A 100,947-nucleotide genomic window follows, 5' to 3' on the forward strand; every position below is an offset into this window, starting at 1 on the left:
ACCAAAACTGAGAAATACAAGATGTAACCTAACAAAATCTACATTTTTTTTTCTATTATGTTTTTGACACTGCCTGGTAATAAAACACCCTTTTCTGGAGCAATAGTCTCTGCAACAGCGCAGGGCAGGGAGTTTGCCTGGTGCTGTCCCTCACTGGCAGCCCTGAGGATGTCCAGGAGCAGGCAGGCTGCTGCACCCACCAGCCAGGAGCCACTGTCATCTCAGCAGCCTGGGTTGCTCCTATTTTAAAAGCAGGCTTCTCCCTGGAAACTGGGCAAAACTCACCTTGCTGCACCATGACTGGGCCCAGAGAGCAGCTGCAGCTTCAAGAGACCTGGAATACACAGAGATTTTTCACTTGGCATTTTGAAAGCAAGAATAGTATGGTATTGATTTTACTAAGGCTAAAACCTGTCACTTTTGCTCTACTTCAGCACCGACTGTCTGGCAGTTTTACACAGTATGATATATCTAAGATCACACAGAAAGCTTGCCTGGGCAACACTAAAATAGCAGTCAGATGTCAGACAGGCAGGAACCTGCTGGCTTTTTTTTTTTAACCCCAGTTATCCCAGGGCAGCAGTAGGTGGGTCAGTACAGGCTCCAACATCCCCGCTGAGCAAGGCAGCATTCCCAAGGGGACAGCCAGCCCTCACCCCAATCCCTAATACAACATTTCCACTATTCTCCCTGCAGCTGTGCGGCTACTTACCTTTCCACACAAAAGCCTAACCACAACAGAGGAAACCAGAAAACAATGCTAGGTAGTTCTAAACACATTTAAAAATAATGAATACACGTTTTAAAATAATGAATGGAAATTGTTAAACATCTTAATATAATGCCTAGCCAGTTTCCCTCCTCCACAAAACAGTGACAAAGAACTAAACTTGAATCAGCACTACACTGCAGCTTTTGCACTACTTTTCTGATGTTTTTCTAGCTTGTTTGTGTTGGCTAGAAAAGGGAGTTGCTGTTCTCAGACATTTTTCCTACAGCAGTGCCCTGCAGTGGATGTTGGACAGAACAGTGATGCCCGATGAACCACCCAACCTTTGGGGCCAGGCGCCTGTGTGTTTCCAAAGGCCAAGGCAGCCTGACTGACCTGGCCCAGTAGAAAAAAATCCTAACTATATTCTTCCCTTCTACAGTATATTCCTACAGGTGCAGTTACCCCTCATCTCTCACCTGCATTAACTGGCAAGAAGGGAACTTGGTCTCACCAGCAGAAGAGACCAACTTGTCTCTTGCAGTAGATGCAGCTGCACTTGTTTTTATGATTCCCATGCTGTACAAATTGCTGCTCTTATCCAGTTGAGTTTGAAATGCTGCTGTCTATTTTTAAAAAGTTTGATGGACTTAGAACTAAAATGCAAGACTTAGGCTGTGTTATGGAATTAAGCATTATAGGTAGGTAATTAACTTTAATGTATTGCCAAGAGCAGCTGCGGCTACAGTGTCAGAGAGACCCTCTTCCAGGGAGCTCCCAGACGAAGCAAGTCCAAGCAAGTCAACACAGCTGGGAAGCAGGTACAGGTGCACATTTGGTCTCCATACTCACCCAGAGCACAACCAGTCTCCTGCTGTGGACTGGACCATTTAAATCCATCAAATCTCCGTACTTACCCTGCACAGCCAAAGGCATGATTTCACTGGAGAAATCAAGGCTACTGTCATCCCCCCTTTTGCTGCTGACACAGTGGCCTTGGGGCAGCGAAACCTCGACCTCAGCAGAAACTATCCCACAGAGAGAAAGCAAAACAGCCCTGACTGGGCTTTTTCACACCCTGTAAAAGCCTGCATGATTCAGCTGCTGATCTGGTAGGAACTGCGTCAGTTCACAGGTCTTTTACAAGGGAATCTGGTTTTAATTCACTTTTAATGTCACAAACAGCCTGTCCCTGTGTAAATAACAAACACAGCACAGGGAACATCAAAATCCTGCATCCAGGCATGCCCTGCCCATGGCAAGGGGACCACAAGGGGCAGGTCCCAGGGAGAATTTTCCACAATACAGCTCAGCTGGGACCCATCACCACTTCAACTAGCATCAAAAACTAGTTATCTAGTACATCACATAAGCTCTCAGAAGGCTGCCAACCAGGCCATGATCAGAGTGACCTGAGGGATTGCTATGCACTAGTCACAACTAGAGAGAGTCCACCAAATCCTTTCACAAAATATTTTTCACATCCTGTAACCTTTGTTTTTAATGTGCACAGCGATGGGGGCTTTTTAACCCCAGTTCCTAGCAGGTAGTTTAGCAGGAGGTAAGAGCCAGCCGCCCCACTAACCTGTAGACACACGTTATCCCTCACTGCTTTTTTTTTTTTTTTTTTAAAAAAAAAAAACCACAACACTTTTTCGCATGGTTCTTTGATTCTTCTGCCATCGTGTGGCCAGTTAGGGGATGAGACCTGTCTTTGGAAAAATGCAATTGGCTTGCGATGTCTTAAACACGTTTTATGGATTTTTATGATATCTGGTGGAGTGGAAGTCAATGGAGATGTATCACTTCTCTTTAAGGTCCATCCCACCTCTTGACGAGTACTAGATATTTATCTTTAGTGTTGTGATGGCTTGCAGTACATCTTGTTAATCCAACTGTATAGATTGACAGCTAATTTATTTTAAGGGCATGACCAGCCTGTTGATTTACTGCTTGTGAAGCTCCTGCTCACATTGGGCAAGACGACTGGGGAAAGGGCACTTGCTGCTGACCACCACAGCTACTCACTTTCAAAGCATTTTTTTTTCCCCTGAGAACCATCCCAGAGCCATCACCATCTGAGAAAGTCTGAGTTCATGCTCAGGGCTGCTGCAGTCACAGCACTCTGCAGAGACTAGCAGGACTCTGTCCTTGCCCACAGATACATCGGTATGTGCTGGGAACCATTCCCTGCCTTCCTTGGGGGAATGACAAGGACAAGCTGACAATAGCATTTTTTTCCTTTCTCCTTCTTCCTAACGGGGCAGATCCTTCACTGATTCAGTGACAAATGTTGTTTCATAAGAACATTTTTACCAATAGATCCCAAGGCAGAATCCCTGTCTGTTCACATCTAAGACTTTCAAACCCACCCTGCAGTGGTCTTCACTTACCTTGACCAACAGGCATGGGATCAGGATTTTGCTTTCTGAAAACAGCCAAAGCCACACAAACATTGCATCTGGGAGTCCTACATATGGCCTTTAGCTGCCAACACCTCTAGGTATTCCTCATTGCCCCTCACCAGGGCAGGGTGTAGGCTTCGTCCTCCTCTAGCACCCATCTGCCTGGAGAAAGTAGGTCTTGGCCAGGAAGGGCCAGCGAGCCCTCGGCATGATGTCAAGGGTGTGACAAGGAAGGATTGCATCATACTTTGCAAAACACCCATGACAGAAGGAAGCCAATAACTGTTTGCAGAGGGGGTTGCATGGAGGCATGCCTCAGTACTTCCTTGGAGCCTGCAAGTCCCATTCCCCACGGGATCAGCATGGCGCAACAAGTACAGTGGAGAGCATCACGCAGTGCCAGTTTCCAAAGTCCTGCTTCGCAGCCTGTGCCAAAAACTTCTGCTTCGTACTTGTGAATTCCTCTGGAAAGTCGCAACCTGCAGCAGGGACCTCCCAGGGAGTGCTCTGAGCTTTCCCCCAGCCTTCCTGGGAAAAGGAAAGAAGAGGCAAGTTCAAAGCCTGCACTGAGCACAGAGTTGACTCAGCAGCAGCATCCACACTGCAGAGCCTGAAGCAAGGCGATCTGCACATGCTTTTCTCCACCCCAAGTCCATTTTAAATCAATTTATCACTCCACCAGCAGCTTTCTTTGCTAGAGCAGGGCACAGGGTTCAGATGCTGGTAGCTGCAAGCCTGTGCAGTGGTTGTACCTTGCAACCTATAAATATAAGCCCAGTAAAAAAGCCTACAGAATACCTACAAAACCATCCCCAAAACCTCTTCCTACAGCTGCACTTGGGTAGCAAGAAAAAGATTTAAATCACAGGCCAGGGATTTGGGCTAGAGTCTTGCTAAACCCAGCTGCACTGAGATATAAGTGCAGTTTAATAAGGTGAAAGTTCTCTCACAGGCAAGGCCTGAGTTCTGATTGCTGCAAAAGACTTTAAAATGAAAACTTTTGGCTAATAAATTGCCTCTTGATTCCACATCCAGTGATATACTGTAGCAAAAGCCTTTCTAATTAATACACTGATAGTCTTTCTCGAGAGGCACTTTCCCCTTTTAGTTGGAAATAACTTCTTTGAATATGCAGTGACTTAGAGAGTGATAATTTATGAAAGAGAAAGACTACCAATTTTAGTTAACAGAATTTCCCTTTTTAAAAACAAGCTTTTTATAAGAGGGGAAAAAAAAGCACAAATATATTTGGTACATGATGTGACAAATATATATACACCTCAGATTCTAGCACATTCCCTTGTGCCCTGAGACAAATATATCCATTAAATAAATTTGATTATAGCCTTCCTCCTCCTGACAGCAATAATGTCTCCAACAAGGCTCATTTAACCTAGAAAAGGGAATTTTCGTATTTTCTTAATTTCCAGTCCTTGTTATCTTCTCTTTCCCTGCAAAGTCTTAATAGCCTCTTTTGTAACAATCCAGAGAGTCTTGGGAAGTTACTCTCACCTAATTAAGCCTTATTTTTTCTAAGAATTCTGCAGAGTACATGACAGAAAACACTCCAGCTCTCCTTTTTAATGCAATACAACAGAGGATCTACAACTGATAACAAAAATCCGAAAGCAACCCTATGCAGTTATTCATTACTCAATATGTGCAGCCTCCAAGAGCTGGAGGGGGGCAAAATCTGCCCAATACCACATGCCAGCATTTTTCATCTCAATATTTTGAATGATCTCAAGGAAATCAGCTGTGCCCTAGTGTGCTTACCCAGAAAAAAAAAAATTGAAGTCTTTCCTAATGCTTCTTTTTCTGACTCAGCTAGGAAACTGCCACAAGAGCATGCTGGCACACAGCCCACCTGAGTCAGAGGGTAGGAGCTTCAAGCATGAGAAAGTGTACATAACAACCAACTTCTCAAGCTCAAAAGCACATCCACTCCAGGCTTTTATCAACTCAAATATCCATTCCAAGGTTTAAAATACACTAGCCTTACTCATATATATTTATTTAAGTATATACATACTGTAAGCAGCTTTTAGCAACAGTGTAATCTGAGAAAGAGGCCCACACCTTAGCACTGCCTGATCAGCACATTTGTGACACCTGCAGCCTTATCCCAAGGAATGGCAAAGTCAGGGAGCAGAGGCTGCTGCAGGGGAGGCAAGACAGTTTTTGCTTTTACCTTTGGTCCAGAACAGAGAGGGAAGAGCTGTATACAAAAGATTTTCACCATTCCAGGTTCCATCCCCAGGAAAGCCCCAGGCTTGCCCTAGCTGTATATATGCCCTACAACACGTGATGGGATTTAGAGAGAGACTGGAGGGGAATGAGGAACACCTGCAGGCACCCCACAAGATGTGACCCATTGCATTTGCCTTGCAAAACACCCATTAGCAAGGATCACTCTCATTTGCACTTAATTGCCTTTCGAGTCCTAAATCAATGTCCAATCTCCAGTGTATGGAAAGCTCTCTCAAAAACAACTTCCTGTAGTTTTTGGAGTTCTCTCAAAAACTACTTCTGTAATTTGGGGTTAGTGAAGGAGCGGACAAAGAACCATCACATTTTTCACAGTCACAAATCTCTGTCTCTGTTGTTTTCCCTCGTCAGGCCTGGCTGCTGCTGGGTCATGCCATCCTACAGCTCCCCAATATGTGGAGCACCCCAGGACTGGGGTCACCTTCCCTGTCCTGCCCCTCGGAGTGTGGGGCATCCTCACTGCTGGCGCGAGGAAGGCTGAGTCCCAAAGGATCTCTGCATCCAAAAGCTGGAAATGACCCACGGTGGCTCATACACCCCTAGAAAGGCTTGTCTAGGGGGAAAAATACACAATTGAGTTTTTATAAATAAAATATGACAGTGAGTGTCAATACTCACTCACACTTCTGCATCACCACTTTGCAACAAATGCAGCCGCAGCCTGGGCTGAGGCATCATGAAAATGCTTGTGGAAGCAGTAACCAGGTTTTGCCTAACCCAGTCCTCCGGAGACAGCTCCTCTGGAAACCTGAAAAGAAGGATGTGCTAGATAATATAAAAATACAGGAGAGATACCTATGCATCTTAACACTAGCTTGCCATGGGGGGAACCTCCTGCTCTGTCCACATTTGTGGCACAAGTTAAGGGCTCTAAGAGGGGCTCTCAGAGTCAATGTCTCCTTCCCCATCCTCTCCTGGGGGTAGAGAGGAGCAAGAAGGGGTTAAAAAATTAAAAAGTAGTTGCTGGCTAAGCCCAGACAGTGGGCAGAAAGCAAAGCATAAAGAAGTGGGCAAAAGCACAGCAGGGCCATGGGTGCGGGTGGAGGGGCCGCAGTCTCGCTGCATGGTCCCGTCTGCCAGGCTGTCCTCCAGGTCTTCCTGCTGTCTGGAAAACTTGATGTGTGTACACAGGAGCACTTGGCAGCTTTTTTACCACTGACCAAGCACTGCTCTTCCCACCCCACTTCTCAAAGGAGCAATAATCTCTCTCCCATCCTTCAAATTTCAGCCCATGCAATTAAATTTTGATAGTGATAACAGGCATCAGGAAAAAATCCTATTGTGCAAAGCAATGTATGAGGAGGTGGGACCAGCCATGCCCTAGTGTAGGTGTATGCCCACAGGCACTCGTTGAAACATCTCTTCATCTCCTCCTGGCACCAAACAAACCTTCACCAACTTTTGCAAAGCTCAGACAAGTGCAGCCTCCCTCCCTCCCTCCCTCTCTTCTTCAGGCTTAGAATGACACATGCCATGGACAGAGTCATGACAGGAGCTGCAGTTTGCCTGAAGAAACACCACTGAGGGGAAGTGGGCTGCAGACACGCAAAACTCACACACACTTCTGCATCACCACTTTACAACAAATGCAGCTGCAGCCCAGGCTGAGGCATCACAAAAATGCTCGTGGATAAGCAGGAACCAGGTTTTGCCTAACCCAGTCCTCCGGAGACAGCTCTTCTGGAAACCTGAAAAGAAGGATGTGCTAGATAATACAAAAATACTTAAATGCAAAGCACAGTTGCATCACCCAGCTGGCTCCAGTCCTCCCTGAAGAAAATGCTGTTGATAGCATTTACTTTCTGTATCAGTAGACAGAGGATGGGCCTCCCCGGGGCAGTTGCTGTTGCATTGCTTCGTGTTTCTTGGCATATTTGGAGTTCCAGTGCTTTCCAACAAACCCAAGATTCTTGGGAGGGTGCCACTCACCATCACCTCATTTTTGGGGATGTCTCCTCAAGGTAAGCACCGCTGCTGGGCACCACGCCTGGCCTCGGTGCACCCGCCAGCAGATTGGACACGCTGGGACCGGCCTGGGCAGAGCTGCACCTCACCGGGCTGGCAGCAGGCAGGGCCACCGAGGACCATACCTCCCAGAGACCTCCCCTTGCTGGTTATTCAGCTTTTGGGCTGTAAGATGAAGCAGGAGGAAAACGGTGGAAAAGGAGCTTTCCCCACCCTGCCTGCCCCAGGCGTGCACCCCCTGCTACAGCCCCTGCTTTTCATGCATGGCAGGAGCAACCTAGCCCATTACCTTATGGCATGAGTAACCATTAATTAATATGTTTTGGTTTGTGTCTGATCACATAGATCTCAAGATCTCATTTCTGAGATGTTTCTGTCTTGGAGATAGACCATTTTTAACATGCAGTTGTTGCTGCTCACTTCTTAAAGAAGATAAAAGTTGGATTCCTGATTGTAGTAGGGATCAGCTGCTCTACAGCCATGGAAACACCAGGATAAGGGAGTTTGATTTTCAAATATTTGAACTGCCTGTCTGCACCACTCACTTGAGATCGTTAGGGGAAAGTGCGTTAGATCAACCTAACCGGTTTCTTACAGCTGGCTCCCAGGGGAAGTTTCATTCAGCTGCCCAGCAGCACCAGCTGGACCAGTTCTGCCTCTGGACTTGTCTCACTGGGTCTCTTCTCCAGTTTTGTCACGCTGTGTCCCCACATGGCTGCTGACATCCGTGCTGAGGAGCCACACTGCCGGGAGCCGCAGGGAACACCAGAGGCAGTTGGCTGCCGGACGCTCCCAAACCCGCTCAGCTCCCGCTCCCCACACAATTTTGGAGCTGCAGCGAGCGAGGCTCAGTCCCAGCATGGCCATGGGCTGGCCTGGGGTGCCAGCAACAACTGCCTCTTCCCAGACCCAGTGGGTGTGTGAGAAGGAGATGTTTAGAGAGGATAAAGTTTTAATGTTTCTCTCCCCATGGCCCCGCTGACATCCGTGACCCCTGTGGAAGGAGCCTGGCTGGCAGCCTGGGCTGGCCCCCGCGGGGATGCACATGGACCCAACCCACCCCGGGAGAAGGGGCTCCGCCAAAGGCACAGGTCCCCACTTTGCCCTCCCACATCGCCCACAGCACCAGCACCCACAGGGATCTCCACCAGACAGAGACAAGTTTACTAAAAGTGCTGTATTTACAGGCCAGTATTAATTTGTGCTCTTGTTATTTACAATTTATTTACAGTTAATCCCAATAGTCACTGACAGTTGAATCTGGCAGACAGAACTTTACAGCGGACTGGCAAGGCAGAGGAGCGAGAGTTTCCTTTCTTTTCAGCCCTACTGAGGGAAGGGCTTTAGTGATTTTTCTTCCCTGGACCACAAAGGCATCGCCTGTTAATCAGAGATGACTCATGCTGTTGGAGCTGTGGAGAAAAAAACTGCTGCACTCCTGACTTCACGTAAAGTTTTTCCAGGGCCGACGGTTGGTTTCCCTGCTTGAGCACCCAGACAGAGCCAGGCAGCACGAGCTCTCCGGCACGGCCCAGTCCCCGCGACACCACAGCTTTGCCAGACACGATGTATGTCACAGACGGGTTGTGTTGGGATGCAGATGCCGCTCGTTATCCTGTCTCAGAACTGAGCTGAACACAGATCAGGGACTGCCTGGGGCTTCAGGGTGCCAGTCTGTCAGTGACATGGGAGGATTCGGTGTCACCTGCAGGTCACCACTGTCCTTCCTGGGAGGATGGCAGGATCAGGAGGAATGATCCTGGGGAAAGAGCCTCCGGCAGCCTCCACCACCAGCTGCCACTGAACTAAACCTTCACTGACAGGCTGCAAAGATGCTCAGACAGCACGGGCATCACCCTCCTCCACTGTGTGAGGGAGCTCCTGACAGCCCTGCCAGAGGTGGCTGGGGGCCGGGTGAAGCTCTTCTGCAGACCATCCTGTGACTGTCTTCCCATCTTCACTAGCAAGAAATGAGACTGGTCCAGGCAGCAGCCAGGGACTGAATGAGGGGCCAAGTCAGGCCCTGACCTGTGAAGACAGCTTGCCTGGTCATAGGGCAATTCAAGAGACAGGCTTTTCCTCTGGGTATTTGCTCTGATCTTCCTCTCTTCCACAGACTCTGTTGGATTCAGAACGAGTCTTTCACAGAATACTAACACGGGGTCAGCAAATGGCTGGCAATTCCCTTTTCAAGTGGGTTTGCAGCCCCGCTGCCAGAGAGACATCTTACAAAGGGACTTTTGGCTCGCTCCTGCAGATCACTGGTTTTCAAGCCATGCAGAGGACAACGATGCTGTTCATGCCCCAGGACTTGTTGCCCAGGACTGCCAGCCCTGGCCAAGCACCCCAGAAACCCTGCATGAGTGTGTGTTCCACTGTCACTGCAGTCTGTGGTCCCCTGGGACCACACATCCCCTGGGACGTGCCTTCCCTGCTCAGGGGGCGATGGCAGACGGCTGCTTCCTCTGCTCCTGCCTCATCTTCAGAGCCAGTATTGCCTGGCGGTACAAGTCTGGGGAGGAAGGGAAGTGGTCAGGCACTAACACAGGGGCCAGCCAGTGCTGAGTGGGGGCTGCAAAGACACCCCAGGCTCCAGCACAGTGCACTCGTGTGGCCTCCCTGCACCCCACCAGAAGGCAGCAGCATCTGCCTTCCCCACAGCCCCCACCTTGCCCTGCAGCAGCACTTTCTTGTGCCTGTCCCCACATCGAGCACCCCATGGCCAAGGGCTCCTGCACAGCTCACACCCCGCTGCCAGCAGGCCAGACCCCCTGGTGCTTTTCAGCAAAATTTGACCTGGGAAATACTAACCAAAGGTGCTTGAGACCTCCTCACGCTGCTGCTCCAGAGCAGGCTCCTGGTTCTTGATTTTATTCTTGATTTTCCTCTTCTTTTTCTTTTTCATGCCCTGCGCTGGATGAAGAAATACAAAATTTCAGGCACCGCATCTGAGCAAGGACATGTTTGTCACCAAACCAGTGGAGAGGACTGCTGCTGGTGGGTCTGCAGTCCTCCATCACCTCCATGCATCAGCCCCTGCGGAGATGCTCAGAGATGCTCCTCATTCCTGGACAGACCCCCAGGACCCTGCTCTGCTCTCAGCCAACCTGCAAGCAAAACTAACGGAGATAACGGGACCGGTGGTCTGGCACATCGCTACGTTGCTGGGTCTCAAAACCACACCATAGAGTGGCTCCAGACCTCCCAATGTGCCGGTGGTGGCAGCAGCTCCCCGCAGCCCCCTCTCACCTGGCTGGGGGGTGGCTGTCCCGGTGGGCACCGTCTCCTCCTGCCCGACCCTGTTGAGGGGCAGCAGCCCCCCAGCAGCCCCAGCTCGGTTGTCACCCCCTCCTCCTGATCCCTCTGGCTCCTCGGCTGGACTTGGCTGCCCCGAGCTCTTCTTCCTCACCTTCACCTTCCTCTTCCTCCTCCCGGGGCCCTTTGTGCCCTCCTCCTGGGAAGGGTAAGAGGGATGAGGTGACAGGACCCTCCTCCATCCTGCCCCATCCCGGGAGGGGTGTCACTCACCAGGGGCAGGAGGCGGCGGATGGGCCGCAGCGGCCGGTACTCCTCGGTCTTCCCCGCGGCGTCCTGGGCATCCTCCTCGGGGGGCGGCGGGTCCCTGGCGGGGCGAGAGCAGGGCGGGGGATCGGGGGGAGCCCCGGGGGACGTGGGGGAAGGGGGACGGGGACACGCACCCACCTGCGGGCGGGCGGGCGGCCGCGGGCTGCCCTGGGCCCGGCGGCGGGCGGCGGGGCGGCGGCGGGCGGCGGCACCGGGGCGGTGCGGAGCAGCCAGCGCAGCCCCTGAAGGGTGGCTCGGGCCGGGCCGGCGGAGGGGCCCCGCTTGGCAGCACAGGGCTCCTGCAGAGCGAGGGGCAGGGTCAGCCCGGCGGGGAGCGGGGCGCGGGGCTCGGCGGGCAGCGGGGTCCGGCGGGGGACCCCCGCACTCACGATGCGGCACGGCGAGCGGTTCTCGTTGACCAGCCGCTCCAGGGACAGGCGCTCGATCAGCTCGCAGGGCAGCAGGGCGGCCGCCGCGTCTTGCTTGTTGGCCAGCCTGGGGCCCGGGGAGGAGAGCGGAGGGCGGCCGTCACCCTGGCCTCTGGGCGCCCCGCTGCACGCCAGCGGGGGAGGCTGGATGCTTTCTCCCAGCCTGGCTGCGATTAGGTAAAGCATTACCCCCCCCCGCCTCCCCCCCCAGCCCCTCTCCCAGCTCTCGATCACCACTGGGGTCCCCATGTCCCAGCATATCCCCGCAGCAGCCCGGCCACGTGCCCCACAACCCCAGCAACAAGTTCCCACTCCCCCCCACCCGCCACCCCAAACCTGACAAGTCACATCCCAGGGACTCGGCCTTACAGTAAGATCGGCTTCCCAGAGATGTCGGGATGGCTCAGGACGCGGCTCAGGACCTTGCGGGCCTCCTCCATCCGCGCCAGGTCACTGGAGTCCAGGACGAAGAGGAGCCCGTGGGCTGCGCTGTAGTGGCTGCGCCAGGCGCTGCGGGAGCGCTGGCCCCCGGGCAGGTCCACCAGCGTCACCTCGAACCTGTCCACCCGCAGGCGGGTCTGGCCGGGCTGCCCCACAGGCAGCGCCTCGCCGCCCAGCGCTGCGTGGGGGAGAGGGCAGAGAGCTGGCGCAGGGAGCCCGGGAGCATCCCTGCCGTGTGTCCCCCCTCCTCCCCCAGTCACGTCCCGCTCCCAGCGCTGCCCAGGCCACAGCCGGTGCCCTGCACACTTCCCCCAGCACAGCTGCTGTTATTTCAAGGGTCTCGGTCCTTCAAGGCTCGAGCACTTGGTTGCAAAGGTCGATAAAGCTGCTGCCTCCAGCCGAGGCCGGCTCTGGGGCTGTGCTGCTCCTCACCTCTCTCTATGTCCATGATGACGGAGGTTTTCCCCGCATTGTCCAGCCCCAGGACGAGGAGGGTCACCTTCCTGGGGAGTGACAACAGGGGGTGAGCATCCCCAGGAAAGGCTGTGCTGCCTGGGGAGCGGTGACCACTGCTGGCCCCAGTGCTCCCACACAAGACACCCTGTGCGTGGTGATTGTGCCTGGGCCAGGAGAGGGGCAGGATGGTGTCACAGGCTCTGGCAGAGCTGGGGGTGAGAGCAAACAGTCCCAGGTGCCCAGGAGAGGGAGATGAGGGCATGCACAGGCACCCGGAGCCAGCCCTGCACCGCGGGACAGCCGCAATGTGGGGCCTTCAATGTGCTTCCCACGGCAAGGATTTCTTTTCATGTCATATAGGATTAAGCAATGATATGCACAGTCCAAAAAGGTTGTTCCTTATATGCAACCAGTTAATGATTGCTCTTGGTGTCCTTCCTTGTCAGTCAGTTATGGGGATACACAGCTAGGGAGAGGTAGCAAGGATATTTTACGAGCTTCTGCTTGGACTCAGGAGGTTTTTCCTGTTGCTAAACAGTCCTATTTGGTCTCCAGTGACGTGCTCCACCAAAGCCACGCACAGAACTTTTGCCCTGTGCTTGACAAGCCATGGTAGTAATTAGCAGCATTGTTTTCTTCCTAAACCATACAGACCAGGCTGTGTGGGCAGGGCGGCTGCACCTCCCACACGACGGGACACATCCTGGCTGGTAGGAGAGGGCCATAAACACCCCTGCCGCCCGCAGAGTCTGCCCAGGCGGGTGCAGTGCCATTCCCAGGGAATGAACCCGGAATGCCTCCCAACACAGGCAAACACGGCAGGTGTTTCAGTTCATCCTCCTCAGCTTTCTTGGAGAGCTGCTGACTTTGCACAGGGGGAATCCCGCCGGGAGTGTTCCTGCAGGCCACCCCTGCCTGCCACGCTCCCCTGCCTGCCCAGCTCCTGCCTGCTGGAGGGGTGGCGAGGCCCTGCCCTGCGGTTTGGGGACGGTTCCTGCAATGGGCGCCTCTCTCCTAGTGTTACCACACCAGTGCCCTCACTGATAAACCCGTAGGTAAATGTTGTGCCCTGCAGAGATCCCCAAGGGACGGGCACGGGGACCTACCTGATGGGCTCCTGTATGGCCTGCAGCCACGACCAGCAGTGGGAGAAGAGGTGGAACATGCTCGGCAGCCCCGCGCGGAGGGATGGCCTCTCTTCGGCACCTACAAAGTGAGCAGCCCGGCCTGTCTCTGTGCTTCGTCCTCCTGCCTGGGCTTTCTCCCCATGGCAGGAAGCATCTCCCCTCATGGTGGGGAGCTGCTGCCTCCAGCCTGGTGCACACAAGCCAAGCCTGGGGACAAACCCCAGCCCCGTGGGCAATACCCCTCGGGCACGGACCCCCCAGCCGGACCCTGCCCCAGCAGCCCCTCCTTGCATGGCAGGAGTGCCAGTCAGGCTCTCACCCGCTCGTCCCCACTGCGTGGCCCCTGCTCACATCCCCTTTTCCTAGCAGCTGCTTAAATCTAATCTGGATTTAAATTACTTACTCCTCACAACCTCCTTAATCCTGGTGGGTCGGCCCAGGCGGGTGGCCTCTGGGACATGGAGTGCTGCAGGGCAGCTCGCCATGCTGGGCAGCAGGACATGGCACTGCATTACCCGCACAGCTCTGGGCAGCCTCGTGCTTCCATCGCTGGCTTAAATGACTTGTGGTGGGAACATCACCTGACAGCCCACGTGGGGTTTCCAGCTGAATTAGTGTCTCCTCTAAGGAACTGCGTCTCTGGCTCCTCGCTGCCTAGTCTCTGTGTAGATGTTTCTCTGCAGCCCCTGCAGAGTGCTCATGGCTCTGCTGCCCGCCCTGGGGTCCCCTCTGCACGGGGCTGGGGGACATCACCACTCACTGATTGTATTTCACGGCCTGATGAGGCATCCCCTGAGCAGCAGCAGGTCCTGTGCTGCTTGAAACCAAAATATCAACCAGCCTGAGCAGGCACCTGTCTGGGAGCAGGGAGGTGGTGGGGACCTGTGGACAATGGTGCAGGGAGTGAAGCCAAAAAAAACCCCAACTCCTTGATCTGCAACCCTGAAGCTCTTATCTTGCTCCTCAGGTTTCCTGCTGCTTTCCCCAGCCGGGGCTGCCCTCCCTGGCACGCTGCCACTGTTATGTGCAAAGGAGAAGAGGCCACACGGGGATGTCTGAGCTGCAGGAGCTGTGCGTGGGTGGGTCTGGAGGAACAAGGACATGAGACCCTCCAAAAGCTCACGGGGGACCAAACAGAGATCCCGCTGGCTCACACAGGTCCGTGCCGAACTACCAGTGCCAGCAGCACTACCTTGGTCAGCTGAGACCCAGCCATGAGCCGAGGATGCTGAGATGCTGCCAGGTGTCCCACAGCTCCGGGATGGCCCCAGAGGTGCAAGCCCAGGCTGGGTATGGCCTCTCTCTCCAACCCTGCATACTGCTGGAATGTTGGCCCCCCTCCCCTGGGCAAGGGAGTTGCCCTGGAGCCATGCCACGGGCCTGGAGCCATGTGTGGTTAATGATTGATGGAGGGAGTTTCCATACTGATATCACAGCCACTTGAAACAATATTTGGGGTGACTGTTTACCCCCATGTCGCTGGTGGTGGGGCAGTGCCTGCACCTCAGCTGCCTTAGCCTGGCCCAGGGAGAGAGCCCTGTCCCCAGCCCGATGGCTTTTCCCGGTTCCTCCTGTGTCTGTGCCGGCAGCCTGCTGGGACCAGCGGCAGCACCAGGTTTGCAGGCAGCAAGGGGCTGGCGAAATGACCATGAGTGCTATAAATAAGGAAGCACCACGTGGCAGGCAGCCCTGGATGCAGTGGCATGGCCTCCTTGAGGGGCAGCAAGACCTGGTCTCCCTCCGACACCTATGGATTTCCAGAGATCTCTGAGCACTTGGGCCCTGCTGCTTTTGACACAAATGTCTAAAATCCTCAGCCAAACCATCGCCGTTGACAGGGAAACTCCCTGGGTGCCTGAGGCAGCTCCAGGTTGCCCCTCCTGATGCACATGTATGGCTGGGAAAACCTCAAAAACCACCTCAAAACTGGTGAAACCCACACGCGACTCCAGAGAGGCGGTGTGAGGGCCAAGCCCAGATCGATGGGCATTTTGCCGGGCCTGGGCTCAGGTTACAGAGCAGGCAGCTGGCCTTTCGCCTGTGTAGCCGACCGGCCAGGGTGCAGGCAGAGCCCCCCTGCCAGCGCTGCGAGGACCCCCCCGGGCAGTGCCAGTGGAGACCCGCAGCAGCCGTCCAGGTTTCCTTGGTGACTGTTGCCAGGTGAGAAACTCTAAGGCAGAATTTATTATCTTGGTGGATAACTGGAGATGTTCCTCGCCGGAGCTGCTACTGGACTGTGTCCTAGCACTGTGCTGGGCTGGACCCTCTAGTGCCACTGGTGCCAGTGGGAGCCCCCGAGGGAGGGCTGTGCCCAGGGCACTGGTGCTGCTTGGCCCCTGGCATCACTTCCCGGAAGGCGGCACGTGTTTTGGGTTTATTTTTGCCCACTGGAGTGTCACAGGCGAGGGAAGGAGGCGAAATCACAGGGACCGCGGAGAAGCGCAGATGGACGCGGGCTGGCGGGCTGCCCTGCCTCGCCTTCCCTAGACCCCGTGAGTACGCGCCCAAGCCAGCATCGGGCACACTGGGACCCCCGCCTGAGACCCCTGGGGTGAGGAGCAGAGTTGGGGGGACGGCAGTGGCAGGGCTGGGGAGCTTGCACATGGGGAATGACAGCTTGCAAGGGAAAGCAGTGGGCAGTGCAGAGCTATAGGGGCTGCCTATAGCATGTACTGAGAGCACTGAGCTGGGTTGTCACCAAAACTGAGGTGACAACAAGGACCAGACCTGGTGGAACTATTTGCAGGCTCTCCTGCTTTGCTTGGAACCGCATCGTCTCTGCCCAAAAAGGCATCCATGACAGGGCGAAGACATGCACAGGCTTTGGGGAGGGACTCATCTTTCTATTTAACGCATCAGACGACGGCAGCAGCACACCGAGGTGGTAGATATGCAAATAGCCGCATCGTCCCTTTAAATCCCAGCACGGCTCTGGTGGCTTATGATGACCCCAGATCATACGAGCTCCTAAATCCCCAGAGCTAATTACAGGCGAACGCCCCGTGGTCAGGCTGGAAACACAAGATAATTACAGCCTGTGCCACGGAGACCTGGTGGTGGTGAACTGGGGCACCGGGGATGTTTGCTGGTGGGCTGGCGTGGCGGCAGGGAGGGGGTCGGTTTGCACCGTGGCCTCCATGCCGGCACAAAGGGCAGAGGCCGTGGTGCAAACCGGCTGTGCTCACCACCACCAGGCCAGCAACCATTTTGTGAGCTATTTTGGGCAAGGGAGGTTGTTTTTCTGGAGCATTCTTTGCTCCCCTGCCACCGGCACCACCACCCTGCAGTAGACGCAGCAGCAGGGGAGAAGCGTGCAGGGAGATGGTTGCTTTTCACCCCACTTCTGACTGGGTGCTTCCCAGCCAGAGCAAACACAAATTCCCAGCAGAGGCTTGGACTGGAGCGCAAGCTCCTCTGCTGGGATTTGCTCTGCTCCCTGCTGTGTGGGGAAGCTGCCAGCTCGCTCCCGCACAGTGCACGTGGCTCTGCAATGCCCCTGCCGTGGGTATAAGCCCTACCCGGGCTCCTGCAGTGGTTTTGCTGAGAGGGTTACAGTGCTCCTGCTGCTTCCCTGCAGCAAAGCATGGGGAAAGGAGAGTGTAAACCATCCCTCCTGCCTGCCAGGATGCCTGGGCACGCGCAGTCGCAGCCTGGCTGGGTTAGCACACTGCCAGGGTGCCAGGACTGTATACTCTTACAGCAGGTGGGACCAAGGAAATCAGTCAATTAAAAAGAATTTTAACCCTTCCTGCTTCACCTGCTGCCTGAGCTGGGGCTATAGCCAAAGAGGCATGACTTCAAAATGTGCAATTGTCACAAAGACCTATAAATGCACCCGAAGAAGGTAACTGTTTTCTTGTTAAAGGATTTTGGCTGTGAGGCAGCAGTGGTGTGGCCCATGCCAGAGGAGCACCCTGGCTCTGGCCTCACCTAGCCTGGCAGTGGGCTCAGCACAGCCTCTAGCCTGCAGCGAGGGATGACGTCCTCAGGGCAGACACGGGTTTTTCTCCCAGCAGTATAAGGGAGCGAAGCTGGATGGGGAAGTGGAGCGGCAAAAGCAATCTCATGATGAAGCAAATGGAAAAAATATTTCCCCAACCAGAAAGTATTCCACAGACTGCTGGGACAGGAAAAAATACAGCTGAGTTATTGAGACAGCAATGCAAAATCCAAACAGTTTAGCTTGTGAGAACCAGTCATTTGCAAAGCTATTTCCAAACTAAGTAAAAAGTTCCCAGCTCACAGATTCCTGGGAGCCTCCCAGCTGCCAGCCCTGCCGGTCAGGGCAGCGTGGCTCTGTGTCCCCGGCTTGCTGCCTGCCAAGCTGGGGAATGCAGCATGATTTCCCCTTCACCCAGCACACGGGGTCTTTTGGGGGATCAACGCATCCCCACCATCGCTCCATGCAGTATCAGCTGAGTATTTAGTCCTCAGCACGAAGCGGGGAGGTTTCAGATCCCAAAGGGCAGCATGGGGGGAGCAGAGCACGGCCGTCCCCACAGCCCGAGCAGCTGCCTCCACCTCTGTGTGCAGGGCTATATTTGGGAAGACACAGCATGCACTTGGCATGTCCCAGCGAGCGCCCTGGGAGCGGCGTCCACTCCGGGTCCTAGTGCGGTGGCAGTGCCCTGGGCAGAGGAGAGGAGAGCTTGCGGGGGCATGCCAGCAGCTCTCCCCGCCTGGGTTCTTTAAGGGCTTTGACACGGAGCAGCCTGCCACTTCCAAGCGCCTTTTTTTTTTCTCCTTTTACAGGAGCTGAGCTGCCAGGCAGGCATGTGTAAAGCAGACATGGCTATTTTCAGAGTGACAGCCGGTGAGGGAGCCTGCTCCCACCCCATACAGCCCAGGCTCTCACACACAAATGCCCTCGCTCATCCACAGGTGTGCAAGGGGCTGGAAAAACTGCACAGCAAACCCCACGTTTCACACGGCAGGCAGCCACCACAGCCATGGCCCTGTGTTCAAAGTGCATTGTGCGAACACTGGGATTAAAAAAATAATGAAGGCTGGGATTAAGAAAATAATGAAGCTGGGATGGCCTCCAGGACAGGGCAGGCATTTGTGGGAACGGGAGGACTGACATCCATCCGCACATGGATGCCCTGGGCATCCCCGGGTTGGGGGAGACTCCTGAATGCTGGTGCCTGCAGCAAGGCACAGGGCCACCCTTGTGCAAAGAAAACAGCATTCTCTCCTTCCTTCTTCCTTTCTCTCCTATTCCAGCTCCTGACAGTGAGGTCTGCAAAACACATGAGCTTCTAGGTGCTGCTGTAACAGAAGTCACCTGCAACCCATCTAGACCCCCTTGCTTTCCTAAGCAGTCCTAGAGATGCCAGCACAGCCCCCCTCTGTTTGGCACCATAGGTTTAACCCAGCGGGCACTTCCATGACAGCTTCATACATGTTGGATGTCACTTCACCCATCCAGACCACAGCTCCACAGCCCAGGGGCTGCTCTGGCAGGGCTCAGAGCGAGGGTCGGCCAGCAGCTGCCTGCTCTGCTGGCCCAGAATCCAGCCACTGCACATGAGAACACCAGGGTGGGATGTCCCCAGTGCCTGGGCAGGCCCTCCCGGCTTGCTGCAGCTCTAGGTCAGCCGGCGGCTCTGTGACAGCCGTGTCACGGGGTGTCTGTGCAGCCCGAGCCATGCTGGGTTTGCAGGCAGAGGCGCAGGCGTTGAGCCGGCAGGCACAGGGAGTGGCGAAGGCCGCGGGGGCAGGATTGCTCGCTGATGCTATCTGTGACACAGATCGCTTTTACGGTCTGCTGTTTACAGGGCTGAGCTGTGGACAGGTAGGGTTAGGCTTGAGGGGTGACTCACAGCATGAACCAGAAAACAACCCACTGCCTCTCCGTGCTTGGGTCAGAAAATGGGATAATAACCGGTGTGGGAAGCACTGTGAAGCTTCATCCCTCCATTCCCCTGATGTCTGCCAGGGCTTCTGACATGGGATTGGAATTCTTGACTGCTTAAACAATTACTCTTAAGTATTTCATCATGAAGCAGGGGAAGATGAAATTAAAAATACGATGAGTCGGAGCCCAGGCATTGCTCAGCCGAGAGCTTGGTGACCTGCCAGACTCCTGGGGGATGCTTTTAATTTGGATAAATGGAAGTTGCATAAATGGTATAAATTGCAAGTTGCTCTTGCTGCTAATACAGAGGTGTGGACGCAGTTGGCAGCGCCACACGATGTGCCGTCTCCGGCTGTGCGCCCAGCCGGGGGCAGCCATGGCCCGTGCACAGCTCCCACCCAGGGCGTCCTCCGGAGCCACTCAGCTGGCGAGCAGGCTCCTTATCTTGGACGCTGCTTCCTTTGCACTTTGCCCTGCTAGGCTTTTTTTGGAGAGGCTGTTTTCCAAAAACAGCTTGAAAATATGTAACTATCATACCAGAGCTGAGCGGTCACACGTAGGTCTCCCATCACAGCCGGTTGGGCCAGTCCGTGTGAGCTCATGGTGTTTGTGGCTTCCCGAAGCAGCTGTTCAGCTTTGGAAGGAAAAGCGCTGAGCAGCTGCAGAGGCTGGGATTGCTTCTGTGCAGGAGCTGCTGTTGGGGGAGACACAGCCTCCAAGGTCTCAGGCGGTTTTATTCCCAGCTCTGCCGCTGATAAGCTCGATAGCCCTGGTAATGCTTCCAGCCTGGTAAAATGGGGAAAAGTGGATTTGGTGCTGGGGTTTCATGCTTTTGGCTTGCATGTGGCCAGGCAAGCGATGGATACAGCATCCTTGCCATTAGTGTGGGCACCTCCTTGTGAGTTGGCCTGGCTGCCAAGGGATGAACACCGAGTGTCTTTTCAAAGTTACCTAAGACTTCCTGGTCTGCCTAAACCAGGGAAAACTGGCCGACCTCAAACACTCCTTGCCTTGTCCCATCCCTCCCAGCCAGCCGGCGTGTGCCCAGGCTGAACTGAGTAATCTGGCAGGCAGCGCGTGCTCAGGAGAGACAGCGCGTGTGCAGCACCGCGCCGGCAGCTGCCTGCGCTCGCCCTGCTGCTCGTGGGGGACAGGCAGAGCTGGTGCTGGGGGCCACCGCACGGGCAGAGCAGGGAGCCCCATGGCCACTGATGTGCGAAGCAACCCAGCCAGCCTCACGTTCCCACCGCTGTGCTGGTGATGGAGGCGTGGAGCTCAGCTGGCCTCCCTGGGCCTGGACCGCAGGTGGGGCAGACAGGAGGGGATGTGGGGTGGCACAGCGGGCTCAGCGATGGGATGTCTGGCTCTGTTGGCAACTTCGTACATCCTATCGCCTTCAAGGTGATGGGAAAAGCATCACGTTGCTCAGCTGTGGGCCGAGGTGGTCTTCACTGTCTCCTACCTGGAAGTAAGAGCATCAACGGTGAAGGAGCCACATCTCTGTAACATCCAAACTAAATCTTGAGGCCAGCCCTGCACCACACACCAGCTACCTGCCCGACACAAAGGGGTGTCCCTGATACAGCTGTACTTGCAAGATAACAAAAATCTCCCTGCCTTCGCAACACCCTTCCTCCCCTGTGCTGCCCCACAAAGTGCTGGCCCACAGGCTGGTGGGTGTCCTGGCCCAGCCCCAAGCACCCTTCCCTGGGGCTGGAGCTCAGGGTCGGCCCCTGGAGCTGGGGCGGGAGCGGGTGCAGGCAGCACTCTGGCAGATGGCTGGCAAAAGGCACAGGCCTGGCTGCGGGCAGGGCTGGCACCCACACTGGCATCCCCTCCCCATCCCTGGGGATGCCTGACACCTCTCCCCTGGAGGGGACTCCCCCCATATTGCCGGACCTTGGGGTGCTTGTAGCTGCCAGAGCTCAGTTGGGCCAGGACATGGTGGAGAGGTCCCAGGGAGGACCCCAGAGGTGCGGGGGCACACAGGGTGTAGTATGGGGGCTGGCAGAGCTATGGCTGGTGGAGTGAGGGGGTCCCAGGGTGGGGGCTACCGGGGGATCCTGGGCTGCCAGGGGGGGTCCTGGCCACATTGGGGGCATCCTGGGGTGGGGGTTCCCAGCAGAGATGGGGAGTCTTGGGTGGAAGATCCAGGGCAAAGAAGGGGGTTCTGTTGGGGCAGGGGTGCAGGTGGGGCTGTACTGGAGCGGGGGACTCTACCCAGGTGGGAACCTGGGGGTGGTGTCCAGTGTCCAGGCGCGGGGGGATGGTGGGCACGGCCGGGATGCCTGGCCGGGAGACCCCGGGACGGAGGGTCGGGGTCCGGAGGGGTGTCCCGCCCCCTGTACCCGTCGGCGCGGGCCCGCAGCGCTACCGGTGCGTCCCGCCCCGTCCCCGCCGGGACACGGCGCGGCTCGGCGGGACCGGGCCAGGGCCGCCCGTCGGGGCGCCGTTTGGCGGGGGAGCCCCGCTCCGCCCCGCCCCGCCCCGCTCCGCCCCGCAGCGCGGCTCTTCTCTCCGCTGCAGCCCGGGATGGCGCCGCGGCGGGGCTGAGCGGCCGGGCCGGGCCGGGCCGGGCCGGGGCCGGGATGGACGGCCCGAGCGGGGGCTGCCCGCCCGCCGCCACGGCCGCCCCGTCGAGGGCGAAGCTGCCGCTCGGCATCGTCTTCTCGACGGCGCTTTTCTGCGGGGAGGGGGCGGCGGCCGCCGTCCTCTGCCTCTCCTACGGCCACTCCGACGACCGCTTCTGGCTGGCGCTCACCGTCTTCTTCGTGCTCTGCCCCTCCGTCCTGGTGCAGCTCACCCTCATCTTCATCCACCGCGACCTCAGCCGCGACCGCCCCCTCGTCCTGCTCATGCACCTGCTCCAGCTCGGGCCCATCATCAGGTGAGCGCGGTGGGGACGTGGGGACCCCCGGGCAAAGACGTGGGGACCCCCCGGCAGGTCCCGCGGGCACCGGGCACGGCGGGGCGCTCCGGGCACTGGCTGTCAGCACAAACCTGTCTGTGCAGCCAAGCCCGGTGTGTCCAGAGCTGCTCCTGCCTGCTCCCCGACACCCCCTCCCCGCTCCTCCCCCGGGGGACACGGCTGCTCCCGGCCCGCGGGGGTCTCCTGCTTGGCCACCCCTCCCCAGCGATGCCGCGATCCTGCCGGGGGGGTGCTGCCCGCTGGGCCCCCGCTGCTGGCAGGACTCTGCTCTCCCAGCCTGTTGCCTCTCAGGTGCTGAGAAGGTTCTTCACAGGGTCGCTTTCTGCTGCCAGCGTCTCACTCTGCCTTTGGGTTTGCCATCGCTTGGCTTAGGGAGCACAGATGCAAATCCCAGCTGGGGTGCTTGAGGGTGGATAGGAACAGGGGTCCTGCCCCCCAGAAAAGGCCCCCAGGCCCCATGGGGCATGGAGGTGAGGAGCTGGGTGCAGGAGCAGGGCTGGGGGGAGCTGGGGGGCCACCAGACCGTGCTGGGGGAGAGGAGGGTGAGGGTGTGGATATTGCACAAGCCAGAGAGCTGCTGATCTCTCACTCCTTGGGAATGTTGCGGGGCCTCCCCGGGCTGCCATCACCCTGGCCACCAGTGAGAATGCAAAGGGGGTGCAGCGGGGGGCTCCTTCCCCAAGGGCATGCCGGCAGCCATGCCTTGGGGTGCGCTGTACCCACAGCGCTGCAAAACCACCACGGCCTGCACCGCTTCCTCCATCACCGGAAGCAAGCAGAGAGCTGGGGGTGTTCTCATCACCACATTTCATCTTCGGAGGTGACCGGGGAGCCCCACCTCGGCGCCACCAGCCATTGGAAGGGCTGCGGGTCCCTGACAGTGCCGCAGGTCTCATCGCACCAACTGTGGCTCTCTGAGATGGAGATAACGGTGCTTGGCCGCTTGGCCAGCCAGAGCTGCTTGGGGCGGGGGGGCTGTGTCAGTCAGCTCCTCAGGCTGGGGATGGAGCCCAGCCTGCTGAGGAGGGCACCAGGAGCCAGCTGGGACTGCCCTTGAAGCTAGGCCTTTTGGATGAAACCATTTTCCCGTTAAGAGTTTGCAGTGAGCCATGAGTGCTGGCCTGATCTGGCAAGAATTTATCCAAAAACCTCATCCCATTTGGGTCTGAAACAGAGAAACTTCTGCTGTCCTAATGAGCGCTCATAAATAATTACGTCCTGTTAGTCCCAGAGCCAGCTTGTCCCTGAGCGGGAGCCAAGCCTGTTGGATGGGTCCTCGTCTGCTGATGGCCTCTGGCCCACACACACCCACCTCACGGCTGCGTGCGGAGGGGCTGGGGGTCCCGCTGGCCTTGCAGTGGGAAGCAGCGTGGGAGAAACCCACCTCCCTTGCCTGCTCGTGAGGGTTTTATCGGAAGCTCTGTTTTATCTGCCTGTCACACCCGGCTTCACCCTGCGCTCCCCTTCCTGCTGTCCTCACCAAGAAGGAAGCGCAGAAGCCTTCTGCTCACAAGGAGAGATCAAAGACGATATCAGAAAGTTTCTCTTGCCTCTGCTTAGAGGAAGAGATGTTTTTTGTGCCAGTGGGGAAAACAGAACCAGAGGGCGATTAACCCCTTCCCTTATCTCTCGCTCCCAGCAGAACTACAGTTTCCACATGCGGCAGCTGTTGCCCCCCCTTGCTGGGGCAGTTGTTGTCCCTCTGCCCCACACGCTTCACCCTGAGTGCTGGAGCAGAGGAGCAGCCACCGGGCATCCTCGCGGTCCTGGTGTCACCTTGCCCTCATCCTGACCTCCCGGGGCCAGGGACTGCCCGCAGCACTTCGAACAGTTGCCCAAATCAGCTGAGGTGCACACGGCAGGAGCAGAATCTGGCCGGCACCGGGTGAGGATGGGCTGGAGGTGTCGAGGGGCAGCGGGGAGGCTGGCAGGGTGATGGTTGCCATGTCCCCCCAGGTGTATGGAGGCACTGGTGGTGTACTGCTGGTCGGGGAAGGAGGAGGAGCCCTACGTCACCATCACCCGTAAGCGGCGGCTGCGGAAAGGCTACGAGGTGGAGATGGAGCAGGAGGTGGGACACTCGGTGCGCCGGCTGGCCACGCACCGCAACGCTTTCAAGCGCATGGCGGTCATCCAGGCCTTCCTGGGCTCCACCCCGCAGCTCACCCTCCAGCTCTACATCAGTGTCCTGGAGAAGTACGTCCCCACTGCCCGAGGTAAGGATGTCTGCCCCGTGGGCTCCCCTGAGGCCACACGTGCCAGTGTGGCATCTGAATGAAGCTTTGGGGGGGTTGCTGGGGGTGCCGGCTGCCACTGGACTCCCCTGAACTTGGAGCATAACCTGCAGAGATTGGGCACTCACCTGTCTCCTGGTTTGCTTTTCCCACTCCCAGCGCTCTGCTTTCCAGCTTGCAGTTGAGGCTGGTTAGAGTGGGAAGAGCTGGCTGTGACCGAGGTGCCAGGCTCTGCTCCCAGCCCCAGTGCCCTATGGAGCCCTGCCACCCACCTGGTGCCCTGTCCCATAAAGATGCCATGCCCCTGCCCCAGGCTGCTCCAGTCTGCGTTAGTTACTGTTTTTTTTCCAGCTACAGGCCCTGGCTTCCTCACAGTCCCTCCGTCAGATCTATTTCTGTGCCTTTCCCAACAGCTGGAGCTCCCAGCCCAGCGCTCCCACTCCCAGGCTCCCTCGCCTGCTCGTGGGGTGTTTATGTGTTCGGGGGCTGGATGTGACAGAACGAGCTTTTAGAACCCGCTTCGGCATGCTGCCGAGCCGGGTGTGCAGGAGTGCTCTCGCACCTTCCTGACTGTAATGCCCAGAGAAGGAGCTTCCTCTGCTGACCCACTCTCCTGGCCGCGCTGGGAGCTCACACCTTGCCCTCTGTGCCCATGGCAGGCCCATGGAAAGGGGAACACAGGAGATGCCCCATAGAAACCCCCTCCTTGGCCACAGTCCCCCATGAGAGCGTTTTGGGGAGTGGGAGCAGCAGGGGGAGGGTGAGCCCCAGCTCTCCTCCAGCAGTAGATGTGGGAAGTGAATCCCAGTTTATACATTTTGGGTGATTCCCTCGCAGCTCAGGTGTCAGCTCAGCCCTGTAGCTCGCAGCTGCCGGCACGACCAGCCACACACTTCCCTTTATCTGTGTCACAGTTTTCCGGTTGCGCTGAATGTGAGCAGCTGCTGATGTTCCCTATGAATGACCTTGGCCTTGCAGCCCCCTGCAGCAGACAGAGGTGGCTCTTGAGATGCTTCTGGGGTGAATGGTGGGCTACAGTGGTGTGGCTCTTGGCCCAGGTGAGGGCAGAGGGATGCTCACAGCACACACCATGTCCCACTCCCCCTTGAGCAGCATTTTGTGCAGAGGTCAGGGGGGTTGGTGCCTGGTTCAAGCACAGGAGTGACCCTAGTTTGACAAAGGTTTCAGGTTTATTAGCGTAGAGAGAAAATCTGGGAGCAGAGCCTCCTGCTGCCTTCAGCTCCCCGCACAGCCGCCCCATCGTGGGGTCTGTCACCACCAACCACAAGCTGTCCCAGCAGTGCTCACACTGAGCCTCCTGCTGTAAGCCCTGTTGCTTGGCACCCCACGTTTCACACTCAGGGTTGTCACCCCACGCTTCACACACGGGGTTGGGACCCCACATTTTGCACCTGGGGCAGTAGAGGCCGAGCACACAGCCCAGGTCCTGACACTGGAACTGGGTTCCCTGGCCTGACTTCCCTGACCTCTCCCTCTGCAGCCGTCCTCATGGGCATCTGTCTGGTGTCGGTCACCTATGGGGCACTCGTCTGCAATATCCTGGCCATCCAGGTCAAGTACGATGACTACAAGGTCCAGCTGCGGCCGCTGGCCTTCCTTTGTATCGTGCTGTGGCGCAGCCTGGAGATCTCCACCCGTGTGGCCGTCCTCGTGCTCTTCAGCACCGTCTTCAAGCACTGGATCATCCCCATCGCCCTGGCCAACCTGCTGGTGGTCTTCTTCTTGCCCTGGGTGCAGTTCTGGCGGAGTGGCACCCGCCTGCCCGACAACATCGAGAAGAATTTCAGCCGGGTGGGCACAGTGGTGGTGCTCTGCGCCTTCACCCTCCTCTACGCCAGCATCAACATGTTCTGCTGGTCGGCCGTGCAGCTCAAGCTGGCTGACCGGGACCTCATTGACAAGTCACAGAACTGGGGCCGCCTGGCTGTGTACTACGTGGCCCGGCTGGCGGAGAACACGGCCCTTGTCATCCTCTGGTACTTTTTTAAGACAGATGTCTATGAGAACATCTGCACCCCACTGCTGGTGGTGCAGCTGCTCCTTGGCTACTGCCTGGGCATCTACTTCATGCTTCTCTTCTTCCAGTACCTGCACCCCTGCCGCCAACTTTTCCGGCACAACGTTGCCGACTACCTGCACTGCGTCTGCTGCCGCCAGCACCGGCCAGGGACCCCTCTGCGCCTCCAGGCGCCCCACGAGCCTGGCGTGAGGCACAGCATCGTCTGAGGAATGGCCAGCACGGGGCTCCTCCAGCTGGCTACAGACATGGGGATGGGCAGCGCTGGGCTGCATCAGCAGCCAGAGGGGGCTCACGGCTCCAGGCAGGAGCTGCCTGGCCTGGCCGCGGGTCCCGGTGGGTCCCTGCAGTGACAGGGGGACAGGAGTGTGCCAGCCTTGCCTGGGACTCCACACACGGACACGAAGGACTTATGGGGTGCCCAAACCGCCTGCCGCTGCGAGCCGGCTGCTGTGTGGTGCACAGCCCCTGGGGTGCCCCGGACACCCCCCCCATCTGCCCTCTACGGTATATACAGTGACCTTGGGACCACAGGTGCCGGTGGGACTGTTTTAAGCAGTAAAAGAAACTTTGCTGTGGCTGCGTGTCCGGGTGCTGGCGGGTGGCCGGTGACTCACACGGAGGGTGGGGATCGTCCCGGCAGGGCTGGCATGGGTGCGCACACCCACTGCCCACGTAGCCCTCGCGCTTATGGGCACCGAGCTGGGGCTGCACCAGCGGGAAATGGGGATTGGTGGGAGCCCCACAATGGAGCCGGTAAAATGCAGGAGCATGGCGGGAGGGGGGCCAGCCTCGTCCTGCACCTCTGTCAGCCATGGCTGTGGGCCAGGACCAACCCAGCTTGCCATCAAGGAGCAATCCTGCCCAACCTGTTCCTCCAGGCTCGAGGCCCTGGCACTGGTTCCTGTTCCCAGCAGGAGCGCTGGGCACCGCTGAGGGCAGGCAGAAGAGGAAGGGTGGCTGGCAGAGCAGCAGGGATGCTGAAGGGACCCAGGCATTCTGACCCAAATCAGGAGTGTGACCATCACCGATTTGTGGGGTCAGCTCAGTTTGGAGGGTGCTGGGTGCCAGGCTGAGGGTGTGCAGCACCCCTGGGATGCCCACGGAGGTGCAGCACTGCTGGTACTCACTCTTAAGTCACCTGCCCTGGAGTGGATCCATGGGACAGGTCCTGGAACCGGGATGCTTCTCCTCCTGTGGTGGTTTTCTTGTAAAACAGGGACAGTGAGGGAGGCTGGAGAATGGCAAATCAGCTGAGCCAGGCACAGGACGGACCCTCCACGACTTTCTCCCACCAGGAAATTCCTACCTTAAAAAGAGCCCATTTCTGTCCCCAAGTACTGCAAACAACCAAGAGGAGCAGCCTGATGTCCTGCAGCGCCCAGCCGTGGGGCTGTGGGGGACCCTCAGTGTGGGGCCATGCCCAGCCAGTCCGGGGGGCCAGTTTTGGGGCTGGTCAATGGGGTCAGCCCTGCCTTCCTGGAAGGTGTCCTTTGAAACTGCCCAGCATTTCCTCAAAGGTTTTTCCGGGGAAAGTCCCTGCGGTGCCGTTCCCGTGGCTGGGGCTGCCGCACCGCCTGCTGCCTCCATAAAACGTCGGGCGGGCAGCGGCAGGCAGCGGCAGGCAGGCACGGGGACGTTGCACCATGGGCAACTGGCTGGTCAACCACTGGTTCTCTGCTGCTGTCCTCGTGAGTGTGTGGGGCTGGGGGGCTCAATCTGCTGGGAGGGGCCAGGGCAATGAGGGGAGGTTATGGGGGGGCACGGTCTGGGCATGATCCTGGGGGGTTGTGGGGGAAAGGGGGGCTGATGTGCTGTCCTGGTGCTGGGCTGCAGGGAGAGACAAGCACCCCCCCTGCCCAGCCAACTTGCAAAGCCCAGGTGGGCAGCAGAGGGATGAGGTTTGGAAAACCGAAGTTTTAAGGGAAACACGACTCAAAGAAAAGGGGTGATTCTGCTGCAAAACCTAAAATTGCCTCTGCTTTGGCTGGGAACCTCCTCTGTCCCTCTTGTCCCCACGTGAGAGCAGGAGGCTCCCGTGAGAGCCCACGCCGGGGTGAGGACGATCTGCTGGTGCGGTGCTGTGGCATCTCTGGGGTAACGGGGCGTGCTCGGCCGGCACAGTGCCGGCTGCTCTGCTGCGAGAGGAGCTGCTAATGTATGGGAAAATAGGGATTTGCAGAAAGTCGGATTATTTTGATTTTTTAAAATTACTTTTTAAAGCAAAAACCACAAAAGCGAGGGAGAGTAGTTTTGGGAGCTCTGCGAAAAGTGGATGGCTGTGAGAGGGGCCAGTGTGGGGTGCAGCAGGGTTAGGCAGAGGATGAGTGAGCCCGATCCCTGTGAAATTTCCTCCTCCCAGAGTCTGCCCCGCCAGCCTTGACCACCCTGTGTCTCTGCACTCCCGCTGTGCAGGCGTTGCCTGCACCTGCCTTTCCTCCTTCCTCGTGTGTGGGTGATGCACAGGGCCGTGGGTGACAAGACAGTTATTTTGCAAGACTCCCACACCTCTCCCCACCTTTGGACCCGTGTCCCAGCCTTGTGCGTGCTGCTGCAGATCATAAGGAAGCAGGGGGGATGTGCTGCCCTGATGGCCTCTGGCTGCACCCGCACCCGAGTGCTGTGGGGTGAGGGGGCTGGGGTCTCTCATGAGGCTGCGGCTTTCCCCCACAGGCAGCCTGGCTGGGCATCAACATCTTCCTCTTCACATACTACTTTCTGTTCTTTGACCGGGACGAACGGTATTTCTACACCAGGGCCATCCTTGGGGTAAGATGCTCCCCCACAGCACCCTGCCTGTCCCTCGGAGCCCTCCTGCAGTGGAGTGGGGGTTGCAGCACCCCATGTCTCCTCCTTGTCCTGCCCTCTTTCAGCCTGCTGTCACCCCATCCCAGTCCCCAGCTCAGCATTGCTCCGTGCCTGTCCATCTTAGTCCCTGTCTTGTCCCAGCCCGATATCACCCCCTCCAAGTCCCCAGCCCAGTCCAGCATCACTCCCTCCCAGTCCCCAGCATTGCCTGGCCTGTCCCAGTCCTGGCACAGCACCATGCTTGGCAGAGCCATGGGGCTCAGTGCGGCTGTAGGCAGACATACCCCATCTGTGACACGTGGCAGCGGTGCTCACCCCCCTTCCTCTCCCCAGTCTGCCTTGGCATGGGCACGAGCATCCGCCAAGTGCCTCAACTTCAACAGCATGCTGATCCTGCTGCCTGTCTGCCGCAACCTCCTCTCCTTCCTCCGTGGGACCTGCTTGGTGAGTGCCCCATGGCAGCACAGCCAGTGTGGCTGTCCCTGTCCGCATGCCTGCCCTCGGCCTGACACCACCACCTCTCCCCGCAGTGCTGCAGGCGGACTCTGCGAAAGCAGCTGGACCACAACCTCACCTTCCACAAGCTGGTGGCCTACACGCTGGCCCTGCTCACAGGTACAGCCCCGCGCTGGGCTGGGGCACAGGGGGGACCAGGAGGTGGCCAGGTGGGTGACTTGCCTGTCCCTTGCCCAGCTGTGCACACCATCGCCCACCTTTTCAACCTGGAGCGCTACAACCACAGCCAGCAAGCCACTGACCGCAGCCTCCCCGCCGTCCTCTCCAAGATGCACCTGCAGGGCAGCGACAAGTGGCTGAACCCCATCCACTCCAACCAGACGGTGAGCGTGGGCCCCAGCATCCATCCCCCTGCCACCGCCTGTCCCCTGCCTCCCTAACCCCTCCTGCCGCCCCTGCAGACTGTGGAGTACGTGGCCTTCACCACCATCCCGGGGCTGACAGGGGTCATCATCACGCTGGCGCTCATCCTCATGGTCACATCCTCCACCGAGTTCATCCGCAGGAACTACTTCGAGGTTTTCTGGTACACGCACCACCTCTTCCTCATCTACTTTGCTGGTCTCGTCATCCACGGCATCGCGTAAGGATCCCCACCGCTCCCCAAAGGCAGGACAGCAAGGGGCAGCGGCCGCAGGCCCCCAGTGTGGCAGCTCTGCTTGCCCCGGGGAGCAATACGGCCCTGGAGAAGGTTCAGTGGGGGTGTGGGCTCCCTGTTCCCAGGGCTGGCTAGCCCAGCTGGCCTCAGGGGCAGGGGGCAGGAGCTGGCCCCTGGGCTCATCCCTGGCCTCCCCACAGCGGGCTGGTGCGCGGGCAGACGGAGGAGAGCATGGAGAAAGTGCACCCCCATCGCTGTGCCCAGTATCTCACGCAGAAGGAAGAGGACTGCAGCCATGACTGCTGCAAATACCCCGAGTTCGGGAGCATCCCCGCCGAGGTAGGGCAGCAGCGGGATGGCTGTGGGGGGAGAAGCTCTTCTCTTGCCATTGGGATGCTCCAGCCCTGGCCCTCCCCAACCCTTTGCTCTCCTCCATCCCTGCAGTCCTGGAAGTGGGTTCTGGCCCCTGTCCTCCTCTACATCTTTGAGCGGATCCTTCGGGTCTGGCGTGCGCAGCAGAAGGTGGTTGTCACCAAGGTGGGCGGTGGAGGAGCCTGTGACAGCTGCCAGTTCCTTCCCTCGCAGCCACCGGTGCCGCAGCTCCCTGCCGGGGTGGTCGTGGGGAGGCGGGCAGGGGCCACTGCCCAAGCCCCTTGCCCGGGGACAGGAGCCAGGCGGGGTGCTGAGCCCCGTCCCTGCCCCACAGGTGGTCATGCACCCTGCCCGCGTGCTGGAGCTGCAGATGCAGAAGAAGGGCTTCCGCATGGAGGTGGGACAGTACATCTTTGTCAACTGCCCCGCCATCTCCCTGCTGGAGTGGCACCCTTTTACCCTCACCTCGGCGCCCGAGGAGGACTTCTTCTCCATCCATATCCGGGCGGCCGGTGACTGGACAGAGCGTCTCATTGACACTTTCCAGCAGCAGAATCCAGAGATGCCCAGGTAGGCTGAGGAGCACCTGAACAGACCATCTCGGGGGTCTGGGGAGTCCGTACCTCTCACCCAGGCTCTCCCTCGGCCAGGATCGAGGTGGACGGCCCCTTCGGCACAGCCAGCGAAGATGTGTTCCAGTACGAGGTGGCCATGCTGGTGGGAGCGGGCATTGGCGTCACCCCCTTCGCCTCCATCCTGAAGTCCATCTGGTACAAGTTCCAGCAGGCTGACCAGACCCTCAAGACCAAGAAGGTATGGGGTGCCCCACGGGCCCAGCCATGGGTTTCTCCATGCTGGGGTCCCCAGTCCTCAACTTTGAATCCTTCCACCCCTCCCGCTCTGCTCCACCTTGAGCAACCCCTCTCCCTCTGCATCCCAGATCTACTTCTACTGGCTCTGCCGGGACACGGGAGCCTTCGCTTGGTTCAATGACCTGCTTGCCTCACTGGAGCAGAAGATGGCCGAGTCGGGCAAGGCGGATTTCCTCACCTACAGGCTCTTCCTCACTGGCTGGGACACCAGCATCGTGAGTCTACCACGGGCAGGCATGGCAGCAAGGGGGCACACGGGGTGGCCGAGGCAGGCGGGAGAGGTGGGGCAAGCACGTCAACGGCTTTGCAGCAGCAAGTCTGGGAGCGGCGTGTGGTGGGCATCAGAGGTGGATGCTCCTCTGCGGTGAGAGACTGGAGGTGGGCTCACGGGTGGCGGCCGGAGCCCTCACAGTCCCTGCTCTGCCCAGGCCAACAACGTGGCGCTCCGCTTCGACACCCCTACAGACACGGTGACGGGCCTCAGGCACAAAACCATCTTCGGGCGGCCCATGTGGAACAGCGAGTTTGCGGCGGTGGCTGCAGCCCACCCCAGGTGAGAGCTGGGCACGGGGTCTGAGGTGCCGGAGCTCAGAGGCACCCCCTCCTCCCTGGCACCCAGCGCTGGCTTTGAGGGGCATGCTGGTGCCCCACAGGTTGTAAGGACCCCATAAAGCTCTTAGATCACTTTTCCCTGCGTTGCTGTGTGCAGATCAGTGGTTGGCGTGTTCCTCTGTGGGCCAGGGGCCTTGGCAAAGAGCCTGCAGAAGTTTTGCCACCAGCACTCCAGCCTGGACCCCAGGAAGGTCAAGTTCTACTTCAACAAGGAGAACTTCTAAGCAGAAGCCAGGCTGGGACCCCAGCGGACAGGGGACCCTGCTGGTCTCGCCTCACCCCCCACAACAGAGGTCTTGGGGGCCAGGGATAAACGTCTGCTGGAGGGTGCACAAACTGAAGCCCGGTGAGACTCGGCAAGCTCATCCTTCTCCGGGAGAAACTCCAGGTTCAAAGACTGCTGCCTTCTTGGCCTGGTCTACAATAGGTCCTCGTGGTGGGAGCGGGCCCCCATCGAGAAACCAGAGGCAGGTGCTGCGGTGACGCTGCTGGAGCAGCGGGAGCGCCCAGCAGGCTGGGCAGAACCACAGGATGGGGATGGGGCCGGCCCGCGGGCACGCCGAGCGGGAACGGGGGGCCAGACAGGCCCCTCTGAGTTTAAACAGTCCTCAGCCTAAAAGGGTAAATTAAACATGCTTTCCTTTGCTATAAAAGCCATCGTGGTGACTTGGTCTGTACAGGTACGAAGGGAGCCTGCTCTGCCCCCTGTAGGGCTGTAATAAAAAAGGTGGTTCATAGCAAACCCACTGGGGTGCAGGGTAAGGCACCTCCTGGCCATGGGGGCTCGCTGCCACTGCCCAGAGCCAGCCTGCACTGCCCGCCAGGCACACACCAGCACACAGGCCGACTTCAAATGCAGCTCAGGCAAAGGCACAAATTCTGCTCAAGTATATGCAGAGAAGAAAGAAAAAACCCACCCTCCCGGAGCAGGTCGGCGTGGTAAGCGATACAGCAATCAGATACGGAGCCCCTCCTGCCTGGTCAGCAGGGACAGAAAACCGAGCTCCCTGGCCTGCCCTTTCCTTACGCCCCTGAGAACAGCTGCGAACAGCACCGCACGTAAGAAAACCCATGTGCAGACCTTGCCCTGGTGCTGGGGAGAAGGGAGGAAGGCGAGTGGGTTAGACTAGCCTGGAGCCAGGCCAGACTGCTCCCAGAACCCAACAGTCCCACTCCGGACTCCACGAGCGACCAAACAAGGCAGCTGGAGACATGGCTTTACTCAAACCCTCCTCCCACTTTATTTCAAACACCATAAAATATACACACAGAAAAAAGTATGAATGGGAGGGCAAAATGTCGTGTGTGGAGGGGAGAAAACTCTCCCAACACGCAGCATCAGCTCAGATGGCAACGGGAAGCAGCTCCCACTGTCCAGTGGCCGGCATCTCCACCACGCGCCTGCCAGGGCTGTGAGGAGAGGGAGGAGTGAGCCCCGGCCTGGAGAGGAAAAGCAGCGTAGAGCCCCACCCAGAGCAGCTCCCTGATATACTAGTGGGGAGCAGGCACAGGCCGAGGCCGGGTTAAGGACGTCACCTGTCAGGGTGCCCCCGTGGATTTCTGGATTTGCTCCTTTAGAATAAGGATGCTCTGCCGTTGCTCCGGGGGCAGCATGGCGATCTGGTCCGCTGTCAGCTGCAGAACCTGCATGATCAGGGCGGCCTGTGGGGAGAGGGGGGAATCAGAGACGTGCTCTGCCAGAGCAGCCACAGGTTACCGGAGCCAGGAAGGGGCTGTCCCCATGGCAGTAAGGCACGTTGGAAGTGCTGCTCCTGCTGTCTCACCCTTTCCCTTTTGTCCTCTCACCTTCTCGTGATCCTGAGGGGTGACCTGGCTCTGTCCAGGGCTAAAGCCTCCGGGCTGGCCAGCTCCTTGGACCCCTGCCCCAGGAATGCCTCCTCCCTGCATGCCTGCCCCTGCCATGTTAGGAACCTGCGGGCATGAGACAAGGGGTAAGGACCAAGGGGTCTCTGGACTCAACCACACAAATACAGGAACACAAAGCAGATCGTCAGATGGATGCCCTCACAGCCAGCCTCAAGATACCTGAGCACAAAGAGAGACAGGCTACCATGCATTTTATGTGCTCTCCTCTCCCTCCAATTCCTGCTCTCCTTCCTCATCAGGAAGAGGTGGAGAGAGGCCTGAGCCTTGTCCTGTCCCCAGCAGATGGGCAGTGCTGCTCTGTGGGACATGCTCCCCTCTCTAGCTGCAGCCACACCCCCCTGCCCAGCCCCGATCTACAAGACACCCTTTGTGCCCAACTGGCTGAGCAGAGGCATCATGTGTACCTGGCGAGGCCCCTGTGGGCCACTTGCTCCCATGTTAAGTGGCCCAGGGCCCTGTATCCCACCAGGCATGGGGCCACGCGGGTTGGGACCAGGCCCTCGAGGCTCCAGGCCCCGGGGCTCCATGACTCTGGCCTCCATGGCCCTGGCTTCCAGCACTCGTGGCTCCAGGACCCGTGGCTCCAGGCCTCGTGCCTCCAGGGCTCGCGCCTCCATCACCCGGGGCTCCAGCCCTCGCGGCTCCAAACCTCGTGGCTCCAGCCCTCGGGGATCTCTTCCGACTGCAGAGGAAAGACAAGGCAAGCTGTTGAAGGGAGCAGCGCAGCAAGGAGCGTGGGAGCGAGCCCGCTGCCTCCTTTGTCTGGGAGGCAAACGCCTGGATGGTGCAGGGCTGGGGGCAGAGGGGACATGCCTGGAGGAAGTCCCTTGCCCCATGGGATTGTCCCTCCTTGCCCTGGAGTTGGTGGTTTCACTGCCCAAACCCCCTTCCTACATCTCACGTTGGGGCAGCGGGCTCCACTCTGCCTTCCTGTCTGTACGCTTTAAGCCACCCGTTATTTCATGCCCCCTCTCTCACCTCGAGCATCCATCAAGGGCCCCCGCGGCTCTCCCATCAGTGGTCGGGGTTCTCCCATGGGTCCCCCCCTCATCTCATGGGGGGGGCCACGGCTGTCATGACCAGGCATATGGTGCATAGGGGCTCCCTGGTGGGGCGGCCCAAGGTAACCTCTGACGCAGAGAGACGAAGAGAGCAAAGCAGGAGGAGGAGAAAAAGCGAGAGAGTGTGAATCAGACGCTGGCTTGGCACGGTCTGGGCAGAGCGCTGGGATTGCCCCCGAAGCCGGCCGCAGGGGAGGAGGGCGAGGCTGGCACAGGGACGGGTGCTGTCGGCCCCGTGCCACAGGGCTGCTGCCATCACCCCGGGGATGCCCCGTCCCCGGGGAAACAGGCCAGCCCCCGCGGTCGGCAGCACCCAGGCCTCCGACCAGGCAGCGGTGACTCCCGGAAGGCTGGTGCCATCCCTGTCCTCAGCGAGAGGTCACCCTTGGGCAGGGGACAGTGCCAAGGGCTCCTCTCCTTCCCTCTCCCCTCACCTGGGCTCCACTTCTCCAGTGACTGAGAGCAGGGTCCCTCCGCGAGGGTCATTCGGGGCATCTCCCAAAAGGCCTCGGGGCGGCGGGCCACTAGCAGGTAGAGGTCCACGCTGCATAGGGGCCCTCGGATCTGGCATGGGCACTGCCAGGGAGACACACAAGAGCTCGTGAGGATCTGCATCACCAGTGTCGCGCCGAGGCTGTCCCCCAGCGCTCTCGGGGCTGGGGTTCAGGGCGGCCTCACTGCTCCCCGGTGCGCAGGCGGTTGGGCCGTGCTGACCGCCGGGGAGGCAGCCCCTTGCTCAAGGCCAGAACGCACCAAAGCCCCTTCCCTGGCTGCTGATTTTATCCCTCTTTCTCTGTCTGGCTCTGCCTCAGGCTCCTTACGGCACCAGGTGGCCAAACCAAGTGTGGGGTGTCCCCGGGGCGATCCCTACAAGCCCCGTGCTGATGTGGGGCCAGGAGCAAAGCAAGACCTGGCAAGTTCCTGGTACTGAGGTGTCAAAGGGGGCTGGATCCGAGGAAAAGGCCCTCTCCAAGCGGGCTCTCCTTTTCCACTGGTGGCTCTCTGTGCACAGTACTAGCCTTTTCGCTCCTCTGGCCCCAGGGGAAATCCTGCCTCCTCCTCCTCTTAACTCTGCCAGTCCCTGGCCCTGAGCATAGCGGGGTGAAAGCTGCTCTCTGCACACTCCACAACGAGCTCCATGGGAGGAGGGAGCTGGCAGGTGCCGGGATACCTTGAACGCGTTCGATAGACGCAGGCCTGGCAGGTCCCACGGGCGAGAGCTGCAGGTTCCCTGGGCAAGCAGCAGGAAAAGAGGGAGAAGAGCAGACACGTAAATAGTGTATGCACACATGCACTCAGCCTTGGGGACAGTGCTGCCTGCAGGATCACCTCCACTCCCTGAAGTCCCGCGTAAAACCTACGGAGAAGATGCTGCATGCTGCAGGTCTATCAACCTCTCTCTCATAAACGCTACCTCTGTCACCACAGGCGTGACAGCCAGCTTTGGCACGGCCCTTCCCTCACTCACCACGTGAACGTGCAGGGCAGGAGGACATCCTGCCAAGAGAATCGGCCTTCTGTGGGGCCACGCTGCGCCCCACAGCGCACAGCCAGCCAGCTCCTGCCCACGGCTTCCCATGGCACTCCCCAGTGCCGGCTTTCTGTCCGCTCTCCAAAAACTTCCGGGTGCCAAGAACTACGGGGTTGCGCTCAGGAAGGCAGTGCCCACCCCAAAGAAAATGAAAGTCAGCTGCTCCTAAGTACCTAAGACCAGAGGATCTCAGAACAGGTTTGCCATGTTCCTGAAACAAGGCCTATGATTCAAGTCCAGGCAATAGGGGTGTCAACTGCCTGTGTGCCTTATTACTGGGAGAACAGGAACGCCTTGGTTGTGCTAACCCCGGCACACGGCTCGAAGGGGTGGCCATGCAACGTGTGAACCGTAAGGAATCCGGCTCCGGGGCTGGGCCATACAGACCGTGCCTGCAGAGGGAAAGCCATGCCATCACTCACCGGGAAATTCCCTGCCAAGCCTCGCACTCACTGTCGCAAGCAAAAGCGAAGGGCCAGCTCCCTCTGCCGGGCATGGCACAGGGAGCACCGGGTGACAGACGCGGCGGCAGGACAAGCTGCTTCCCAGCACCCAGGCAGCAAAGGAGCAGGACAGAGACCAGAAAAGAGCAAGCTCTGCCTGCCCGCACAAGCACAGGGACAGACACGGGCTCACAGAGAGATGGAAAACACAGGCACGTCCCGCTTGGCAGGGCTCTGCAGGGACCGGCAGCTCTCCTGGCTTCCAGAGCACGTCTGCACAACACGGCGCAGAACAAACTGGGAGCAAAGCGGTGTGTGGGCCGGGGCCCTGCAAGCAGGAGAGCTGCTACCACAGCCTTGCGCCTAAGCGAACCAACCCGAGCGCAGCCCGGTGCTGCGGGAGCTGCCCCCGATGCAGGGACGGTGAGGCTGCGGGTAGCTGGAAGGGGCTCTTGGCGCAGCCCTGCTCAGCACCCGTGGCCTGGGCCCCCGCCGGAGCGAGGCCGACGTGACACACAGCACTAACTCATGTCTGTTTTACCTTGTCCACGCTCCAAGGGGACAGGCCCTCCACCCGGCATCCCAACCTGCGGCTGCATCCCACCTGAGAGGGAACAAGCAGAGTTCAGATCCCTTCTCAGACATCCCTGCACCACTAACTGATTCCTTTGGCCCCAAATACCTCCCCACCCCCCAGCTCCTGGGGGAGCACTGGAGGTTTATTTTCTTGCTGTGGGGCCCCCACAGAGATAAGCCAACTTTCCAGACCGCTGCTGCCAGCAGCCACAACCACAAGATACAGTACAGGACTATGTGCTCTCACAGGGCCAAGCCCTTTGGTTAGGGGACAAGTAGAGAGGGGCTGTCTGCAGGACCCACGTGCCCAGGACACCGTTCAGCCAAAACCCACACACTCACCTCCTGGAGCCATGGGGCCGGGGCCCGGGCCCTGCACAGGGGCTGCCATCTGTCCCGGGGCTGGCACTCCTCCCTGCATGGGTGGCTGCATCAGAGGAGGAGCGCCGTTTACGTGCATCCCACCCTACCCAGGAGAGAATCCGGACCTCAGGGAAGCCCCAGCACCCAGGCACGCGTGCCCCAGCTGGGAGAGCTGGAGCTGGCAATGCCCGTCTCTGCCCCGCACAGCACGTGCATCGTGCAGGCTCTTACTATGGGCTGTGGCTGGGACGAGGGGGTATTCTGCGGGTTCAGCTGGGCATTTGGCCCTGGCCCAGGCCCTGGTCCCGGTCCAGGCCCTGGCCCTGGCACCGGCTGCTGGTTGCCTGGGATCAGAGGAGGTACACTGGTCTGGCGATGCAGGATTTTCTAGGGGCAGAAAAAAGAGAAGGGAGTTCTCTTCCACCCTCCCTCCACAACAGGCTGCCACCGATATCCCACCGACCCCGGACGAGGCAGCAAGGGACAAACCAGCGCGATCTCCGGGTCGACGATCCTCATGACCACCTGGGCCTGCAGCAGGGCGTAAGCCAGCTGGGGGTTCTGGAGCAGCATGTTCCTGGCTTCCTGGGGGCTGTTCTGGACACACAGCTGAGAAGACACAGGCAGATCAGAGCTCTGGCAAGCCGTAACAGAGGCTGCGAGGGCACAGGCAGCAGTGGTAGAAGCTGTGCTCACACAGAGAGTGCAGCTCTCTGCTTCACCCACCTTCATCTGCTTCATCAGTTCAAACATCTGCTCGGGCGGCAGGCTGGCTACTGCCCGGCTGATGGACTCGGGGGCATCTTCAGGATTGACAGGGTCCCCATAAGGTGACTCTATGATGGGTGCACCTGTGCCCAAGCCTGCAACAGAGTTTGTGACCTCGTACAGCAACAACAACTATCTGTTTTTAACTGGCTCCTCAGAAGGGAAGCACCACTCCGTTATGGGGAAGGGGAGGCAGTGCAAACAGGGAGACTGTCCGGGAGAGAAAACAAAGAGCTGAGCCCACACACCCCTCTGTAAAACTACTTGCTACATCGCTTGGAGCAGGTCAGCTCCGTGAGGTCTCCACCTCGGCAGCCTCGCAGAAGAGGTGCGCTTTGTAACGCTGAAAAGGGCAGGCCAGCACAACATCTGTGCGCTCTCCACCACAAAACTCAGACTCACTCTTCAGCTCCTCCTTGTTCTTCTCGCTGGCCGCGTTGTCGACACGCAGGGCCCTCCCACTGAACTCTCGCCCGTTCAGGTTCCGCATGGCACTGAGGGCCGTCTCCTGGTCTTGGTACTCACAGAAGCCATAGCCCTTTGGCTTTCCTGTCTCCCTGTCATACACCAGCCTGCACAAGGAGGGGGAGAGAACCACCGCTGCTGAGGGCAGAGCAGGCATCGAGCAGCACGCAGCACCCATGGCTGCCCATCACTCAGGAGGGGGCTACTGGGGTACACCACACAGGAGCACCAGGGAGCAGAGTGAAGGCACGCAACAGTCGGCCCTTAGCCAGAGCCAAAAGGCCTCCTGGATCCTGGTGGATAGGTATTCCCAAAGCTCTGGTGTCCCGGAAGGCCGTCAGTGTGCTTTCTGTGCCCCCGCGAAGGCAGCTCCTGGGGGCACAGGACTGGACCGGCTGCTCCTAGAGCTCCCAAGCTCTTCATTGAGAGCTCTCTGACGCCTGCTGCCAAGGCAGGAAAGCGTTCCCGCAGAGGCCCTGGGATCGATTGGGGCACTCTGCACAAAGCCTGATCAGGACCTGAGGAGTTACCAGCCCGCGCCACAGCAGGGCAGCTGCCCCCAGCCCGGAGCAGCGGGCCCACGTCCGCGCTGCTGTGCTCGGGCCATCACGCTCCACATCTCCCGGTGACCTCGGCACTGGATCTAAGCGCCCCGCAGCCCAAGCACAGCTGCCACGGCCTCACCACCCCCCCAGAAGCCGCTCTGCTCCCACCCGTGGGAAGGCCGGTTCTGCACGGCCCGGCCACGCACAGCCCCACGCCACCGCGGGGCCCGGGGCCACACCTGCCCGGGAGACCGGGGAGGGGGAAACCGGCAGCCATTCTCACCTAAAGCTGACCACAGGCCCAACCTCTGAGAAGATGTCCTTCAGCTGCTCCTCTGTGGCTTCGTACGGGATGTTCCCCACTGTGGAAGAGAGGCGGCGGCCGCGGTCAGCGCGGAGGCCGAGGGCTGAGCGGATACCGGCCCCGAGCGGCGGGGAGAGCTCGGCCGGCCCGTCCGCCCCACTCGGCTCTACCCTCGGTCCCGCCCGTCCCCGCGGCGCTCACCGAAGACGGAGCGCAAGGAGCGGTCCACGGCGGGGTCCCGCACCGACAGCCCCGCCATCCCGCCTCACGGGCCGCGCCGCCGCTTCCGGTCCCTCGCCCGACACCGTCCGCCCGCTTCCGCTTCCGCCCGCAACAAACATGGCGGCGGCGCGATGGGGAAACCGCCCCGGCGGGAAACACGGGGCCGCGCCGCTGTAGCCTGCGCCCGGTAGGAGCGGGGAACGGGGAACGGGGAACGGGGAACGGGGTGGGGGCAGCCGGGACCCCGGTCGGGGGGTGCCGGCTCCTTGGGGAGCCCTTCTCGGGCTATGAGGTGCCGGCTGCCGGGGCAGGCCCGCGGCCTCGGGTGTGCGGTCCCGGGCGCTGGCCCTGAGGCGCTGTCCCCCGGGTTTCCCACCCCCTCACTCGGGCACTCCACTCTTAGGGTACTCCATTCCCTAAGGGACCCCATCCTCGGGCACCCCCTCCCCCTAATCCCCCGGGTCACCCCATACCCCGGGACACCTCACCCCCAGCGTCCCCCACTCCCCATCCACCCCATCCCTTGGGCGCCCCTTCCACCCACCCCCGGGCACCCCATCCCCAGACACACCCCGTCACTCGGGCTCCTCCTCCCCCCAGTCCCTGGGCACCCCATCCCTGAGGTATCCCGTAGTCTGGCACCCCACTGAGTGGAGCACCCCATCCCTCACCCCAAAATACCCCATCCCCTGGGACACCACCCCCAGGGCACCCCGCTCCCCCAGGCACCCTACCTGGTCATCCCAGGGTGGGCATCCAGCCCCCTGCTCCGGGGGTTTGCTGGGACTCTGATGCCCCCATCATGGTGGTGCCAGGGACCCCCACAGGCCCTGGGTCCCTCCTGTCCCTTGTGAGCCGGAGCCCCCGTGCCCGCCTGCCAGGTGGACACGTCCCTGCCAGCTGGTGATGTTCCTCCGTCCTGGGGCTTGGCAGGATGGAGGCCAGGGATGTCCCCATCCCTGTCCCTGCGCTGGCCACGGAGCTGCGGTTCGCCCAGCGCCTCAGGTGAGCTGGCCGGGGGAATGGGGGCCCTGCGGCTGTTCTGGCAGGGTGCAGGTAGGGAGAAGAGCTCACAGGGCTGGCCCTGCACATGGTGGGGGTCTCTTCCCTGTGGTGGGTGGGCTGTGGATCTGGGGAGGGCCTGACTGTGTCTTGGCCTCGCAGGAAGCATTTGGAAGAAGAGCAGCTCCTGGATGGGCGCTACCGGCTGCAGGAGGTGCCAGGGGGACGCGTGGCCCTGCCAGTGCTGGAGGAGAAGCTCTCCCAGCTGCGGCTGCCCCGGGAGATGCCCTGTGGGCTGGTCCGGATCCAGGTTGGGAGAACCCCCCTTCCCTGAGTCCCAGCATGGGGCGGTGGTGTCTCAGCCCCGTATGCCACATCCCTCCCGCAGGACCCCGTCCCCTCCAGGGCAGCCCGCCGGCAGACACCCGCCCAGAAGCTGCGGGACCAGCTGCGGCGGCTGCTGGGCCAGAGCTGGTCGGAGGAGCTGGAGCGTGACGTGCCCCGCTCCTGGCAGCGGCACGGGGACCTGGTCCTGCTGAGCGAGGACAGCTTCAGGGCTGCGCCGTGGGAGAAGCTGGGTAAGAGGAAGTGGGGGTCTGCCTGCCCAGATCCTGCCTGCAGAGCTGCCCCGGCCTGTCCCAAAGCTCCTGGGATGGGTGTGTTGCAGGTCCAGCTCTCTGGGAGACGGTGGCCTTGGCTCTGGGTGCCCAGCGGGTGGCCAGGCGAGGACGGGTGTTGCCAGATGGGATACGGTCCCCCAGCGTCACCCTGCTGCTGGGCCAGGATGGCTGGGTAGAGCACGTGGACAATGGGATCAGGTAGGCAGGAGCTGCCGTGCAGGATGCGGACGGTGCGGGGAAGGGGCTTCCCTTACCACGTTGGCGGTGTCTCCCAGGTACACGTTTGACGTGACCAAGTGCATGTTCTCACCGGGCAACATCACGGAGAAGCTGCGAGTGGCCTCACTGCCCTGCTCCGGGGAGGTTTTGGTGGATCTCTATGCAGGTAACAGGGACGATGGAGGGTTTGGCAGGGCAGGCAGAGAGCAGTGATGCAGATACCGATGCCATCCAGGTGGATGTGAAACATCATTTCTAACCTGGACTGGAAAAATATCCAGGCTTAGAGCTCCTGCCCCATCTGTGAGCCCTCAGCTGACCTGGCACTGCTGTCCCTCCTGTGCTCCTGTTGCCTTTGGACACTTAGGATGACCTTGTGCTTAGGCTCTGCAGAACACTGCTCTGTACCTAGTGCTGATCACAGGAAATCATTTGGATCCAGGGATTGATTTTTCCTCAGTATTGTTTCTGAAAAGCTCCCATAGATGTGTTGATCCTGTTCTGATGTGTTTTCATGGCAGGCTGGCACTAACTGAAGTGTCCTGTGCTGTGAGATGACTGGGGAGATCACATCAGGGGTTTGCATGTCAAGAGAGCCGCTGTTTTGTGCTTAGGGAAGTTAGTGCTTCCAATTTGTGTCACACACCAAGGATGTAGCACTCACTAAACTGCTCTGAACTAATTAAAATAAATGGTACTCTGGGCACTTCTGTACAGAGTGGAAGCAGGGCAGGGCAGGTCTCAAGCTAATGGCCAAAGACTGAAGGTAAAATAAGTTCCTCTGTAAACATTTTTCAAGACAGATTCTGCTTTTGCAGAGTAGGGAGGGATGAATTTCCATTTTCCCAGCATCTGGGCTTGTTCCCACCCAGAGCAAAGCAGATTCAGAGAGCTGTGGTGGCAGTCTGCCCACAGCCCGCCCTGCCTCTGGGGCGGACCGTGGACCCCCGGACCCTGCCCTCAGCCGCTGCCTCCTCCTGCCCCCAGGCATCGGCTATTTCACGCTGCCGTACCTGGTTCACGCGGCGGCCGCCTTTGCCCACGCCTGCGAGTGGAACGGCCACGCCGTGGAGGCCCTGCGGAGGAACCTGGTGCTGAATGGCGTGCAGGACCGCTGCCGCGTCCACCATGGGGACAGCCGACAGGTGAGCGGTGCTGCCTGGCCGCGGGCCCCCCGGCCCCCCGCGCCGCCCCCCTCACGTCCCCTCTCCTTCCAGCTGGAGCTGCGGGACGTAGCGGACCGGGTGAACCTGGGGCTGATTCCCAGCTCGGAGGAAGGCTGGCCGGTGGCCTGCCGCGTCCTGAAGAAGGACACGGGGGGGGTTCTCCACATCCACCACAACGTGGAGACTCTCCCCGTGCCAGCCCCGCCGCAGCTGCGGGCTGAGCCAGGGTCTCCAGAGGCGCAGCACCCAGCGGAGGACCGCGGGAAGGGGACGCCGGGGGTCAGGATCAGGCCCGAGTGGCAGAGGTGGGCTGAAGCCACGGCGGCACAGATCCAGGGGCTGCTGGCAGAGCTGCATGAGCAGCCGTGGCGCACCAGCATCCTGCACATCCAGGCAGTGAAGTCCTACGCGCCCCACGTGCATCACCTTGTGCTGGACCTCGAGTGCCGGCCGACGCCGCCCGCCTAACAAGCCACAGGCCCCAGCGTGGCTCCAGCTCGCATGAAATGCTGGCCTTCAGCATCGGTGGCCAGGAGGTGCTACCACTGCCTGCTGCCAGCCTGGATGTGCTTCGTGGCCCCTCGTTCCCAGGCGGCAGCAGGGCCCAGCAGTGCCTCTCCCTGGGCACCGAGGGATTCGCTCCCACGGGAGCAGGAGGTTCCCTCCAAGAGCTGAGGATGGGGTGAGCTGGGCCTGAGGGTGCCCTGAGTCCTGCCCCACCTCTGCCTGTCGCTGCCCAGATCTTGGACACTCAGTGGAACTTGCAGCCCCATTTTGACACAGGAGAGAGCCACGGGCTTAGCAAACCTCAGATTCCCACGAGCCTCATTTCAGCGAGTCGAAGCCAGGCTTTGTACTTATGTTTACCAACGTGGTTTTTTTATTGTACTGGAAATGGGTCTGTTCATCTCAGTTTCTTCTCACCTTTTGCAAAAATAAGGATGTTTCCCACCTTTCTGGTTGGTGTCCAGTTAAAATGTAAACGTCACTGCAAGCATTGGGATCTGGCCTGGGGAGGCTGGGGCCCAGGGCGACGTGTGGAGGGACTTGGGGACCGAAGCCTCTGCCTGTGTCCTCTGCCCTCCGTTCTGCCTGCAGCCGCTCTTGCCTGAGCGTTGTGTGTGTACCCGTGTTGCAGAGAACCCTGCCTGGGGAGGGAGCTCCCACTGACCCTTTGGTGTTTCCGTGGGTTTCCTCCTCCGTGTCGGTGTCCTGTCCCCTCCCGCTGGGCTGGGTGCCTCTGGCTGTCCCCATCCTGCGGTGGGGAGCCCCGGGGTGCAGCCGAAAGCAGGGGCAGAGCCGCGTCCTTGTGTTCGCTTTGGGGCTGCTCCCAGCTGGCCTCCCACGTGGCCCTGCCATCCTGCGTGGCGAGAAGCTGCCTCCCCACGGGTGCGAGCCCCATGGCTCGTCCTGCTACATGTGCTCACAGTTGTGCTGCTGTGGGCTGTATCTCAGCCCGCGAAGGACAAGGACTTGCGGCAAGGCCGCTCTCCGCTGTGGGCAGAGCTGGGAGGACACCCCGGCTGTGCTGCTGGGGCCTCGCGCATCACCCGCCGCCGTGCTGGGCACCCCGGGAGGGCACCCCAGCAGTTCGGGTGGCTGTGGGGGGGCATCCCAGCAGTTCGGGTGGCTGTGGACTTTGTGCCGGCGTGTGTGTGCTCTTTGGGAGGAACTGCTTTCCCGGGTAGGGCGGCGGGGGAGCAGCCCCGGGGGCCGGGGACACCGCTGTAGGGGGTGGGGGCGCTGCTGACCCCGGGAGGACCGGGGGAAGGGGCTGCTGTCCCGTGCGGCGCGGGGGTTGGACGGGGCGGGCACCGCCTCCCGCACGTCGGTGCCGCAGGTGCGGCGGGCGCGGCCCCTTTAAGGAGGAGGCACCGACTGCCCCCCCCCTCCCCTCCCCATCCCCCGCTGCTGCCGGGAGGCGCCGGCCGGAGCCGCTGCAGGTACCGGGGGGGTCGGGGGGGGTGTCTGTGTGTCTGTCTGTCTCTCTCTCTCTCTCTCTCTGCTGGCGAGGGGACGGCGTCGCGGTATCCCGGGAGCCACCGGAGCCGGTCAGGTGCGGGGCTGCCGGCATGTCCCTGCCCCGGTGGCCCTGGACCACCCCCCCGCCCCGGAGCCCGGGGCCCGGCCCGCCGCCCCCCTCCTCGACGCCGGGGCGCGGCGCGGCTGCGGGGACAGGAAGGTCCCTCCCGCCGCGCTGGGCAGCGGCCGCTTCCAGCCGCCATCCGTCTCCCGGCTCGCCGGTACCGCCGCCCCGGGTGGGGAGCGGGGGGGCTGCAGACCCCCGAGAGGGTGCTCCGGGAGCGCGGCTCTGCCCGGCTCCGTCGGGGACCGGCCGCCGGGCCGGATCCTGCTCCCGGCTGCTCTGCGGGGAGGGAGCGGGGGGACACAGACACGCTCCAGCCGCTCGGGCAGCCCGGGGTGCGTCTGTGGGTGCAGCAGCCGGAGGCAGCTCCTTCCTCCCCGGGGGTGCCCCGGGGGCGCTGGGCGTCGGCCGCGGTCCCACGGAGCCCCGGCTGAGGTCAGCGGGGCTGGCAGGCGGCCGAGAGCCCGGCCCGCGGCAGCGCCGTGCCCCTGGGCAGGGCCGCGGCGGTGGCTGCGCGGTGGGTGCGGCCGCGGGGGCCGGCGGGGACGCCGCGGGGTGCGGGGCGCGGGGCGCCCGCAGAGCCGGGGTGCTGGCCGGCGGGGCGGCCGCGCTGAGCGCCCGGCGTGCTCCTGCAGCACTCCTGGCTGCTGCTGGCGAGGGCGAGCCATGTCGGAGGCCGTGGATCTGTCGTTCCTGTCGGACGCGGAGAGGGATTTGATCCTGCAAGTGCTGCAGCGCGACGAGGAGCTCCGCAAAGCAGAGGAGAGGAGGATCAGGTGAGGACGTGCCTGCGCCAGGCGGGGTGCTGGTTTCTCTGCTTTGCTCTAGAAGGGGCTGGAGGGGTGAGGACGGACGCCGGCGATGGGGCTGGGGTGGCAGCTCTGCCCCGGCCCCGGGGCCCCGGCGCGGTTTGACGGCTCTCGGTGTTGGGGTCTGAGCAGGCGCCTGAAGAACGAGCTGCTGGAGATCCGGCGCAAGGGAGCCAAGCGGAGCAGCCAGCGCTACAGCGAGCGGACATGTGCCCGCTGCCAGCAGAGCCTGGGCCGCATCAGCCCCAAGGCCAACACCTGCCGGGGCTGCAACCACTTGGTGTGTCGGGACTGCCGCTCCTACGGCCCCAACGGCTCCTGGCGCTGCAAAGTCTGCTCCAAGGAGGCGTGAGTACATGGGGACAAGTGACAGGGACTTTTTGCATGCTCTTCCTATCCCCTCTTCTGCCCAGTCACTCCAGCTCGATGCCCTGTGGCTGACCTTTCCTACCCCAGCTGGTCTCCAGTGCGGGGCAGCTGTCCCTGCTGTCACTTCCCGGGGTGGGCACCCACGGTTGGGTGATGGAGAATTGGATCGTGCCCCACTCCTAGGTCTCTTCCATGCCCACACAACTCTTTTTTTCCCCCTGTGTCTTGACTCTGGCATCCCCCTGTGTCCCCCTCGTGCAGCCTGTGTTTCAGGTTTCCTCTGCCCTACAAACATCATCTTGCTCCTGTGTTTGCTGGGGATGTCGCCGGGCCCATTGACTGCCCAGTGCATCGTCTCTGCTCAGCCACCTGCCAAACGTGCCCACTGGGCCTGTGTTCTCCTCGGCTGAGGCAGCACCAAGGGTGGTGTTGGGGTGCAGGGAGCCGTCCCCTGCTGCCCCTGACTGACCTCCGCTGCCCCTCTGCCCTGCAGCGAGCTGAAGAAGACGACGGGCGACTGGTTTTATGACCAGAGAGTCAACCGCTTTGCCAACCGGCTGGGCAGTGACATGGTGAGGCTGTCCCTGAGGCACAGGTCGGCAGGTAGGGTTGTCACAGCGACGTCTTCTCCCGCAGCCCGGCCCTCCGGGATGCTCTGACTTTCTCTGGCATGCCTCTGCCCAGCGTAGAGCTGGCTGGGAGCAGCTCCTGCTCCAGGCAATGGGCTTGAAGCAGTGGTTGTCTTGATGCCTCTCTCCTTCCAGCCAGCAAAAGAGAGACTGTGGGACAAACCCTCCTCCAGAAAGCCCAGTTTGGCGAGCCCAAAAGCTCCTCTGCAGCCCGGCAGCAGAGCCCCCCGGCACGCCGTGAAGGGCCCAGGTGAGGATCCTGCCATCTCCCCTGCTCTGGGTGCCAGCCCTCACCTGCTGCAGGGACGGGAGGGACACTGCCACCTTGCTTGGATCATTGGTGGTGCAGAAGCTCTCTCTCAGACAGGCTTCCTTGCCAAACAGGACATACCTGTGGTTTTGTTTGTCTGCAGTTTGTTTCTGGATGCCTCAGATCCTCGGGATGGCAAAAGCGACACAGAGTCCATGGAAAACATGAGCCTGGATGGCTACAAACCTAGTCCCAGTGGTGTGGGGGGCAGGTGAGGGGCTGCCTGGGTGGCTTGTCCTTGGCAAGAGGACCTGCATCTCAAGTGTATTTTTTCAGTCTAATGCAGGGGAGCTCACTCCTCTGGCTGGGCTGAAACCTGTCCCTGGGCAGGCAGGTCCTCTGCTCCCAGGCTGGGGTGCTCCAGGGAGCTTGTGGGGAGACAGCGCTTCCCAGCCAGTGCTTGCTCTCCCAGCTGTGCTCTTGGCCTGGGACAGACCTTTCTGTGTCCTCTTGCAGGAGTAACTCCCTGGAGAGAGCTGCCCCTCTTAGAGATGGAAAGCAGGTTGCTGCGCCAGCAGGATCTGCTGCCTCCAGCCTGACCCTCCCTCTCCGCTCCAAAAACGCGTTCTCTGACGGACGGGTGCGTGCCACTGCTTCGGCAGGCTCAGCCCTGTCCTGGGGCACAGGGTTGGCAGCCCTGTGGGGTGCTCAGCCCTGCTCTGAAGGGACCTTCCCATCCCAGGATGCCGCCGTGGGGAGCCGCACCGGCGCCTTGGTGGATGAGCACGAAACAATATTTAAGAAGAATCCCCGGCGGGTGCTGAGGCCTGCAGGTGAGAGCTGCGTGGGTGCAATGGGGTTTGGGTGCCGACATGGCAAGGAGGGGGTGGCTGCTTCTCCCTGTGCTGTTGTGGGCTTCTGGTGCAGATGGGAGAGGCTGGGGCAGCCCCTTGCTTGAGGGAGCAGCAGGGCTTTGCTAGTCCTGCACCGTGCCGCTGCCTCCTGCCTCACCATCTCTTGTGCAGACTACACCAAGTCGGTGATCGACCTGCGCCCGGAGGACTTTGTGGGGGAAGGCAGCTCTTTGGGGGACAGGAGCAAGTCGGTCCCTGGCCTCAACATGGAGCTGGTGAGACTCTGAGTGTGCTGCGGGGCCGACTGCCTGGCCGGCCGTGCCCTGCCGCTCCCCATGCAGGCGGCTTGTCTCTCTCCTTGCAGGAGGAGGAGGAGGAGGACATCGATAACCTGGTGGAGATCCATCGCCAGAGGGTGGCCCGGGGCAGCATGCGCAGCGGCACCTCCTCGGTGAGTCCCTGCAGCATGGCCATGCTCTGCTCCACTGCACGGAGAAATGATGGAGAAAGGCAGTGCCGACAGGTTGGGTGGGAGAGAGGCAGGGCGGGCAGCTCCTGGGGTGCAAGGACAAGAGCTTGGGGTGTGGTGGCTTCCTCCCTTTGAAGGGAATCAAAATGCAGAGACCCAGCTCTCTTCCAGGGAGCCTGTTTGTGGGTAGGAGGCACTCAGCAGTCATCTCCAGTCATGGAGGGGTGAGAGGGGCTTGCTGAGGGTGAAGAGGGACCATCAAAAGATCGCTGCCCTGGCTCAGTCCTGTTGTTTTCTAGAGCACACTGGGGAGCATGGTCAGCATTTACAGCGAGGCTGGTGACTTTGGCAACGTCGCGGTCACCGGCGGAATCTCCTTCTCCCTGAGCTACGAGCAGAAGACGCAGACCTTGTTCATTCACGTGAAGGAGTGTCGCCAGCTGGCCTATGGGGACGAGGGCAAGAAACGCTCCAACCCGTGAGAGCTGGCGGGGGGATGGCTGCTGGCACTACTAGTGGGGCTCAGCTGGGTTGCGGGGTGCCCATCAGAGACAGGAGCTGTAAGTGGGGGGTCCTCATGAGGCAGAAGGTCTGGGGTTGCCCTGGGGAGCTTTGGGGGGCCAGTTGTGGGGAGACCTTGGTGAAGGTGCTTTTTGTTCCTCCCTTCAGGTATGTGAAGACCTACCTCCTGCCAGACAGATCCCGGCAAGGGAAACGCAAGACAACCATCAAACGCAACACAATCAACCCCCTGTACAACGAGCTGCTGAAGGTGAGCGGGGATGGGCTGGGGTGCAGCCTGCTTCCCACTGCGGGGCTGGGCAGCCCCTTGAAAATGCTGCTGGAGCAAACCAGGGGAGGGATGGGCTCCAAACCCTGAAATGGGGGCTCTGGGCTGTCCAGACACTGCACTGTGAAAGCTGGAAAAACCCACTCCCAGGCTGGGTCACTGCTCTGATGTGGCTCTGGTGTCAAGCCCCGGGTGCCATGGTGGGGTGGAGGCACAGCTGCAGCTGTATGTGTGTCACAGGCTGTGTTCCTGGCTGCTGTGCATCCCCCAGAGCTGGGGCCTTCTGCTTACCCTGAACGTTGCTTTACACGGAGAAGTCTCCTGGGGCATTGTAGGCAGGTTACAGTGGTGGGAGGGAGGGCAGCACGGCTGCAGAGGCAGTTCTGGGGCCCAGGACAGGACTTAGTGCTGCCCTTCACCATCCCTGCTGCAGCCGTCATGGGGTGGTGGGACTGGTTGGCTCTGTCCCTGAGCCCAGCGGCACATCACCGAGGTCACACGCTCTCCGGACAGGAGGGAAACGGGAACTGTGGTTTGGCTTCCAGGCTCCCACAGCCCTGGGTTTGCTGAGGTCTTGCACTCTGACCGCCTGAGGCTTGGTGGGCTGGCAGCTTCGCTTGTGGTGGGTCAGGGTGGGGTGGCTGGATGCCATGAGTCCTGGTCCTGGCTCTGCATGGGCTCTGAGGACCACTTGCCTGGAGAGCACGGGCTCCTGCACCACTGCCCCAGCACTTTGAGGTTTCAGCAGCCTTGGAAAGGAAGACAGTCTCCTGCGTGCATCCATTGTTCCTCAAACCTGTCCCCTCTCCCTCTCGGGAGCTGTGGCTGATGGTGTATGCCAAGCCTGGCACTGCCTGCTCACCAGTGGTTTCCCTGTCTCTCTTCCTAGTACGAGATTAACAAGTCCCTGCTGCTTGCAAGGACGCTACAGTTCTCTGTCTGGCACCATGATCGCTTTGGCCGCAACACATTCCTGGGGGAGGTGGACGTCCCACTGGACACCTGGAACTTCGAGAGTCACCTGGAGGAGTTTCTGCCCCTGCATGGCAAGGTGCTGGCCCTGCCACCCCAGCCCCGCTGCCTACAGCCTCCCTTGCTTGGCCCTGTCCAGGGGGGTAGCCCTCAGTGGGCTGGGGGCTGCAGAGACCTCAGCTGAGAGCTGCTGAAAGGCTTGTATCAAATCAGATCTTTGGAGAAATGACCCCAGATGCAGACAGCAGTGCTGTCGTAGTAAAAAAGGACAGATCTGCCTTGAGCCTAGCTTCCCTTCTCCTCCTCAGTAAGTCCCCTATGTGATGCTGCAGGACTTGTCTCTGCCCCATCAGGTATTTTCATTCTGCTTGCTCCAAGGGAGCAGCTCTTCCCAGCTCCTTGTCCCAGCCAGGAGGAATTGGAGCCCACTTCAGGGAACCAAATAGAAATTGGCCAGGACATCCTGCTGTGGGTTGCAGAGCTAGGCAGTGAGGGCCTTCATGCAGCTCGATGACAGCAGCAGATTCTGCCGCTGGACTTAAGTGTGATTCTCTAGACTAACTTGTACTGTGGGCTCAGCCTCAGCACTGCTGGGGATCAAGCAGCTCGCGCAAACCCCTAAAGAGTTTCCTAAGGGAGGTGACTGAGCTAAAGCGGGATCCCAAAGGAGCTAGTCTGAGTCTGAGTCTGACCTGGTGATGTTGGGGAGGGTCTGCTGGCATTTGTGCCTGGCTAAACCACTGCTGGGAGAAGCCCAGCCCTTTGGCCCAGCACAGGGAGGTGCTGCCTTCAGACCAGGCCATCACCATGTCAGCTCTGGCCTCCCCAGCAGTGTTTGATAAGTCTTCCCTCTGCAGATTGTGTCAGATGCTGCTGGTCTCCACCAGTACAAGGGGGAGCTGGTTGTCTCCATGAAGTACATCCCATCTTCCAAGCACCATGGGGCTGGGAATGGCAGGAAGGGTGAGTGCTGGAGCTCCAGGATCAGTCCGTGGCCTGGGGGACCTGCTCGGGGCCAGGCGAGCTGGGTCTGGGTGGGTTTCTTGGGTGGTGCCACTGCAGCCCTGTCCTCTGCAAGGCTGCTCTGAGTCAGGGCAGACCTGGCTGTCCTCAGGCTGGCTGAGTGGTCCCAGTGCTTTCCTGGGACTGGACCAGGCTGGACCATCAGGTCACGCACGAAGCAATTGTCTGCCTTCACCTCAGCAGACAGGGAGGAGGCAAGAGAAGATACTAGCTGGGGATCTGTACCTGTCTGTGTGATGAAGGCTCTTCAGCAGGACCTTTCCAGAAGTTTGCAGTTGTGTAAGTTGAAGGTTGATTAATTCTTGCTGTGTTGTTTTTTTTCCAGGCAAAACAGGGGAAGGGGGTGAGCTCCAGGTCTGGATCAAAGAAGCCAAGAACCTGACAGCTGCCAAATCTGGGGGGACCTCAGACAGCTTTGTCAAGGGGTGAGTGTGGGTACTGGGTAGGGGGTCACTGAAGGCACTGTCCTCCCTGGCTGCATCCCGGGTGGAAGGGTCTCTCTGCTAGCTGCACTGCACTGCCTGCGTTGGGACCCTGGAAGTCACCATCTGCCCAGAGACAAGATGCTCCCAGTAGCAAATGCTCTCCCCGGTTTTAGCTGGTTGAGAGGTCGTGGTGGGAGACTGTGTGCAGGGCAGGGCTCCAGCTGCCATCAAATCATCTTTACCAGGCGGCATGGCTGGGAGTGAGCAGGTTCCACTCCGTCCCCTCTCCCCTCCTTAGACTGCTTGCAGTCTGCTGGGCAGCTTTTTAGGAGGTAGAGACCCAGCCCCTTACAGACTGTCGTGGTCGTTCTTTCTGAGCTATATCAGGGAAGGTGGGCTCCAGGCCAGGTCCTGGGGTGCTGCTGAGGTGTCTCAGCCCCTGGGGTGGAAGGCAGCGGCACACATGTTGCTAACCCAAGGGGCTGCTTCCCCCAGCTACCTCCTGCCACACAAAAACAAAGCCTCCAAGAGGAAGACGCCTGTGGTGAAGAAGACCCTGAACCCTCATTACAATCACACCTTTGTCTACAATGGTGTCAACCCCGAGGACCTGCAGCACATCTGCCTGGAGCTGACAGTCTGGGACCGGGAGCCACTGTCCAGCAACGACTTCCTTGGGGGTGTTCGTCTCGGGGTGGGCAACGGTGAGGAGCCTTGGGGTCCCATCAAACCCTGGGGACAAGCAGCCTTGCTTGGGGCTGCCCCTCTGCAGGCAGGAGGGTGCTCCGGCAGTGACTCCTGGCCACATCCATCCTTTCTCCCAGGCATGAGCAATGGGCAGGCTGTGGACTGGATGGACTCCACGGGTGAGGAGCTGAACCTGTGGCAGAAGATGTGTCAGTACCCGGGCTCGTGGGCAGAGGGGACGCTCCAGCTCCGCTCCACCATGGCCAAGCTGAGGTTGTAGGCTGCAGCACCAGGACTCGGGAACCGCATTCACTGCACGGCCTGGTGAGGCTGCCAAATGTGCGTTGATTTTATTTTTTTTTGTGCTTATACTTTAATAAACATGACCTTCTCTAAACAGGCTTGGGCAGAAAGTCTTCTTGGCCTAGCTGCTTTTAAAGAGTTTTCCTTTTGTCTTAGGCTTTGCACCAAATTTCAGGCTGAACTGGAGTCCTTGTGGACCCTCCCTTCTTTCCCCCCAGGCAAAATGCTTTGAAATGTGGTTGGGTTTTTTCTTTTCATTCTTCTTCCCACCCACTCTGTTCCACAGTCTGCTCCCTTCTTGTCTTCTTCACCCTCCTCCCCCAAGATGTTGCCTGCTCCAGGACTGGGGCAGCCATGCACACAGCCCAGCCCCAGGATGGAGCCATGAGGGGTCAGTGGTCCCCAGGAAGGATTCATTTCCCCAGCCTCTGTGTGACACATCTTCTGCCCAGCACTGACTTTTTATATAAATTTATTTATTTCGAGTTAATATTCTACTGCCAAAACAGTTCCCAGGAAGGGTGCCCTGTGCCTGGCAGAAGGAGAAGCAAGGGGTAGGGTGGGGAGGGCGAGCCCTCGGGGAGAGCTGTGCACTGGCTAGCTGCTACTGGCTTTGCTGAGCGTGGGGCCGTCTGTTTTTAATAAAGGCTTTCTGGCAGGACCCTGGCAGCAGTGCTTGCCTGGCAGAGCTGACCCCAGGGTGGGAGGGAGTGGGTTCAGGTTGTGCATGAGGTGAGGATGGCTGCAGGGAGGGTGAAGCTACTGTATTTAGAGGCTGTCGTGCTGTTGTCCTGCCTGCCTTGCCTACTCTCTTCTGCTTTGGCAGCCTAGTGTCTGGCCCCCTGCCTCCCCCCTGCCCTGGAGTTTGGGCAGAGGCACTCCAGTGTCTCCCACTGTAGTCTTGGCTGGGCTGAGCCATCCCACCCTGCAGCCGGAGGCTGCTCCTGGCTTCAGGGCAGTGGGGACACTGCCGGCACATGGCCCCCATCCTTGCCCCTGCTCGCCTCTCTGTGCCAGAGCAGCTGAAGAGGGGCTCCCCTTCCCCTGGAGGTCCTCGGCACCCCGGTCCTCCTCTACGGTGGGCAACTAGAAAAGCAGAAAGGAAGGTGTCCGTTCCCTGAGGCCACTGGAGGCAGAGGGGGGGTCTCCCCGGCGCTGCCTCACTCGCAGGGGTCCCCGCTCTGCGCCCGCCGCGCCGCCTCCCGCTCGCTCAGCAGGTAGGTGTCGATGAAGACAAAGAGCTCGTCAGGGTTGATGGGGGAGATGTAGCGCTCGCGGTCGGCGCCTGCCTTGTCCAGCAGCACGGCGTTGAAGTGTGAGCGGGTGAGGTGCAGGAACTGCCTGGGGGTGCAGAGGGGAGCCACTGGTCAGAACTGGGAGGGGGTTGAGGGCTGAGCCTGCCCACCCCACACAACCGTGCTCTGGTCCTCCTGGGGTGGTGGCTCCCATCTGTTCCTCGGGGCTGTGAGCTCTGGGAGGGTCTGGTGACGCCGTATTCGGACTTTCTGGGGGTGTCTCTGCATTACACAAGCCCCTCCAGTGCAGCGGAAAGGGGCTGCCTACGAACCCAGCTACAACCTCATGCTTTGCCATCCCCAGAGGTGTCCTCATCCCCGGTCCCTTCACACAGGCACCTGGCTCTGCAGGACAGACGCCCCTGTCCCCCCTACCTGAGCTCCTCGATGATGCCGAGGGACAGCTGGTGCTCCCGTATGCGTCCCACCTCGTGTGGGGGCTGCCCCACTAGCTCGACGGTGGTGACATGACGCAGGTCCAGCCCGCAGGCAGCTTGCTGTGGAAGGGGGGGATGGTGAGAGGGTGCTGGGCTTGGAGGTGGGAAGGAGGGCAGCGGGAGGGTCTCCTCACCTGCAGCATGGAGATCTGCATCTTGTAGTAGCGGTTAGAGGGGTCGGGGGCCGAGATGACAAGGAGGCGGCGTTTCTCATGGAACTGATCCAGCAGGCTGGCAGCTGAATTCACAGCCGTGTTGATCTGCATGGCTGGGGCGAAAGGCTGGCATGTGGGAAGATGCCATTTTGTCCCCCATCGCCCCTTTCCCACTGCTTTGCCCTGCCAGGCAGCATCTCCCCTCAGAGCCAGGCATCGCCGTGGGCAGGTCCTCCCTTGCCCCCCTGCCACTTACGTGCACAAAGGGGCTGGGAGCCCGTCCACTGCTGGGTGGACTGGCAGACCCGCAGGGAGCTGCCCTGGCGCTCGTAGCCCCCGTCGCACAGGTACTCGCAAGTGGCACCGTAGTTGTTGCCGTCAGAGGTGCAGGAGAGGTAGCCATTCTGTGGAGGCTTCAGGACAGGGCAGCGCCTCACTGCGAAGAGGGAGGCTGGGTGAGGGCTGGGGGTGATGGGGCATGGCCCCAGCCATGGGGTGCAGAGCCTGGAGGTGGGGGGAGGCAGCCAGCAGCCCCAGGGGAGCCCGCTAGCAGCCCCAGGGGAGCCCGCTTCACCTTGGACACGGATGCTGAACTTGCAGCTGGCTCGGTTGTATGCCTGGTCATGGGCGGTGTAGCGGATCACATGCTCTCCTTCGGGGAATTCAGAGCCGGGCTCTGGGCCTCGCAGCATCACCCTGTGCCCAGCAAACGTGTTTCTCCATCAGGATTCCCGGAGGGGGTACCCAGCATAGCCCGCAGCCCTCACTGGTGGTGCCGACAGCACCTCCACCCTCACCTCTTGATGATGCCATCAGCAGAGTCCTTCACTCGGGGGGGGTCCCAGTAGACAGTGGCAGTCAGCTTGCCAGGCTCGGCTATCCGCTCCCGGGAGTCGGGGCAGCGGATCTTGGGAGGGTCCACATCTGCCCACAGGGAGAAGAGGGAGTTGGGGAACCCGCCTCAGCTACAAAAGCCAGGCACTGGCCCCAGGGCTCGTCCACCCCAGGGATGCTGTGCACAGCCCAGGCACCCTGGAGCCAGAAAAACCTGCTGTAAAGCCAGCACTGAGCACCCCAATCTTGGATCAATGTCCCCTGCACCAGCCCCTGCTTCAGGGCTAATGGCACCTCAGGCGTCCCAGGGCTAGGAGGTGCAGGAGCTGGCAGTGCCCAGGTCAGAGGTGAGGGTAAGGCCTGCAGGCACCCCAGGGATGGAGGGTGGCCCGCCCTTGCGTGCCCCAGCAGCGTGGGGCTGGGAGGATGGTAGGGTGAGGATTTACCTACACAGATTGGCTCGCTCCCGCTCCAGCGCCCGTCCTCCATGCAGATGCGGCTCCGGTCGCCCTCCAGCTGGTAGCCGGGCAGGCAGGTGTAGTCACAGCGGGAATCCATCTGCACGCCAGCCGAGCACACGTAGGAGCCCCGCAGCACCGCCGGCAGCACATGGCACCGGATTTCTGGGACAGAGAGAGTAAAGATCAGAAGGAAGTGGCTGCCTGGTCATGCTAGTGGTGCCCACGGGCATGCTGGAAAGCCGATGGCCACACTCACGTCGGCAATATGCCATCCCGGACCAGTGGCGGCTGGGCAGGCACTGGACGGTGCTGGGCCCCATCAGCCGGTACCCGCGGGCGCAGGTCAGCTCACAGCGTGTCCCCAGGCTGCTGCGGTAGGAGCCCCCCCGGGGCGAGTAGCAGGTGGCCTCTCCGCGGTGGATGTTGAGCGTGGCACACCACTGGGGCACTGGGGAAGAGGAGGGATGTGACGGGGCACCCAGCCCTGCCAGGCCTCAGTTTACCTGTGAGGACCCGAGGGGTGGGTTTGGGTGCTGTTACCTCGGTGGTAGTCCAGGGCAGGCTCAGGGGGGGTTTCTTCCACGTACACTTCATTGGTGTGGCTCTCAGTCGTGTAGTAGCCAGACCCTGGGAAGGAGGAAAGAGACGAGGGGCTGTGTGATTGTTTGTGGCTGCAGCAGCACCCTGGCAGCAATGCCTCCCCGGACAGCTGCACCCTCTGGTCCCAAAGCATCCCACAACTCCCAGCAAGTGATCCCACCCTTGGGCAGACCCTGTCCTGCCGTCCTTGGGGCTGCTGTCAAGGGTTAAGCCAGGCAGACAGCGATCCCAGCCCTCAGCGACATGGTGTGTGCTGGCACCAGCCTGCAGACTAAACAGTGGCAGAAGCAGCCGTGGTTATGGCAGGAAACGAGTGCTGGCGTAGAGTGGGCTGGCACCGACCCCTGGCTTCGTGCTGCCGGGAAGTTCTCCTTCCATCGCTCCCCTGGCACCGTCCCTGCCATTGGGCGTCCCCAGGGAAGGAACAAAGCTGCCCTCTCCTGCTGTCCCAGCTGAGCCCCTGGCCAAGGCAAGGGAGGAGAGGCGTGCTGCTCGGCCGGGGGGCTGGCGGGGATGCAGCCCCTCGCTCGCGCGCCAAGGAAGGATGAAGCTGCTGGAGGGGCTCGGCTGGAGCTGCTGGCCCCACGCCATCTGTGCCGTGCAGAGGGGCCTCTGGCCCCATGGACGGGGGAAGGACAGACTTGCGCCATCCTTGCGGGCCACCGTCTGGCCTGCACTGTGTCCCCATGGGCAAGGGACCAGCAGGCGGGGAGGGAGCTGTGCAGGGGAAGAAGGCCGGCGTCCTTCCCCGCGGCCCCTCGGCGCCTCGGTAGGCCACGACATTCCCCAGCACTGAGCTCACGTTTCCGCAGCGTTTCCGTCAGCCCCCGCCAGCGCTGCCCCCTCCTCACCGCCAGCCCACCCCACCGCACTCCCTGCGCCAGCATGGCGGGGATGCTCAGCCTGGGCAGGGACCCTGGGCGAAGCAGCAGCCCCGCTGCGGCTGCCGCCACCTTCCTTCCCCCCGCTCCGCGTTTGGGAAGGGGATATCCGCCGAGGCCAATTCAAGCAGCAGCCCCACCGTCACGGGGGAGGAAACACCATTACAAATCTTTCCAACATGAACTTTACTACAGAGCGACTCCCCACAAGCTTCATTAAGTCGCCCACTCGTTTCCAAAAGCCTTTTATCCCGACGCTCTTCCCACGCTGCCTTGGGGAGCGGAGGGGCCTGGGGCGAGCGCAGGGCTGGATCCGTGGGGCCGGCCGTGGGGATGTGTCTGTGACCCAGCGAGCAAGGCTGCTTTTTTGGGGGGCTGCTCACCCCCCCGCCGGGGCCCTGGGGATGGGGTGCACTGTGTCTCCCACAAGCAGATGTGCCATTTCATTGCAGTGGTCCCTTTTTGTGTAGGCGCTGCCTTTTCCTTCTCACCTGAGGCCAGCTCACAGCTCTGGTGGCATCAGGCAGGAGCGTCCCCAGCCAGCCGTGCCGGCAGCGTGGCAAGGGGATGGGGATGGAAACAGGGAGGGGGGAAATTCCCCCAACTAGGGCAAGGTCTTCTGATCCTTGACTCAGCTGCCCAGCTGCAGGGGGGGAAGGTTTGGATCTGAACACTCCGTCCAGGCAAACATCTGCCGGGCGATGGCCCCCGCGGGAGCAGGGAGTCAGCGGGAAAGCTGCACCCCCGCAGGCAGGAGCGTGACGGAGAGGCTGGTTTCCTGCTCCTCTCTGGATGCCTCCCAGCACCCCCTCTGCTCCTCCCCGTACCCCACAGCGCACCCCTGCAGGCACCCCATACCCCGCAGCCACTGATGCTCTCCCCAGCATCGCTGTACCAGGGCACCGCTCGCTCCCTCCCTCTCTCCCCACCGCAACCCCCCCTACGGGAGCGGGAGCCTGCAGGCTGCCGTTCCCGGGGAGCCCCCCTGCTCCCGCACACCCCAGCACTCACCTTCGTGCCACGTGGATGACACCAGCCTGGCGAGGACAACCAGCAGGACGGGGGCCGCCTCCTGTGCCATGCTGGGGGGGCCAGCCCACCAGCCACGCCGGGTCCGGGGGTAGCCGCAAGCCCCAGCAAGGATGGAGAGGGGCTGGAAACAGGACGAGGGCCCCCTCCGACGCCTTGTCACAGCACAAACGTCTGACTCCCCTGCCTGGCCGTGCTGCCTGGGCTGAGCAAACCTACTTTTCCCCTCTGCTGTCCGTCCCAAACATTCAAAAGCCGTGAGTCAGGCCCAAAATGATGAGATTGTCAAAAATAATAAATCCCAGGATCGCCCGTTTTCCAATGCACCTCCTGCTTCTCTGAGGCTTTAAAAGGCTGTCAGATTTTCTTCTTTGCAAGCAAAAGAGCCGGGAGTCTGTTCTGACACAGGAGAGAGCCGAGCTGAGCCTGTGCCAGTCCTGCCGGGCTCTGGGAACGGAGGTCCTGGGGGGCCAAGGCCAAAACCGCGGGAGCTGGGACCTTTTTTCCACCTCTCGCCAGGAGGGAGGGAGAGACCTCACTGCAGCCGGCAGGCTCCGAAACCCGTCCAGAGGCAAACACTTCCAGCTGGGGTCTGTTTTCCAGCTGAAGTTCAGCCCCCACGAGGCAGAGGTAATGAAAGCGCGTTCGTTAGGACCCGCCGCCCCACGTCCCACGGCGTCGGGTGGGAGGTGAGGCGGGAGCCGGAGCCACCAGAGACTTGGGCTCTGGAGCAGAGGTGAAGGATGAACCTGGCATGGACAGGTAGGAGAGTTGGCACGGGGCGGACATGCTGTCTGAATGCAGTAATTATGTGGCGGCCAGGCCGGTAAACACACGGATTAGTAACAGCTGTCCTGAGCAGGGGGGGGCTGCCGGGACGCCGCTGTGCGGGTCTGCTTGCTGCGGGATGTGGGGAGCCCCCCGCAGCCCGGGGACATCCCCGAGGATGGGACGGTGGGGGGCTCACCCCGTGGCGGGCAGGAAGCCCGTCGCTTGCCGGCATGGTGGCCGTGCCATGTGCTGAGGCGCGGGGTGGCTGCTCCGGCTGGTCCCTGCTCTGCTGGGGGGCACCTGGGCAGGGGGCCACGATGGGGCCGGGGCTGCACCGCCAGCTACTAGGGCAGGAGAGCGGGGCCGGTGTCGCACGGGGCGCGGGCAGGGGACGCGCCCGCCGGGGAGGAGCGGCGCGCCTTCGGGCGCGCTCGGCCATTTCCGTGAGCGCTCGGCAACCTCCGCCGCCGCTCGGGCGCCTCCGGGGCGGGGGGCGTGGCCGGGCGGGGGGCGTGGCCCGGCCCGTCCCGGCAGCGGAGGGCCCGTGTCGGCCATGGCGTCCCCGTCGCGGCGGCTGCAGACGAAGCCGGTGATCACCTGCCTCAAGAGCGTCCTGCTCACCTACACCTTCGTCTTCTGGGTGAGCGCCGGGCCGAGACGGCCCCGACCCGCCTTACACCCGCGACATGTCGCGGCTGTGCCGCCCTGTCGCGACAGTCGCGAGCCACGGCGCCTGTCCCTCCCTCTCCCCAGGTGTCGGGCATCGTGCTGCTGGCCGTGGGCGTCTGGGGCAGGGTGAGCCTGGCCGTCTACTTCTCCTTGCTGGATGAGAAGGCCACCAACGTCCCCTTCGTCCTGGTGGGCGCTGGCGCCGTCGTCGTCCTCCTGGGCACCTTCGGCTGCTTCGCCACTTGCCGCGGCAGCACCTGGATGCTCAAGCTGGTGGGTGGCCCCGGACGGGGCGGGATGGCGTCCCATCCCCTCCTGACCCATCCCAGCACGTCCCGTCTTTCCCAGTGCCAACCTACCCCATCCCGTCCCATCCTTCCCCATCCCATCCCAACCCCATCCCTTCCATCCCGTCCCATCCCGCCCTTTCTGCCCGCAGTACGCCATGCTCCTGTCCCTCATCTTCCTCATCGTCCTGGTGGCTGCCGTTGTTGGGTTCGTCTTCAGGCATGAGGTGAGTCTGGGTGGCAGCTGCTGGCTCCCGATACTGTGGAGCGAGTTTGGTGCTGGTTTTAACCCAAGTGCAGTTGCAGATGTCACTGGAAGGACAGAGGTGCTGCTGGGAGCGGTGCTTAGTTTAGTTAAAATGGGGTTAAAACAGCCCAAAGAGCAGCTTAGTCCCCATAAGGTCCCCATAAGGACAAGGCTGGGTGCAGGGTCTGCTGGGCACAGCACGCTGCCCCTGAACTAGCCATGGACTTTAATTTCTGGCTTTGGTCTATCTTCTACAATAAGTTTTGTAATTAAAGCTCCTCTGAGGGTTCCTGCGCCACAGAGCAGCCTGCTTGGAGGGGGGAGTTGGCACCGCGCAGGTCCTTGTTATTACACACAGCGCCCCTGCTGCCCCAGCGCATCCCAGCCTGCCCTTTAATACAGCATTTAATTGCCTGGGTAGCCGGGAAATGTCTGCTGGCCACGGCCAGAGTCATTCCTGCCATCGCCGGGAGGTGACTAATGCGGGGCCGCGGGTCCCGGCACTCAGGAAGGGACGGTGCCGCTGCAGAGATCTCTCTCTTGCAGATTAAGACAAACTTTGAGAGTAACCTTAACCTGGCCTTGAGGGACTACAACGTGACCGCGGATCGGCACAGCGAGGCCGTTGACACCATCCAGAGGACTGTGAGTGCCCCAGGCCGGTGGTTTTGGGGTGGTGGGTGGGTACACTCGCCTCACCCCGGGGCATTCCTGGGGACCCCCTGTGGTATCGGCATCCCCAGTGTGGTGCTGGGGGTCCTTTTGCACCAAGGGCTTTTGAGTCTGGGAGGAGGTGCTGGGTGAGATGGGGCAGTTCCTGGAGATGTGAAGGCAGGGGAGCCGTGGGAGTGATGGTGGGACTCGGAGGTCAGTACCTCGGTGTGACCGGGCTTCCCAAATGTGCTTTCCCCTCCAGCTGCACTGCTGTGGGGTGCAGAACTACTCGGACTGGGAGAGGACTGAGTACTTCACCCAGAGGGGCATCCCCCGGAGCTGCTGCAAGAGCCAGGACGATTGCTCGGAGGAGGATCTGAAAGACCCAAGCAAAGCCAAGCTGAAAGTGTTTGTGGATGTAAGTTAAGCTCAGAAAAATCCCCCTGCCACTCTTGGAGGTGGGGAGGGCAGAGTTGGGCGTGTGGAAAAGGGCTTGCCCTTCCCTGGGAGGCTTGAAAGAACTTCTCTCTCTTTGCAGATACCCAGGGACTCCTGTGGGGTGGAGGGAGGGGAAGGGTATGGAGGAACAAGCCCTCTCGTGTCTGAGGGCCCCCCCACTCCTTCCTTGGAGGTCATGGACCAGCTGGACCCAAGTGTTTGTGCTGGGGGCTGTGTGTTCTGGAGAACATGGGAATAAGGAGGTGATTTCCCAGTAAAGTTTGTTTCGGCAGTGCTGACATCTCCGCACAGCCGTGCAAAGTCCTGACCCCAGCGGTGAGCACGGGTGACCTCATCGGGCAGGGAGGCCGGGTGATGCAAGGGGCGTTCCTCTGCTGAGTCACTTGGCTCAACCCAGTGCTCCCCTTGATATCGCAGCTGGGCTGGGAGGCTGGTTGGGTGCAGTGCTGATAGGGAAATGACTTTGCTGAGGTCAAGTGGGAGGGTGGCAGCCAGAAGCCCTTGGCTGCCCATGTGGGAGCATCTTCTCCTAGAGCTGCCAGTGCTCTGGAGAGGTGCTGGTTTGTACTCCTGGAGGGTGAAAAGCACTGGACTCACATGCTCACTTTCCTCTGCAGGGTTGTTTTTTCCTGGTGACGTCGACGATGGAGTCAAAAATGAGTGTTGTGGCTGGAATCTCCTTTGGCATTGCATGCTTCCAGGTAAATCTCCCTTTGCCTGGCGCAGGGGGAGTGCAGAGTGAAGCTAGCATGTCTCCAGAGGTATTTAATTTCTGTGCAAAGTCTGGTGTGTGTACAAAAGGCACGGCCTGTTTCAAGCAGGGAGGAGCAGCTATTCTGCAGATTCTCCTTGGGTTTAATCTCACCACTGTGCTGTCTCCAGTCTCTTAAACCCAGGCCTGAAGGACCAGCTCTGTTTCTGTGAGTCCAGGTTATCTGAGAAGAGTTCCTGTCTGTAACAACTGACTTCAAGAAAAACTAAACGGAGCCTGTGCTGTGCCGGGCAAAGTTCCTGCATTTGCTGTTGGCAGGGATCATATCTGCACCCACCAACCTCCCTTTTTATCAGGGAGGCATTTTGGCATCACTTCTGTGTGGCTTGCTCCCTGTGAGTGCCCTGCTTGTGCTGGCAGCTCACACCCCACACATTGCCTTACCGTGCGATTGCATCCTCTTGCTCCCACTCCCCTACCTCTCCGTTACTCCATCCTGTAGGACACTTCCTGCGGGAGCCGCAGCAGCAGCGCGCCCGCCAGCCCCTGCTCCGGCAGGCTTTATCCCAGCAGGAAGCGAGAGGCCCCTGCCCCCAGCTCCGCCACGCTGGGCGCGCTGACGCCGCACCGGGGTTTCCCGAGGTGCCGAGGGTTTTCCGACGCACCGTAGCGGGAGCTGCAGGATGTGTGGCCATCCCCTCTTTAGCTGGTTTGTGGAAGCTTGCTGCGTGCTCGGCACTAAGCAGCTGCACAGCGAGCTTGACTAGTCTTGATTTTGGAGGGGCTTGAATTTACCCTGTTGATCCAGCACGCAGAGGCTGTGGCCTGAGCTTCAAGGCGCTGCCACCCAGGACCACCAGCTGACTGCGCCAGCATGGGGAGAAGGAACCCTGCCAAGATACTTCTCCCGTAATGAGCGTGTTGCTGTGTGTTTCCTTAACGGGTGGACTGAACTGGGGGAGAGGTGGGATCCAACAGCCCCTGACTGCAGCTTGTGCTACCAAGTGCTTTTAATTGTGGCTGGGAGAGCCCCAGACCTGGAGCCGCGCTGCTGTGCTCACCCCGCTCTCCTCCTCAGTTGGGCTGTGCTCGCCGTGGGGTCACCGAGACGTGACGGACACACACACAGTGAGCTGCACACTCCCAGCTGCGAAATTATCTCGGCTGATGCCAGGTTTGGGAACTGTAACCAGTTCCTGGCTTTTATCGCTCTTTCAGCAAGTCTTGCTGTGTTGTTCGGCCAGCAGGGACCTGTCATGCAAATGTGCCTCTGAGTTTGCTTGTGTAGGTCAAACTCCTGCAGGATCTGGCCCTAAATATCTGTGCGGGGGCTGGGAGACCATGTTGTGATAACAGTAGCGTGTCCTTCAGATGCTGATGCAAAACCAGCAACCTTGCTACCCCGCTGTCCTTGCAAACAGGGAGAGGTGGCTGCTGTTCTCTAGTGGCTGGGTAATTGGCTGTGACGCTCTTGATATCTGTGTAATCTCTGAAATTACCATAAAATAGCACATGCTTCATGAAGCAAAATGTAACAGGACAGGATGTGGAGCATCTCTTGTGAGGAGCTTGTTTGCCTGATGCCTGCCAGGATCCTCCTCTTCAGCCTCTCTCAGTTAGTCTGAAGCAGGGCGCAGCAGCCCATGTGGTTTGTAAATCCCACTGTCCATCCTTGGATTTTATAAAACTAATTCTCTGGAGCAATTGGTCAGGCTTATTCCCTAAAACACCGCATCCTGGTTTTGGCTACCTCTGATGTGTGTGGGGTTTTTTTTCTCTTTTTCAGTTAGTTGGCATCATTCTCGCCTGCTGCCTGTCCCAGTACATCACAAACAATCAGTACGAGATGGTGTAGCTGGCTCCCAGCACGCTGTGGCTGTGGGCAGGTATGTCTGTCCAGCGGTGTGAGCTCGGTGGGCTGCCTCCGCTGCCTGGTTTCCCCTGGGGACCTTCAGCACAGTGGCGGGTACCACGTGTGGGGATAGAGGGCACCTGGAAGACTGTCTGCTGTGTCATTTTAAGCTGTCTATAAATCCAGCCTTGTCTGTTAACGCTTTGTCTTGTGCACTGCAGGGTATGCTCTCCGTGGCCGGGGAGGATGCCACCACCGCCAGTTTTCCTCTGAATGCCACTTCGTGAAATCTTGCTTTGAACTGACTGATCTTCTTCTCAACTAGCTCATAGAAATGAGTGCAGCAGCTGTCCTGGTGCGCTCAGGGACTTGTCCTAACACTACTCTGCTGTGCCACCGCGTGCGATAATTAGTGTAGCTGCAGTGGTTACAGCAAGCACGCTCCTCTGGGCGCCGCAGCCCCCAGCTCTTTCCTTCGCGGCACGTTCGAGTGCTGTGCCGAGCCGACCGTGCTGGCAGCCTTGCCGGATGCCCAGTGCTCATCTTTGGTGCCTCCATCGGGAAAGTGATGCTTCCCCTCATCTCTGGCAGCCCCTCGACGTGGTTGCTTTCGAGATGGGACTGCTGCCCTGTTAAAACACAGCCCTGTCTGCCGGAAGCCCTTGGCTCAGCAAGGTCTCGGCTTGTTGCCAAGCTCTCTCTCATCCCTGCCCTGGGTTTTATATACTTTTTTATAGTTGTACTTTTTAAAGTACAAGCTGTAGTGATTCTTTGTAAGCTGTAGTGAGGTTTGGTGATGTAGCTCCTGGTGCCTTTACCTTGGTAGGTGTCCTTGCACCGAGTCAGCTGTGACTTGATTGTCAGTATTATATGCTGCTTTAACTCGTTTTGTGTATTGAGTAGAACTCTTTTGTCCTGAGACACAATAAATATTAAGATATTTTACTCTATGAAACTGCCTTAGCTTTTCTTTTCATCTCCTGGAAATTCCTCTGCTCAAATTGCTGCAAAGAGCAGCAACCCACCCCCCCGGGAGATAATCCGCTCGCCCCGGGCCAGCCGGTAACCTCTGGACCATTGCAGCTCGTGTTTCTCCGATGCTCACTGGTGCACTTGCGCTTACAAATAACTTCTGTAATTGAATTTTCTTCATAACAGCGGTTGTGTAAGAGTGCTGAAGCAGAAGGCCTGGAGCATCCCACCCCAGGAGCCGGGTGAGTTCAGCCCCGTGCAAACGCGTGCGTGCTGTGATGGCTGGCTGCTTGCTTGGGGCAAAGGGCAGGGCAGCGTGCTGGAGCTGCCTGAGTCTCCAGCCTCTCCCCAGGGCAAGAAATGTGGATTTAAGCTGCTGTGTTCATTTGATACTGCTCACCTTTGGGCTGCTTCACCAGCAAGTCTTTGCCTTATTAGCACAGTGCAGCAGCAATGTGGTGCAGCTCCCCTCCTGCTGATCTTGGGGGATTTTTGGGTCTCAGTCACCAAACTTGGAGCAGCTGGTTGGCTACCGGGGCTGCCTCTCCTGCTCCCGGTGAGGAGGCAGGTGTAAAAGGAGGGGTTAAGCCACAGGTAGGAGTGGTGGCCCTGCGTCAGTGTCAGCATCAGCCCTCCAGCAAACACTGCTGCGGTTCTGGGTGAGCTGCCCCAGCCAAACTGCCCCGTGGTGTGGCAAATGGCCAGGTATGGGGCAGCCTCGCTGCTGACAGAGGAACCCAAAAGGAAACACTCAGAATCCTTCTGTTGTGTTTAACCCGGGTGAGTAAATCAGACTGTTGTCAGCGCCTGGCTGGCTGACAGCCTCCTGGGTCGGGATGGCGAGGCAGCGTGCGTCAGAGCATGGAAACCGGGTTGGAGAGATCGGCTGACGACAATTAATGGATGGATGGAGACAGGGCAGGAACACGTGAGAAGCAGGGCCAGGTCTGGATAAACCCATCCTCATCAGAAAGCCTGCACAGAGGGAGGTGACCCTGCTCTGGTGCCTTTTTGGCTGGCCTCAGTGCTGGGCTGGGCAGTGCTGCCTGCAAGGGGCTCTGCAGGCAGCAACTTCCCGGGGCGGAGGTGATGCCAGGCGGGCAGGGATGGGTCTGGCAGAGGAAGGCATGGGGAGACCGATGGTGTCTGAACTGATGCAGGAAACCCAGCATGACTCTGTGCTGACCTGGGGAGTGCGGAGACCTGTCCAGCCTGCTCATCCCCGTGGCCAGCACCAGGCACTGTGGCCATCAGAGGGTGCAGATTTTATCGAGTTAAATAGTGCTTATGTAGACACCTCACTTTAATTTGGAGACACATCAGTGATGTCCTGGAGGTACGGGCACATGCTGGGGGAGATGCCAGGCAGACCTGGGACCCTGCTGTCCTGGTAAAGGCATTGGATGTACCTTGGTGACCCACCTGGACCCAGTGAGCTGGGACACCAGCACTGCTGGCTGGCCCCAGGGCTCCAGTTTCCTGAAGCAGCTGCGGCTGGGTGGGTTTCAAACATCTCCACAGCATTCAGACCTCCCCTCTCAGGGGGACAAATGTCTCTGGGGACTTGTCAGAAATGCTTGGTGTCCCCAAGGCTGGTTGGTGTCCCCTGGGATGCCATGTGGGGAGCTCTGCTGCACCGTGTTCCAATGTTTTAACCACATTGTCAGTGCAGCACAGGGATGGAGGGAATTGCCCTTAGAATGTGCTCACATCCCCGTGGGAGCCACAGGGATGCAGGGAGGGCCTGGCAGCCCCAGGGACATCACAGCCAGCACCTGGCACAGTGGCAGCAAGCAGAGCCTGACCTCTGCTCCCTCCTCCGTGCGCATGGCTGAGCAGGCTTGTCCATCCAGGCATTTCCCTGGAAAGCACTGGCCATGGCAGCGTGTACTCCCTTGGGGATGCTGAGAGGGTTTTACCTGGTGACACCCCTGGGATGTCAAAGGTCCTCAGCAATAGCCAGGTCCCTGGGATGAGAGCTGGAACCTGGGGGCTGGCCTGAGCACCAAGGCTGTGCAGGAGGATTTTGGCCGTTAGCTCTCAGCACTGCTGCAGACAGTGTCCTGCTCAGAGTGGCTGCAGTGTCAAGGACTGTTGTACCTCTGTTCCCTCTGCCCAGTTCCCCAGGGGGTCCTTGTGCCTACTCCTGCCTCTGCCTTGCCCGCACATGGCCATGTTGCACATCGCTCCTCAGGGGATTGGTGCCATCCCTGGGCTGTCACTTGTAACTACCTAGCACATCAGAGCACGTCGGAGCAGAGGGTCGGGATGTGCTGAACAACTACCAGCTCCATCAGGGAGCAAATTAGGGACCTCCGCACGTTCCCAGCGAGGCGAGCGCCGGCAGTCCCGGTACCTGAGTTATGGATGCTTGTGACAAGGCAGCCGAGCAATTAGATCACTTCTCAGACCCATTAAGCATCACAGACTGAGACTAAACGACTTTCCATTTTCTTTGCAATCGCTCATACAAGACGTTTATTGTTTGCCTCTTGCTGCTCAGCGTGGTGATGATACACTCGAGCATGGCCTCCCCCAGCCCCGGGGGAGCAGTGCAGGATGCCAGGGGGACAGGCATAGCACCTCACCAGCAATCAAGCAGGTAACGACCTGCATGCCAGCTCTGTCAGGACACAACCAGATGGGTGGTGACACGGCAGGCAGGCATGAGGCAGCACCCAAGTGCTGAGTGCTGCACGGTGGGTGCTACACCCTGCCCAGCATCCGCGCGATCCACCAGTTGCAGGGCATGATGATCCGGCAGATGACCCTCCCGCCCTGGTAGCAGTAGGGGTAGGGGTAGTAGCCCAGGAGGGGCTCGCAGACCCGCCGGCAGTAGCGGTTGGCACGGCGGCACTGGGCACAGCAGTAGCCTCGCTCATCCCACAAGGGGTGGAACTCCAGCCCGTTCTCTGACTGCCAGGAAGAGCCAGTGTCAGCGCAGCGAGGGGAATGTGTGGCCGAGGCACCCCGGCAACATGGCCAGGACACCCCAGGAGCGTGGACAGGACATGCTGGGAGGGCAGTTTGGGCAACCCATGACCATGGGCAGAACACCCTAGGAATGTGGACAGGGCACCCCAGGAGCACGGCCAGGACACCCTGGGACCGTGGCCAGGACACCCCAGGGAGCATCACCAAGACCACCTAGGGGCATGGCCAGGACACCCCAGGAACGTGACCAGGACACCCTGGGACCATGGCCAGGGCACCCCAGAGTGCGATTCCCCACACTCACATAGTCATTGACGGGCAGGTCCTCCTCGGTGAGTTGCCGTGCCCGACGCTTAGGCCCTAGCTGCACATCCTTCTCCACCTCGTGTTCGCTCCCCCCATCCAACCAGCTCTGGTTGTCTATGAGCAGCTCAGGGTCTTCTTCTTCTGCCCCTTCAAGGTTGGCCAACTCAGGAGCTACAGGAAGAGCCCAAACATTACTGTCAACAACCACGGAGCAGGGGGACAAATGCAGCAGCAGGCATTAAAGTCTTTACCAAAATTTGGTGACAAGGTACAAGAAAAGCCCACCAGCAAATCAGCTGCACTCCGTTGCCTCCTGTTCTTACCAAGCCTGGGAGAAGGGCTGTGGGAGATAATATGGCAGGAGGAGAGGGTAAAGAAGACATGGCCTGTCCTCTCCCCATGCTCATGGGTGGTGGGTCCCTGTGGGTGGTGTTGGCATCCCCTGCATGAGGCTGTGGGCATGGGGAAGCATGTTCTCATGGTGGGCTCCGCTGCTGTGGGCAGGGTTTGTAGAGCCTCAGCAACGTGACACGACTTGGGGCAGATTAGGCCCAGCTACAGCACCTATGGCTTAGGTAAGACCCGCAGTGACATTAATTTCCTTTGCTGAAACTCAGCTGCAGAGGAGGTCTAACAGCAGGGCCTGAGGAAGCAGAAAGGGGACAGCAGCCTCCCTCTGCATCAGGGATCTCTGGTGCCCACTTGCCCCCAGGACCATTGATGGCCGTGAGCTGACTGGTGCTCAGGGATGAGACATGTCTCTGTCGCTGCATTGCAGAGAGAGTTTTCTCGGTAGGGGTTTTTAAACTAGCTCATTCGGATAGAAGTGGGTTAGAGAGAGTGGGTAATTACGCTGGCAGATCTCAGAGGCCACAACCTCTGTGAGGGCTGTGTAGTGAGCAGCTGGAGGTGGCAACCCCGTTGTGTGATTTAGATGCAGATGTCTGCTCATGCTCTGATGTTCATGCGGTGACGAAAATTTAAGCGTCCCAGTTTCCAGCAGTGCTGGCTTCTTTGCATGTACAAGGGGTTGGGGTTTTTTGCTTTGTTATGAGGAGGGTGGCCACTCTGCAAAGTGCAGGGCAGTGGGGAGCCGGCAGAGAGAAGCGCTTTGCAGAAAGAAACTTCAACCCCTGCTATTACACTGGCCATGCTCTCTCGTGGTCATGACCAACATTGTGTTCATGCCTGAGATGTACAACAGGGTTGTGGAAATGGGTTCCCACCACATCCCAGCAAGGGACAGGGCAGGGGGGACATGGGTGTGTGGCAGGGCTGCTCCTGGTGAGGGGGCTAATGAGTATTTAGGGGAGGAGATGGCTCCTTGTACCTGCTATTGGCGTGGGGTGGATCCAGTAGATGGTTACATTTCTGCAGATGTCAAAAATTTTGGAGCTCTTCAGGAACTCCTTGTTCTGAATGGGCTTTTCCCCAGGCACCCAGACCACGGACTGCTCAAAGTAGGTGGTTGTGATTTCTTCTCCCTGGAAGAAGAGCAAGATTTCACCCCCGTGTGGTGAGACACCCTCTCCCCATGGCTGGCTGCTTCTCCTCCCCTTGGCTTACCCAGAGGCACCTCTCCCCTCCCAGAGAGCAGCTGGACTTCATCCTCTGTGGCTTGTGGTGCTCACTGGGTGCACATGCAATACCCCGCTGGCCCTCACGTAGGCAAACCCATCGTGAGCCTTGTCTTTCCTGTCTGCTTTCAGCCAACACCACCCTGCTCTCTCCTCTCTCCGTTCATCATGCTTCAAGAGCCTTCTCCTGTGCAGTCCCCACCATCTGGAAGAGCCTTCTGGAGCACCCCAGCTCATTTAAAACCCAAGATTAAACCATCTCCTCTCTGCTTTGCTCTTACTACTTAATTTCTCTCTCCTTCTGCTACTGATTTTGTGATCGAACACTTTAATTTATTCCTCACAGAAATTCTTTGCACGGCCATATTCTGTAATTGATACCACATGTCTCTGCTGTTGCATTAGTCCATGGTGTGTTTTGGCAGGCACTTAGGGAGGGAGATATATAAAGATTATTGGATGGGTCTATGTTGAGCTATCTGCCAAGGCAACGTTGTGTATGTTGGTGGTGGTAGCCCATAGAGCAAGCTGGCAAATGGCATTTTTCTCTCCAGAAGGTGTCTGGAGCTGTATTTCTCTTTTATAGAGTTTTTCCTTATGGCTTTGGGAAGTTTTAGGAAAGAGCCAACAGAACCTGATCCAGTCTGAGTCGTTTTGGGAGTCGCTGATGAAAGCCACGGGGTTGGGGAGGGGCTGCCTGAAGGACCTAACAGCGCGTGGGCTCTGGGAAGAGATGGCTAGAGCTTAAATCTACATTTATCTCATTGGGTTTTACATTTCAGCTCTCTACCTGAGGCAATGTTCTGCTAAAGCCTGGGAAGTCATACCCCTTTTACGATGGTAGCCAAAAAGATCTATTAGCTTCTTATGGCATAATCAAAGAATCGGTGTCTGGAAATTTGGGTCATGATTCAGGGACATTTTTCTGCCCACGCTTCGTTTCAAACACGTGTCCTGCTGGCATTTTATCTGCAACGGCTTCCTTGGGGGGGGATTCAACCTGCTAACACCCTTCATCTTGCCAACGGGGAGGCAGGAGGGCTGTGCTGCGGGGCTGTGCCACCACCGGGGGCTTGGGGATGGGGACAGGGATGGGGCACAGCTGCTTTCAAGGGACTGAGCCATCACCCCAGGTTATGCTGTCAGAGAGGGGTTAAAATACGCAGTCAGACACTTTTTTCCATGCAGCGTGCAAAGGGTGAGACTTTGTGGCAGGATGTGGTGGGCAAAAGTTAAATGGGTGTAAGAAGCAATCAGGCACATCAATGGGAGGAAGGTCCATGCAGGACAGGGAGGTGGCCCCAGCCCGGCGCTTCCCACCTCCCAGGGCTGTACGCCAGGCGCTTTCCCAAATTGCATTTCTTAAACACGTCTGCTCTTTTAAATTTGTTACTTCTGCCTCATTCTGTTTGAGAACACGAGGCTCAATTCTTGGAGAAAACAATTTGATTGACTTTTTGGTGCCTGCTAATCCTGAGCTGCCTTGCGACCTTTTGACTACAACAGGATTATTGTTCTTGATCTCCGGTATAGTGCTCAGAGGTTTTTGTCTATTGGCTGTCTAATCCTGTCTCTTTCCACTTGTTGTTTTCAGAAGCAATCCTCTGAAATAAGATCATTTTATGAAGTAATCATAACTCATTATTTCTTCATTGCAGCATCTCTGGGAAGGCTGGAGCAGATGGGAGGGTGGTGGGGACGGCAGCCACGCTCCCAGTGCCAAGGAGAGGACTGGGTTTCACTGGGGGAAGAGGGGTGTCCTGTTTTATTCACCTACCTCAAGCTCGGGGATCTTGGCCTCTGTCGTCTCAGGTAGGACTTTAGTCTGAGTTTTGATGAAACATTTTTGAAGTCCCACAAAGAAGATGCCAGTTATTCCCTACAGCATCAAAACAAACACCAAAGAGCAGTCAGGGCAAAGCGGGAGGATAAATAACCCCATCGTATGGAGGGTACAGCTGGATGAGCATTTAGTCATATTTTTCTTGTTGATGTTTTTGTGCAAACTCTGTTCAGCAGCGGTGGTAAGATGTACTAACAGGTTCTCCTAAGGGATATTGCATTTTATGGTTTGGGAGAATTGGGCTTTTTGCAAATATTTTAAGGCAGATAGTCATAAAATTTTACTTTGCTCCCCTTCTCCTTATAACTACCACAAGCTCTAGTTATCATAAATAAAAATATGCAGAATAGCATCTGACCGTTATGGTTATATGAACATTCAGCCCCCAGTTCCTGCTAGGCTATTAGCTGAAAATTTTGCCATATGTCACTGCACAGGGTATTTCCCTACAAATTTTAATTAGGTTTCAGAGAGCCTACAACATTGTCATGAGGTTTTAATGCTCTCTAGACAGACAAATGTACTGGGCTCGGATAGATTTATGATGATTGCGTTCCTTTGCAAGGGTAAATCCAATAACTAGGTCTTGCTTTTAAGATGTATTTTGCTGGAACCGAACCACGCCACTATTAAATACTGGTGGAAGCTTATGTAGATACACATCTCCTTTCCTTAGAGAGCATCCCCAGAGCGCCTGCATTTGGGCATTGCTCTCCCTGATGCAGAAACAAATTGTCCTGGGGCTTGTTCCAATGACCCCATGGTGTTCTAAGGGGTCCCACCAGTTCTGCTGGAAGACAGGGAACAAACTTGGGGACAAACCCTGCCGCACTCACGTTTTTGAAGTCATGGATCTCCAGGATTTCCTCACTGCCGTTCCCACTCCTGAAGGTCTCTGTCCTGGCCAGTGGGTCGATTTCCATCACAATCTTCTTCTTCTCGCCATGGCTGAAGAATGTGTGTTCCATGTCGTAAACCTGTGAGGGCCAAGATCACACAGGGGTTGGCTCAGCCCCAACCCGATTTCACACGCTGGCCAGTGGGCGAGCAGACTGGTGCTGGGTGCATGACCACTGATGCTGGGTCCCCTGCCACGGCGCCGGCTGCTTCCTCACACCCCAGCTCTGAGTCAGGACGATCATCTGGATAGCGCAGAGACAGCTCCTGGGTGCCAGGGCTGGGAAGGAGGGAAAGGATGGGTCCAGACTGTGGGGGCACGTGTGTCAAGCCGGGGTGAAGATGCTCATCCCACACTTGCACCAGGAGCTTTGCCATGGCTCAACATTTGCTGGTGCTTTCTGTGGCATGAGCCTATTTATGTCCTAGGCTGGACTGAAGTCCTGAGCCCAAGGGACATTGCTTTCCTTTCTCCCTGGCTTGTTTGCTCCATCATTGCATCCCTGGCTTGCTTGCTCCATCACTCTGTTCCCGGCTTGCCCACTCCATCTCTGTGCCTTCTGTTTTTCCTGGAAAGGCAGAGGTAAAAGCCTCTCTCTGCCTGGAGGAGATTGGGGATTGCCTGAGGATTAAAGACCTCCTCAAGGGCTGCTGAAGAGCCTTGGGGTGTAGCAGCCAGCGGCACTCATCCCCGCAGGGAGCCAGGGGAGCAGCACCGGGGGGGAGCAGCCCTCTCCTCCTCGCAGGTGCTCGCTGCACTCAGCCAGCCCGGCAGCCCTCCAGTCTCTGCGGATGCCTGACCCTTAAAGGATGAGTAGTGGCAGATGCTATATGAAGCACAAAAATTATTCTGTTGGCGCAGCGAGTGCTGGCGAGCCTTGAGGGAGTCTCGCTTCCCAAAACGAACTGTGTCATGTGGAAGCAAAGGGCTTGTGCAAAACCCCTCAAGTCCACATGGCGCGGGGCAGTGACAGAGGCACAGGGATGGGAAAGCCCTGGTCACCCCCCGGCATGGCCGTGGAGCCAGGGAAGGAGCACCCTGGCCCCACAGCAATGCCTGGCTGAGGGGCAGGGGTTCTGCCTGCAATCCCAACCTAAACCCTCTTTCACAGTCCCCTGGTTCTTGCACAACCTTCCCCATCATGGGGTTCAAAGCCTCTTAGCAAGGTTTTCAGCATCAGTATCCCCCATTTTGCAACCGCTGGAGGAATCCTGGTCACAGAACTGGCTGTGCCGGTGGTGACTGCCAGGTACCTTTACCCGTGCTTAAAAATTAGAAGAGCAATGTGTGCCTTGGCAGCCATGAGCATCCCCTGTTAGTCAGCAGGAGGCTTTTATAAAGATATATAGCTGTCAATGTATTTTATGGTACAGCAAAAATAGTCTGAAGCCTAAAATGGCTGGAAGGCCGCCGGTTTTGACTGACAAAATGTTCACAGTGCCATAAATCATTTCTAGGAGGGTAGGATCCCGGGTGGCACCTTACCTTCGAGTGCCTCTCCATTTATAAAGAATTACTTTTGCCAGTGCAGTGGCCAGCTAACCCATTTGGGCTTTGCTGGCTCTGTGCTGCTCAGAGAACTGTGAGATGTTTTATAGGGCTAAAAATGACACTTGCTCACAAATCGTTGATATATGTCCCCCTGCGAGGCCGCGATGAGCCCCTCATTAGCTGACTCATTGCCTTCGCTCGCTGGCTGTGCTGGCCAGCGTGGACGCTGCCGTGAAGAGGCCAGTGCCGTGTCCAAGGCCACCTCTCAGAGGAACAAGTCTTCTTTAAAGATTTTTTTCCACCCTCTGGTTGCATAAAGGGAGATTGAAGGGGTTTTTTTTCATTCTTTAAAGAGTCTAATTCCCCCTGGTTTATAGTTTTGAGTGTTAGGAACTTCCAGCCTCCCCCATGCTGCTTTTCCTGGAGGACTCCTGGTCCAGCTGTAGAAGCCGCTGCCCCACGGCTTGCAGAGGATGTGGAGATGCTGGGAGCATCAGTATGCAGCTCCACTGCAGGAACTTCTTTGCTTTCCTTCAACCTCTCACTTTGCTTGCCCACTCATCAGGTGTTGTGAAGTGCTTTCAGAAGACTGATGGCCTCCATTCTCCACCAGTGCCCACTGATGAAGACACCGAGGGCTGGTGCTCTGGATAACCTTTCTGAGGCTGCAGCCACTGGCTCAGAGAAAACCTCCCCTCCAGGGGTTAACAGCCTCTTTCCCCCACGGCTGGCACGCACCCTGTTTTTCGAGGAACAGTAGAGACTTTATAACCGTCTTGGCAGGAGCCCGGAGACACATATGGCTTTTATTGCTTTTTCTTTTATTTTGGGGGGTATTTATTTCTATTTGTTGATAAGAAGACAAAGCTTCCGGCAAGCAGGGTGCTTCCTTTGCCCAGTGGGAGGGCAGCCTGGCTGGGCTGGCGTGGCTCCGGCGTGGGGCAGGGGAAGAGAGAGGAGATGCCACCGTGGGAAAGAAGCTGCCTTGGCTGCTTATGGGAATTTTGGAGACGTTCTTCAGAGCCGGCAAAACCTGCCGGCGCCAGGGTGCAAAGCGGGGCCTCCTGGATGAGCACAGAAACTCAAAGGGGAGGAGGATGAGGAGCACCAAGCAGGCGGTTGGCTTCAAGGTTAAGCAATTTGCTTGGGGTATGGGACAAAAAAAAGGGGTTTTGCAGAATTGCCAGGATCTTGGCCAGAGCGGGCAGAGATGCTGCCCCCGGCACGCTCAGCACTCACAGCAGCGTCCGTCTGGGGAGCTGGGAATAAACGAGCACAATCCAGTTAGCAGGAGCTCCTCCAAAAGCTAATCCGTCTCACCATCCCCTCACATTGCAGACACATTAAAGTAAGAAATATAATCCATGACAATCAATCACCACTGCGTCCTGGCTTTTTCTCCTCTTTATGCGGTGGCATAATGACTTTTCCACCAGTTTCTGGCAAGATAATTGAAATGAAATGGAAAATATTTTCTTACTTGTCATAAAATTTGCTGCCGGTGAAATAAGAGTAACTTTAACTCTTCGTGGTGTAGCTCCCATCCCCTGTAATTGTCAGCTGGGGAAAGAATGCGGTGACAGAGAAAAAAACCGAGCCTGTATAAAGTAAAAGCTATTTATGAATAATACAAAGATTTTTAAAAGTCCCATGAATGCTTGTGGTCTAAGGAAATGCATTTTGTAAAGCTGCCTGGGTTTCGGGGTGTAGTTAAAAGTTTCAGTGAGTCGGGGAGGGACAGCTGTGGGGAAGCGGCACTCAGAAACGCTGGATCAGAGAGTTTTTACTTACTTTTCTGGGTGTTGGGTTCCAGAGATATCTGACACCAAAAAATATCAGAATAAGAGAAATGAGCAGCGCGCTGAAGAGCAGTCCGCAGATCTGGTATCTGGTGCAGGTCTTCTTTCGCACCTTGGATGCTTCTGCCTAATTAATGACAAAACAGTGATAGCCAGAAGCCTGCTGATGATTTGAGGAGGGAGGAGTACACACGCATATCAGACATTTATCATTCTGCATGGTGGCAAAGCAAGCCACAAACTTACGTCCAGAAAGCGGCAGTCCTCCGGGCTCTCCCGAGCCGTCCCTCCCATGGTCTCCTCCGTGTGTGAGGATGCGAGTCCGCTCCGAGGTGGAGTTACAGAGGCTCTGGGCTGCACATGTGGCGGGGAAGGCTGGGTCACTGCCGCCCCCATGACGGTGGCAGCCAGCTTTCCCCCGCGGCTTGCTGGGCCCCGGGTGCTCCTGCAGTGTTGCTGTTTGCAGGGTGCAAGCAATTCCCACGCTTTTGGAGATGAGCCCGTGTGAAGCTCCACTGCGTCGTGTCCATCGGCCATATCCAGGCTCCCAGGTTTTTTGTTTAAGCTCTGCTTCTGCCCTCCACCTCTGCCCGTGCACCGATGGCTGGAGGTGCCCAGGCTGTGCAAGGGCTTCCAGCCCCCTCCCTGTGCTCTGGGGACGGGGGCACTGCTGATCTCAGGGGGCTGCTCGCCTGTGCTCACTTGTGCAGGGGTGCTCTGCAGCGGGGGAAGCCCGGGAGCTGCCAGCGGGGTGGGGGAACATGGCATGGGTGGGCATATATGTGCATACACATGCGTGTGCATGCATGCCTGTGTGTGCATATGGACGGGCGTGGGTGTGCGTTAGGTTAATCGTTGGACTAGATGATCTTCAAGGTCTTCTCCAACCTCACAGAGGATTCTGTGGTGATTCTGTGATTCTGTATGTGTGCAGGCACGTTCCCATGTGCGTTCGTGCATGTGTGCATGGGTGTGCGTGTGCATGGACCCTCAGCAAAGCTGTGTGAAGCCCGGGCTCTCCCCATGGAGGGCTCCGGCATCCCGCGCCTGCTTCGTGCAGAGCCTTGCCCCAGAGTTGACCTAGAAGGAATTTCCTGACTATTTTTTTTTTTTTTCTACGTTCAAAAATTTCCATTTGTTGAAATCGTACCATTTCTTCATGGAAATGAACCCATCTTAAGAAAGGCTTTCAGAAATCCAGCATGAAGTTTCTAGTCTGAACAGGATGAGGCTCCCTGGTGTAGAGGAGCTGGCACGTACTGTTTTTCCAAGCTGTTTACTCTCATAAAAACCCAGAGTGCATCATGCACTAATTAAAATTGCACTGAAAAAAAGAAAATCTACGTTGAGTTTTGCTCAGGGTGAGAAATGGAGAAAGAAATTGCTTTTAGCGGGTCCGGTGCTGGCTTTGCAAGAGTGTCGGGGCATCGTTGCCTGCAGCCTGGGGGTAAATGCAAATGGGACAGAAACGTAATTGCTGAATAGCTTAGGGAAAGCATTGTGCATATATGTGTGTAGGGATGTGTGTGCCCTGGTGTGTATCAGCTCCCTGCAAAGGGGTTTGGGTTCCCTGGCCCCGGCGTGGCAGGACCTCTCACCCCTCAGCCCCGTGGCAGCTCCAGGGCCACCCTTGACTCGGTAGCAGTTGCTCAGGGTTGTAAAACACACCGGTGAGTTTTAATATATGAGAGGCCAATAACAGAAGGGAATTATATTGATGAGTGAAAGACAGCAGGTTATCTGGAGGAGAAAAAACATTTTTTAATGGAAAGCAATCACAGACAGCATTTGAAAACATCTGAAAGATTTTGGAAATCTAAATGCAGCAAATCTGTGCAGACACCAGGTTTGTCTGTCTTCACTTTTCACCAGAAAGTTTCACCTCTGAAGCTTTTGTTATTGACTGGAAACTGGAGTATTCGAAAATATTTTCGTTTCCTGTCAAAAGTACAGTTTCAGAGGAAAACTTTGGAGCAGCTCTACTGAAAGATGGTTATGATTACAGGAAAGAATTACAGCAGTGCTGTTAAGCAGACATAATTGATCAGCATAGCAGCGATCTTCACAATATCCCCCACTCAAGGCACAGGAAACACTGCAAATACCACTCGTAAACCAAATTAGGCATTATTATTTTATTACTGTTGTAAGGTAAATGTCAAGCTTTTTAATGGCAATCACTGTAACTCCGGCAGGAGTCGGGTGTCTGAATTAGCTGGAAGAGGTGAGAACCTCCCAGGGCTGGGAGTTAATAAAACTCAATAAATATCATCGGTCCCTTCCAGTGCTTGGCGAGTGCCGGGGATGGAGTGGCTGGGGCGAGCAGCAGTGCTGCGGGAGGGTCCTGCTGCTGAGATGGAGACCTCATTTTGCTGTAGCCTGCAAAATTGGACACTGCTGGCCTGGAGGGATGAGGAGCAACGGGAGTGAGCACACACAATGCTTGCATACGTATGCACGCACACATGCATGCACATGCAGCCCCAGAGTCAGCTCAGCCCCTCTGCCCCGGCCCCCGTGCAGGACAGGGAGCAGGATGAGACCCCTCCATGCCAAATAAATATCCATAAATACCCAAAGGCCTTGAATGGCCTTTGATGGCAGCAAAATGCTGTGCAACCCAAATTGTCCTTCCCCTCAGCAGCTGTGGGCTGGATCCTGACAGGGAGACCGATATTTGGGATGCAGAGAGGAACAGAAACCACAGAATGATGCTGGTCAGGAATGTTGGGGTTTTTTTTTCCCCCATTCCCCAGTGCTGTGGCTCAGCGTTCAGGGTTTCAGAGAAAGAAGAAGAAAGGATTTTCTGTGAAAACAAAACATTTTTTTGGGGAAAAAACCCTCAATCCCTTTAAGATGACAATCAGTTTCTCTTATAAAAAGCAGTTCTGATGGAAATCTCCCATCAATGCCAATGAAGAGGGAACAATCACTAATTTTCCTTGAAGCTAATGAGTGCGAGTGTATATGACAGGGGAGAATTTAATCTGATGTGAACTGAGGAAGAAAAGCAATACTGATATTAATGTGTGACTAATTGATACCCAGAAGAACGTTTGAAATGATTAAAAGGCATTTGATTTTTATACAGGACAATAAGAGGCTCATTGGCTACAACTGGTGCATCCTTTCAGTTTTCTACTTCTTGCTCCAGTTTGCCCAGAAAATCTATCATATCCGCAGTGTATCTTGACTGCCGCATAAAATCTCAGTGCCTGAAAATGTTATACCAAGGAATTCCTCCCGGACAGCACAAAGGTTCATACATGGTGTGAGTGGGGGCAAGAAGCCTAGCAGAAATAAAATAGGTTCCCAAACCCACTAAAAAGCAGCTCCCCAAAGCAGTGGGGCTCGGGCAGCAACCTTTAGACGAAAACCCATCGTGATTAATATGGTGCTCTTTGTTATAATGAAAAACCCATTAAGGTCAGTAGCAGCATCTCTGAGCAGCACTAAATTGGAACGATGGAGACAGTAAAGTTAAAAATGAGCCATAATATTAATGTGGATAGTGAATTAATTGGGCAATTCCATAGGTAGTAAGTAAATCATATCATTTACCGCAGGACGTAGTGCCTCGCAGCTCTGGCTGCAGGGTGATGTGGTGGCACCTGGTCCCGATGGAGCTGGGGGAGCGACACAGAGCCGCAGCACCCGGGGGGACCCCGCTGTATCCACCTCTGCCAGCCTTTGCCCCTTCTTGGGTGCCACTGGGGGGTCTCCCAGTAAGGGAAATGCCTCTCGTTTTGCTCTTTCAGGTGTTCCAGCCCCAAAATACATCTCAAGTGCTGGCTTACAGTTTGTCTGGGGTGCTGCATCCACAGTCCAAGGTGTCTGTCCCCTGGTCCTGCAGCTGTGGTCCAAGATGTCTGTCCTTTGGTCTTGCAACCACAGTCCAAGATCTGTCCCTTAGTCCTCAGCAGCTGTGGTCCAAGGTGTCTGTCCCCCTTTGCTGTTGTACACATGAAGCTCTGTGCAGGCTGCCAGGAGATTTACGGAACGGCTGTTCCCCTGGTTTGGGTGGGTCTTTCAGGGAAGGGTTTTTCACATCTGGGAGATGTGCGGTACCATCACACAGCTGTTAGCCATCTCCTGCTGCTTTTGTGTCTTGGACTGGGACCTGCTGTGGGGGCAGAGAGCGATGATTTATACCAGGGTGAAACATTTGCACGCATGTCAGTTGGGCTGCCAGCTCCCTTCCCACTTCCAACATCCCGGACAGCAAACAGAAAAAGGGAAAAGTCACAAATGAAAGAAAATTGCTCATTAGCTAGTGCCTGATTACACAGAACCATCTCTGCTTCAAACCATCCCATTTTCTGTAACATTTGCCAGATGAGAGGACGCATACTTCCTCTTATCAACTAGCCACATATGGCCTCAGCCGAAGGGAGGTTTCAGTAATTGGCCTATTCATCATTCATTGTTTATCTTAAGTTCACATTGTCATAGGAAACTCCAGAGACATCCTTGATTTAAGTTAAGAAATTTAATCATTATGATAAAACTGCTCAGGGAGTTGGACTTCATGTTGGATATGCACGTGGCCATGTGGCACTCTTGCAGCCTGTAGCCACAGCAGATTATTCAAAGCTGACAAAGCTTTTGGAGAGAATAGAAAAAGATAAATTCATGGTGGCCGTTCTGATGGAGCCTCTCGGAAAGTTATTACTGAAGACACACACTTCTCCTTGCTCACAGCCCATGAAAAATCCTGTTCCTCTGAGCTCAGGGGGATGTCTACCTCATTGCTGCTGTTGCGACTCCCTCGTCAACAGAAGTTATTAACAGTGCTGGGGAATTTTATCCAAATGCCGGTTTCATCTTGATAAATAACAATTTCATGTCTCTGTTCTACTAGATGACTACACAGTTTTATTTCAAACACTTAACTTCTTCAGAAATGCTTCCCTGTGCACAAGGCTTAGCTCATCTATAGAATACGTGCTGAGCAGTTTTTATTTTCACCAGGCTTCAAATATCTGTAATGCAAAGACCAAACCCGTAATCCTGCACTATCATAAGTCACTTCTCCCAATAAAGAGCTACTTCCTACTGGGAGTGCTAAAATGTAATTGGAAGCTACGTGTGGATTGGTGTCACACCGAAAAGCATTTTATTAAAAATAGTTTAAGGGTTGTTAAGATCGGAAGGAATAGTCTACAGCTCCTCTTGGATGTGTGAGAAAGTAAACTGGGAAGAGGATAACTTGGGGAGCGAGGGGTCAGTGTCTCCCTCTGCCCTGCAGTAATCACCCCCCTCAGTGCCCATCACTGTACAGGGGCTGTTATTGAATTCTACCTTCATGGCAGCAGACAGATGCTCGGGGTGATGCAGGCTCTCTGCTGGCAGCAGTTAATTGCCAGCCTGCTTAGTTAGAAGTGGGTAATTTGGAGATGACTGTCGGAGGTGCAGGGGGAAGGAGGTGGACGAGGCCGGCTTCGTTTCTCCAGCAAGTGCAGATGTTGTGCTGCAGGTGCGTGGGTCCTTTGCAGGACAGATGGATGCTCTGAGCTTCTCCAGCAGCAGGAATAAGCCCGTCGGTGTGGGAAGAGGCATGAGGTTCTCCTTCGAGGGACTCCAGATCCTGTACTGGTTGTGAACTCAACAGTGGAAAGACTGCAGGGAGAAGAAACTTGTTGGTAAAAATGGCTGCTTCGTGCTGTGATTGTGTAAAGAGAATAACCAGTGTATTATCAATGCTTAGTAAACCTGAAATATTTAATATTAACATATTGAACGTTTCCTACAGAGTCAGTTCAGTACTGCAAAGGCTCCTGCATTGTTTTACTCTGTCACCTGATATAAGTATTAATGTTTACTTACTAAAGCAGGTAAGGGGCAGAGTTAAGATTACTCCTGAATGCTACTAATCAAGAAAGTATCCATTAAACTGAAGAATTTCAACACAGTTTTTTTTTTTTGATCGTCATTAAATCTCCCATTGATGGCCTTTGCAATTAATTGCACTGTGACGCAACAAGCATAATTTCCCCTCATCCTCTGAGCCACATGCAGCCGCGGCGTCCTGGCCACGGGAGGATGAATGCCCTGGTCTTCTGGGTGTGCTGAGGTCTCTGGGGAGATACTGAGGCTTGGGAGATGGGGGTTTGCCTGGTCCTTTCTCAGTGATGTCTCCATGCAGACTTACCTGCTTCCCCTATACCTTGAGCTCAGCCTCTGCCTCCTTCTCAGCTCTCATATGTACCGCCAAGCTGTTCACAGCTCCAGGGTCCTTCTGGAAAAAAAAGCAGCTATTTTAAAAATCAATAAAACAAATAAAGTGGACCAAAGTCAGCATGATTGCCCATCTCTGCCCCAAACAGAAAGAAGCACTGGGAGGCTCTGAAGCTCTATGAATTTTGGGGTTCATCAGTTGGTGCTGCTGTGGGCCACCTCCTGTCTGGATGCTCATCCACAGCTGGGAGGGCCCTGGGGGTCCCAGGTTGGGGAGGGGGCACTCCAGCCAGTTATACTTCCACCTGGGGCACCAGGTGCTCCCCATGAATGAAGGTGGTTGGAGCCAATGCTGCTCAGCTGCTCCTGCCTGTGGGGCACACAGGGACGGGAGGGCTGCAGGGGGGCTTGGGCTGCTGCTGGCCGTTGGCTGGCAGAGAAGGGCTGCAAGGCTCTGAGCGGCTCCAGGAGCACTGAGACCTGAGGACCAGCAAGGGGAAACTGGGACAAATACAGATGAAGAAGGTGGTGACCAGAGCAGGGAGGAGGCTCTGGTGTGTGCAGGTGAGGTGGGAGCTGTGGGGTCATGGCAGCACTGTGTGCGTTAGCTGGCCCCGTTCCTGCAGGGGAGCGGCACCTGTGCCAGGCTGGGCTGTGTGCCCGCGCTGCGGCGACGGTGCTACGGGATCTCCTCCTCCTCCTCCTCTGCAGCTTCCTCTCCGCCTCAGCCATGTGTGATGGCAGATGGGCTGCAAAGGGGGTGCAGAGGGGAGACGATAAGCATATTGGTGATGATGTGCTGTGGCATGTGCCGCTCGCCCGCCCGCGAGAGCGGGCTGGCTGCCGGGGGTCATGGGCACTGCGGTCCTGCCATGTCACTGGGCTTCCTCCCACTTGGGTGCTGTGTGTCAGCAGCTGACTGGTGGCAAGTCACCGGGTTCCTGGTTCTCCAGGGCTGCATCTGGTGGGAGCTGTTGTGGGTTGTCCCAGGAGTTGATGTCCCACCTCAACTCTTGCCGGCTTGGGAGGTGTCTGAGTCCCAGTGCACAGATCCCTGGATGGGGCTCTCCTAAGGCCCATCCTGGGGTTGGTGGGAGGGCTGGCTCACACCCTGTGTGGTGCTGGGCCACTGGTGCTGTGGCTGGCCCCATTCTGTGCCCTCAAGCTTGCTGTCTCCTTCCCCGGCAGCTGGGCTGCAACTCAGCTCCTTTCTCGACTTCGTAAGTCTTTGCCTTTGGGATCATGATGGCACACTTCCACCATGTGTGGTGTGTCTGCCCTCACCTTCCACTGGACATACCCATGTGGGGCTGCTGCAGGGGGGCTGTGCCCAGCCTGTGCCCCACAAAGCCCATCTGCAGCGGGCTGAGCGCAGCCCCGTGTACCCTTGGAGCAGTCTGGGCATGCAGAAGGCATCTGCATTGCCTCCCCTCATGTGACACCCCTCCTTTCTACTCTCTCCTTCCCTCCTGCTGAGGCTCTTATTTTTCTCCTAACATTATGTCTTGAAGCTCCATCTCAGCCTCTTTCTCTCTATTGCTCTGTTCTCCCCTTGCTATACCTGGCAGGGACTTTTTTCCTCCTTTCCTTCTAAGGTATTTCCCTTCTAGTGGATTTTTTCTCTCCTCCTTTGCTTTGTTCCTGCTCTCCCTCCTGGTTCCTCCCGCCCCCTCCTTGCTCTTTCCCTCTCCATGCCACCTGCTGCAATCTTCTCCTCCCATTCCACCCCCGGCATCTCCCCCACTCCCCGGCTGTCTCGGCTCTGCGGCAGGAGGGGGCTGCAGCCCTTGGGAAGGGAGATGCACCCCAGTGGTGCAGCCCCTGCCCCATGCTGGGCTGCCAGGCCCTGGGGTCTTTGCCCTGGGTCTGTCCCTGGTGAGGTCTTGGCTGGCAGGTAGAAATTCCCAGGAGAACTTGCTTAAGTTTGCCACCAGCTATGGTGATTGGTTTCTGCCTTTTTACAATTTGTTTTTGTCCTGTGAGAAACTGCTCACTAAAGAAAGCATATTTTTCTTGCTTACTGGGAGTTCCTGTTTGTCATTTTTATAAATCAGTGTTTATTGGCCTAATTATTGTAAATGCAGAGCCCAATAAAGGTGACTGTGATTGCAATATCTGATAATGAATTTTATAACAAACCTGCTGAGCCTGAAAGCTGCCAGCAGGAAAGACATTATGTCAGGTTAATGACAGAGAGGAGAAATCCTCCCTGCTAAGCTTTTTTCCAAAGCATGAAGGGTCTCCGTTGGAGGCTGCTGGGTGTCCTGCTGGGCTGGAGAAGCTCAGGCTGGTGGAGTTTGGCCCTCCAACACTGCACCCCAAAGGTTTTGGGGCTCCTTCACTGCTTCCCCAGCCTTGGGGGGATGCTTTAGGTGTGCAGGATGGAGGGCTGTGAGGAGGCTCTGTTCCTTGCCAGGCTCAGGCCCTGCACTGGGTGTGCAGACATCAGGCAGCAGCACCCAGAGGTGCTCATGCCTCTGCTCCCACTTCCCCCATCTGACTTAATCCCACCACGCAAATACTGAATGCGAGGCACAGGGAAAGCAGCTTAAATAGCACCTAAAGCTAGCTCAACTCCTACTGCTGTAAATAGATTAATTTAAAAAAATCAATTGAGCTCTGCAGGGGTAGGTTTTCCAATAGAGATGCTGGCGCCTGCTCTAACCTCATGCCCTTACATGTGCCCGGGGTGTGGGGGGGCAGAATCCCCTCCCTGCCTCCAGCTCAGCCTTCTGGGGGTGGGAAAGCAGCTCCCCTGCCCATACTTGGCCATGTGGGGGGCTGCCCCTCCATCACCCTCACCTCCTGCCCGTGCCTGCCCGTGGTGTCTGCTGAGATAGTGCAGGTGAGGAGTCATTCTGCTGGGGAAAGCGATGCTGGTCCTGCAAGGCCTTGGCACGGGGAGGGTGTGGGGGTTTTATGGGCTCCTTGTGGGGTGTCTAGACAGCCCGGTGCAGTGCTGTCACCACATGGCATTGCAAGGGCCCCAGACCTGTGTGATGCTTGAGTGAGGGTGGGGGACCTGGGGCTTGTGTTGGTGCATGGGGCCTGCCCTCGGCTCCAAACGCTGCCTGACCAGGGTGGTCCCGGGCTCTTGCTTTGTCTTGGTCCTTCTCCGTGCTTGCGATGGTCCCGGGCAGAGTTAGTGCAGCTGCCCATGTGCCTGCTCCCTGTGCACAGCTCTTTCCCAGAGTTTGGACCTGGATCTGCATTTCAAAGCTACAAGTGTTGGGCTTTCAGTCAGTGTGTGGCAGCTGTTGGCACTGCTGAGCCCGGGTCTGTGCTACTCTGGGTCTGTCTGATCCAAGAGCTGGCTCTGTCCTGCTGCAGGAACTGGGGCAACTTTCTAGACCTGGACCAAATCCAGTGTGGCTTCATGCTGCTTCGAAACCTGGGCTTGGAGGGTTTGATTTAGTTCATTCACCAGCAGCAGGAATCAAGTGCAAAAGGGAAAGAATAAAAACTAGAAGAATATGTTTTCTCTTCAATAATGCAAAGAAACATAGGGGAGAAAGATGTATAAATGTGATTTAGTCCTTTGCCCCTGTGTTATTTGCTTCTGGTCACCAGGGTGCCCCAGCTGTTTCTTGGGGGGCCAAGGGAATTGCTTGCCCTCTGTAACGTGTGGATGTCCACGCTGAGCCTTCTCTCCCAAACCACCAGCAAGGGGCTGGAGCTGCTTTTTTTTGTATCTTTAATATTTGGTTGGCAGCTGCTGTGTTTGACGCTACTCAATGTGAGAGCAAATTGGATTAACTGAAACATATTTACTGGGATAAGCAGGGGAAAAAAAAAACACGTGTGCAGGGGTTGTTTGCAGATCTGCAGAAGGTGGCTGAGCCCTTGAGGGGGTCCTGGTGCACAGGGCAGGACAAGCCCAGACCCTGATCTTGCTTTGAGGCCCCTCTGAGGCAAGGGGGAATTGGGGGGGGTTCAGAGGGAGCCCACAAACCCATCACCAGGTGTCCTTGCAGCCCTTCCGCGGCAGGATCTCCCTGGTGGCAGTGTGACCCAGTGATTTATTGGTGTTATCCATCACGCATGCGAGAACGCTTGTCTTCGGCAGATAAGACTTTCAATAGTGCAGTCAATAAGAAGAGGACATGGATACCTCAGGAAAATTTGCAGAGAAATTTGGGAGATGTTTCTGCTTGGATAAATGAGTACCGAGCACTGTACTCATCATGCTGCGAACAAAACAAGCCATGGTTTGGTGCTCCTACACCCACCATGACTGAGTAATTTGTCACTGCACCTGGGAATGACCCTCTCTTGCTCAGGAAGGGACAAGGGCACAGGAAAGATGCAGACAGAAGTCGTCCTTGCTGCTGGAGGCAAAAAGTCAGAGGCAGAAGGCTGGCGTCCGTGGTTTCCCCTGCCTGATGCTCAGCTAGCTGCCAGCAGCATTGCCAGGGCAATATCCTGCCCTGCTCCCCACTCAGCCCACAGAGCACTATTATTTCATTAATCTCATGTCATCTCCTCCCCGACTGATCCAGTTGCAATATTGCAGAAATAACTTTTTGCTGCTCCCCAAGGAGGAGCAGACTTCAGAGGCCAGGAGAGCTCTTCCCTCTCCTCCCTGCTCACAGTGGGCTGCAGTCCCTAAAGCTGCCAGGAGGTTTGCAAAGTCTTTGATTCCTTCTAACTCTTACAGTCAGGGATGCATAAAAAGCAGCTCATGCAAAAACCCAACCAGTTATTATTATCATCAAACCCTTCAAAATCCCAGGGCAACTTAGCAAGGTCTAGATGAAGTCACGTCCCCGTCCCAGACACCAAAATGTCACATCGCATCGGGTGACGCCGGCAGATGCTGTCAGCAAGTGGTGTTGTGGATCATTCTCCATTCCCTTTGTGTACCCGGCTTCCTCGGATGCTCAGCTTGCTTCTCCCCCGAGTTACTACCCAGACCACATGCTGCTACCTCTGCTTGTGCCATCTCAGTGTCATGGTCCCTCTGGCTCCTGTCCGGGCAGGAGCGTTCACGGGGTGCTGATTTGTGGAGGGTCATTAGCCACAGATAAATGAGTTGTCAGGTGAATTCTTACTCTAATTCCTAAAATACTGTTTTAATGCATAATATATGTCTGGGGGTAAATCTCTGTTTCTATTTAAATGTGAGGAAGAGCGTGCTGCTGAATTTTAAGTACGTTCTCACAGAAAACAATGACTGTGCCGAGTGAATGACATGTCTAATGAATATAGCAAGGGGAGCAGGGCTGGCATCTCCACTCCCTTGTGCTGGTGCAGCCTCCATTAACTGCGCAGGGGATTTTTTTCCCAAGCATAGTAGTGACAAATTATACGATCAATACGGAGGCTGATCTGTGGTCTAATCTTGCTTAGCCCCAGTAAGCCTGGGATTGATCCAGATGTAATCTTGCTTATCCTGGACAAACCTAGGAGCAGATCCAGATCCTAAGGTAACGCATCCTATGCAAATCCAGAATTGCTCTATTGATTTGCTGGCGTTGTCACTCTGGTTTTGCCTTGCTGCGGAGGGGTTTATCAGCATTATCTGCCCTTTGATGTGTCACGCAATCAAAGCAGTCATCTTGATTAACTGGTGGCCGTGAGTGCCTGGTGTCTCGCTGCAGGGCTGTGGAGCAGTGGGACTTCCTACGTAAGAGTGGCAGGGTAGAGGGAGGAGGTTAAATGCTGGCTGGGAATCAAGGCACCCTCTGTTTGTGTTTCACCTGAGCTGCCAAAGCTTTTCTTTGCTGTCAAAAGCGGTCATGGAGCCATGGATGCCTGCGGAAGGTGCAGCCTGTGTAGATGAAGCTCCTGCTCCCACCTAGAGCACTCCTTGGTGTCCTCTCAGGCCCTGGAGGTCTCCTGACCCTCCATGCGTGGTTTTAGTGAGCAGACGAGCCGTGACATCTGATGGTCCCCTTACTTGACTGCATTGCTCTGCAAAATCTGGTCCCTGCAGCGCACCAGCCCCGCATGCAGCCCATGTCAGCGGGCTCCAGCACACACAGCTCTGCTGCTCCTGTGAGTCAAGGGGCTTCTGCTGCAAGGCCTTCCTGCAACTCTAATAACTTCAGGAAATAAAAAGAAAAAAAAAGCAATTACCTTCTGGGGTGGAATTTCTCCAGCCTTTACTCAGCCCACCGGGGAATTTGTCAGGAACATGGACTGCAGTTTTATTCAGCTATTCCTGAGTTATACCGGCACAGGGAAAATGGCATGTCTCGCAGCTTGATGTTTTTCTGATGTCTGTCTTTGCTCTCAGGCTTTAAAAAAATACCAGACCCCAAAAATCTCTCTTCAAAATGTAAAACTTGCCCTTAGCTTAAATCAGTGGAGACTCAAGCAGCTGCTCCTGCATCTCGGAGAAAAGAGGCCTCATGCTATTAACATGTCTAAAGAAATTGGATGTAGAATTATGAAGGTCCCCTGTCTTTTAAGAGCTGAACTCTGTGCCTCCAGCTCCTGGTTTTTTGCATGCACGGTGTGGCACTGTGGGACACAAATAGGTTTCAGGAGCTGACCCCACTGGGCTTAAAGCAGGGGGCTTGTGCTCCAGCCCCTTGAGGAGAAGGTCCCTGAGGCAGGAGGAGGTGGGGAGGGGCTCTCCTGCATCCTACAGTTTTTACGGCCCCTTGCAGGTGTACTGTCAGAGGCTGCGCTTAAGTGCTGGGGGACTGAATCCTGGAGGCTTGGTGCCAGAGCTGAGCTACAGCTGTGTCTGCAGCCTGGACCTGTATTTTGCAAAGTGCTTTGAGCTGAAAAGTGCTTTAGTGGTGCAAATATAACCTAGAAGGTTCTCAAGCGCTCCAGAAATGTTCTTTGAGAAAATATGCTGCCTTTCCCCCTCCTTTCCTTTAAATGAGAAATAATTCCAAATTCATCCAAATGTGCTTTTCTAATCAAAGGGGCCACTTTGTACTTCTGAATCCAAGGGGAGGGGATCGGAGCACGAATAAAACAAAACTCCTTCTCAGCACTGCATTTGCAAGACAGATCTCCTGTGGCTAAATCCATCTGTGTTTCTCCTTTGGTGTGAGCAGGAGGATCTTCCCACTGCAGCTGGGCACTTCACTTCACAGGCTTAGCTGCTGCACAGGGAGGAGGAGGAGGATATCACGCTGGAGTAGCCCAGGTTTCTATGGCAGTGTGTGCAGCAGCCGCTCTCCTTATCTTTCCAACTTGATCAGGAGAAATTGCTTTTGTCAATTTTAATTTCAGCTGAGCTGAGCAGGATAAACAAAGGGAGGTGCAGGCAAAGCAGATGGTTTGTCACAGAGCACGGAGCAGTCAGGAAGACTGTGCAGCTTTTTATAGCGTATAATGGCCTTTCCTTGCATCTAGCTATCCATCACCATATAATTCCCGAAATAAACTGGGCTTGTGCGATATATGTGAAAAACCCAAATGTTACAGCAGGTCTGGAATATTCAGTCCGCGGAAGTTTTGGCCGTGGTTGGGAACATCCACACAAAAGCTTTCTGCTGGTTGGTGTCAGCTCCTTGTTTGGAAACCCCTGCGGTGGCTGCTCGTCCCATGGCTGGGGCAGAGAAGCTCCCCTATCCCCGGGGGGAGACTTTCTTCTGCAGTTTGGCAGATGTGGCAGCGTCACCCATGTCCCTTCTTGGTGTAATCAGGATTAACAAGGGGTTTGTGTCTTACCCACAGTTCTGCCTTCTGGTTTCACCAGCCAGGGTCAACCTCAGACCTCCTGGTCTGGGTCAGGCAGGTGGCTGAAGGAGCAGGGAAAGCAGATATCTCATGGCCCTGCTCTGCATTTCCTTGCCTGCATGGTGGTCTCGCATACGTGGAGCTTTGCTACCCATGCAGGTCTTGATGGGAGCATGGAGAAGCTGTGCTTGCTGCCCACAATGACCCCCCCCACCACGTTGCCTACCCTGGCTTGGGTGCTCCTACCACATGAAACGTTTTGGTGTTGGGGTGTCCTCTCATGCCCTCCAGCTGCATTCACGTCCCCCTTCTCCTCCAGTGCTGGCAGCGGGGTCCCATCGTGGCTGTGTGCCAGCTGGGAGGGGGCCGGGGTACGCGTCCCACGGTGTGGGCATTGCTGGCAGGAGGCTGCCTGTGGCCGAGCGGCTCTGACACTGCTCCCATGGCACCGTGTCCGAACCAGCTGGGGAGACGTGATCTTTCCTGGAGCTGGTGCTCTCGGAGCACGGCGCAGATTGGTGGATATTTGCTTCAATAAGAACCATGCTGGTGTTTGCAAACCCTTTTAAATTGCTCTCAGCAAGCGCTTCTGCATCTGGAGCAAAGTCTGCTTGCAGAAAAGCCTGCAGAAAGAGGAGGTCTGGGGGGCGGTGGTGGGAGCCTGAATCCTTGCCAGGTTTCTGTTCCGCACAGTGTGTCGGGGCCGGAGCAGGGATGTGCTGTGGCTGCTGCCTGCCTGCCTTTGAACAGTGGGCAGGCGGTCCCAGCTCCGAAATATCCCCATTAAAACATCCCTGTGCAATTTCAAATAATGAGCAAATAGGAAGAAAATCAAAGGATGTTTGAACTTCATTAATAAACAGAAAGAGGGCTAAATGTTTCCAATAAACTGCTGCAAATTTGCAGAATACCTAAACCAGCTCTGTCCGTTCCAGCTCAGGTGCCCAAAGCCATGAAAATCTCTGTGCCTGAGTGATGGCAACAGCCAGACACCCGTGGGACAAGCTGCTGGTGGTGGCTGTGATTTCTGGAGATAGGTGACTTATTCAAAATCTGAGGGAGTGTGTTATATTTCCATGTGCGGACAGGAACATCCCCCTGGGGAGAGCAGCAGGGGACAGCCCGCCTGTGCTGCTGGCCTTGATAGCGGCAAGGAAAGGGAAGATATGGTCCCAGGCTTGGAAGAAAATAGAGTTAAAAGGAGGCTCCTGGGGAAAAATGGCTTGCATTAAAGAGAACGGTCCCTGTGGCATTTGTGTGCATTGCAAGAGACCTATTTAGTATTTATTTCCCTTTATTGGTTGTTTACAGGAGGCTGAGCAGTGGCGTTGCTGGCTATGTGGGGTCCCCCATCCAGGTGGGGGTGAGCCCAAATTCCTGGCTGTGCAGGCAGAGCAGCGCAGGCAGGGCTGGGGCAGCCAGCCCGGAGGCAGCCGCTGGCTTTGTTTGTGAAGGCCAACAGAATTTCAACGAGCTGTGTTTTCATTCTTCAGGGTTGGAAACCTGATCTCGGTCATGGGCTGATTGCTCAGGCCTTCCCCCACAGACAGATGGACTCAAAAGAACAGTTGACCTGGGCTCTGCACCCCTCCCAGCTTAACACAGGTTTTGGGGTGCCCTGTGTGGGGTGTGTTGGGGCTGCATGGGTGATGGCTTACACTGGTGGCTTTCTCCATCAGGACCCTCAGCTGTCACCCGGTGCCAGCCCTGGCTCCACAGCGCCGTCAGCTGATTAGCTTGCTAATTAAAGTAAATCATGTTGGTAGGGTTGGGTTATATGTTAAATTTCTACCAGGAAGGGTGTGTTTTCACGTAGTGTTTCGCGTAACTCTGCCACGTGGTCTAGGCAGTTATTGCTGCTTTTCCCTTTGAACGTGGCACCTGTCTTAACTTTAATGATTATTTATTCCCTGGCTGCAACAGAGCTCGGTGCCCTGAATTGTAGCCTCAGCTCAGCTTGGGTGCCAGGTGGAGAACCAGGGAGGGAAGTTTCAGGAGGGCGTGAGTGCAGAGTTATGCTTTGGGCAACTGCCTTCTCTGGGGTCCTGGCACCTTCCCCGTCAATCCCCGACCCCGGGTCTCTAGTCCCGGCTTTGCACGGCGTCTGGGTGTCTGTCTCCAGGCTGCTGCTGCCTGCTGCATCTTGCTGCTCTTCAACCAGCGTTGGGGTGATGGCACTGGTGTGTCTTGTCCTTGAAAAAGCTGGCTGGCAGTCTCGATGCGGTATGCTTTGCTGCTCCTGAGCATGTAATGCGTTGGAGCAGGTATTGCTTAAAAGGCAGGTCCTCTGTCAGGTAGGATGCTGTCCCTCTGCAAGTGTCCCCTCGCTTTTGGGGTCACTCATGATTGTGAAAATACGGAATTTCCAAAAATGCCCTTAAATAGAAGACCAGTCCTTTGGTCTTGTTTACATCACCTGCAAACAAGATGAAGCCAGAGAACAGGTGCATCCTTTACTGTTAATAGATTAAAATTATAGATGATCACAAAATAGCACTGTACAGAATAAACGCTTAGATGATGTAAATGACTTTTTCCTCTATTTCCTTCCATTAGCCACCAATCATTTACCCCAGGCAGAGCTCTGTCTTTGGGAAACACCCGAGCTCGATGTGGAGCAGCAGGCTGGGTAAGTGCTGGCTAAGATAGCACTCCTGATGGACTGAGATGAGATGAAGTGTGAAAATCAGAGGGACTGTGAGATGGAGGATGCTACCTGTCATATTATCTCCAATTCTAAAGAAAAAAGGGAGAAGAAAGCTGTTCTGACCTGATTTGTGGTCTTCTGTTCTGAGCACCACTTGCTCCAGGATAGGATTTGGCCTGAAGACCAGCAAGAAAAGTTTGCAGCATTGGCAACAACACTGTGTGATTCAGGAGTGATCCCTTAAACAAGATTATTACTCATTTTGCCAGGCACAGCTATCCATTATGGTTAATAAAACACCGCATAAGTGACTCTCAGCCTGATCCAAACAATATATCTTGTGGCCCAGCTGGACTCACTTTTATCCTTAGCCTCACACTGGAGGACATGTTGGCATCAGCAGACACTGAGATGTTGGTACCTGATCGCATGGACAGCCAAGATCTGCCTTTTACTTTCCATGGGGATGAGTGATGTGTGTGGTTGGATGGGCAAGGCTGCCACCTCCCCACTGTGTCCTTCTCTGAAGGACAGGGTCTGCCTTGGCCATGGCTGCGGTGGTACATTGGCCCAGGGTCCAAAGGGGAGAGCAATTCCTTCCTGGGCTGGGCACCCTGCACAGCCCCTGAGCAGCGGGTGGGTGGCCTCTGAGGGACCATCCTTCAGGCTTTTATACCGCTGGAGCTGTCTCATTGCCCTGGAGCAAATGAAGTCTGCAGGCTGGGGAAGGGGAGGAGGACCCACCTGGGCTGCAGGAGGAAGGCTTTGTCCTGGCACTCCTGCTGGAAACAAGACCCAGGAATTGGTTGTGGAGACACAACCTGGTGCGAGGATGGTGACAAGGCTGCCTTCACATGCTTGTGCAGGAGGACGGGAGCCAGCGATCCTGCCTGCACGCTGGCCCGCTGGCCTTTGCACCCAGCATTACTCCTGTTCTGCAAGGTGCCGGGAACAGCTCGAGGAACGCCGGGGCCTGGGGCAGCAGCAGGAGCCGGTCCCTGCCAGGATGCCGTTATCCCACAAATAGGGAGCAAGCACCACGCGGCTCGGGGTGACCACCTGCGCCGGCGTTGCCAGCCCCTGCTCTGCGGCATGCCGGCGGCTGGCCAGGGGCTCTACTCCGGGCTGTCCATCTGGCATCTTTCTGAGACGCCACGCTCAGTTTTTCACCATGCCAAAACAAATCCTAGCAGACTATTAATCACTGGCTTGGAACAGCACCCACCCTGGGTTCGGTTATGATAAGCTATGCCAGCCCTTGTCTGACATCGTGTAGCCATTTGAAGAGGCCATAATTACAGCAATTGTTAGGCATTTTTCTAGCCTTTTCTCCCTTCTCTTGTAGGTAATGTTATGTGACAAATCGTTTTCCCTGACATTCACATCTCCGAGCACTCTGCCGAAACACCACCCGTAGCCCAGCTGTGTTGTGGTGCAGGAACACCAGGCTCGCCGCAGACAGCACAGGCGAGGTGCCATAACGTGTGATTCTCAGTTTGGTGGGTGAAAATGATCCACGTGGTGATGCTGGGGGAGACCTGGGGTTTTGATGGGTGTATTCTCAAATTTCCCCATACCTGCAGTTGCAGAAGTGGCAGGGGTTGCCGGGGAGGAGGGAAGCACGCTTGGGACCCAGTGCCTGGACTGCTAATTGCGGGATGTAGGATACAAGCAGGCACTGTTTGGAATGCCGACCCATGGGATGCTGCTAAGTCAATACCAGCGAGGAACCAGAGCCAGACTCCCTGACGCAGGGACCTTGGTGGGACAGAGCCAGAGCCTGGTCCCAGCCCCATGGCTGCTCCTCAGCTGGCGCTACACGTCTCCATCGCCTGCTCCAGAGCTGGGGCAAATCGTGCCAGCTGAGGAACGCTGCTGAAATCTCCCAGCTGGCGTTCAGCGCTGTGGCAGGAGGCTGTATATCCCAGAAATGCTCTCTCTTGCCTGTTGGCGTGTTGGGCAGGAGGCTTGTGGCTCGGGTGTAAAAGCAAGCAAATGTTTGGGGGCTGTCAGCTCTCCGCCAGTGCCAGGTATCTAATTTCTGCTGGAAGAAGGAATCATTGCAGTCTCTTTTCCATCCCACGGGGTCAGCAGCAGACTAAGTAGCATGCAGGAATAAAGTGGGGAGACAAGTAGAATAAAACATGTAGAATAAGTGATTTAGTTGTATTCGTGATTGTTTTGGAAGATGGAACAGATATTGCTGGAGCGGCTGCAGTTTGCTAAGCTCTGTGTGTTAGCCGTGTAGCCACTCAGACCAGAGATACTGCACTGCCCTACTTCTCTAAATCGCTGTCCTTTCTCAGGTGTCTCTGTTCCCTCAACCTTCGCAATCTACTTGTCCATGCAAGGACCTGGAGACTGAATTAAGATGTGCTATTGTAAGCAGGGTAGAAAGAGCAGAGATTCTCCCATCGCCTAGGATAACCTTCGCTGGCAGGCAGATCTCCTGCAGAGAAAAGTTTGGTTGCCTCTTAATTCATCCATGGCATTGCTGTCTTGTAAACCCTAAGGCCGTCTGTTCTTCACCTGTGTGGGTAACAGCACGCACGGTTTGTAAATCCAGGCAGGTGTCCAACGTGCCATCCTGAAGGTCCACCACACAATTGTGCACTGAACTGCATTGCAGCGCTCCCCCAGCTCTGCTCCTGCACACGCTGATGGCACAGATTGCAGTTTCCTTGTGCTGTGCTTTCTACTTTCCCTCTTCTCTCCTCCTTGCTTTTAATCTTTGCTTAACTTGTCGTGCAGGCAATCGCATGGCATTTAGTGCACGGTGATGCGTGTTTGGGGCCTGTGCTGGAAATACAGCTCATTATCTGGAGTGGATAATATTAAGCACTTCTCTCTGTTGGCCATTTGATCACAAGGTTATCCTGTTTGATGGTTTTATACGCTGGAATTGATTGCATGGGAAATATTCAGCCAGCATGACTGAAACCTGTGTGTCCCCACAGGCTGCCGGGTGCAGATGTGTTGCTGCACCCGAGGGGCCAGGGGAGCGCCTCAGAGGGTGACCAGTGGCCCCGGTGCCCACGCAAGGCTGGTGGTCCTGCTCGGCTCTGTGATCAGGACCAGGCAGACATGCACCATGGGCGTGCAGCACCAGCGAGGCTGAGCTCGCTTTCCCTTCACCGCTCTGAGTGTGCTGCAGACACTGGGCACGGGGCGTCCTGATGAACATGGTCCTCTGTGATGTGGGGCATGCTGGCAGGAGCTGCTGAGCCTGCGTGGAGCCAGGCTCTGTCTGTGCCACTGCCAACCCCCCTTGGAGCGAGGTGCTGCTCACAGCTCCTCTCTGCTGCTCCTCTGGGACCATGCTGCCAGGGGATGCTTCTGCCCTCAGCACCTCCGGGTGCTGCAATGACCCTGGGGCCCAGGCTATTTTCAGACCCCCAGGCCAGCTTTTCTTGTCAAATATGGGATTAAATGAATCAAGCTACATAGTTTTTTGGTGTGATCCGGCAGCAGACAGCGGGCTGGCTGTCAGCCACCTGTGAGGATGCGGTTTAGTGCTTGATGCTGACCTGCTCAGCAGCATGCTGGGCTCTCGCTGCCAGTCCCCTGCCTTTTCCTAAAGTGCCCGTTGGGAAGTAGCCTGAGAACCAGCGCATTTGTTTGCCACAGGCCATCGAGTAGCAGCCGAGTAATGAACTCCAGCAGCAGCCGGCTGGATGTGGGCCAGCGAGACGGGGAGAAAAGTGGCATCACCTCTAATGGCCCCCCAAATCACGCAGCATTTTTTGCTTCGCATCTTGATAGACCACATGGGAAAGGGAGCGGTTGCTGATGCTGGCTGCCTTTTGCCTTAATATTGCCCCGTGCAGGCTGCTGAGAGCCGCTCCTTGCTGTGCCCTGCCCTGCCTTCATTTGCACGGGATGTGCCTGCCTGGCTCCTTAAGTACCTCCAGAAAACACCATCGTATTATTTTTGCCCCCTCCTCACGTTTTGCTGTCAGGCAGGCTGTGTAAATGGGGAGTGGCTCCAGCGGGCTTCCTCTGGACTGACACCAGTGTGGGAGTGGAGAATTAGTCCTGCACCTGCCACTTTTTTAATATAGGCTTTAAATCTGATTATAACTGCCTGTCTGGCTCTGCATTATGTGCTTCATGATTATTCAGCATTATGTAATCTTTGATAAAAGATGCTGCATCAGTAAAAGTGAATTAAACTATTGAGTGATAGGAGTTTATCGAATTCCTCAGAGTGATGCTGTCCTCTCTTTGGCACTTTAACCTCTCCTGTGGAAGGAGTGTGCCAGACGCTGCCCTTACTAACAGCCAGGAAACCCTGCTGACTTGGGTGGAATTGCGGGAGTACAAATAAAGTTAGATTTCAGCTTAGAAAGACAGTTTTTTATAGTCTAAAGACTCAATATTTTACAGCAGTGGTCCCTTATCTGCATTATGTGCAAACTGCTAACAGAATTACACGGACAGATGTCTGCAAGGCCCGTGGATGCTCGATAAAGTTTGACTCTTAGAGGGCTGACGGACAGAGCTGGCCAGGCAGTCCTCGCTCCAAAGCCTTCTGAGAGTGGCCATGCACTGAATTCCCACATGATGGGAAAAAAAAAAAAAAGTGCGTTTAATTCTAACCTGAATATTTTATCTTATTTTCTGAACACCCCTCCAAATACAAAATACTGTATTTTCCTCCTTTTTAGGTCTTCTCTTTCTCCACACACAGCAGATGTCTAAGGGCTGAATGGTCTAGGGATTTTGCTCTGAGTTTTCCTATTTCTTCATTTCCTTTTTCTATACTACAGGGTTGTGGTTTTTTTCTGCTTTGCTGTGATATTAGAAACATTGCTAGGGGAAAAAAAAAAAAAGCACAAACCTAAACTGTAACTTCCAACACCTAGATGCTTTGAAAAGCTTTCAAGTTTTGCAACTCTGGATAAGCAAAGAAAGGAAAAAATAAACCTACATCATTTATTTTACTTCACCTAGTAGCTAAAAGGAAAAGGTGCTGGAAAAGGGAAAAACAACACTTCAGAAATGTGAAATTAAAGGGAAGTTTCTCAAAAATTAAAAAGATAAAGTTCCTCTTTGATGCTTAAAACAAATGTCAAAATTTTGTGCATGTTTTCTCCAGTTCTGCACTGCACCTGGAGAAATGGGGTGCTGGGGGAGCTGGGTCTGAGCAGGCTTTGCTCCCCTCTTGCTGCAGCAGCAGATACGAGGGGTGGTTTGGGCACCACCAGCCAGGGCTGGGTACCAGCGGGAAGCCTTTGCTAGAGGGAGGCAGGGCATGTGTCGAGCCCCCGAAGCTGCTCCGCATCCCAGGAGAGGCAGGGGTGCAGGCAGGAGCTGGCCAGGCAGGAGGTGAGGCTGTTGCGCTGCCCTGTCTGTGGGTGATGGCTTTGCTGGCCTCATCCTTTCCTCTCACTCCCTGCGCAAGGAATGTTTAATAAAAAACCCCAGGCTTGACAGCTCACTGATACCATAGATTTAAATATACATGTTTTAGATCCTGAGATTTACTTTTGACAGGTACAAGAGAGACAGCTATAAATGCTGGGCTGGAAAGGAAAGTCATTCACATTAGCGCTCAAACAAAGGGCTGCAAGCTGCACCACTTGCTTTTAATTAAAAGCTTTCCTTATTTTACAACGTGGGCAGAACCAGAACCACTCTCTTTGTTATGTGCTGCTCATACCCATCAGTGAGCCGGCTGAGCGACAGGCCACGGTGCCGCCCTGTCACACCAGCTCCTCAGCTGTGAGGGGACACAGCCAGGGCCAGGCTGGCCCCCTGGCCCCCCCAGACCCCCAGACTGGGGCCAAGGGGCGGCAATCAGGCTCCAAGGGGGACGATGCAGCTCCCCAGTGGCAGCATGACCAGAGGAGGGTGCTATGAAATGGGCTGTTGTCTTGCACGGAGAGCTCTTGGAGAGGGTCTGGCCAAGGGAACACGGGGACCACTGTGCCACCTGCTCCCTCCCTCCCAGCCAGGCCACCACGCACCGGTGCTAGAGGCATCAGCAGGCGCTTCGCGACAGGAGCGTTGGGCTTTGGATAAACTAATTGTGTTGCAAAGAGTGGAGCGAAGCTTTTAGATTTCAGAGCCAACGTGTGGCATCTTTATTAATGTGCCTACTTGAGTTCCCTGGGACGCAATGTTTTCTCCTCACCCTGGCCATCCATCTGAACTGATAATAGGACTATTAATCCATTTTGTTGACAGCACTCTCAGACCTCCAGTGAGGCAGGAGATGGGGAGGGGTGGGGCTGCAATCGATGCCTGTTTTGCTCCAAAGGGATCCTGTCACAGCCTCTGGCAAACTAAGCATTAGCTGGGGGTGAAAGGATGGAGCATTAACCAAGGTTACCGTGCAGCTGGCCAGCTGTGGCCTGGCTTCTCCTTCGTCACCTGGAGAGCATCCTGCAGAAAGCCACTGAGATACTAGATGCTCTACAGAAGCCAAACCTGCAGGAGACCTTGTGCTCCAGGGCACATGGCACTGTGCAAGGACACCGACACCGGAGTTATACACCATGGACCCGCTCAGGAACCTTGTACCAGTCACTTAACCCCCCTCTACTCCTCCTCCATACCTACATGGAGGTGAAGTTTCTACAATTTCAGGGCCTTTTCAGCCCTGCCTGGCTACAAAGTGCCTGGCACAGCATCCATCGTGTCAGTGATTTCCTGTACAGCAGCAGAAATACATATACACAATAAATAAAAAATGCAGATCTTTTATACATGTGATATATAAAGAAACGTTTCAGTGGAAAAAGCTGGAAAATGAGGTGCGTCCCTGCCCAGCTCTCGCTTCTCCGCACATCCCCTGCCAGTGGCTCATCCCAGGCACCTTTATATTCAGACTGATCCTGTCTGGTTTTAAATATCTCAGGCCACAGAACTTTCTCCCTCCAGGGAACCACGTTGCAGCCTCATAATTTTCGTTGTCAGCAGAGGGGATTTTTTCCCCTGTGACATTCAACCTAAATGCTCCATTTCTTCATTTCCTGTCATCCCTTCTGGTGATGCCCCTTGTACTCTATTAAATAATTCCTTCCCTCCCTCTCTATTTACACCAACCAGATCTGTAAGGCTCTTAGTTTGTCTCCCCATGGACAGCTCTTAACCCAGCAATATATATATTTAAGCCTTTTAATCTTCCTTCAGAAATCAGTCTCTCCGTGCCTTTGATCATTTGAGTGGCTTCTCTCTGAACCGCCGCCAACGCGACTGTGCTGAGGGAGCCCCACGCTCCGGCTCTGGCCACACCTGAGCCTCCCAGCACCATTCTCGGACACCAGCGCTGATCCCTCCCTGCTGCCCTAGTGCACAGCAGCCTCCCGGGTCCCCCTCGCTGTCCCCATCGCCCCAGGCCTGTCACTGGGGTGCTGCCAGCTTGGCTCTGCCATCGTTTGCCCCTTCTGCTGTCGGCTCGTACTTGCATTTGCCTCCCAGCTGCACTCACTCACGTTTGTCCAAGGCCCAGCTCCTTTTGCTGCTTCCTGCCCATGTTTCCAATCTCACTAGGCCCTTTTGGTGTTAATTTTCTATGCTTGCTGGAGCTCACAGCACCTCCCAATATAGCATCATCTGCCAAATTCATTAATGTGTAGTTTACTCCTTCTTTCCAGGTCATTAATGAGGGTGTTAAATGAGAGCAGACCTAACCTAGATCCCTGCAGTACCCCATAAACACCTCCCTCTGTTTCTAATTACCCTTTGTTTATGATCCTTCAGCCAGGTTTTCAATCCACATGGCACGGTTCAAGTCATCAGAATTAATTTTCCCAAGGAAGCCGTCGCGAACGCGGGTGCAAAGGGTTTGCCCGCTCGCACCGTCCCCACCTGCCGCCTCCCCCCGTCCCACCCCCGCGGGTCACGGTGACCCACGCTCCCGCTTCCCACAGAAACACCCGGCAAAGGCTCTTCTCCCCTCCGGGACACGGCAGCCAGCGGCAGAGGAACCCCGCGACCCTCCCGTGCCCCCGGAGGAGGAGCGGGACGGGTGTGTCCCATCGGGTGTCCGGGGGGAGGCTCTCCCTGGAGGGGGTGGTGTGCCGGCCGCCCTCCGCGGGGCCCATCCAGCCCCCCTCAGGCGGTGCCGGCTCCTCCCCGCAGCCCTCGAAGCAACTCACCGGCCCCGGGGACGGGCGAGTTTCTCGGGGCCGCCGTTCGCCGTCCGGGGCCGCTCCGCCTCCCCGCGGCGGCCGCTAGATGGAGCCCTTGTGCCTGGGAAGGCGCGGCCGGGCCCGACGGTGCGGCCGGGCCGGGGAGGAGCCGCCGCCGCCGCGGGGGGTGCCCGGGCTGTG

At 57.3% G+C, this 100,947-nt stretch overlaps 9 protein-coding genes across 20 annotated transcripts; 5 read left to right on the forward strand and 4 right to left on the reverse strand.

The window, feature by feature from the left end:
* Positions 1 to 8,527: 8,527 nt before the first annotated feature.
* ARL13A (ARF like GTPase 13A) lies at positions 8,528 to 13,733 on the reverse strand. Of its 2 annotated transcripts, XM_074915107.1 has the most exons (10): positions 13,683 to 13,733; positions 13,343 to 13,442; positions 12,213 to 12,283; positions 11,709 to 11,958; positions 11,301 to 11,406; positions 11,050 to 11,210; positions 10,876 to 10,969; positions 10,597 to 10,801; positions 10,159 to 10,260; positions 8,528 to 9,859 (listed from the first exon to the last, which is right to left on the reverse strand). In XM_074915107.1, exons 2-10 carry the CDS (start codon positions 13,399 to 13,401, stop codon positions 9,783 to 9,785), a joined length of 1,125 nt encoding a protein of 374 aa, XP_074771208.1. In that variant the 5' UTR covers positions 13,402 to 13,442; positions 13,683 to 13,733; the 3' UTR covers positions 8,528 to 9,782. The 2 variants fall into 2 exon arrangements, with proteins under 2 accessions (XP_074771208.1, XP_074771207.1); XM_074915106.1 differs by lacking the exon at positions 13,683 to 13,733 and having other exon boundaries at positions 13,343 to 13,675.
* Positions 13,734 to 15,605: 1,872 nt separating this feature from the next.
* On the forward strand, positions 15,606 to 26,993 carry XKRX (XK related X-linked). Its single transcript, XM_074915016.1, has 4 exons — positions 15,606 to 15,855; positions 21,747 to 22,107; positions 24,106 to 24,365; positions 25,885 to 26,993. Exons 2-4 carry the CDS (start codon positions 21,809 to 21,811, stop codon positions 26,628 to 26,630), a joined length of 1,305 nt encoding a protein of 434 aa, XP_074771117.1. The 5' UTR covers positions 15,606 to 15,855; positions 21,747 to 21,808; the 3' UTR covers positions 26,631 to 26,993.
* A 1,003-nt stretch (positions 26,994 to 27,996) lies between these two features.
* NOX1 (NADPH oxidase 1) lies at positions 27,997 to 32,683 on the forward strand. 4 transcript variants are annotated; one of them, XM_074915141.1, is made up of 13 exons: positions 27,997 to 28,112; positions 29,095 to 29,190; positions 29,563 to 29,673; positions 29,760 to 29,844; positions 29,923 to 30,068; positions 30,147 to 30,328; positions 30,544 to 30,682; positions 30,788 to 30,880; positions 31,050 to 31,285; positions 31,366 to 31,528; positions 31,656 to 31,802; positions 32,016 to 32,140; positions 32,297 to 32,683. In XM_074915141.1, exons 1-13 carry the CDS (start codon positions 28,068 to 28,070, stop codon positions 32,421 to 32,423), a joined length of 1,695 nt encoding a protein of 564 aa, XP_074771242.1. In that variant the 5' UTR covers positions 27,997 to 28,067; the 3' UTR covers positions 32,424 to 32,683. The 4 variants fall into 4 exon arrangements, with proteins under 4 accessions (XP_074771242.1, XP_074771243.1, XP_074771245.1 ...); XM_074915142.1 differs by having other exon boundaries at positions 28,068 to 28,116; positions 29,099 to 29,190; XM_074915144.1 differs by lacking the exon at positions 31,656 to 31,802 and having other exon boundaries at positions 28,068 to 28,116; positions 29,099 to 29,190.
* A 742-nt stretch (positions 32,684 to 33,425) lies between these two features.
* On the reverse strand, positions 33,426 to 40,446 carry CSTF2 (cleavage stimulation factor subunit 2). 4 transcript variants are annotated; one of them, XM_074915346.1, is made up of 15 exons: positions 40,344 to 40,446; positions 40,122 to 40,200; positions 39,231 to 39,400; positions 38,787 to 38,923; positions 38,550 to 38,669; positions 38,292 to 38,447; positions 38,040 to 38,112; positions 37,663 to 37,725; positions 36,319 to 36,378; positions 35,582 to 35,723; positions 35,065 to 35,216; positions 34,491 to 34,768; positions 34,006 to 34,131; positions 33,736 to 33,861; positions 33,426 to 33,609 (listed from the first exon to the last, which is right to left on the reverse strand). In XM_074915346.1, exons 1-14 carry the CDS (start codon positions 40,399 to 40,401, stop codon positions 33,739 to 33,741), a joined length of 1,737 nt encoding a protein of 578 aa, XP_074771447.1. In that variant the 5' UTR covers positions 40,402 to 40,446; the 3' UTR covers positions 33,426 to 33,609; positions 33,736 to 33,738. The 4 variants fall into 4 exon arrangements, with proteins under 4 accessions (XP_074771447.1, XP_074771446.1, XP_074771448.1 ...); XM_074915345.1 differs by having other exon boundaries at positions 38,040 to 38,163; XM_074915347.1 differs by lacking the exon at positions 36,319 to 36,378.
* A 26-nt stretch (positions 40,447 to 40,472) lies between these two features.
* TYW2 (tRNA wybutosine-synthesizing protein 2) lies at positions 40,473 to 44,327 on the forward strand. The gene is made up of 8 exons (XM_074915075.1): positions 40,473 to 40,551; positions 41,180 to 41,369; positions 41,529 to 41,676; positions 41,755 to 41,944; positions 42,034 to 42,184; positions 42,262 to 42,371; positions 43,193 to 43,350; positions 43,423 to 44,327. Exons 2-8 carry the CDS (start codon positions 41,299 to 41,301, stop codon positions 43,837 to 43,839), a joined length of 1,245 nt encoding a protein of 414 aa, XP_074771176.1. The 5' UTR covers positions 40,473 to 40,551; positions 41,180 to 41,298; the 3' UTR covers positions 43,840 to 44,327.
* Positions 44,328 to 45,268: 941 nt separating this feature from the next.
* Positions 45,269 to 53,224, forward strand: SYTL4 (synaptotagmin like 4). Of its 4 annotated transcripts, XM_074914978.1 has the most exons (18): positions 45,269 to 45,314; positions 46,093 to 46,233; positions 46,399 to 46,614; positions 47,129 to 47,238; positions 47,400 to 47,514; positions 47,678 to 47,785; positions 48,031 to 48,154; positions 48,257 to 48,347; positions 48,540 to 48,643; positions 48,733 to 48,819; positions 49,137 to 49,315; positions 49,507 to 49,609; positions 50,517 to 50,678; positions 51,457 to 51,562; positions 51,948 to 52,047; positions 52,543 to 52,751; positions 52,872 to 53,058; positions 53,194 to 53,224. In XM_074914978.1, the coding sequence occupies exons 2-17, from the start codon at positions 46,124 to 46,126 to the stop codon at positions 53,012 to 53,014; spliced, it is 2,067 nt and encodes a 688-aa protein (XP_074771079.1). In that variant the 5' UTR covers positions 45,269 to 45,314; positions 46,093 to 46,123; the 3' UTR covers positions 53,015 to 53,058; positions 53,194 to 53,224. The 4 variants fall into 4 exon arrangements, with proteins under 4 accessions (XP_074771079.1, XP_074771076.1, XP_074771078.1 ...); XM_074914975.1 differs by lacking the exon at positions 53,194 to 53,224 and having other exon boundaries at positions 52,872 to 53,147; XM_074914977.1 differs by lacking the exons at positions 45,269 to 45,314; positions 53,194 to 53,224 and adding an exon at positions 45,579 to 45,614 and having other exon boundaries at positions 52,872 to 53,147.
* A 272-nt stretch (positions 53,225 to 53,496) lies between these two features.
* Positions 53,497 to 59,676, reverse strand: SRPX2 (sushi repeat containing protein X-linked 2). Its single transcript, XM_074915073.1, has 10 exons — positions 58,712 to 59,676; positions 56,760 to 56,846; positions 56,476 to 56,667; positions 56,205 to 56,381; positions 55,722 to 55,848; positions 55,499 to 55,620; positions 55,181 to 55,360; positions 54,904 to 55,037; positions 54,708 to 54,829; positions 53,497 to 54,378 (listed from the first exon to the last, which is right to left on the reverse strand). The coding sequence occupies exons 1-10, from the start codon at positions 58,779 to 58,781 to the stop codon at positions 54,198 to 54,200; spliced, it is 1,392 nt and encodes a 463-aa protein (XP_074771174.1). The 5' UTR covers positions 58,782 to 59,676; the 3' UTR covers positions 53,497 to 54,197.
* Positions 59,677 to 60,007: 331 nt separating this feature from the next.
* Positions 60,008 to 65,329, forward strand: TSPAN6 (tetraspanin 6). Of its 2 annotated transcripts, XM_074914948.1 has the most exons (8): positions 60,008 to 60,140; positions 60,254 to 60,442; positions 60,609 to 60,683; positions 61,250 to 61,348; positions 61,620 to 61,775; positions 62,434 to 62,517; positions 64,315 to 64,414; positions 64,602 to 65,329. In XM_074914948.1, exons 1-7 carry the CDS (start codon positions 60,054 to 60,056, stop codon positions 64,381 to 64,383), a joined length of 759 nt encoding a protein of 252 aa, XP_074771049.1. In that variant the 5' UTR covers positions 60,008 to 60,053; the 3' UTR covers positions 64,384 to 64,414; positions 64,602 to 65,329. The 2 variants fall into 2 exon arrangements, with proteins under 2 accessions (XP_074771049.1, XP_074771050.1); XM_074914949.1 differs by lacking the exon at positions 60,609 to 60,683.
* Positions 65,330 to 67,821: 2,492 nt separating this feature from the next.
* Positions 67,822 to 76,604, reverse strand: TNMD (tenomodulin). The gene is made up of 7 exons (XM_074915319.1): positions 76,447 to 76,604; positions 76,193 to 76,327; positions 72,849 to 72,989; positions 71,947 to 72,048; positions 69,923 to 70,076; positions 68,591 to 68,763; positions 67,822 to 68,268 (listed from the first exon to the last, which is right to left on the reverse strand). The coding sequence occupies exons 1-7, from the start codon at positions 76,594 to 76,596 to the stop codon at positions 68,059 to 68,061; spliced, it is 1,065 nt and encodes a 354-aa protein (XP_074771420.1). The 5' UTR covers positions 76,597 to 76,604; the 3' UTR covers positions 67,822 to 68,058.
* Positions 76,605 to 100,947: the final 24,343 nt, after the last annotated feature.

The sequence above is a fragment of the Athene noctua genome, chromosome 11, assembly GCF_965140245.1.
Source record: "Athene noctua chromosome 11, bAthNoc1.hap1.1, whole genome shotgun sequence".
Taxonomy (NCBI): Eukaryota; Metazoa; Chordata; class Aves; order Strigiformes; family Strigidae; genus Athene; species Athene noctua.

Coding starts and splice junctions, on each gene's coding strand:
- ARL13A (XM_074915106.1), bottom strand. CDS start 13,656: ATGCAAGGAGGGGCTGCTGGGGCAGGGTCCGGCTGGGGGGTCCGTGCC. Junction 11,211..11,300: donor ACCGCTCGCCGTGCCGCATC/GTGAGTGCGGGG, acceptor CTCGCTCTGCAG/GAGCCCTGTGCTGCCAAGCG. Junction 10,970..11,049: donor GGCCGCCCGCCCGCCCGCAG/GTGGGTGCGTGT, acceptor TCGCCCCGCCAG/GGACCCGCCGCCCCCCGAGG.
- XKRX (XM_074915016.1), top strand. CDS start 21,809: ATGGACGGCCCGAGCGGGGGCTGCCCGCCCGCCGCCACGGCCGCCCCG. Junction 22,108..24,105: donor CAGCTCGGGCCCATCATCAG/GTGAGCGCGGTG, acceptor ATGTCCCCCCAG/GTGTATGGAGGCACTGGTGG. Junction 24,366..25,884: donor GTACGTCCCCACTGCCCGAG/GTAAGGATGTCT, acceptor CTCCCTCTGCAG/CCGTCCTCATGGGCATCTGT.
- NOX1 (XM_074915141.1), top strand. CDS start 28,068: ATGGGCAACTGGCTGGTCAACCACTGGTTCTCTGCTGCTGTCCTC. Junction 30,683..30,787: donor TCGGGAGCATCCCCGCCGAG/GTAGGGCAGCAG, acceptor CCATCCCTGCAG/TCCTGGAAGTGGGTTCTGGC. Junction 30,881..31,049: donor AGAAGGTGGTTGTCACCAAG/GTGGGCGGTGGA, acceptor CCTGCCCCACAG/GTGGTCATGCACCCTGCCCG.
- CSTF2 (XM_074915345.1), bottom strand. CDS start 40,401: ATGGCGGGGCTGTCGGTGCGGGACCCCGCCGTGGACCGCTCCTTGCGC. Junction 38,448..38,549: donor TCGACCCGGAGATCGCGCTG/GTTTGTCCCTTG, acceptor TTCTGCCCCTAG/AAAATCCTGCATCGCCAGAC. Junction 38,164..38,291: donor CGTCCCAGCCACAGCCCATA/GTAAGAGCCTGC, acceptor TCTCCTGGGTAG/GGTGGGATGCACGTAAACGG.
- TYW2 (XM_074915075.1), top strand. CDS start 41,299: ATGGAGGCCAGGGATGTCCCCATCCCTGTCCCTGCGCTGGCCACGGAG. Junction 41,945..42,033: donor TGCGCCGTGGGAGAAGCTGG/GTAAGAGGAAGT, acceptor GGTGTGTTGCAG/GTCCAGCTCTCTGGGAGACG. Junction 42,185..42,261: donor CACGTGGACAATGGGATCAG/GTAGGCAGGAGC, acceptor GGTGTCTCCCAG/GTACACGTTTGACGTGACCA.
- SYTL4 (XM_074914978.1), top strand. CDS start 46,124: ATGTCGGAGGCCGTGGATCTGTCGTTCCTGTCGGACGCGGAGAGGGAT. Junction 47,515..47,677: donor GCACGCCGTGAAGGGCCCAG/GTGAGGATCCTG, acceptor GTTTGTCTGCAG/TTTGTTTCTGGATGCCTCAG. Junction 49,610..50,516: donor TGTACAACGAGCTGCTGAAG/GTGAGCGGGGAT, acceptor CTCTCTTCCTAG/TACGAGATTAACAAGTCCCT.
- SRPX2 (XM_074915073.1), bottom strand. CDS start 58,781: ATGGCACAGGAGGCGGCCCCCGTCCTGCTGGTTGTCCTCGCCAGGCTG. Junction 55,361..55,498: donor GTTCAGCATCCGTGTCCAAG/GTGAAGCGGGCT, acceptor CCCTCTTCGCAG/TGAGGCGCTGCCCTGTCCTG. Junction 54,830..54,903: donor TGCAGATCTCCATGCTGCAG/GTGAGGAGACCC, acceptor CCCCTTCCACAG/CAAGCTGCCTGCGGGCTGGA.
- TSPAN6 (XM_074914948.1), top strand. CDS start 60,054: ATGGCGTCCCCGTCGCGGCGGCTGCAGACGAAGCCGGTGATCACCTGC. Junction 61,349..61,619: donor TTGACACCATCCAGAGGACT/GTGAGTGCCCCA, acceptor TTTCCCCTCCAG/CTGCACTGCTGTGGGGTGCA. Junction 61,776..62,433: donor AGCTGAAAGTGTTTGTGGAT/GTAAGTTAAGCT, acceptor TTTCCTCTGCAG/GGTTGTTTTTTCCTGGTGAC.
- TNMD (XM_074915319.1), bottom strand. CDS start 76,596: ATGGGGGCGGCAGTGACCCAGCCTTCCCCGCCACATGTGCAGCCCAGA. Junction 76,328..76,446: donor AGGACTGCCGCTTTCTGGAC/GTAAGTTTGTGG, acceptor GTCATTAATTAG/GCAGAAGCATCCAAGGTGCG. Junction 68,764..69,922: donor CCACCCCACGCCAATAGCAG/GTACAAGGAGCC, acceptor CTCTTCCTGTAG/CTCCTGAGTTGGCCAACCTT.